The following is a 144,179-nucleotide window of genomic DNA, read 5'->3' on the forward strand; positions in this document are numbered from 1 at the left end:
TGGTCCCCTCACACCCGCTTAAACAGGAAGAGCTAATAGCCAGAGCTCATTATAACAAACAGAAGCACCCTGCGATCTATTTCTTACGAATAAAAGGCAAGTTACAGGGGCAGGAAACGCCAGCACAGAGAAATCAGAATCTCCATGAAAAGAAATGTAAGTGTCAGAGGGCTAACTTCATGAGCCAGGCTTCTTAGACTGGTCTGTAATAGACTCTGCTCAGAGCATCAGAGTAGGGGGAAGGCAGCTTTGGGTCCAGCCTTCTTTGAACGTGACCAGCCCTCACTTATTTCTTGCTGCGAGGGGCCTTTTACAACAGCAATCCATTATTGCGCTGTTTAATTCTTCATGCACAGTCTTTTCTCATTGATTACCTAACATCATTAGTGTGGGCTCAGCCCATACAAAAAGTCAATGGAGTGATCAATTTTAACCATATGATGTACAAAAATTTGTGCTTAAAGCATCCAGACACCGAAATCGTTTATCTACCAAACTGTAAATCTTTTCCTGCTATTGGTTTCTTGTTGGGGAGCAGACAGGAAGAAGGAGCCAGCCAGAGACCTTTGTGTCGGTGGCCTTCTAGAGTTCCCCGAGGAGCTGTCATCTGTGAGGCCTCCGACATCTGATGGCAGTTACAAAGTGTAATATCTGTGTGTGGCCGCAGGTGCCAGACAGGCTGTCAGGCTCAATGCTCCGTTCGCTGGAGCTCTCTGCCTGCTCTCTTTGACCGTTTCTGGAGGCGGAACCTGATCAAGCCCAGAAAAGCGGCCTGTGCCCCCCACGTCTGGAGATCTGGGTGGGTGGCGTGGTGCCCACATAAAAAGCAATGTTTAGTCACATTGCTTGTCCTAATGTGACTTGTCTTCCATGGTAGCAAAATGACTGCATTCTCTCTGAGCAGCAGCATGAGCACTTATTTCTACGAGGCCCAGACAAAAGGTGTTCTCCATGTTACCTTTGGACTTGAATAGAATTCTTTGATCTGCCTCTATCCCGGAAACTCGGGGCTCATAATCCTGCTGGAAGCCTTTTAATAATACAAACTCGGAAGCAGGATGATCATCTGAGTATAGGAGAGCAATTGCTGAGGGAGATTTCTTAGTGTTTAAGGTATCTAGAATAATTTCTTTTAATTTTTTTTAACATCTATTCGTTTTTGAGAGACAGAGAAGAACAGAGCACGAACAGGGGAGGAGCAGAGAGAGAGGGAGACAGAATCCAAAGCAGACTCCAGGCTCTGAGCTGTCAGCACAGAGCCCAGCACAGGGCTGGAACTCCCAAACTGCGAGATCACGACCTGAGCCAAAGTCAGACGCTTAACCAACTGAGCCACCTGGGTGCCCCTAGAATAATTTAAAAAGAATATTAATCCCTTCCAAATTCTGCTGGGTAGCAGGTCATCAAGCTAAATATGGTAGGTTTGTGGAACACTAAATGCATCTCCAGGAAGGGGCTAAGCATGTGCTGGGCTACCAACGCCGTCTGGCTTGATTAGGAGGCAAAACAGTGAGATGGAGGGTGGGGTGTAGTAGAATAGAACCTATCTGGGCTTCAGGGTCACGGTGAGGTGCAAAATGACCCTAAGCAAATTACCCTTGAATCACTCAGCACAGTGCCCACTGGAGATCCCACACTGCTTCTCAGGAAAGTTAACCCAGCTGGATTTTCTCTGGCATTGAAATAGATGGCTGTGTCTTCACTTGAGCATGTGTTTGGGACGAGTTGGCATGACAAATGTGTTTCCATAAACACTAGAACGCCATAAAGTATAAAAAGCGGCTGATGCCAAGAGAAGATAGGAAGACTGAAGTCATGTGCAAGGACTGCAGAGTCACACCTCCCACTCTGCCTGCACTGTAGCATGGCGGTTCTCAAACTTTAGCTGTCATCAGAATGGCCAGACGCTGGTTCAAGGACAGACTGATGGGCCCACCTCCAGAGGTTCTGAGTCAGGAGGTATGCGGTGGGTTGGGGAAATCGGCATTCCTAGTGCTGCTGCTGGTCCAGCAAACACACTTGGAGGACCATGGCTTCAGGGCAGACGTCGTTTTATGCGCTGGTGGGGAGAACCTTCCATACCAACCCTTTCCCTGTAGAGCCACGATGCATTCTCAGTACAATCACAGCTACACGTTTTCTCCGATTCCAAAGCAGTCAACCGTCTCTGGCCAGAGTCTCTGCAAGCTCCACTTCATTCTGTTATTGATATATTTTCATGGGGTGAGGGCAAATGTATGATGCCCTTCACAATGTCAAAAGACCTCAATCTTTAATTCCTTGCTGACATTAGCCTGTAGTTTTCTTTAGCATTTCACCAACAGTGCCTAGATTTTCCAAAACACTCAATATTTTCATATGTAGGACAATAGTCTTCCTTTGTTTCTCTGAGCTGAGTCAGGTATTCTCATATGCACACATTGTGTGTTAAAAGCTACCCCCAGAGGGGCGCCTGGCTGGCTCAGTCAGTTAAGCGGCAGACTTCGGCTCAGGTCATGATCTCCCTGTTCAAGCCCTGCATTGGGCTCTGTGCTGACAGCTCAGAGTCTGGAGCCTGCTTTGGATTCTGTGTCTCCCTCTCTCTCTGCCCCTCCCCCACTCACTCTCTGTCTCTCAAAAAATAAATAAACGTTAAAAAAAATTAAAAAGCTACCCCCAGAAAAAGAAGCCACACCAGAGTAAATAACACATGTCCAGAATGCACTCAAGACAGAGAAAGCTTTTTTAATACGGCACTGTAGCTATTCACTGGCTTATGGCAGGATTCAGAACTTGCAAGAGATGTGCATATTAATCCTATGTATATGTGTATATATACACACACATAGACACATTTCAGAGACAAATAGTGTTAAAGCTCATCAGTCCTTCACAGGTTAGCCTTCAATTCACACTAAGAGTACACAGTTGAAATCACATAAATTGTGTTCCATTTCATCTGTTTTTATGGTCAGTAAGGTAAATAGAGATACATGGTTTATAGAAAGAAGAAGAAAGGTAGCTGTCCACTTTGCATCTATTCCCTGACTTCAGAAGGTTACATAGATAAAGATCTCTTCCAGGTGATGCAGGCCAATTTACACAGTGGAAAGAATAGACTGGACACAATTCCCCAGCCTATGGCCTCATTGACACCAGAAGATGCTCTTTCCCAGAGTCCAGAACTCCCAACTAGGAAAAATTCAGTCTATTTTCATCTTTTGCCCAGAATCATTTAAGAAATTTTGGCTGAGGGGTGCCTCGGTGGCTCAGTCGGTTAAGCTTCCGACTTTGGCTCAGGTCATGATCTCACGGATTGTGAGTTTGAGCCCCGTGTCGGGCTCTGTGCTGACAGCTCAGAGCCTGGAGGCTGCTTTGGATTCTATGTCTCCCCCTCTCTCTGCCCCTTCTATGCTCATGCTCTGTCTCTCTCTGTCTCTCAATAGTAAATAAAAACGTTAAAAAAATTTTTTAAAGAAATTTTGGCTGAGAATAGTTTTGTGCTCAGCTGCTCAAAGTTTTTTAAGAACATATATATACATATGTATGCACACATACACTTCTAATATATATCTCTAAACTAATTAAATTTAGACAATATTTATAATGCTTTTAATAAAGGACTGTTTTCTTGCTATTTCGATGTGCAAATCTTGTGTGTGTGTGTGTGTGTGTGTGTGTGTGTGTGTGTGTTCATCTTTGAGTTTTCCAGATCTACGGATCTACAGCTGGGAAGAGTGAGGGGTTCATGCCCTTCCAAACAGATGCCACCACTTACATAGTGACTCCTTCACAGAAACTGTCTCCCAGAAGCAGAGTAGCTTCTGGAAAAGCATTCTTGCAAATTCAATCCCATCTTCGAGTTGCAAAGTAACACACCTACTAGGCTATCCAATTATTCAGGAAGGACTTGAGGAATGTTCTACACCAATAGTGTCAGAGTAACTCAAGTTGTCACTTCTTCCATACTCATAATCGCCTCCCTTTGAATTCAGGAAATGGGGGAAGGTATTTGTGAAAGCAGAACTTCCTTCCTATTTTCTAAGAATATCGTAGCCGATGTACTGTGGCATCCCTTTTCTCTGTATATTTGTCTTCCTCATACTCTGTAATTAAAATGTCCAGCACATATATACTTCCTGTTGTTTCCAGCTTTGCATGGTTGAAGGTTGTAATGCTAGGATAGACCTAATTACTTAGTCCATGAAGCCCTGTGCCAGTTATATGCTTTTCCAAGAATTTCAGCCTCTTACGTTCTGACATTTCCCTAGAGCCTGTCCACAAGCATGGTTGGCCCCTGACCACCTGGAGAGATGTCAGTATCTCCAAGCGGCAAGTATTTCATATTTGGGAAATATGAGATAGGCTCCAATTGACCCATACTAGATATTATTTTGCTCCTCTTGCGTTGATCTACACTAAGGGTAAGCACCATTCTCCACTTCCTATAGGCTATTCCTAGGTCTTATTTCCTTATCAGCTTCTTCAGAAAGCCCCAACAAATGCCTATTTTTTCCCCAAAGTAACGCTAACTGCTTTGTTAGAAGAACCCATCTGAGTGGCTTAACAAATTTATTTCTCACCCATGTCACAGCCCAATGAGATTGTTCTTCATCAGAAGTGTCCTGTCCATTAGAGGATTCAGGGACTCAGACTTCTTCCATCCTGAGGCTCAGTATCTTTGTTGGTGAACTGCCAACATTGTCCTAGAAGCAATTTCCACCCCCAAACAGCCAAAGGGGCAATGAGCATGGGTGACCTCCCATGAGAAGTTTCATCGGCTCAGCCTGGAGGTGGGGCAAATCACTGCCGCTCACATTGCTCTGGCCTGAGCCCAGGTACACAGCTACCCAGTTGCAAAGGAGGCTAGAAATGCAGTAGTCTGTGTAAGTCCAGGAGGAAGAGGAAGCAGGTGTGGCGGATTCCCCAGCCACCCCTGCCACCATGGCTTTTACAGCCTGTGAGCATTTTCTCATGGATGGAAGATGGAGATAGGAAGGAATCATGGCTGACCTCCTGTCTGCAGCCTCTCTTGATTCCTGGTTTTCAGATTTCTTCATAAGGAGAATCCTGGGCCTGCCCTTAGGGAAAGTCTTCTAAGAGAGGAAAGGAGAGAGAAAAGATCACACAGCTCCTTTGTTGCTACTGACATGTGTGCATAAATTTGAACCAATTAAGCAGACACGACAGGAAGTTAGATGTTGGCGGTGAGAAGCTTGGAGAAGTAACGGAGCCCACAACGTTTTAGCGCCTCCTTAGTACACAGCTGGGGCTGGCCTTTTGCTACAAACCTACCTTCGAAGTCACTTGCTCATTATTCTTTCCTTCCCTGGTCTCCAGTGTCAAAGGGAGGCCCATCTGAGGAGCCTGATTTTGCTGTGCTAGACAAAGCAATTTTTGGTGTCATCTCATTTGTTAGCAACTGTGAGATGTCAGCAGCATTTATACTGTGGGACCAGGTGGCATCTTCCCAATGCACAGGGAGCGCAGACAACAAAACTTCTGAACTGTAAGAAAGACTCTTCAGTAGTAATGGCTCTGTGTGATGCAAGGAGCCCGGGAGTTAATAGTCACCGAGGTCCTGGGAGTCATTTGATTTTTATGATAAACGCTGGAAGAGCTTTTTCCCTACTGTTCCTATTTTTAGTGTAACTTTATCTTGTTTGCTTTTATGGACACTAAAGGCTGGAGACCTTTAACGCTGAGAAAGATTTTTCAGATTTGATTTGGTCATCATTCAGCCCGATGTGCCAATACAAACTGGATTTGGGAACCCCATGAAGCGAAGGAAGCTGGAAGCTGGAAGAAAGCACAAATGCAATCACCTCTTCCTCCCAAATTACATAGCAAAGGCCAAGGGAACGGAGATGGGCCAAGGAAAGGGCTGTGTTTTCCCCCCTTAGACCTAGTTTCCACTCCTAACCCCTGAGAAGGACCACCTTATGTGGGTTTACTCCTTAACTTTCTTGATTTGCCCCTTTCTTTTGCTTCCTGGCCTCCAATCTCATGTTCCTTTCAGGGATTATTATCTTCAAGGTCAATGGGCAGATGCAGGAAATAAAAGAAGCTGTCCCCTTCTTTCGGACTAGAGAGGCCTTCTCCAGACCTTCCTTAATTTTCTCTCCTGACAGACATCTTATTCCAAGTTGATCATGAAGGTCTTAGTTTATAGTAAATACCCAAATGCCTGTAATGCAGCATTAAGGAGAGTTTTGTCACCAGCGATGACTAAGAGGGCAATTAGGGAATTTAAAGAAGCTCTACCATATGGTAGAGGTCACACACTCGAAAGTCGGGGGTGAGGGGGTGGAGGGGATGAGGGTTTCAACAAAATAATAAAGAGTGAAACTGACTGTGTGGACCTGAGGCAAAACAAAGAGCACCTGCCCTATCTGAAGGGGCCACCACTCCCTGGTTCCTGTTGATGGCTGCCAGGCCCAGCGTGGGCCCATGCTGCCAGACCTACTGAGTCGTAAGAAAAACTGGGAATAAATATTTCTATATGAATTATCCTAATTCTGCCATGATGAAAACCAATTTAGACTTTTAAAAACACTTAGCTGGCTTAACCAAGCACATCTGATGGTGGATGGCCATGGAGCCTCTGGTTTGCACCCTATACAGATTTACCCTTCCACAAATGATGGAGAGCCAGCTATTCTTAATACCCTCTTTTGTCCACTGGTACAATTTCAGGTCGTAGGATGCCTATGTGCAAAAGAAAACAATCGACGTTCAGAACTTGCCATTCGATTGGGTAGAGTATTGGACTGTGGAACCTATCACAAGAAATACAGATAAGCAAAATAAATTCGTTCTACAGTAAGAGGTGGAAGTACAGGACTTTGTGTGTTTCACTTCCTCTAAAAACAAAATATGATCTTTGCTCAGCCTTTTAAATCACTCAACATTACTAGATATCATTTTCGCTGAAAAGAGATCATAACAACTCATGAATGCAGTTAATGCCACTAAGCTATACACTTAAAAATGATTTAAATGGTAATTTTACATTATGTGCATTTTACCACAGTTTAAAATAAAAAGTAGGGGAGGTGGGGAGTGGATTACATCCAAGATTTTGGGCTTGGGAAGCCAGGCCACAAACAGTACTAATTAGCAGCCTTGGGCAGGGGTGGAATATTCCACTCAATTAGACCTCAAGAAAGGTCTGCTGATTGATTGGAAAAGGGAGAATTGCTTAAATACTACCTCAGCAGGGAAGGGAGAGAGGATTTGAATAAAGGTGCTGAAAACTCGAAACAAAGCCAAAGTCCTGTAAACAGTCCCGAGAACTGAGCAGACAGGGCTGTCTGGTTTATGAAGGAACAGAACCTATCCGTCACCAGTTCCCATGAAAGAGGTAAAAGACTTTGAACAGTGAAAATCAGTAGACAAGCGAGTAGCTGTATGCCCATTTGGCTGAAGCTCTGGGCCAGACCAGCATATAAAGGTTGGACTTTGGGAATTGATGAGTTCAAACAGAGAAGCCTAAGCTACTACACACGTCTTCTTCATTGGAAATGGACTTTATCCCCCTCTTACCGACACTCTCCTAGGTCAGGAGCCTTTAATAGAAGTAGTTGGCCTGAATTCATAGTTGCTGCACAAAGTCATTGGACATCAGCCGATTTCATTAACACGTGCTTTTTATCTATGAAATTAAAGGTTTTTAAAAAATATAATTTATTGTCAATTTAGCTAACATACAGGGTACACAGTGTGCTCTTGGCTTCGGGAGTAGATTCCCGTGATCCATCACTTACATACAACACCCAGTGCTCATCCCAACAAGTGCCCTCCTCCATGCCCATCACCCATTTTCCCCTCCCCTTCCCCCCATCCACCCCCAGTTTGTCCTCTGTTTTTAAGAGTCTCTTATGGTTTGCCTCAATGAAGCCAGTTTTTAATAGGCCACATTGCTTCCTAAAGAAATGGAACTAGAGAAAAATTTTAAATACTACCAGAGAAATTTATGATTTTTAATCATCATAAACTCAGGATACTCAGTTGATTGTTTTATATCTCTTAGGGAAATGTGAAATCAGGCACACGCAAATAATCCAATTCTCCCTGCCCTTGTGAAACCTGCCTCTGAGTGTTCATTTTTATTTAATTCTCAATGGAAAACATGTTCTCCCTTAAGGCTTGTTTGCAGTTCCTTCTAATCACGGTGGAGCTTGAGAGTCTGGGAAGGTCGGCATTCCTGGTTCTGTGCATTTGAGATCCTGGACCCTCTCAAGGTCAAGGGAGAAATCTGCTCTTACTATTGTTTTTCTTGCTTGAGGTCATTATGAAGGTGCTTCTTCCTAGTTTAACGCACCCCCCCGCAATGTAGGCTTTCCAAATTTGTAATTAACAATAACAATAACAGCAGACTTTTTAAAAAAGTTTACAACAGGGTAGAAAATACAGAATAATTACACTCGTGTACAAAACCAACCTCCCTTTAAAAACATAAGTGCATAGAAAAAAATACAAGAAATACACTAAAATATTTATAGCAATTTTCCCTAGTCGTGGAAGATTTTACAATCTTCTTTTTACAGCAAATCAAAATGAAATGTCATTTAACTTCATAGAGAGCTTTCCCCCCCTATTATTATGAAACTACAGAATGGAAATTAACTAAGAGCACTTAGTTTTATGGGGTTCCACTTTTCCATGCCAAGCATCAATTTTTTTATAATAAACTGTATTTTATAATTTACATAAATTAAATTCATGAAGTAGGGCACATTTGTCACGTGGCCTCAATCATCTATAGGGGCAAGGGAGGTAGGATTTTATGAACTGACTGTCCCCATGGTCGCTGGTGCTGAGTCCAGTGGGACGCGGGTGCTAGATGCCAGAGTGTGGCATCAGCACTGCGCTGCATGGTCTCGGAGTGATAAGAGTATTTCCCTCCACTATTTTTAAAAGCCAAGTTCCTGATTTACCAATGCTCGGGGGGTGGTGAGCTTACCATATCACATTTTCGCATTTTCATCTATCATAATTTTAGATCTTTACATTTCTGGAGTTGCTGATTGATAGCCCCCAAACACATAAACACTCCCCACCTGTACAAAACACACCAGGGACTTTGCTGTCATAAAGGCAGGATCAAGGTGGGAGTGAATCAAATTCTAAAACCCCCCTCCTTGGCAGAAATAAGTCCCAGGATAGGCTGTGGCCACGGAAGGTGACAGTTTCTGGATGCTGTTAGTTTGCAGCAAATTGAAGTTTTGTAGTCTTATCTATTACCAGAAAGGCTCTTTAAAAAAAAAAAAAGAAAGAAAGAAAAACCAACAACAACCAAAAAAACGTAGCCAGTGGGGGAGAAAGCAGGAGCCCCATCGTCTCATTTTTAACTAGGACCAGCTGAAAAATGAAGGCAAGCACCACACAAACCATCTTATGTCTGCCAATTCATTTCCTGGCCCCAAAAGGAAAAAAAAAAAAAAAAACCCAAACCCTCGTGTTTCCTCTCAAGCAGGCCAAACATGGCAAAGCACCAGGGGAATTCTGAATGGAATCAATTGCACTTGTTACTAACTGAGTTTTCTTTTATTCTTATATTACCGAGGGCTGGATACTCAGCTGCAAGCAATTATAATGAAGAGTTACTGAGTAATGGTTTCCAGATTGCTCCATGATGGGGCATTAATTGAAAGGGACAATTTAAGAGCTTAGGCCATGTAAATGCATTTCTTATTCTGTCAGATTGAGAAATTTCTGGATGCAAAAGGCTGAAATGCTCAGAACTGATAAAGACTTAATAACGCCCATTTAAACCAGCATTTTCAAAATGAGTTTCATGTTTTTAAGAGAACAAATATAAAACGGTGAACCTGTGGGCTTGTTCATTCAATCAGCAAAATATTCTAAGTAGCATATTTGCATGCTACACTCAGAGGCATATACATTATATAAAATGATACTTGATTAGTCTATTGCTGCTTTGCAAAGTCAGGTCAGCTTTCAAGGAAACTTATTTTTCAGGTTGCATGCTATTATAATGTACGTTAAGCTCTGTGTGTGTGTGTGTGTGTGTGATTTAAAATTTTAAACAGCATTTAGAAACACATAAATGAGTTTTATGTATGTGCTCATGATTTAAAATTTAAAACAGCATTTAAACAGATTTGCATGCATATGAAAATGGACCTCCACAGATATTAATTACCATGCCCATATCAGAGAGCTTCATTTTATCTTTTTTAAAGTCAACTTTTATTTCCCTGAACCTTATTAAATGGAAACATTTTCAAAGAGGTTCTCTGATACGTAGCAATAAGGACAAGTTTCAGAAGAGAATAGGAGAATTAAAGCCAGACAAGTAAAAAAAACAAAAACAAAAACTCCACCCCTCTAGAATAAGACTAGTACTAGCTTTTAAGGTCTAATTGCAGACTTCTGCATTAGTACTGGTTTTATTTTTGAAAAGGAAAAAAGAAGGGAGGGAGAGAATTGAAGGAATAGACAGGAAAATAGGAAATAGATGATAGATTGATAGATGATTGATAAACGACAGGTGGTAGATTAGATAGATAGACAGATAGACAGATAGGTGGATGGATGATAGGTGATCCAGAGACAAATGGATAGAAACAGAAGCAGATACATTTCAGGACTCAAATTCGAAGTTGAAAGTGAAGGAAGTGACATGGCCACCACTTTTTCATTCTGTTTCCTAAAACTGAACTGCCATCTGAGAGTTGAACTTTCTTTTTTTTTAAATGTTTTTATTTGTTTCTGAGAGAGAGAGAGAGAGAGAAGAGACAGCGTGAGCATGGGAGGGTCAGAGAGAGAAGGAGATACAGAATTTGAAACAGTCTCCAGGTTCTGAGCTGGCAGTCAGCACAGAGCCTGACGCAGTGCTCGAACCCACGAACCGCGAGATCATGACCTGAGCCGAAGTTGGACGCTTAACCGACTGAGCCACCCAGGTGCCCCAAACTTTCACCTTTCCTTCTACCTTAAGCCTCTCTCTTTCCCCTGTCTGGCTTTGTGCAGGGGAGCTGTGGTGCTGATGGTGAGCCTCCCCTGGAGCCCTGATGCAAACCATGACATGGAAGGCAAGATAGGCAGAAGAGAGAAGTTGTCACCACGGGTAAATTAATAGCATCCTATCAAAAAATGAGAGAGAAGGGCCTCATTATTATTGTTACTATTGTTACATTACCCATTTTTACTCATTCATTCAACAAGCAATGATGTGACTTGCCCCTCCCCTCCCCCTATCTACCACATCAAATGCTAGCTAAGCCAAAAACCAAGGTGAAAACGTCTAAGCCATTCACAGGCACACTTTGGTTTACTGGTCCATTGATAGATTATGGCTTGGCTCAAAATCTTCTTTCTTACTCGATGAGTCATTCATAGAATGAAAGCCCTAGATTAATACCTGACTCTTCTCTTCCCTTTGCTATTTGGTGACAGCAGTGAAAAATCCGGTGGTCTCTTTTGCTCCTCTAAAGTCAAGGCCAAACCCCAACAGAATGCCCCAGACAGCAGTCCCCGCGCTAAGCTGCCTGAAGTCAAGAACAAAATTACTTGAACAGTGGATGGTCCGTTTGGTTCAGGGGTTGAGAACCTTCATAAGTAATAATCTAAATTAATTATTCACCTGGAACTGTCAAGGATCCAAGATGAGATAGAGGAAAGGATATATTTTTTGGCCACAACATAAAACACGGCGACATGCATTTACATGGCTATTGTTACCAAATAGCATTGTCTAAAATGGTTTCCTTCTATCAAAAAAAAAAAAAAAAAATCCACCTACACTATGTATCTGCCCTTTATTTTGCTAACCTTTCTTCTTCTTAAGTTCTTTCAGTCATTGAAAAATCTGAAATTTTAATTGTGAGGTTCAAAACCCCCTTTTTTCCCTAAGATTTGAAAAGATCTCTTTCTAAACATGCTGAATTTAGGAATAAATAAACTCAACAGGAAGATGTAGACAGTTCATTTCAACTGCTCTTGTGATTTGTCATGTTGTGGTTTGTACCGATAAATTATCCTAAATCACATCGTAATTTCTCCTAAGAAATGTAAGCATCGCGGAATATGTTTAAAATATAAAAGGGACAATTCATGCGGCCATTTACCGGGCTGTGGCAATTCCTAGTAGCAGCCAAACACCTGAACAAACCCAGTGAATTCCAGTCAGATGGTTCCGATAACAGCAGATGTGGGCGAGACTGATTTGGGGAAATAATTCACTCACATGCAGTTTCATAAGTGTCTTTATTCTCCGTACTCTACACGCCCAGGGGGGAAGAGAGTGAGGACACATTCTCTTTTGATAACATAGTTTATTCTGGAGAAACGTGTCTGAATCAGTACATGTAAGTATCACCCACTTTTCGAAAGTTTACATCACACTCCGTCACTTTAACAAAAGGCCTCCGTTAGTACCTGTTTTCACTAACCGAAAAAATCCAAAGATTTTTTGCTCTTATTTAAAAAAGAGAGAGAGAGAGAAGCAAAAATAGCCTTCGATGTTGGTTTGCAGGGAGCTAGTAACAGGCAGTGTGCACAGAGAGCAGCGAGTGGGCCCCCGCCAAGCTCCTTCCCAGGACTGTGCTCAGCATCTCAGCAGCAAGCCGCCATAGCTTTGAACCGCGTCTGTGAGGATCTGTGCAGTATCGCGATTTGTTTCGTATATAGTTAGCAAGATGTGTCCCAAGGTATCAGAAAGCCTAAGAGAGGTTATATTTTGGGTCTGAGAATGCTAAAAAAATTTTTCATATAAATTAATGGTAATTGCTTATTCGCTTTACGCCATTTCAGCTTATAAAGGGTTTCCTAGGAACGTGCTACTTTCAGGTGGGTCGGGGGGAGCCTGTAAATGCAGAATCGAACCACATATGCGCATGACTATTACCCAAAAGGGCTATCACCATAACCCTGGATCCAGAGTATATACTTAGTTTCGATAGCATACAGGAAAAAAATTAATGTTGAATTTGTAGGTGTGTGGTGGAAGGTTTGGACGTTGATTTTAGACGGGTTGATTTTTTTTTTAAACTGCTTTAAAGGTGCTAAAATATAGGTAGTATCTGGAAGAGACCTGATTTGCTGCTTGACCAAAACTCCAGAGTTGACAAGTTCATCCTTAAGCTAAGCAGCTTTGCTTGAATCAGTACCTGGAAAAACTAGGATAATTCCTGTGTTTACATACTCCTTTCAAGCAGGGCAGCAGCAACATTTGAGAGGGATTAGCAATCAAAAATTGAAAATCTACCATCACTACACGAGCTTGCCGTTTCCTTTTGGACAGATCATAAAACACATAACATGCACCAGACCCTAGTCCAGCGAACATTCGAATCCTAATTTTCAAAAATAGCTTTTATATGCAATTGCTCTCTTTTCAATAAAACAAAGATTTGTTTATAGCTACAATTTAATTAAGAACCTTTTGGAAGAGGAAGAATCTGGAAACCAGGGATCTCATTTTTTTCCTCTTTTTTTTTTCCACCAGAGTTGTTTGTTTATTGGTTTAATTTTCCCTGAAGTAAAAATACACTTTGAAATGTAACATGTCATTATGTAATTTGTAGTAACAAAGTGCAGGCCCTTGCACACGACAGCAAACAGGACCAGCTCTCAGACAGTCCCCAGTCCCCACATCCACCCCCACCACCCCCCTGCCCAATCTGATTAACAGCCTGTGTAAACATTCAGCCAACCAGAACACTTGGCCAGTGCAAAATTTGGTCAGCCATAAAACTGCCAGCCAAACACCGACATGAGGGGTTTATACAGAAATCTTAATTTGGGGGAAATGATCAAAACTAAGAAGACACGGCCCCAAAGGAGACAGGGAAGGGCTGACCTTTGTTTTCATGAATCCCTCCCTCCTCCTGAAACAGAGAGGAATGATATCATCACCAAGGTGAAATGCTGAAGAAAATGGCCCCAAAATGCAGGGCTGTAGAGGGAATATAGTCTGAAGCTCAACCCCCTTGAGGAAAATCTAGGAGGGGGGAAAAAAAAGCTTCTGTCTTAAGGAGACATTTTAACTTGTCTGAGTTGCTTGAAAAAGGTCCTATTTTGACATATCCGGAACAGACTCCCCCCTCCCCCCCCAGCATGCAGGGGAAACTAATACGTGTTCTAATTGTATAGAAATTAATGGAATTGATAGACAAAGGGGTGTTTTGTGAGCTTTTTTTTCCCTACCCACAAATCTCATCGCTCTTGGCAAAAGACTTTAGACCCTTCACATAATGGAAAATTCAAAATGTTCAATGTAAAAAAAAAGAAAATAAGAAGAAACTGACCTATTTAAATTTTTTTTAAAGAATACCCTTGCAAGATAGCTAACATTTTTTCTGGCTTAGGGCAGTATTTCATAGCTCATTTTGGAGGCCACATGACACCTAATTTTTAACAAAATTGAGCCTTTTTTTAAATTCATCCTTTTAAAAAAAATACATGGGTGGTAATGGCACTGATGGAATTACCTACAATAAAAGCAGTAGTCTGGCTCCTTCTTCTTAATGGCTCTTGGGCTACTGGTTATTATGAGAACTGGCCTTCACTGTAATTCCTTATAATTTTCACCTTTGTTCTAGTCTTGGTCCTTCATTTTGAATTTCTATTTTGCTTGAAAAACGAGTATGGCCAGCCATTTTATGATGCTCTCGAGGACTTTCTGCTTCTTCTTTGGTATATCCATTCACGCTCACAAGTGTTAACTTTTGCCTTTCATACACATCTCCATGTTTCACTGTGGGTGGTTTCACGATAAAGAAATTAAGAACTATACATAGTATAAGCTCCAAATAGAATAAGAAAATATATGGTGAGCATTTTTTTTTCCAGACAGTGGGTGAAGCATTTTCCATTTCATTTAATGACTCACAAAATCCTATGAGTTGGGTAGGCGTATTATCCCCTTTTTTACAGATTGAGTAACTTGCGATATAAAGAGTTTCAGTAATTTGCCCCAAGCCACACAGCCAGAGAGCAACTTAATACAAGACCTTGCCTACTTCCTACTTCCTCTCTTCGGTGTGACAGTATCGCCTTGGTCATGAGGCAGCTCTGTCGCAGACCCTGGGAGTCACTGCAAAGACGCAGATGGGGTGCCCTCCAAGATGCGTTCTCGTAGGCAGTAAGCGAGGTGGCCTGGTGCGTCGAAGGAGCACCGGTTTGAAAAGCTGTGATTCCTTTACAAGCTCAGGCACAGATTAATTGTACCATGGAGAGGTTTACTCACATCTCTTAAGTGTCTGTTTCCTCATTTGGGAAAAGGAGACCCTTTCGTGAGATTTAAACAAAGTAACATTTTTTTGTGATGCTGAACAGAAGGTTATCAGCTCTTCCTCCTCCCACTCTCATCCACTTAAATCACCTTGCTAGACACTTTCGTCCTTATAACTCTATTAAACAACTTACAAAATCCCCTTCCTGGATTTGTCACTTGATGGAAAGAGTTTCCCATCTTAAGGAAGAGAGTTTCAACAGAAATGTTTTGCTACATGTTTGTTAAACTCATTGCCTCACGCTGAATTGCATGCGTTCTACGTCTGAAAATCAAGTTCGGTCTTCTATTCCAAGCGAGTAAGAGGGAAGCAGTTCTGCCTTCACTCCAAAAACCAGCAAGATAGGGGCACCTGGGTGGCTCAGTTGATTGAGCATCAATCATGATCTCATGGCTCAGGTCATGATCTCATGGTTCGTGGGTTCAAGCCCCATGTGGGGCTCTGTGCTAACAGCTCAGAGCCTGGAGCCTGCTTCTGATTCTGTGTCTCCCTCTCTCTCTGTCTTTCCCCTGCTCACTCTCTGTCTCTCTTTCAAAATAAATAAACACTAAAAAAAAAAAAAACAAACAAAAAAAAACCCCAGCAAGATGATTTCTAACATTCAACATTCAGGAATGTTCATTTCAAAAGCATATGGTCACTGCCTGCGGGCCACTGTTTTGTCAACAGGTGAAAGAAAACGTTAGACGTTTAAGAGGCTTCCTCTCTGATGGAACATTCACCAGCTTGTGGTTGTTGGACCTTCTCTGTCACAATCTGCCTTCAACCAATTCTTTGACTGTCGGAATAAGGGCAAGTGAGGATAAATTACAATGCGAAGGACTTCAGATAGCTGGCGCCGCACACTTCCACTTCTGTGAGTTATTTAACCTTACTCTACCTGGAAAACCATAATAGATTTCCATCTTCTTGGGATGACAGAAAGCAAGAGCATAGTCTAAATGACCTTTTGAGGCTTACTCGTCTCTTTCAAAACATTTCCGTTTTCCCCCACTTCATTCTGCCCTCCACCACCAGTCACCCCAGGAGCACTTGCGTAGCGTAAAACCTTACGTGCTTCCAGCGATAAATCAGTTGTCAATACACAGAGAAGTCACTTTTTTCCAAAGTCGCCCAGAGTAAAGGCACATCCTACTTCCTCACAGAGGCCCCAGAGCTACCTGTGCGTTGGCATGCGCAGAACATTTTCAGTCCCACATTCAAGCTGCATTGACCTGCCGAAAGGAGGATACATTCTCGAATGGAGTTTTAAATGACCCTCCCCTTTGAGATCGTCTACGCTCCCAGCCTGGTCTTTGTACGAGATGAAATGATTTACAGAATCGGGCCTGGAAAAACTGGAGGGCAACTCGGAAAGGCAAGAGCTCGTTGTGGTGGATCGCTCTTCCTGCCCGGGAAGCTTCTGTGGTGTCCAAGCTGCTGCGAGACACCGCTCTCCGTCCAGGGCAGGGGGCTCCTCAGAACGGCGGGAAGTACGCCGGCTGTGCAGCCAGCCCGGGGAGCCCGCGGCTTTGGCAGGGTGCTCCCACCCCGAAAGCAGACAGAGTCCTGGAAGGCTGCTCACATAAACAAAGCAGAGAGACAGCTTCGGCTCCGCAGTGAGGCTCACCCTTTCCCAGATCAAAGCCTGCGCCAGAGAGACGGCCCCACGGAACACAGTGTCCTTTCTGGAACATCCACCTCCGGGGGAGAGACTTGAACCAGAGCCACCACCTTGCCAACTGCAGTCAATGGATTAGCGTGCAAACCCTCTCCCAGGGTGGGGGGCCTGCAGCTGCTCAAACGGCAGAAAATCAAGGGAAAGATAAGATGACACAGGGAGAGAAGTTTCTACCTCAAGCTAGCAAAAGCTCAGATCAGCTAGTTGGAGGAAAAAATTGCATCCAGCCAATCCTAACAGTCCGTGGAGTATGAAAAGGGGATGAAAATCAGGACAAGGTCATGGTGAAGAACACAAAGTCCGAAACCAAACTGTCTGCGTTGGCACTGTATTCTGCCACTCGCTAGGTGTGTGAGCTTGACGACTGGATTTCTCATGCCTTAGTTTCCTCACCTGCAAAATAGACCTACTAGCATCTCTCCATAGGATTTAATGATGGACGGACCCCTATGAATGGTTGCAATTATTATTTGAAGTAACACAGTCCTGGGTTTGAACAGGTTCTGCTGCTTAGTAGTTTTGCGAACTGGGGGAAACAACACAAATCGGAGGCAACTTACCCATCTGTAAAATGGATTTTAATACAATCCTGGCCGTGTTGCCTACATGGCACTCAGTAGGCATTCCGAAAATGCCACCTCAGATTATTATAATCTTTCCTGTTTTCCAGCAGAGGTAGCCCACAGGATCCCTTAGACTGCAAGTATCAACAGCCAGTAAAACTCGGAATCCTCTTAAACTCCCAAAGCTTTATCCATATGCAAAAGAGAGACATCCCTGGGGATGGCTGGGTCCTGAATGTTTTAGATACACAACTAATTTTATTTTAAGAGAGAAAAGGGAACCTGGAAGTGTTCCCAAATTTAACATCTGCAAGTGGAGGGGATGACGAAATGCATTAGTACTGAAGAATAACGTTCTCCCATCTTCTCGGAAAACATCTGGGGTATCACCCTCCCCTCCACGCATACCCCCCCCCCCACCTCCCACCACAAAGCTGGCTCTTGGCTGACAGTTTATCAGAGATAAATGGAAACACCTGGGAGCCAGATAAGGCCAACTGAGTGTGATCAGCTGAGGAGCCCCTGGGGATGCATGCCACTCAGAATTTCTTTTTCCATCCCAGGCAGGGTGGGAGCCGTGACTGAAGGCCAGGCTCTCTTTCACATTTATTCTTTCCTTCGCTCATTCCAAACAACCTCCAGAGGTCAGAGGTCAGCCGGCCCAGCTTCCTGCCTGAGGTAGGTCAACCCTGGAACCACCAGGTAAGTTAGATGCTTCTTGATCCTGCTTTGACCCATTTCCGCAAAAAGACATTGAGGAGCTAACTCTCTCTTTTGTTCCAATCTCTGATCACCTTTTTCCTTTGTCAAACCAAGCCCTCTCTGGCTACAGAGATGTACAACCTAATATAATCTTTTGTGCCCTCTGGTCCTTCAAACAAATGGCTATGTTGCCATCTCTACCTTCTTGGCCTTAAAATGCTTTAAATTTGCCTCCCCCACCCCCGCCATGTCTCTACATCGTGCTAGACTAAACAGTCCTGTCTCCTTTAACCTTTCTCCAGAGGTCCTCCTTGCCTTCCCTTTCATTAGCTAATCCCTTTTCTCTCAACTCATTCCAGCTTCTACACATCAGTTAGAGGCTGCAACTTGACACAGAACTCTTAATACTTGACAATAGGTCCGGCCGCTATTAAAGTGAGAGGAGTCCAGAGTGTGTTTTAGCCCCCCCACCACCTGGATGTACGATCCCTAAGCAAGTTGCATAATGCTTCTGGGCCTCAATTACTTTCATTGGGAAGTTGTTTCAATCATAAGGAACGTGGATCATGAACATGGCATTAGGGAGACAAACCAGCAGCCAATAGAGACTTTCTAAAAGAGTTGAATTCAGAAAGACACATAGGGGTTAACGGGGCAAAAGAGGAAAAGAGAAGAAAGCAATCTTACCAGAGGCAACGACCTGTGCAAAAGTCCGGAGGCCCGGACTCCTATGAACTAGTATGACGGGATCCCAGAGAATAGGGCATTGTGAAATGAGGGAATTAGGTGAAGTAGATAGAGGCACCAGGGCCTTGTTAGCCATGATAAGGATCTCAGTCTATCCTAAAGGCACCAGGAAGAGGATACACTTATAAACACCACATTTTGTCCAATTTTTGAAGAACCGTGGCTACAGAATGGATTGAACACAGAGAAGACATGGTGTGAATAGAAGACTTCGGAGGTAACCTAGGAGTGGAAGTGTGAGGCGTCCGGCCACGGTGGCAACGTGAAGGTGAAGAGGCATGGACAGATTTGGAAATGAGAATCAGCAACCCTTACTGATGCAGTGGATATGGCAACGAGGGAGAAAGAAGTATCAATGATGACTGCCAAGTGTCTGCTTGCTCATTTTTGGATGGCGGTGCTATTTCTCGAGAGCGGGGATGCTGGGGGAGCTACAGCTTTGAGGGGAAAGCTATGAGTTCAGTTTTTGGCCATGTGGAGTTTGAAGTGCTGTGAGATGGCCAAGCCAAGATGTTGAATAGGCAAATGGATTTACGGCTGGGAGCTCTGGGGAGAGCCTAGGCTGGAGATATAGATTTAAGAGTCATCAGCATATAGATAATAATTAAAACCATAAGCGTGGACAAGCTCACAGACAGAGGGTGTAGGATGGGAAGAGCAGGGCAGTGGATCAAGTCTTGAACTTTTCCAATTTTTAACCATCAGTAAAATGGAAGATGAGCCAGAAAAAAAGACGGAGGAGAATCCCCAGAGGTAGGAGAAAATTAGGAGAGTGTTAGCTCATGGAACCCGAAAGAAGAGGGTGTTTTGAGAAGAGTGTCAACAGCAAGGCTGTTACATTTCTTTGTCTTTAATGACCTAATCCAGGCGACGTTCTCATCAAACTTTCATGTATGTGTGCAGTGCTGGGATTTTCCAGCTTGGAATTTTGCACACTTTTCCTGTGCACACCGTGGCTTGTTGTTGGATGCTGTGACCAAACTTTCTATCCAATGGGATTTGTATAAAACCCTGGTTACATTTCGGGGCGCCTGGGTGGCTTAGTCGGTTAAGCGTCCGACTTTCGCTTAGGTCATGATCTCGCGGTTCGTGGGTTCGAGCCCCGCGTCGGACTCTGTGCTGACTGCCAGCTCAGAGCCTGGAGCCTGTTTCAGAGTCTGTATCTCCCTCTCTCTCTGACCCTCCCCTGCTCACGCTGTCTCTCTCTCTCTCCTAGAAATAAATAAAAATACTTAAAAAAAAAAAAAAAGAATATAAAAAAAAAAAAACCCTGGTTACATCTCATTTATCCAAAAGCTTCTGCTATCCAGAATCAGGAAGGAAAAAAATCCCTGAAACACTTAATGATTATTACTAAAATCTATTCGCTAATACTTGTGCATTTACAAATAGGAGCCCTTATTTAGTTTTCACTTAGAACTTTTACTTTATAAATTCTGAAGAAGTTGATACTTGGTTTCTCAGCCCACAGTGAAATGGAAAGAACCTTGCAGAGAGGAGTTAGGGTGGAGGAAGACAGGAAGATCACAGAGGCGTGCAAAAATCGTTACGCTACAGTCAGCCCTCCTGTAGAAGTAGATTATAGTGCACAAAAGGCAAGCAAAGGAACAAAACATTATAGCGATCTGAGTTTCCGTAGCGAGGCATAAATACACCCTACTCTTCAGTAATCCTTGGAGAAACATCACCTTATAATGCCTGATAATAACAGAGTAATCAAATACATTTTAAATAAATGTTTGCTACATCAAAATAGAAATTTAAAAAAATTTTAAATGTTTGTTACATCAAAATAGAAATTTTAAAAAAGTCTCTCTATCATGTGGTGTTCCATACTCTTCTGTCCCTTGTATTTGCTATAAACTGATAGTTAGACCTGGACGATCAATGGGATTCCAGTTGAATTTTTTGGTAAGCATCCATCACAGGAGGTGATGTGAACCTCCGGTTAGTCAACCTTAATGTCCATTTTGACGTTCCCATTGGCCGCTCACCTAATGGTTTTGCGGCCATTGATTATCATTGCCTAGGTTTATTATTTCATCAGGAGTCGAAAAATCCAGAATGTGGCAAGCTCTAGAGCACCAATCACCTAGTTTCTTCAACAAACAAATTGCAAAGAGAAAAGGGGCAAGGGGGAGCCACAGATTAAGAGACACAACAACCAAATCTGGTGTCAAGGCTTTGTCCTGCTTATTAGTAAATGAATATTTACGAGTCAACTGGGAACATTTTAACACTGACCAGAAATGTGATCCTATTAAGGGATTGTTATTTTCAGGCATGATCACAACATTGTAATGATGTATTTAATCAAGATAGGACTGGAGTATCTATGGATGCAATGATACGATGTCTGGTATTTGCTTCAGAATAATCCAGAGGATGGGGCGAGGGGCCATCGATGTGCGCACAGCGAGCCTGCGGAGGCATGAAGTGATCAGCCCTGACAGAGATGGAAGCTGGATGATGGGAGCCTCTGGGTTCATGTGCCCTGCTCTCTACTTTCTATAAATGCTTGACACGTTCCTCTTAAAAAGCTTAAACGTAGAGGGGAAAAAGTCACTTCTTTTACACCTTGTGATTTGGGAAGAAACTATTTCTAAAAAGCCTTCTCCAGCAGAGCAGATGAAACAGATAATTTGGAGCCTCTGAAGAGGCGTGCCTGGGGTCATGGAGATGGGACTATGGTCACCCCCTTACTGAAACACCAAAGTGAAGCCAACGGCAGGGAAGAAATCACTCCACACCCCATACCATGACAGCTTAGAAAGCTGCACCGTTACGGTCGGAAACTATTTCCTTTTTTTTTTTTTTTTTAATGTACATTTTCTTACTTTGAGAGAGAGAACGGCTGAGCGAGAGGGAGAGAGAGAATCCCAAGAAACGCAGGTGCTGTCAGTGCAGCCCAACATGGGGCTTAATCCCATGAACCATGAGATAATTACCTGAGCTGAAATCAAGAGTCAGTCGCTCAACCCGCTAAGCCCCCCAGGCACCCCAGAAACGAGTTCTAGTTGAAGACACTCCCAGACTTCAATGTGGGCTGTAAAACCCTGTGACCCTCAGCAGTCTGACTTGGTACAGTAGCTGAAGGGGGCGCTCTGAGCCTCAGTGTCGCATGCTTGAAGTCCGATTCTCTTACCTTTCTCCCTCCTCTGCTCCCTGTTCATCTGCCCCAGAGAATTCACCATTTGTGGGCTAATTCAGTGGTAGCAACGAGTATCAGGGAAGCTGATGGCTTGCAGTGACCAGTTCAGGGACTACCCAGGACCCACATGAGGCTTTTACGTCCCCTTACATGTATTTTCACCTCTCCCTTTCCCTGAGTTCAAGAAGCCCACCACCCACTGATTTCCTACTCATCTTTTAAGAACCATTTTCAACGTCATCAGACACACAGATCTTTTTCCAGCGAGCTCATCAAAGCTAAGGGACCGTTCCTCTAATCCCCCCGGCTTTTGGCTTGTAGACTTTATACAATATATTTGTATATCTAGAGCTCGGACTAGGTGGTTAACCTCTTTCAGCTTCAGACAGCTGAAATGTGTCTCCCCCACCTATGTGTCCATCCCTAAGTCATGCCCTGTCCCCAGCAGGTGTCTCCCACGCAGAGTGGCCCCGGCACAGATGAGCTCACCCGTGGTCTTGCAGGTCTCTTCTGCTATGCATCCCCAGCTTCCCACCCCCTCTGCCTCCTTCCCGCTACCTCTCCTCTTCCTTCCTGCCCCTTCCCACACTGCCTCTCTCTTCCCCTAGGATGAGAAGCGAGAGCATTAGAGAAGAGGAGGATCAATTTCACACCAGGGCCTCAGGCTGCATGGGTGGGTTTGCCTATGCCAGACCATTTGTCTGGTGACTGCAGAACGGGAGAAGAAATCCCGGCCCTTCCCAGGAGCCCTGGAGCTCCCACCGCCTCGTGTGCCCATCACAGCTTTCTGGAACAACACACCCCTCTTTCAGTCAACAGGGCCTTTGTGAGCTAAACAACAGATGCCACAGCGCCTAGAAGGCAAATAAATATGGTTATTCAACGTTCTATCGCACTGTGTATAATTCAGGAAATTCAATTATGGTTTCCCAGGCAACAGTAACACAACTTGAGGCCGGGTGCACAGGCCTTGTTTTCTGGTACAAAAGGGGTTGACCCAGACCCCTTCACACGTCGGAGACAATGCAATCTGGCAGACGTACAATTGCTATTGGAAACCTAACTGGGTCCTCCTAATGCCAGCGCTTTCCAAATTTAAAGCTGTTTTTCAGCAATTGGTTATAAAGACTTAAAAAAAAAAAAGCACTAACATAGTCTTAGACACATTTAAGTGTGGAGGGATTAAACAACAGGGGCACAACTCCAGATTCTGGATACATTTGAGGCATGGAAAGGTAGAGCAAGGCTTTCTTAGAATGAGAAGTGACTGGACCTGCCTACTGCCCTGAGCACAAGCTATAGCCTGAGGCCTACAATGTCCCTAAAGAGAGACCAGTGCCATTGTGGTCGGGAGCAGGATTCTGGTGCCGACTCAGTTGACTCGTCTTCTGAGTAGCTATATGACCTTAAGCAAGGTACTTACCTTTTCTGTGCCTCAGTTTCCTCATCCATGCAGTGGGGAGGATGGTGTTGGTGACTATAGGGTTATTCAGTTAGTTTGGCTTTGGAGCAGAGAGTATTATTGGACCTCTTGGCAGGATTTACTAATGACAGCACTTAGCTATTTTTCATGACCCCACTTGTAATTCTGTGCCTGAGCCAAGATCAGAATTGGGACATGTTACATATGTACTACCTTGAGTTGGTTCTTTTTTATTTTCCTAGCAAACCGTATTTCTTTTTCCACTCCTCACTCCTCCGTGAACTTTAATTAAGCCCTCTCCCATCTAGAGAGCAAGACAAGGGTTCAGTTTTGTTTTTGAAAAGACTCACAAGCTTGCATGGCAGCAGGTTTTTCCACAGTTTGACAGTTTCAGTTCAGCTCAGTGCCGCTGATTTATAAGACACTGAGCTCACTGGCTTTATCCTCTGTTCTCCCCCAGCCATTTCTCAATCGAGTTGCACTGGCTGGAAACATCTGAGAAAGAAATTTACTGAGAGATTCACAAACAGCCTATTCACATTTCATAATTTTCAGGAGCCCTCCCCAGAGGGCTCTGTGGTAGTCTGTTAATGCATGCGCAACCCCTGGCCGGTGTCCCGGCACCCCGTCACCCTGCTCACTGGTGCAGACAGTACCCGGGGTCCCCTCCAAACTTGGCTTCTTTGACTCTAATGCTAAGTGATGGAGCTAACACAGCACATGCTGTTCTCAAATCTTGCTCGGCCTTGCCTGTGACAGCAGGATTAGACAGGGAAATATGGACGGAAGGCACCCAATGGATTTAGTGATTTAATTGTCTGAGCACTTAAAAATTCAGGATTAATGCCACTTTAACTGTGGCTGCTTCTTTCTCATTAACAGGAGTACGTTTAAAATAACTCACTTGAATAAAGACCTAACGGAGGCTCAGAAGAATGGCTTTGCATGACTCATCTACCTCCTTTCTTCTCTCTAGCCAGCCCCTCTCCCCTGACCAATTCGGTCTTAACATAGAGAACCCCTAATCTGAAATCGGTCTTTCCCACTAAGCTCTCCATTTGTGCTTGAAGTAATTTGCAATGGCCACTTTCTGCATCTTGTTCTCAGACGTGTCTTGGTCAATTAGTGCAATGTCACAGCCATGTGTAGTTATTCTAACTCCAGCTGTGAGCTGTTAATAATAAACTTACCCACAGGACAATCATGCCATATGGTTGATGGTCAATCAAGACTAAAATATGCATTAGGAAAGAAAAATGCTCGTGTCAACAGTGAGGGGGTGTAGGTCATTGGTTAGGGATGCCGGCTTGTAAGAACTGAGTCTGGGTTAAAGTGTATCACCGGCATCCTTACCTTGCTCCTACTCGATGATATTTGTCCTGAGACACAGAGGCATGATAACTAAAATGACGCAGCTGGAATCAGAAGACAAGTAGACAAAACATGGTGAGATGTATAATATAGATTGGGGAATAGGGATTTGTTGAAAAGAAACATAGCTCAGATTCTTTACTAGGAAAAGGAGACAGATCTGCATTTCGGTCATGGGAAATGATTTGTATGCTACAAGACAAATTATATTTAATGGGGGTTTTGAGGCAAATAAAAACAAACTGATTTGTGGCAAACGAGTGAAGGAGGAGCAATAACCCACTTGGGTGATTCCAATTAACTTCCTGCACAGGACTGAAGGGCTTTAGGTTATTTGGGTTTGGTTTTGAATTTGGGGTTTGGGGCAGAGTGTGGGGAGGGGAGATGTGGAGGCTCTTGGCAAATAGCTTAACCTTGACCTGTGTTCCCAGTCACAGCTACCCCGGTAGAAAAGCGAATGGCAATGCCAATGAAGTGTCTACTTGTTTCAATGGCAAAACTAATCCTTATGCACCTCTATGTCAGTTTTCACCAGAAACGACAAAGAGCCAGGGTAGAACAGTGTGCCAGATCCTGAACAGGGTCCAATCTCTACACCATAGCAGTTTTGAGTTAACGTTTTTAAACTGGAAACCCAAGTAAAATCAGGTCAGAGTTTCCTTGAATTTAAACACCCACCCCCCACCTTCTAAGAAAGAGCCTCATTCCCCCCACCCTTCTTTCTTTTATCTTTTTTCCCCCCTCCTGGTCAAGAAGTGAAATGATTCTATTCCTGCTGAGACTCCTTTTCTATAAAACGGAGGAAGTATTTTTCCCCACTAAAAACAGAAGACCTTTCAATTGTCATTCAAAGGGTAGCCCTGACATCAAGGGTTTCTTAAAAGCAGGTTGTCCTATTTACTTGCTGTGGAGCCTGACTCGATTGCTGCATAATCAGAAGCACCCTGCTCATGACTGGACTAGAGGATCGTCTTCCCTGGGGGAGTGCCCCCTCATTATTTGTGACTACACCTTTGTCTTTGAGAAGGCAAACTACCCACTTCTCCTTCCCCCATGGGAATCTACAGACTACTGCCCTGTCAGGGGACGCACTCAGAGGATGCACACGCACGCACGTGCTTCCCTATCCCAATTACTTGGCTGCTAAGGGGTCACTGAATCTCCTGTCATTCTGAGACTGTTTGACTAAGGCAACATTTCTGGACTGGGATCGATTTTGCCCTCAACAGCCGTTTAGCAATACCCGAAGATGTTCTGGGTTGTTAGGACTTGGGGAAAGGAGGGATGCGTCTAGCGTCGGTCAGCGGTGCTGCTGAACGTCCCACAAAGCACAGGACATGCCGCCCCCAATCATCTAGCCCAAAATGTTAATAGTGCCAACGTTGGGAAATACTGCACTAACTTGACCAACTTAATTGGAGGTGAGAGGTAGATCTATGGATTTAGGTTCAGCATGAAAGCAATGAGACAAAGGGCTTCCCAATTCCTCTTTCATTATCTCCACTTCACCCTCCAAAGAGCTGCGCCTGATTCACTCCAACTGCTCCTAAACCAGTTTTCTCTGTGAGGTTGGATCCAGGGGTCCACCAGCTACAGCCTAATGGGCTGCCACCTGTTTTTGTACACCCAATGCGCTACGACTAGTTATTACATTTTCAAATGGTTGAATTAAAAAAAAATAAAAACAGGGGCGCCTGGGTGGCTTAGTCGGTTAAGCGTCCGACTTTCGCTTAGGTCATGATCTCGCGGTTCGTGGGTTCGAGCCCCGCGTCGGGCTCTATGCTGACTGCCAGCTCAGAGCCTGGAGCCTATTTCAGAGTCTGTATCTCCCCCTCTCTCTCTGACCCTCCCCTGCTCACGCTGTCTCTCTCTCTCTCTCTCTCTCCTAGAAATAAATAAAAATATTTTTTAAAAAAAATTAAAAAAAATAAAAACAACAGGGGTGCCTGGGTGGCTCAGTCAGTTAAGTGTCCAGCTCTTGATCTTGGCTCAGGTCATGATCGCATGGTCATGAGTTTGAGCCCTGTGTCCAGCTGCCCACTGAGTGTGGAGCCTGCCTAGGATTCTTTCTCCCTCTCTCTCTCTGCCCCTTCTCTGCTCATTCTCTCTCTCTCTCTCTTTGTCTCTGTCTTCCTCTCTCTCAAAATAAATAAACATGTAAAAAATTAAAATAAAAACAGTATTTTGTCACATGTGAAAAGTATACGAGATTTATATTTCAAGGCAGCACAACTAACTCCCATTTATTTACATATTATCCATGGCTGCGTTTACAATAGGGCAGAAGACTAATTGAGACAAACTGTATGATCCACAAAGCCTAGAATATTTACTAGCTGGCCCTTCACAGAAAAGGTTTGCTGGCCTATCCTATAAAACCGAAGACCTATCATGTGGCCTCCACAGCAGAGTTGATGATTCCTTGGAGGTGACAGGACCCATGAATGACTGGATTATGTGCCTAATAACACTGCATTATTTCCACAGCTAGTACTCTCAGATATCACCAGATTGGTAGGAGGCCACTTCAATACAAGCTATTTGTTTTCAAATCTTTCTACTCATTATAACTTTCTCGCTCCCAATAAAACATTCACCATTGTGCCTTTCATCTCAGTCCCCTTCTCCAGCTTTAGCCTGGATCTGGAGCAGGAAAGCAGCAGTGGAAGGGAGGAGGGTCTGGATTATCCTCCAAAGGGACACTTAGCCTTGAGTAATGGAGGGAAGAGCATAGAAGAACACTAGCTGCAAACTCTCAGATATCCCCCAACCTGAGATGGTTGTCCTCTTAGAGTCTTTCGGAAATAGTTTCGACACCCAAGAAGAGTGTCTTCCTAACAGCAAAAATGGTGTTAAGGGATGTTGGCCCCTACCACACAGACACCAAGAGATTAGCTGGAACAAGATTCTGCAGACACAGGGATTGTTGTTGTTGAACCTCGCCAATTTAATGTCAAAAGGAATGCAATTCGAAAGCCCTGCCCCTGGCCCTGTGTGTGTCAAAGGGGTTAAGCACCACACCACCCCCCACCACATCTCTCTCTCTCTCTCACACACACACACACACACACACACACACATTCTAGTTTAGAGACATGACATGGACATGCACAACAGACAATCCAGAGGAAAAGAAATCAGTTCTGCATTTGGAGGTGATGAGGACAATAATAAGGAAGTGGAGGAAAAGGAGAGCATCATCATTTACTGAGGTGTCCAGAAGTACTCTGGGCACTTTGCATAGATCCGTGCAACAATCTGCAATGTTGATAGACCCATTTTACAGATGGGAAAACTGAGCCCCAAGAAGTAACTTGCCTATGGCAGAGAGCTAGTAAGGCAGTGGACCTAGGTTTCAAACCACATCCGTATGACTATTCTTTCCCCTGTGTTGAGGGGATGCTTATTTAAAGAGGCAAGATGTGAAGGAGACTGTAAGGGTAAGTAAGGTTCAGGCTGGCAGACCTGAGGGAAGACGGCATTCCCTCAGAAGAAGGGGGGTCAGGATGAAAAGGTAGCACAAAACATACCTTTAGGTAGTGAAACTCTTGTCTATGATATCATAATGGTAGGTACAGGGGACTATACTTCTGTCAAAACCCATAGAACGTACAACATAAAGAGTGAAAACATGAACTAAGGACTTGAGTTAACAATAACATGTGAATACTGACTCATCAGTCGTAACAAATGTTCCACACTAAGGCAAGATGGTATTATTAAAAATTGGGGAAATTGGGGTCGGTGGAAGCGAGAGCTTATGGGAACCCTCTGTACTTTTTCCTCAGTCTTTTTCCTAACCTAAAACTATCCCCCCCAAAACAAACAAAACCAAAAACGAAACACAAGATTACTGGACTAGACCCAGACTCTACACCTGGCCCTGTTACTAACCAGCTCTTAGAGCAAATCGTAGTCCCTCTGCATCTTCCAGGTCAACAGCTTACTACATGGCCCACCTTCACAGGACATTCCACGACTCTGAGAAAATGCACATTGGCCCAAATTTCTCCCGTTGTTGAGGAGTGAAAGAGAGACCCAATGTGCTGGGGCCTCGGGGCCATGAATGTCATCCCCACAAGGGTTTGGATGGTTGCAGCCAGGGCTCAAGATCTGTGACGTCACTTCCCTCTTGTGCATGAGGTCATCTGCATGTGAGGACGCCAAGTTCCCATATGCTTGTGGTTGTGGCTGCTGCTTGTTAAGAATAGTTACTAATCCTCAACTTCTTCGGGCATTAAAAAAGTGTGTTTTTCAGCATGAAGTATTCTGCAACATGATAGAAACTGGAACCCACAAAATGTGTTGACTTTAAAGGAATAGATGTGAGAATTAAAATGTCCTCCTTCTGCACCCAGTTTCTGAGTTTCTGTGCTGAGCTTCCTGACAGAAAGTTGGCCTCTACCTGCCCCCCAGCTGCCATGTAGATGACAGGGTGCCTGGCCCAACAGATGTGCTAATATTTACAGGCAGAGCCAGCCTCCATGTCATCGAATCCCTGCTCACCTCATTTTACGGTTGCTTCCCTGCCCACTTCACAGAGCTGCCTCGGGGAAGGTCTGAGCTTACATCCCAGGTCGGCTCTCACCTGAATCCCTCAAGTTCCAGCAGGTACAGTGTAAACACAATCAGAATATTGCTCATAACAAAGGGGAATGTAAGACATGTAAATGCCAGGTAAGATGGGGTAATTTCATTTTATAAAAAAACACATGCTGGAAATACACATTGTTTTTAGATTGCACCCCATTTTTTATACACACACACATGCACTTTTAGTTTAACAGCCTGAGGAAGAAAAAATAGTATCACCAACTTTCACTTGAGTGCAAACTTCGTACCTACAGGATTTAAACAGATGTGTGTGTTTATAACTTTAAAGATGCACATATGTAACACATTCCACAGTGTATTTATTTGCACAGTTGATTTGACTAAAAGACCCTGTATTTACATCTTTTAATTGTGTTATGTGAGACAGTGCTACATGCGTTGTTTATGTATCTGACATTTATGATTGAAAACCAAATGGCTCGTGGAAGTTAGTTCTTCATAGGTTTTGAAAGTATTCCAGACCCAAAAATTAATTGCTGCCAAGAAAGGCATGGGTGGGGGTGGGGTACTGCACGTCAGTTAATTCCAAAACACTTAATGACAATCAAAAGTAAAAAATAAAAAATAAAGCCCCCTGCTCTACACAAATCACAAAACTTAAGACTAGCTTTTCCCCTTCGGGGAAAGAAAGAAGCCCTCTGTTTCTACTACTGTTCACATGTGATATTTGAAAGAGGTTGAGCACAGGGTAAGGATGGGGAGGTGGGCAGACCTCTCCGGAGCCCGCATCCAACACTTCTCAATGAGGATTCCAGAAGGCCCAGCCTGTAAATGCCTATATTGTCTTCCTTCTCCGCAGCCACGGCCAGCCGAACATTTTGCTTGGTCTGTCCACAAAAGTTTTCTTCTTGCATCCAAGAGTTCAGGTCTTAAAACCCACTCTGTTTGGAAAATTCTAAAGTCAGAAAGGATGTGGTCTGACGTGTTGACGTGTTTAGCCACATAGGGAACACACAACTCAGAGAAATGAAGTGGCACATTTATCAAGTCTCGGTGTGAGCTTCTCAAGTTGGGGATCTGGTATAGATTGGTTAGAGCTGCACTGGCCAGCGCTCACTGAGCATCTCCGTCCACTGGACATGTGTGCGTTTTTTATTGCCCTCCTGAAGTACGCAAGTGCCACTCCCCTTTGGCACAGCTTATTAATGCCACTGACAATTCTGCTACTTCCCCCTTCTCTTTATCAATAACTCAGGCTTATGAATCCAATAAATATCTGTCTAGACTTAAATTATACATCGGTGGATTCTCTCATTTTTCCCTCTTAGTTTTCCACAGCACTGGGGCAAGTTATCATACACCACGTGAGATGGGCTCGTACACAGAATAGTGCCTCTAGGGGAGTGCTGGGAGCATCTCTTAGGTCATACCAAGTCCTTCTAGAAATACACACTGTGCTTACTAATCTTCAAATATGGAAAGTAGAGGCTCTCTCAGAAATTACAATCACTCTCTGTTTTAAATTCCAATGGACATGGAAACAAACAAGGCTAAGGAATTTTCAGTTCCCCTCTGCTGAGCTGCACAAAGTGGCTGGTTAGCTTGATGGACGGAGAGAAGGGAGAGTTGGCTGTACTTTGTCTCCACCCCTAACTCGATCTTGAGCATATTTATTCCAGTAAAATCAGGTTAAAATAATCATGAAAGGCAGCCTGAAGGAGGCTTAAGATGACCAGGAGAGGGTGCACGCACATGAACTTCAGGCCTCCCCTAGCACCTGCTGGCAGACCCGCCACTTGCTCCTCAAACACAGCCCAGAATGTGCACCCCAGCCCCAGCCTGGACCATGGGCGATGCTCCACGGGGCATCCACTATCACACAGCCGTGGCTGTGTGCTCTCAACATCTAGGGAAGCCAGTAGCCAAACTCTGATTTCTCTTGTAAAGTCAAAATACAGAATGGGCACCCCCAAAATGGAGAGGGAGAAGAGGCATTCAGAAGGTTGTATCAAATGGGCCAATTTCAGGAATCATGGAAAGACAGAGACAGAAGTCGGTGAAGGGGCAGGGGTGAATGCTGTGAGGGAAAAATGGTATTTTCTCACCCTCCTTTCCTTGTCCCTCCTTCTCTGTCTCTCTCCCCCCGTTAAAGATGGGGTTTGCAAAGACATAGACTTGTCTCCATGTAGCAGATAATATGGAGATGCCCATGTAGAGGAAAGGGGACATAGGGAAGCCCGCCCCACGTCCCCATTACATATGAACACCACCACCACCACCACCATAGATTCCTACTATGGAAGTTTATTTTCCCTACACCTTTAAGGAAAAGGGGGGACGTTTTCTCTAAAATAAAATTTTAAATCTGGGGGAAAGATAATTTTCCATATTTTTGGAGGGCTACATCTCAGCTTGTAAGCAGTGTTTATGATGAGCCCTTTATCCTGAAGGGCTCATCAAGCTAAAAGGCTTGTGGAAGGACGTGTCTAATGTTACTCTGTCTTTCTCAAGCTATCCGTGTCTCATGGTCGGCCCACGGGTTACACATGAAGCGCTCCCTCTCCTACCGCTTTGAATGCGCTGCTGATCTGTTTGAGTCAAAACAATCAGGTCCTCTCTCTCTCTCTCTCTGCCACCTGGAAGGAGGAGGATCAGTCAGAGTTCTCTTCACACCTGTCCTATTTGAGAGTTTCCACTTTAATTCTCATGCCTTCACTGTCTCATCCAGATTGCAAATAACTTCCTTCTTTTTCAACTTGGACGTCAGCATCTTTCGCTCTCTTTGCTGCCCCTCCCCCCCATCGCATGTAGCACGAGTCTGCTGTTACTCACAACGCCAGAGACAGCGCCAGAAGATTCGCCTGCAGAGCCCCCTGTCCTGTGGGTCCCTGATTCCATGGGCGGGCACCCCCAGGTCCTGGAGATGCACTGTGGGGGCTGCGGGGGAAGATACCACATACCCGATCCTACCCTTGGAGTTCTACACCATGCTCTTGTCCAGGCCAAAGGTCCTGAGACTTCTCCCTGCTTCGTGTCTATAGAGCGACACTGCACAAACTTATTTTAGAACCCCAACTTCAGAGTCATGCTTTCTACCATTTTGCAGAAGTGCTGTTCTGAGGGGCTTGTGTCAGGAGATGTCACTGGTCCACGTGGTGAGTCTGTCCCAGGGTGGGATCCAAGTGCTTGTATGTATGGACCTGGGCTTCAGGAAATGGGCTCCCTCTCCAGCCCACCCCCACCTTGTCTTCACCCCGCAAGCGTACAGCAGTTCCTGGTAATGCCCAAGTCGCAGAGCTGGAGTGACCAGCCCTGGAAGCCCAACCCTAACTACCGAAAGAAGTTCCTCTTGTCTGCCTTCAAGTGGCAAGGACGGATGGCTATACTATAAAATTCTTTCTCCCCTTGTTCTTTGATAAGAAGAACATCTAATTTTTGGCTGGACATGTTGGGATTCTGAGTAAAACTGCCATTCTCAGCCTCCACTGTGGTGTGCAACCTCAAGAAGGGCTATGTTTAAACATCAAGAACTGTGTCTAAAGGGAGGGGGCATGCCCATCTTTCTCTCTTTCCCTTCTCTGCTTCTGGAAAGATGTGATGGCAGGAGCTGGAGCAACCATCTTGTGTCACATGGTAGAAGCCACATTCTCCACAAGGTGGAAAGAGTCTGACATTGTAGAAGAGCCACCGACATTACAGAACGAGATACCAGCTCCAGACTGGCACATCTGTTCATCCCTTATATGAATAATAATAGAGCTTTTTATGAGGCCACTGTTACATTGAGGTTTCTGCCACCTCAGCAGAATCTATTCCTAACGCATTTGGCCCCTCTCTTCAGCTAAGCCCTCAGATCTCTCCAAGGAAAACTAAAGGCCCAAATTATTTCCTCAAACAACCCCTCAGGATGTCATTTCGACTGGGAACAAGTTAGCATCAGGGTGACCCACTGGAGTGTGTCTCCTGGTGACTTTCTGCCTCCTCTATCGGGACCTTCTCTCACCCAAGACCTTTCACCAGGAGAGCAGGAAGTGGTAGTTGACTGGATAATCATGCACCGTGATGAGCACATCAGCCGCCCCAGCCTGGGTGGTCTAGTCCAAGTGCCCACCTGTTTTCTTACTCTTGGCCCCAGGTAATTGTTCCTGGAGTTGCCAAACTCTTTGGTGTTATATGTTCATTTGGCTGTGTTCCCATTTACTGTTAGTGTCTTCCCCACGTGAACCATCCAACTTGTTCATTAGTATATAGGCACCATCCATCCTGATGGCTTCCATGTGATGGGGTTCAACCTCAACATCACACCACATCTAAGTTAACAGACACTCCAACCCACTGCTCTGACCCTGCCAGTCCATTCCAGGTTTGAATCCATAGTGCCAAGGCTAGTAATTCAAAAGAAGGCAAGGCCCGCCTGGGTGGCTCATTCAGTTAAGGGTCCGACTTCGGCTCAGGTCATGATCTTGCAGTTTGTGAGTTCAAGCCCCGCATTGGGCTCTGTGCTAACATCTCAGAGCCTGGAGCCTGCTTCGGATTCTGTGTCTTCCTCTCTCCCTGTTCCTCCCCTGCTCACACTCTGCCTGCTTTTCTCTCTCTCAAAAATAAGTAAACATTTAAAAAATAAACTAAATGGATAAAAACCCTAATGACAGAATACTGAGTGAGCACTCTGACACACAAGATATTTGAATAAGAAAGTGGTGTTGGAACCAGTATTTCTGGATGGTGGAATCAACTAGTCTCTTCGAGTTTGTTGCCAATGAACAGGTTTTCAGGAAAAAAACAATGCACCTGTACAAAGGCTTAGAAAAATCATAAGTACAACTACATATGCTTTGACTCTATGCCAGTGACTGGTACGTGGCGGCCGCATCTACCTGAGGAAAGAGAAGGAGGTGAGGAAGCAGGAAGGGGAGAAGAGGGCAATAAAATCTGACCCATAATCTTTTTTTTACATGCATCTAGCATGCAGCCTGGTGGCTAAAAACAGGTATTTTATCTGTCCATGCCTACGGGGGGAGGGGCAGAACAAGGAGCATAGATATCGATTTCATTGCCACTAGCACCATTATCCTAAATTTTGAAATAGTTGAGTGTACAAAAAGCATCATGTTGTGTGCTCTTTATTGGATGCATAGACCTATGTTTGTAGAAAGTTTTAATGGTTGCAAAGACAAATTGCAAAAATAATTCACTTTTTTAGAGATCGTGATACATCATCCTGCATTCTAATAAAATTTTCAATACTGGCTGTAATACAGGTGGTAATACTGTTTCCCATGGGATCCAGTGATTAAAACTCCTTTCTAACGTCCTAAAGTTAAGGTTAATGCACCAAAAAGCTGTAATTCACTGACATTTAATACTGGTTCGTGCAGATGAAAATTTTGGTAGCAGATGGAGGCTGTTGAGAAAGTTTTCTTTAAGCTTTGGAGTCCAGGCAGTTCATAGTATGTTTTCTCCCCATGCCCTTGGATCAGTGTGGTTCTGACACCTTCCTCACAGATACACAACGATTCTGGAAAGACAACAACAAAGTCGTGGAAATAATGGTATTATTGTTGAAGGGAGCCTTCAAGAGGTAATACTCTAACCAGAAATGAAACTTGAACTCTTTGAACTGAATTTTTCAGGAAAGCACTTCCAAACTCTTGAAAGGAAAACATCAAAGTTTGAAGGGCAGATATGAAAAAGACTCCCCCTCTTACACCAAAGTGACACAAATTCAACCTGACACACGTTTATGGTGAGTTTTGTGCGTCAGCGAAGATGAAACGGGAAAAGGCACGTGCTCGTCCTCAAGGAACGTATTACAATGATCTTCCAGCTGGCTGAGACCTTTGTTCCTGAATTATTGTTCCATTCTGTCCTCCGCCTACTCAGAAAGGACTGGGTGGTACTTGATTTTTAAAGGTGCTCTCTTAAGGTGCACAACCTCTCTCAAGATAATAGGAAACAAATTGTAACTATTACGAGAAGGCATATTTTTTCGCGGATCAGTTTGGCAAGACCAAGACGTTTAAAAATAGAACATGTTGGTAAGGGCGTGAGGTAATGGAAACTCTCATACATTTCTGGTGCAGGTGGAGAGAGGGATGGCCTCTACAGAAAACAACTCAGTGATATTTACCCAAAATTTCAATGAATATACAGTCGATCCAGCAACTCCACTTCTAGAAAGGTATCGCCCTTTACAAGTACTTTGCTCATTTGTGAAATGATGTATGTGAGATATACTTAGAGCACCACGGTTAAAACAAGAAGAGATTAAAAGCAACCTAAATGTCTATCAATAGGGGATACTTCAATAGGTACACCCGTTAAGTGCATAATAAAAAGCTGTAATGGCTGAGGAAGCGTGGTATGAGCTCAGATGGAATCAGAGGCAGATATGTCAAGGAGGACAAAACAGGGCATCAGAAGGGTGCACGGTATATGTGTGGTGTTGTACGTCTGGCACAGGTGCATCAAATCTGCCCAGGGAACCAGGGGGCTTGGTCGCCAACAGTCTCGTTCACAAAACTCATCCCTCTGAGAACCCCAACTCTGTCTTGATTCCATGAAAACCCCGCCTATCTCTGGGGGGTTGTGAAAACCAAATGTTCCTGGCTGATACTTCAGATCTACATGCGGTTCTTGGTCACCCTTTTGCGCCCCCCCCAAAGAGCCCCCGACACCCTGTGAGCGGCTGCCGTTGGTGCCCCTGGCGGCTGCTCCACTGTCCAGCCAGCTTTCAGCTTACAGAGACAAGACGGAGCACAAGCAGGCTTTGGAAGGGCCTGGGATTCAGGGTCTGGCCGCATCTGAAAATCTGCTGGACCAGCGGGTTTGGGTGTTTGTCGTTAGGAAGTAAACAGCTTGCAAGGAGGAAGGTCTGTGCTCTCGGCTCCAGCCAGAGAACCGAAGAAGACCCCGATGGGAAGCTGTGGACCTCATCTCCCCATTTCTCCCTGACCGCAAAGTGGTTCCAGCACCGTTAGAGCTGAAGCAGGCCTGGCAGCTTCTCAAATCTTCAGAAACTCCAATAATAAGTGTCTAAAGTGGTCTGAGTGGTAGAGGGTGGGCTCCCCAGGAATCAGCCTGCCCCAGTGCCTTTGCGGGAAACAGACACCAAAAAGGGCCCTGAGAGGGAACCCATGGGAAACAACCACACGTAAGATCACGAAGCTGGGACAGGCGGGCACAGGTGCTCCTGCCATGCAGCCCGAAGCAGTAAGGTTCAAGAGCAAGAGAAGCCTAAGGAAATTTGGATTACAAAAGCAAACAGACTGCCTGCTCCAACCTGTAGGAGTCAAGGATACTGAAAACTGGACCAAAAGTCTTCTATCCTTCAAGAGGACGCCTCCTGGGGCACCTGGGCAGCTCAGTCGGTTAAGCATCTGACTTTGGCTCAGGTCATGATCTCACAGTTGGTGAGTTTGAGCCCCACATCAGGCTCTCTACAGAGCCCGCTTTGGAGCCTCTATCTCCCTGTCTCTCTGCCCCTCCTGTGCTCACACAGCTTTCTATCTCTGTCTCTCAAAAATAAACATTAAAAAAAAGAAGAAGAAGAAGGACGGCTCCTAAGATGTCAGGCATGTAGATCACACTCTTCTTCATGCATTCCTTCCCCACCAAGTCCAGTCCTGCCGAAGAGGTGGTTTGCAGGGACCGGTGAAATGCCAGCCCTCCCCTGTGTCAGCTGCTCCTAAAAACATTTTCTTTTCTTGGCTACAGACACCTATCAGGATGTACCCGAGAGCCTCTGTCTACTATGCCAACAGAGTATAACGCTTACAAGAGGAAATAAATCTGATTACCTAAAGCAGAAGCCAAAACCAGAAGTAGGCTGCAGCTTCCAGCGGTGAAGCAAGGCTGGTTTTATGCAACAGACATTCTAGACGCTTAACAGAAAGTGAGAAGTCACTGCAGACGACTTCTCTAGGCTCCAGACTGGTCTCTCTGTTCATCTCTTCTCTGCCCCAGGCAGTCCCCATCTCTGCAGTAGGGTTTCCTTTCCCCAAAGCCCACTTTGACTGTTAATACAATAAAGAGGTTCTCCAGACATCACCTATGTTCCAAACTCTCAGCTTGGCTTTCAGAATTGTCTGAGTTGAAGCAGTATTTCCAGGACTATCTCCAGCTAAAGTCAAGGCAAGCAGGTTGACCCGTCTGTTCTCCAACCCCCTTCCATCTCTGTACTTATTGCCTGGCACCCACCCTACACTCACCATCATTTATCAACATCTTGCCGTCTTTCAAAATCCAACTCAATGCCACTTCCTCCAGGAAAACTTCCTAATTCTCCCAGCCTTAAGTGCTCTCAAGTTCTTCTGAACTTCTGCAGGCCCTAGATCCTTGTTCTCAGATGGCTTTGTACTATAGTCGCTTTCCAAATGGGCTATGTTCTCCCTAGGAGTTAGCGCTTTTGTGGATTTTCTGGTATCTCTCAGTACTCAGCATTACATTTCACATGTAATGTTGACTCGCAACATTTAGATTAGAAGAAGTCTGCCTTGAATTGCATCCCCCCCACCAAATCATTATGTTGAAACCCCTAACCCCCAGTATGATGGTATCTGGAGGTGGGGCTTTGGGGAGATAATTACATTCAGATGAAATGGTGAAGACAGGGCTCTCATGATTGTATGAGTGCCCTTACCAGAAAAGAGACATGTTTTGTTTTTGTCTGTTATCCATTTGGCCAATTTTTGTCTTTTGTTTGGAGAGTGTAGTCCTTTTGCTTTTAAAGTAATTAATATAAGGAAGAACTTTTGCTATATTGTTTCCTGTTTTCTGCCTTTTTTGTCTCTCATTTTCGCCATTGCTGCTTCTCTGTGTATGAAGTCGATTTTTTTGTAGTGAGCCCGATTCCCTTCTCATTTCTCGTTGTGTGTATCTGCTAAATGCTTTCTTTAGAGTTACCATGGGGATTACAGTTAGCATCCTAAATTTGTAACAATCTAGTTTGAGCTGATACCAGCTTCACTTCGGCAGGGTACAAAGTCCTTACCACCCCCTCCCCCGTAAAGCTTTGTTCTCCCCTTGTGTTACTGATGGCCCAAAATAGCTGTCTATATATTGTGTGCCCCGTAACATGCATAGTTACCATTATTTTGTATGCATTTGCGCATTTGCCTCTTAACTTATGCAAGACATAAAAAGTGGAGTTACAAAACAAAACAAAAACAAAACTCTCTCTTCAAACTGCTCTCTCTCTCCCTCTCTCTCTCTCTCTCTCTCTCTCTCTGCTGTGTATGGACACAGAGAAGCCAACCGTCTGGAGCCTGGAGAACTCTGACCTGAACCCAGCCACACTGGCACCCTGGTGTCAGACATCTAACTTCCAGAACTGTAAGAAAATAAATTCCTGTTGCCTAAGCCACACAGTCTATGGTATTTTGTTAGGGCAGCCTGGGCTAGCTGAGACAGGGCCTTAAGACGTCCTCTGAGCCAGCCTTTTTATTTTACACGGTGATCCAAAGGGACACAGAGCAGAGCAGGGGTCAAAACCCAGCCGCACCCCCCCCAACCTCTAGCCCATGCTTCTAGCAAGTATAACAAGCTTGCCAGATATCACAGAATGAATGAAAAGGCCCAAAGCAATAAGTATATTTTTCTTAAACATGTCTATACCTTTAAACTCTTTTTATCAAAACTTTGAAATAACAAACTGAAGGTCCAAAGGGGCCTCCAGCAAGGTCTGAAATTGAGAATTGGGCTTACGAAACTGCCAGGGAGGAGGAGAGGAAAGGGAGGGCTGCCTCTTTGGTTATAACAATATTATAATCACAGAGCTGTGAATTATGCAAAGGAGAGCACAGGGCAGGACTCACCACCTCACGAGATGTCTTGTACCAGTGCACAAACTAAAGAATTTCAGGGCTTGGCTTTCTGCTTCTGGCACTACAGTACACGCATCCACATTACAGCTCACAGAGGACTTCCACGTAGATGGTCTCGTGTAATCTAGGCCATGGCCAGTGCAGGAACGAGCATCTCTGTGGAGCTGATCACCTCCTAGAGCCTTAGTTTACATAAGTGACCAGAGTATAGTCACACAGCTGCTGAGTGTTGGACCTGAGACTGGAATACTCTCTCTCTCTCTCTCTCTCTCTCTTCCCCCCTCTGTGTGTGTGTGTGTGTGTGAGAGAGAGAGAGAGAGAGAGAGGGAGAAGAGAGTTGGGATGGGCTTGACCCCACTTCACTATACACTCCAGGACTACGTTCCAAGAAGTCCATGAACATTCTCCATTAGCTAGTAGCTGAAAGAAAACCAAACTTCTATTGAGGGACCTGAGTTACAGCCCCCGTTCTGTCACCAATTCACAGTTGACCAAGGCAAATTACTTAGTCTCTCTAGTTCCCAGTTTCTTCACCATGAAAGAAGTGTGTTGAATAGCTTTGTCTTTGATTCCCTTTCAATTCAGACAGTCGGTGATTTTCAGAATTAAACAGGTTTAGATAAAAGAGCAGGCCAACTCACTTCCAAAAAATTCTGATCCCTGGACCGGGTGCCCAGGAGGAAGACATTATTCATCATGCATCCTCCCCACACTCTCCAAGTGGGGAGGGGGATACAAGAGCTGCATCTGGTCTGAATGCAACGGGAACTGAAGCCTGTCCTAACGCTCTCATTACGAGACTCCGCTGTAGCCCAACGTGGTCAACTTGGCTTTGGAGGTAAATCAAAATCAAGTATGCAGAAGATCAAAAGCTTTACTACACAGAGACCAACAAAAGGCACACTTCCCAGACACTCTTCCCTACAGAATTTAAGATCTTCTGATATCTTGCCCAATTTAGACCCCAAACCCTAATAATTTCAGGCTGGAAATAGTCTTAGATCAATAAATACCCAAATCATGGTAAATCAGAAAACAATGTTCACAGTACTGAAAATCTCTTTAATATGGCAGCTTCTATAGGTATCAACTGTGATTATTACTAATAACCCAGGAAGAGTGTGAGGGTTTAATGTGTCATTCCATGAGTTTTTAATCTTTAACACAGTCTCTTTTTAATCAAGTTCAAATAATTTCCTCAGTGGTTCCATGTCTTTAGAGAAACAGAGCATCCATCAAAAGAAAGACTTTAAAGCACGTTTTCAACAAGTAAGAAATAAAGTCATTGTCAAGAAAAAAATGAGGTTTTAAAAAACATGTATTAAGCTGTATTAGTACTGGCTTTCAAATCTGATAGTATAAGATTCTTATATTCTGTATTAATTCATACTTGCACATATTATAAAAATTTCAAGGAATCTCAATCAATAGATTTCTTCTAATCAGCAGATGTACAAACGGAGGATAGCAAGAGAATGTATTCATCAGAAGCAATACAATTTGAGACTAAGACAAAGCTTTTCAAATTTCTGCACTGGAGTGCCACCTTCGCAATGTTGAGCCTTTCCAAAGTAATCACTATAATATTAGTTACTTAGCATTTAACGTTAAGCTCATACTAAAAGGAAAGCTGTGAAATGACAAGTTCAACATGTAAGTTATTTCTTCTCAAGCCCATTAAACTATATAATAATCATTGAAAACATTCAATTCAGAGCCCCTTAAAATTCTGCATCAGGCACTTGGACATAGAGCTGATCTGTAACTTTCAAAGTCTGTTGGATACCACCTGGCTTTCATCATCCATCCACTTATTAAATATTCAGTTAATATAGATGCAAAATAAATAGAGACGCAAAATGGATGTCATGGAGTTCCTGCCATGATAGCCAGAATAAGGTGGGAAGACAACAATGGAATTGAAATTACAGTAGTGCAGCTACTGGCACAATCAAGATGGGCAGAAGACACCTGGAGAGCAGAAGAGAGAGCGTGTTAACATAAATAACTTTTTTTTATCTCCCAAAACAAACAAAAATGTGTACTAAGTGAAATAAGCCAGTCATAAAAGAATAAATACTGTGATTCCATTTAGATAAGGTACCTAGAGTAGTCAAACTCATAAAGACAGAAAGTAGAAGGGCAGTTGTGAGGGGCTGGGGAGGCGGGGGCAAATGGGGATTGTTGTTTAATGGTATAGTTTTACTTACACAGGATGAAAAGTTGTACAGATTGACCGCACAAGAATGTGAATGCACCAAACATTATTGAACTGTACACTTCAACATGGTGATGTTGGTAAATTTTATGTTATATGTATTTACCACAATTAAATTTTTAAAAATTTTGTTATGTTTATTTACTTTTGAGAGAAAGAGAGAGAAAGACAGACAGTGTGAGCAGGGGAGGGGCAGAGAGAGAGAGGGAGACACAGAATCCAAAGCAGGCTCCAGGCTCTGAGCTGTCAGCACAGAGCCAGATGTGGGCTAAACCCACAAACCGTGAGATCATGACCTGAGCTGAAGTCAGACATTTAACCAACTGAGCCACCCAGGCACCCCACAATTAAATTTTTTTAATTAAGTTGAGTAATAAGAATGGCATGGTTTTACAGTTTTTCAGATCTAATGTTTCTTTTTGTCTCATTTACCAAAGCTGGATTCTCACATCTGCTGCTATTTTCATTCTGTTGCAATATGTTGTTTTGATTGTCCACCATTATGATTAAATGGTTAAAAGGTAAAACATTTTGATAATTTTACCAGATAACTGTGGATCTTCTTCTTTGATACTACACCAAAATTCAACAAGTGGTAGTTTCTTAAAGGTTACTTATGCATAGAGTCTGAAACTATAAAAATTAACGTTTGATACTTTGTTACATTAAAATTCATTTTATACTTTGCACCTTAAGTAACTCTTTTACCCATGCATGCTCTCTTCACATTGACTATTGGGTGTTGGGGAAATGTTGGTTCACTCTTCCAAACATTATCCCGTTTAATTTTTAATAGCTAAAATATTGCATGTGTTACCATCACCTCTGATGCCATCAGGAAAGTCTTTAACTATTCAGAATTTATCAAGCTCATGGTGCTAAATACAAGTTTTCCAATTCCAAATTCCAATTTTCTCTTGAAAGCTTAAATTAGTTATTTATTAGCCAAACATGCAATGGGTGACTTCTTTGACATAATAAGCATATTTCATTCATTCTCATAAAAAGACCTACTACGTCTGCCAAGTCTAAATATCCACAGTGGGTGTGTTATTCTTGCAGGGGAAAATGGGCTCCATGGAGGAAGTGACTGTTCGGCTCCCAGCTCAGAGTATCTCACAAGACATTTCCTCAAGACAATTGTACGTCAAGGTGCAAGAGAAGGCTTTATGCTCGCGTCCCATTTTGTCACACAGAATATTAAAAGGATGTATACTTGAGACTCAAGTTTTAATATAATGAATAATTTTTACACCTACATCAAGGGTGTTCCTAAATAAAATTGGCTTTCTCTCCCCTCTGTAAGTCAAAGGAGGTGAAGAACACATGAGCACTAGTACTATTTGGTGCCTGGCCTTGACTTATGCTAAGGAGCCAGCAGGCCTACTCGCCATTGTTTTTGTACCTTCAGTGTAAATGACAGCACAGTGAAAAAGGCAAATAGCATCTTACTGTTAGTATGAAAACACTTCAATCTTGTGGATTCCCAGGAAGTGGTCCATGGGCCATGCCTTGAAAACCTCCGATCTAGCAGTCTTTTTATTTAAATCTTCATTTTTAAGTATTATACTAGAAATGCTCCAGCTCCTAAGTATACATGAAGATTGCAAAAATAGAAAAACACCCCATGAGGTATTTTAATGCTTGAACATAAATATACTGAAAGGGATTCTAGACTGAAGACACCTAGCATGGGACCTTCAACACTAAGGAGAAAATTCAAGCAGGTGCCGTATCAGGCATAGAGCAATAAAACAAAAACTATCCAAGCCGGTTACTCTGAGAAACATCTCTAAGAGATGTTTATAGTTTCTAAATGTTTCTTTTCTTTTTTTTTTTAAAAGAAATGCTATTTCTCTTCCCAAAAAAGTTCAACTAAAGAAAGGAACCCCCCATTGTTATTCATATTATTCATATTCTTTCTTTTTTTTTTAATATATATTTTTTTTTTATTTCTAGGAGAGAGAGAGAGAGACAGCGTGAGCAGGGGAGAGTCAGAGAGAGAGGGAGTCACAGACTGAAACAGGCTCCAGGCTCTGAGCTGGCAGTCAGCACAGAGCCCGAAACGGGGCTCGAACCCACGAACCGCGAGATCATGACCTAAGCGAAAGTCGGACGTTTAACCGACTAAGCCACCCAGGAGCCCCTATTCATATTATTTCTTAATTTAGGCAGCAGTCATGGTTTTCACAAGCAATGACAACAGAAACTTTTTTTTAAAATAGCGCAGGCTTTTCAATCTCAAAACCTATAAGGATTGCTGGATTTCAAGAAATAAAATCATTGGAAGGTTACTACATTTGTCATATTTCAAACTGAGTGTGTAAATAATAAAGGTCTAACTCAAAAAACAAGGCTGATAATTCCGTGGTGACCAGCCAGACTCCTATTCCCATCATTTATTCGGATGTTGATAGACTTCCCCAGGAAGCCTGCGAAAATAACAGAAGTAACTCAACTTTCCCCAAGAGAGAAGGCTTCATTTTTCCTTGGCAGATTCATTCCTAATCACATAGCAGGGAACCATTATTAACATCTGGATATTCAAAAAGAGCCACTGAATTATTATAAAAATGTTTCAAATCATCAGCCTAAAACTCAAATGATCTACAATGTGTATGATGCTTTTTTTCTCCCTTTAGTCAAGAAGATAAATGGAGAAATTCTTTATATTTCAACTTCCATTACACATTTGTTTTTAATCTGGGAAAATTCATGTCTGCCTACTGTACCTCCATATCAAAGACTGATATGTCAACGTTAGCTTCTGCTCCTCTCACCATGAATTTCTTTTAAGAATACAATTTTTTTTTATGAGTGAGATTACTGCAAAAATCAATTGGTCTCAAACAGTTATAAGTCAGATGCTAATACTGAGTTCAGTTCTCTTTTAGTGGAGTTGTGTGCTGTTAGGTTCAACAGCAATTAGGCAGATCAAATGTCTTCATGTTTCACTAACCCCTTCCCCTTTTAAACAGTTTCTAAAAATTAATTGTCATGACTTGTCATAAACACACACACACACACACACACACACACACACACACATTATAATGTTCTTTGCAAAACCTTCAAGTCTCAACATTGGGAGCTACTTATTCTGTTGGGTCAAGATGACAGTTTTGTTGCTGGCACTTGGTAAGCATAAGACAATGCTTCGATTTAAAACCCTCTGGTGGCTTCCCATTGTTCTCGGATCACTATACAAAATCTTACCAGGGCCCACAAAGTTCTGCTTGCAGCCCCATCAAGAAGAGATTCAGCCCAGGTGACACACACCAAAAAATGTTTTTGGAACCCCCCAGGAAGAACAGGCTAAAATCTTTGCAAGCAACTCTGATTTAGGCAAGGCCCCTTCCAAACCTTTTGCAATATGTACTGACTTCTCACCACTCTTCTCTCCCTGCCTGCATGACTAACCTGCCCCAGCCTCCTCTCCCACTAGCTGCCCATTCCTAGCCTCCCTGAACTGAGCTCTGCCCCGAATGGTCTTCATATATGTTTTTCCCAATCAAATCCTACGCAAGTGTCAAGTCTTGGCAGAAAGAGTCAATAAAGAAACCTTGCCAAGTTCTACCTCAGACACACTCACAGACTCTGTAACCTTCCTCTGCAGGCCTCTTCACACTGACCACATGGTAGATAAGTGGCAGTTGAGGTAGTCTGTTTTTGAATGTCTGTTTCTCCACTAAGCCTCATAAATGCAGAGACTGGGTCTGTCTGGCTAGTATAACCTCCCCAAAGCCTAGAAGAGAAACTATACAGAGGCTCTCAGAAAGCATTCCTCCCTTGTGGGACAAAGTTCTTAATAAGGAAAAACCTCTCCTAAACTGAACTTTACATTGGGGTGGAAGCCAGTGAAGCAAATTCAAGGAGGGCTTTGGAGGTCAAAATCTTTACTATCTGCTGGATGTAAGGGAGAGAAAGGGAAGAGGCTGAGGATTTTTAGGTTAGTTCTTCCCTAACAGTTGGGGGGCCTGGCTCAACAGGACAGATGGAGGCCCCAAAACCACCTATCCAAATACTTATAAGCTTGGGGCACCTGGGTGGCTCAGTTAGTTAAGTATCCGACTCTTGGTTTCAGCTCAGGTCATAAACTCAGGGTTCATGAGTTCGAGCCCTACATCAGGCTTTATGTTGACAGCCTGTTTGGGATTCTCTCTCTCCCTCTTTCTGTCTGCCCCTCCCCTGCTCGTTCTCTCTCTATCTCTCTCTCTCAAAATAAATAAACTTAATATATATATATATATATATATATATTAGCTTAAAATCAAGCTAATGAACAATCAAATGAAATACCTTCTATCCTCCTATCCTGAAAAATATACCTTCAAAGTAAACTGGAAGTCTGAGTAATCAAACATAATGAAATATGGAGACTTCAATCCAGTTGGGTGTTTTTGCACCCAAATTATCCACATTAAAAATTTTTTTTAATGTTTATTTATATTTGAAAGAGAGACAGAGCGTGAGCATGAGCAGGGGAGGGGTGGAGGTGAGAGACAGAATCCAAAGCAGGCTCCAGGCTCTGAGCTGTCAGACAGAGCCCAATGTGGGGCTCGAATTCACACACCGCAATATCATGACCTGAGCCAAAGTCAGACACTCAACCAACTAAACCACCCAGGTGCCCCAAATTATCCACATTTTAAAATGCTTTAGTAGGAAATAACTATTTTCTTCATTGTCTAATACACACAACACACACAGAGTTTATAGATACCCATTAGGAAAGAATGGTGCCCACTGTTTTGAAAAACAAAACTGAGTTCCAGGATGCTCAGAATCCAATTCTATTGAACTGTGAAACCAACATGTATATAAACTGAAGTTCCTGCCTATTAAAAAATTGCTGTTCTCACTTAATTGTTTTTCCCCTTTCCCCCCCAAAAGTCCTGTTATGTTTCCCCTTTGGACATTTTTCAACTCTGTATCCCATCCTTGGTGGCTCCCAAGAGTGAAGGGTCTTCAAATCTCAGACATCTATTCACCATGTCCTTCCTTATGATCACAATGAATGCTTTGCAGGTTATCATGGGATGAGAGTTCTAAGAAGTGGGGAAGGACATTTACAACATGTAACACGGGTGTACTTCACTCTACAAAGTGAGTGTCATCTGGAATCCCTGGGTTCCCAGTAGCTCTCAATTCCCTTTGTCTTCCCTTGTCCATGAAGATTGTTCACCTTCATTTAGGGCAGTGACTTTATCGAAGGCCTTTAATATTACCCTTTCTCCTTCTTCCTGTCAAGTATTCACCACAATACCAATTCAAAAACTCCATAAAGAACTCTAATAGATGATTTATAACTAACTATCAAAGGATCCATGAATCCCTTTGAAAAGTGAAACAATCTGTCACAATGCAAATACCAATCGTGCACAGCACTTGTCTCATCCAATTCTGACTGTCCCACCTGGAATATAAGCACCCCCCAGAGAAAGGCTTGCCTGTGTTTCTTTGTGCTGACCTGGCACTGCACTTACTGCTTGTGTGTGTGTGAAGACAAAAACACACACCAAAAGTGAACCTGAAAGAATCAGAAATTCCAATTGTTGGACTGAGAGTAACGATCAGGAATTGCTTTGAATGCCATTTACCTCTGCGAGGTCTACCAGTCACAATGGGACACCTGTTGCTTCTTTTCCTTTATAATTTCCCTCTTCCTTAAATTTGTCTGAAGTGGCTTCCCAGGCCGGAACCTGCTACATAACCTGTAAGAGAGAGAAGAAGGATAAAAATTCCAAGATGAGATGTATTAAACACAGACTTAGTTTTCACCTTCTCCTTTTGGCCCCGCCTCCAGCGGGACTCATGCCTAATGATTCCAGGAAGTGAAAGCAATTAAATTTCACTTGGTGTAAAGTTGAAGAAATTGTCCCATGTGAAAAGAATGTTTCTTTGCCACATTCCATCAGTGGCAATAAACAGGCAGATTTCACTGGTTTTGATATAGTAGTGTGAGCTTTCACAAGGCTCAGGTTGATTTCATTTTAAAAAGTTGAATTTATGGGACAGAGGGCTGAAAGGTTTGTACTGACATGTTTAAAACCCTCTTTTAAAAAGCGGCATATTGCACCGTTCCATTTAAGTGTTCACACCGCAGACTGAAACATAATCTGTTTACTGAAGAAACAACTTTTTATTGCCCTGTGAATAATTTCCCATTGAAAAAGAAAACAATGTACAGTATTTTAGTGCTTTGTGAAACATCTGGAAATTTTTCTTCAGTTGCTAAAGCTATTAGGAATTTGCATCCACATGCAGACTACTGATTTTTTAATTTAATGCAGAACAACTTCAAATATACTATTGAACAAATCTAAAAGCAACCGCTTCTTGAGGCCCACCAAGGGCACTCAGAGACAAAGCAACAAACCCAGCACAAGGCAAGTCTGGCCTCAAAGTTTGCCCATTAGGGATGCTTCGCTTCTTTGTCCTCACTTTCCTGAACACAGTATAGAGCGGATTGTATTAGTTAGGGTGACACCAGCTGGTCTAACAAGTAAACCCCAGTCTCAGTGGCTTGACATGGTGGAAATTTTCCTCTTGCTCACCAAACAGCCCAACATGGCATACCTAACAAGCTGGCAGCTTTCACATGGGAATCCAGAGACCCTGTTTCCATCTCTGCCTCCGCATCTTCCACAGGGATGTTGCAGCAAAGAGACAGAGCGTAGAGGCAGAAGTGGGGCCCACTAGGCCTGTTCACATTCCACAGGCTGGAACTCAGTCGCCTGATCAAATGAACCACAAGTGAGGCGAGAACCACACATCCAATCCCGGGAAGGAAAAGAAAAGGGTTTGGTCAACAGCTTGCCAGCCTGTAGACCCCAGCCAACATGTTGTAAAATTTAGAAGGTTTCCCCCAAATTCTAACATATTCGGTGCCCAGCATCCGCTGATCCAACCACTATTGTGGGCGCTACATAACTCCTTCTACTAAAGGTACTGGCCGTTTCCGTTTCCGGAGGGGATTAATGGTGCCACAAAGCCATTGGACTTCACATGCCTTTTCCTGATCTCATCTCCAAAGCCTGTACTTTTATTTGTGAAAAGTTGTAAAATGGGACGAATGATGAAGACAGCTCTCCACGTGGCGAAGGCACATTGGCCAATTCAAGCTCTGGAAACAAGTATAAGCTTTACTGTCAGAAGTCCTCTTTGCATTTTATTCTAGTTTACTTTTCTCCCAAGACTTAGCTCTCCACCAGGGAACTTCCTGAACACTTAAGACTTAATGTGCTATTTGCAAAAACAGTTGTTTCATTGTCTGTGTGTAGGCACCATACTCCGACCTGAAGGGAATGCAGTGGTATGAGCCAGGCTCCCTCAAGAACATGTCCATCCAGAAAAGATAAATTAAAAAACAAATAACTGAAGGTTGTGTGTGCATTCTTCTTCCCCCCACCCTGGGCCTGATTCTCCTACAGTCTATGTGAGCAACCTATCTCTGTGCTACCCTCAGATACGATCTTACTTAATGATCTTATTATAATTGACTATTGACCTGTCAGCTTTCTCCATTGCACTATATATGCCATGAAGAAAAGAATCTTCTTTTTTTAAGTTTATTTATTTATTTTGAGAGAGAGAGAAGAGAGAGAGAGAGAGAGAGAGAGAGAGAGAATCCCAAGCAGGCTACATGCTGCCAGTGTGGAACCTGACACAGGGCTCGAACTCTCGAACCATGAGATCATGACCTGAGCCAAAATCAAGAGTCTGATGCTTAACCGACTAAGCCACCCAGGTGCCCCAGAAAAGGACTTTCAATATCTATCTTGCTTAACCTTAGCACATACCACCGTCTCTGGCTCCTAATAGGTACCTGCTAAGTGTGTGTGTACTGGGATTGAGCTAAATTCCAGTTAGTAAAAGACAGATTCCATAAGACAGTAAAAGACTCAAAGAGCTACTAGTGTTCAAAAGATAGAGCCTTCCATCTGGCTCAAGGGGGGCATGGAGAGGGGGGATGGCTTCCTGAAGCATTTGAAGTGGACTTTAAAGGAAGGGTACAGTTTCACCCAGCAGAATTTCGGCGATGGCGCACAAGCAGAGGAACGAACATGAATGCTCAGAGGTGGAAAAGCAAAGACGAGTTTGAGGAACAGCCAGTATTCTTGCTTATCGTGCACCTGAAGTGTGTGAAGGGAGGGATATGAGACAGGAATGGAAAGTGGCTCTTCTAGAAGGGCTGATCCTCAGGCTGGCAAGTTTCGGTTTAATTCTATGGGCAAGAGGGAGCTGGGGGAGGTCTGGGTACTAAGAAGATCAGTCTGCCAGGTGGGCAAAGAGTGGAGTGGTGTGGATGAGAGGTTGGAGGAGGAGACGCCTCTGGCAAAGTCTGATGAAGTGCAGGTGAATGGCCCCAGGGCCCTGGCTGAGGCCGGGGCAGTGAGGAGGAACACGGCCGCAGGGTTGGAGGCACTCGCAGAGGAAGAGCCAACAGCTCTGGAAAACAGGTCAGAGTGTCAGGAACGATGCCAAGGCAGCAGTGCTAGGGGAATGACAATATGGCGCTACCTCAAGAGGAAGTGGAGACAGACATACTGATATGGTGACTGGGGGGAAGGTGAAAACGTGGGTTTGAGACACTTTGAGCTTGCAGTGTTTGGGAGAGGCAGGGCAGGGATGTGGGGAGGTGGGCCGTCCCAGTGGAGCTAAGGGGGAGGGGCTGACAGGGCAGGACTGCGAGGGCCAGACGGGCGGGGGGGGGGGGGGGGGAGGGGCCACTTGACCCAGACTTTGGATCCATGGAATTTCTCAAAGTGAGACTTCACATTGCCTTTAAATGAGTTTATATACACGGTCCCTGAGTTTGCGGGGGTGTTGAAAATTTGATAAGTATAAACTTGCATGATATATCGCAATTTTGCAACCCTCCTGGGATATTTATTCACTGTCCTAATATGCATGGAGACTTATTAAAAAAAATATGTCTTTTAAGAGCTCTGGCTCGGTAACTCACATTTACTTCCAACTGTAGCAATCTCTCTGCTGAACAATAATTGTCCCACCCATCCCCCTTCCCCATCTCCCCACAGCCTGGGGGATGACATGGGGTTAAAAGTGCAATAGCCAGCCTGGCCTTTGGCAGAGAGAAGGCAACTCAATAAATAAATATTCAGGGAGGGCTGGTGAGGAAGACAGAAGTCATTTACTTTGAATTAATAACACTAGTTCTCAAAGTGGAGGAAAACTATATAGAAGAAGGAAAGGGATCTTCCTTTCAAAAAGGGCAACAAAACCATCCTGTAGCATTAATCATCTAATCCAACATATGGCAGATCTTAAATGCAAGCCAGGCGCCATCTTCTGTGGGAAGCTTCCTGACAACATCATGGAAGTTCTGTCCAATTCGGTGTAAGGGTGTGGGGTGGAGGGAGAGAAAGATCAGGGGTATTCCACTCCAGTTCTCTGTAACACTTAAATTCCACTTCTGAGCACATACAGATATCTTCCTGTGAAACTCTGTCCAATTTTTCCTCGCTCCCTTTGGCTCCTGAGAAAGCATGGATGGAGAAAGAGAGAGGAGGTCAAGATGTGGAAGATTTAAGCAGATTTGAAGATGAAGGATGAAAGATTCTGGCTTTTTTCCTTCCTTATTAAACCCTGGGCAGACTGTGTCAAGAAGAAAGAACAACACATTGCCCAATTATTACAAGAATATACTTCTGATACACCTGTTTTACTTCCCAAAGCCGACTTTGATGACCTTAATTTACTTGCGCTATGGTATAAATTTTCTCTGAGATCTTTATCTCATCCTGATGCCAATTAGCACATGCGTTTCGGCAGAAGAATCCATGGCAATTTATACACACCTTCGAAGGAAAGGCAAGACTGATCGAAATGAAGACTGCCTCAGAACCAATTGAACAGGTGTGCATTTCCATAATGACTGCACAATTCAGCCACGTATTGGTGTTTGTTCCTTTTGCTTGTGAACTGAATTAGTAATCTTCACATGCCCTGTCCCAGTGATTGAAATAAATTACTTTGTTAAATTGCGAAGCAGGTTGACCCATCTGTTGGCCCATGAATGTTCAGATTCTCAGAGGGTTTATTATTCCAAATAATGACTGCCATATGCAGAGGTAAACAGTTCCTTTAAAACTGACTAAAGGATTTGGTGCAACTTTTGAAGGCAATTTATAAAGCTATTCATGTTCCCCTAAAGGATCTGCCCTTCAACTAACTTCCAGAAAAGTTGTCTTGATAGGTTAATCCTGACTGAGACACGTAGTTCTCTTTGGAGAGGAGGACAGAGGCAGGGAAGAGCAGAAACATATGTTCTGTGAACACCTACTATGCGTCAGGCACCAGCACCTATATTAATGCAGCTCCACAGAGCCTCACACGGGCCCCGGGCTGTGGTTACAGGCCCCAGAGACAACAGGCAGTCAGAGAGGTTAAGCAGCTCATCCAAAGACAAATGCTCAGTTGTGAACTGGGACCCCAACCCATCACTTGGTTCCAAGGCACACTGTGCTATCAATTCAGACACAATGGAGATGAGAAATCGGAGAATATTTATGCCTCCGTTCTGACCCTGCCGACAGCCCCATTCTGACAATGCCTGCCCCCTTGTCTCCCGAACAGGAGCCTTCCTCTTGTCTTCCTGATCTCCTTTAAGGGGAAAAGAGCAGGGCTTTGAACTCATTGGCAAGAATACAACAGGAATATTTTGGGGCGCCTGGGTGGCTGAGTCAGTTAAGCGTCTGACCTTGGCTCAGGTCATGATCTCCTGAGTTCAAGCTCCACATCAGGCTCCGTGCTGACAATGTGGAGCCTGCTTGGGCTTCTCTCTCTCTCCCTCTCTCTCTATTCTTCCCCCGCTCATTCTCTCTCTCTCTCTCTCTCTCTCTGTCTCTCTCTGTCTCAAAATAAATAAGTAAACTTTTAAAAAAGGAATGTTTTAAAGACAAAACGCTGTGGGTCTTCTCATATGTGGCTTTCCTTGTAGGCCATCCTCGTTTTCAGATCCTGAGAGAGAAAGCATGTTCTGCTCACACAAGGTCCATAAACTGCTCTGACCACGGACCAGCCATGATTTGTTCATGAATGTTAGCGGTGACTCACGGTGGCTAGATTACAGATGTTAAATTGCTGATGGATGGCCCAAAGCCAGCACATGGTCGGCTCTTCTGGTATTCAACTGCAGTATTAATCATGTGTGGAAAGGTACGTTTTTCCCTCTGTGAAAAATGAAATGGCTAATATACAGAATGGAATGAGTGTCCTGGAACAATTCCTTTCTTAACGGGAAAGGAATAGAGGTATTAAAAGAATAAACTCTTGTGTGTGACATGATGACAGTGGGATTTTTCTGACGAGCTAAATGAATAAGCTCACTCTCTTTTGATTTATGCCCATGCAAGAAGTCTCTCAAAGCTTCAAAAGGCAGAGAGTGCATTTGGAGATGTCACTGGGTCTCCACTCCCTTTGTTTAAAGAGTAAGAGGCTAAGACCAAACCCAAAGCAAGCGTTTGACAGGCAGAGACCTGCAGAGGTGGGTACCTACATGCTCAGCAACTCAGGAGAGGAGTTCCCATGTTGGAAAGGGAGGGAGGGGAGACAGAACCTTGGACTGAAGAGCCTTCCCCTCATTTCAAAAACCCAGAGGCACCTCTACATGGGCCAAAGCGTGGCCCTGCCTCTGTGGTTGGTCTCCCAGACCTGAGGGAAGCACACCTATTCCTTTACTGTCAGCTCGAATCCTGAGGAGGGGGCTCAAAATTAGGATTGTACTTCACCTCCTCCAAAGATGGAACCAGAAAAAAACAAAGCCCACATTAAGAGCCTCAGAAAAGGCTTCATAAATAAAAACTAATTCCCAATAGAGGTGTATAGTTGACATCAGAAAAGATTGCCCAGATACTGTCTTTCAGAGAAAAAAGATTTTTGAATTACATATTTGTATTTAAGTCAAGAGCAATGTGATCCAAAAAGCAGCATATAACAGTAGACAAACCCAAACCCGGAAAAACACAACTTCAGAAACAGTCTACAAAATAACTAGCCAGTACTCTTCAAAGGTTATGAAAGACTGAGGAAGTATCACAAATTAGAGGAGATTAAGAAGAGATGGTAGGTAGCAAATGCAATGTGAGATTGTACATCGGATACAGGGCCAGTTGAAGAACGCTGATGGAATGGCAAAGAAATTTAAAGATTAATTTAAATTGGGTTTTTTTAATGTTTATTTATTTTTGAGAGAGACACAGCATGAGCGGGGAAGGGGCAGAGAGAGAGGGAGACACAGAATCCAAAGCAGGTTCCAGGCTCTGAGCTGTCAGCACAGAGCCCAACGTGGAGCTCGAACTCATGAACAATGAGATCATGACCTGAGCTAAGGTCAGACGCTTAACCAACTGAGCCGCCCAGGTGCCCCCGAGATTAATTTGTAGTAGCTAACAGTTAATCTAGAGATTAACATTTGGAGAAACTAACATTCTGAGATGTATTCATTGCTGAGGGGTGTTCCTACTTTTAGTGGACAGAGCTAGGACACATATTTATGTATACTGTATATATCTGTATATATTTACTTCGGCGTCTACTTGATGGTAGACACGTGAAAACAAATGTGACTTTATGTTGATTTCTCTGACTCCAATCCAGCACCACTGGGTTCATTCTGACATCACCCCTTTACTTCTCTATAACTCCATCCACAGTGAACACCAACCTCTCATTACCTACAATTGCTCATTGCTGGAATATAATTGACTCTATATGTTGATCTTGTGTCCAACAAACTTGCTAAAGTCACTTTATAGTTCAAGAAGCATTTTAATAGATTCTTTAGGCTTTTCTACATAGACAATCAAGTTGTCTAAAAATAGAGGTAGATTTAAATCTTCTTTTCTAGGATGTACACCTTCTTTCTTTTGCTTCTCGATTACATAAAATGAGATCCAAGAGGGCAGAACATTGCCTATTCCCAATGTTTGGGGGAAAATTTCAAGTCTCTTACCACCAAGTATGATAACTATAGATTATTATTATGAGTTGTAGATTTTTCACAGATGGCCTTTATCAGGTTGAAGAATTTTCCTCTTATTCTTAATTTGTTGAGAGTTTTTATCTCAGATGATTGTTGAATTTGTCAAATGTTTGTTCTCTGTCTATCGAAATGATCAAATAACTTTTCCTTGTTAGTCTGTTACTAGGGTAAACTATATAGGTTGATTTTGAATGTTCAACCAGCCTTGCATTCTTGGAATTAACCTCACTTGGTCCTAATGTATTGCCCTTTTTATATTTTATTGCATGCAATTTGCTAATATTTTGCTGAGGATTTTTGTATCTATATCCATGAGAGATAGAAGTCTATGGTCCTTTTCTTGTAATGTCTCAGGTCTGGGTAGGATATAAAGATAGAAAAGCAGAGGTGGAGAATTTGAATGTATGTCTTTATCTATACAAAACTGTTGTGCAAACCAAATTCTGTCCTTTCCTGGAGAAGAACAGGCTTGGGGAATGTTGACTTTGACAAGTCTATAGATTTCTTCCCCCTGTTCTACAATTAGAACAAATTTGGCCAAGATCCTGTTGGATCAGCGACTGCATAATGTCGACAGTAATGTCTACTGTACTCTCCAGGGACTTACTAGTTAAATTGCAAAGTTTAGTCAAAAGAAAACTCACACGTTCCCTATTAATATGCTAACTTGTTTGGAAGTTGGGTGAATTTTAGCTATACTTTCAGAATAAGTTTGGGATGAGTACAATAGATACACCATGAAGTTGAGGACTAGGATCCTAGAATGGAAAAGTCAGAAAATATGGCCTGAATATACCATGTGTTAATAAATATTTGTTGGATGAATACGTATCTATAAAGCTTGTTATATGCTTGGAATGTTTCTCAAGTCTCATGCTACTCAAATTTTCCACATTGTTCTGCTTAGAAAAACAAAATGTGAATTTTTCTTAAATAGTCTCATTTTTTTTTACTTTCTACCCATTGGTGTCCTAGAGGAAAACTCAACCCAAGAGTTTCTGTTTCATCATACTTGTCCAACATATCTGTCCTATGTCCAAAGTGGTACTTTAATCACACTTGTCTCAAGAGACAGCACACTGGCATCGGCCAAGAGGAAATGAAGTTACAGCCTGTACTGCCTATTCTCAGCTTCAAATTTAGAACAAGGGCGTTTTCAGTCCATGAGTGTGGTTCTTGCCCGAGACTATCTAGCAATGACAGTTTGGTCCGGGAATATTATGCCGTAAGTCTAAAATATCTGCATATGAATAACAGCCATGGTTCTTATTTCCTTTGTGCCAGGCACCACGCTATATCCTCTGTCTATACTACTGCTCTTCATCCACACAACCAGCTGAGTGATTGCTACCAGCAGCCATCACTCCCCCTTCTTTTAATGAGAAGACCACAACTCAGGTCAGTAGGTGGTAGGCACCTGAAGTAACATTTCCCTAAATGATGCCTCAAATCTAGCCTCAGCAGAGTTTTTATCATCATGATGAATCATGAGCCCAATCATAACTGCAATTTTGCTGGTGGTCAAAAAGGGAGATACTGTGTGTGTGTGTGTGTGTGTGTGCGCGCGCGCGCGTGCGTGCACATGGGTGTGTGTGTTTGGTTGTATCCAGAGAAAGCTTATAAGAGCATCTCGTACCTTTTTAGAATTGTTGGAACCTCCAATCAAATTAGACATGAAAAAGTCTCTTCTGAGTTTTCAACTATAAAATTTGTGAGCTCAAATGCTTTAATTTATTCACGATTTGTCTCAAGTACCTAAAATGTTGCTCAACAGAGCAGGCACACAATAAGTATTTATTGGGGAAATAAGTGTTCTGAGGTACAATAATCCAGTTAACTCACAAGTACCACAAGTGATGTTGCGATAAATAGCTTCTCTCTTACATATATGTCCTCCGTCAATCCTAAGGTCATAGCCCTAAAGAGGGAAATGTTTCCCCAATTTTAGGACTGCACAACAGCAGCAGGAGACACCGGGCAACGAGTTTGCAGGATAATGCCTGGAATATAGTAGATGCTTAAGAAAAACGTGTTGAAGTAATTATTGAAAAAGAAGAGCAACGCTGACTCAAGCACACTCTTTGTCAGACTGTCTCTCTGCTTTCTCTCATAAAAAATGTCCATGGCAGCTACTCTAACATTTCCCCATTTTACAGAGAAAAAAAGCAAAATTTGGAAAGGTTAAGTAACTTGCCTGAAGTCATACAGTTTTATGCGGCAGAGCTGAGACGGGGGACCAGAACAGGCTGGTCTCAGAACCGTCAGCCCAAACCGTCCCTTAATGCTGTGACCTTGCCAACCCATTCCTTCTTCAAGGGCTTTGCTCTTCCCTCGCCCTGGATCTTTGTGTAGCTGCCTCCCTATCGTCCGAGCCTCCGCCCAATGTCACTTCCTTGGGGAGACCTTCCCTCATCATATTCCACCAGCCATTCTCTCTCCCAGGATCCCCTTAGAGTGCCCTCGGTATGAACAACCCCCTAGTAATCTCCCATTTGCGATTTTGTGATTGTCAAGTCCCTCAACCAAAGCTGGAGCTTCATGAGAGCAGGGGCCTGTTTCTGTCCTGCTGGCCACTGTGACCCACAGGCTGGTGCTGCGCCTGGCACATGAAGGCACTCCCTAAACATCTACTGAATTCCCAAAGGACTGCTGCAGGCCAGGGTTATAGAAGACAGCACCTGCGAGGCCAGTCTTTAGAAAAGCGCCTGGTGCCTGGCTGGTGCGTGTCTCCCAACCTATTAAGTCCAATCCCCATATCAGTGCCTCTTTGCCATTTCAGGCAAGAAAACTGATTTATGCACGGGCCAACTGAGCACATTTTTCCATGCAAAGAGGAAGGCTCAGTGACTTACTGTTTGTACTGGGCTTTATAATCTCTCCAACAAAGATGCTCTGCCGAATAAAAGTAATTTCCATCCCTTTTATATTGGAGCCATACATACTCACTTCGACAAGACCAGAATATCAGTTGTTTCTGGTTTAAAGAGTGTGTCTCAACAGACAGTGCTAAGCTTTATAGATCGCGCAAGATAAAATCTAAAGAAAAAAATTTATTACGGTCAACTCTCTCTGGCCTCAATCCAGCATTTGATGGAGAATATTAACAATATTGCTTGGACTTAAGTCTCTCAGTTTCCCCCAACACATGTCTGAATGAGCTTGATGTATAAGACATGCATCTTGTTTTCGACCCTTGTAAGTGAGCTTATTGTCAGCATAATTGTTTTACAGATCTCCAGCCAGACTCAGACCTCACATGATGCTGCCATGTTTGCTTCTGCAAAAAGTTTGGCGGTTCAGATGACATTACCTTCCTCTCCACCCTTCCCAGCCTTGCGTTTTCTGGACCAGTCCCTTCCCTTGTAACTGCTTGGATTTCGTTCGCTTTCAGGCACTATTCTCCCTGTCTAGAACCCTTCTCCTTCTGCCTGTGTCTTTCTCTTAATTCTTTTTAAAGACTTGGACCTATTATCCCACCACTCCTCACTTGACATCATCTGTTAGAGTTACTCATTCACTCACGCTTTCCAGGTTAAGCCAGGTGCCCCTCCTCTACATTCTAAAAGAAATTTATGGAGACCTTTGGTCTGATTAGTTATCATTATACACTGGCCGATGAGCTCCTGGCATGTCTACTTTATTCATTTTGTATCCTTGGCACACCGCTGTGTCCCATACATGATGGCACCTAATAATGACTACAACTATATTTACACTGAATTTATACTGGCTCACACATTCCCCCTCCATTTTGTGTTAAGTTGCCTCAGAGGGGGAAAAACCATTTTCCTCCACTCATTCTTTAGAAAATTGATTTTACTCATAAAATGAGAAGGCCAGATTTTCCATTCCTGGTGTCACTCTCGAGATCTACAGTCTTGAGATCTACCTTCACCCAAACTGATGGCGAGTGGAGATAATGGTCCTAGAATACATTGGCATCAAGAACATGAAGGCATTCCTCAGACAGAAGCAACATGGCACATGAGCCAAAATAGGACCAAGAGAGGCAAGGATCAAGGAAGGCCCAGCTTTCTCACCCCTGCCCAGCCTTCTTCTGATCAAAACCTTATGCCTCCACGTACAAGTGATCCCTTTAAAACATCATAACCATTTCTACGATATAAAGGAAATAACAATCATGATCTTGGCATGGTGTAACTACATAGTAATAAAACATGTTTTCATTTGGAGCTTGTAGAAAGAAGTGCCCACAGGACCACATGCCAAATGTAGTCTTTACCTTGTGATATCATAGCCACAGGGAATTGATGTGCTTTCTCCTAGAAGTCCTGCTCCTATTGTAGGCAATAGTTCAAGAACTTGTCCATCTCTGGGCCCATCTAGGAGATTCTACAGTAGAGTTAACTTGGCCAGAGTTTCCATCTGGACAGTGGCTAAGCTCTGCACTGTCAAGAACTACTGTGACTCTGCACATTTGTCACATACATCATCACATCCTAAACTCTCTAGGCTACAGGGCTAGTCTGAAGGGCCAGGCATCTCCTACAGCCTCCAAGAAATCCCCAGAGTAGGTTTTCTGTCCCAGGACTTCATTCTTCACCATAATATCTATATATATGTTATCAGCTAGAGGCAGTGTGCAACTTAGAACCCACAAATCGCTCACCTAATCTAGGTGCTTTACCTGTTGATCCTCAAGATCCTTCAACAAGGCTCAGTTGGAGAGGCATCTAGAACCATCTGCTCCCAATGCAGATTTTTGCTTCCTAATAGACACCGCCCTGGGCAACAGGACTTTCTTCCTGGGAATCTTAAAGTGGACAGTGATGTGGAATTAAAGAATTAAAGAATTCTTCCTTTGCCCCATGTTTTGATACTTAACTAGGCCAATATATTTTATTATAGTTAGTCTCAATGATGCGACCTCCAATTCGACGACATCAAATCCCAAAATACAACTAATGTTCCAACGCTATTGGCAGAGTTTCCTTAACCTGAAAACAATATGGCACGGATGGCTCAAGAAAAAAATTTAGTGGGAAACCATTTCTGTCATTCAAAAAAGTAGAATATCAATGAAAAGGAGAATGCAAAAAATAAAACTTGTGGGAAGTCAACTTAGCAGATAAGGGTAGAGACTGAGAAGCTAAGGACTCAAAAGTTAGTTCCACTTTGGAGCAGACAGATCAGAGCAGGAAGGTGAGATAGGAAACCACCTCCTTTTCTAAGTCTTACCAGGGGTTCTCTATATGGGACCTACTGAACACTATTTTTAAAATTCTTAGTGTTAAAATAATTAACATCTTAGAAGCAATCAAAACATTATGGCAATCAGCAAAACTTAACTGTACAAGCTACTACAGGTCTTTGGTCTCGAAGATCAACCAATGGATAGCAGACAATAGATGTGATTGTCTCCACACTCTGGGCCACACATATGCTGATATATCTATCCCTGGGTTATTTAAGGAATAAATAAAATAATGAAAGAAACTATAAAGCCGTAAAACACTCTTCCAATATAAAAGATCTGAGTAGTAGTAGTCCTCAAGTTGTTATAACTGGTTAAATGAAACATACTGCTATATCAAATGTGAGGTTGTAAAGGATTTACGTTGATTACTCACTCAACAAACCTTGTCTTCTTTCACCCTGAGCTAAGTACTATTCTAAGTGCTGGAGATGCAGTGGTAGGCAAGATATAGACAATCCCAGCTCTCATGGGCCTTCCGTTCCAGGGTCAGGGATGGAAAAGACAAACGTAAACAAGTCCATAAATAGACACAATGGTATCAGCTAGTGGCAGGTGTTAGAGTGAAGACAAGACAGAATGATACAATAAAGAGTGAGGAGATGGAGAGTGAAAAGCAGGGGCAACTAGGAGCTAGAGCCCCCGGCCAGAGAAAACTTCACTGAGGACATGACATTGTAAAGGAGGCTTACATGATGAAGGGTCAGTCATGAAAAGGTTTAGTCATGAAAGAGCTTTGTAGGCAGAGGGAATGGTGACTGCAAAGGCGGAATCATGTTGTAGAAACAAAAAGAAAGTCAGTATGGCTGGAGGATAGTGGCCAAAGGAGAGACTGTAGAGTCAGGTAGGGGCCAGATCACGTAGGATCATGCAGCCTGTTTGGTGGGTCCTCCCTCCCTCCCTCCTTCTTCCTTCCCTTCTTTCCTTTCTTTCTTGGTTATCCACCCAGCGGCTGAACCCTTTTCTTAAGGTTTTAAGAATTTTTGGAATTCCTCAGCTTCTGAGTCTTTACGGGAGGCATACCACTCTTGTTATAAAACTTGAAAACATGGAAGACTTGCTCTTCCAGCTTCCCTTGCAGGTGGGTGCTGGTGCAAGGTCTACATTCAGTCAGTCAGATGCACAAACCCCAGTCTTTAAACCAGAAGCTAGTGAAGCAAAGAAGCTTGAATCCTGGAAAATCCACCGGGAGTTCCAGTGACATAGCATCACCTTAGAAGAGTTTCCAGGGGCAACCAGGGCCACAGTTGCAGAGCCAAGCTCAGCATCGCACAGAGTAGGAGTGGTCGTCACACAGTGGCCTGGAATGTTCTATTCCAGGCAAGAGCAATGAGCAATGGCAAGGGCAATGTGTTCACTAAATGCCTGGTAGTGAGATGTTGGCCCCGGTCCCAGCTCTACCTGCTGGGCCTTGCTCCTGACTGTGTTCTGAGCCTCTCCTACAGCCTTCCTCGGGGTTCTATGCTTCCCACTCCAATCACTTTCCAATAACTTTCTTCGCAGCTGGAATCATCCACAGCTCACTTCCCTTTCTTGCAACCTATGAACTCTGACTGATACAACATAGTCAGAACATTGAATTTTATTCTAAGGTCAGTAGGAAGCTGCTGGAGGGTCTTAAGAAGAAAAACAGCACAGATGAAATAAGACAGTCTGGGAAGACTTCCTGTTTAATCTTAGAACCACATTGTAATTCTCCTAAATGATTGGTTCGTTCGAGGCTGTTGGACATCCTTGTTTGGGTAACTGACTCTTTTTCTTTTTTACGTCTTCTCTGTTAGAAAATGTAGAGTTCAGGTCAGGGCCAGTCCATAATGGGAGTAGATTACTCTGGTACATATTTTGAACCTTTTTTGTTGGTTGCACATTGCCTCACTCTTGCTTTTCTTTTAAAGGTTGCACTATATGTCCTACCTGGCTTCAAATTCTTTCCGGAAAAAGCTTGTGTGTGTGTATGTGTGTGTGCATGTGTGTGTGTGTGTGTGCGGCTACCTGATACAGTAGCCACCAGCCACATCTTGCTATTTTAATTTTAATTCATTAAAACTAAATTAGGTAATCCTACGGTACAGCAATACTGCTCCTTAGTATTTGAAAACATATGTCCACACAAAAATCTGCACACAGATGTTTATAGCAGCTTTATTTATAATGGCTAAAGTGTGGAAGCAACAAAGATGTCCTTTAATAGGTACATGTAGGGGCGCCTGGGTGGCTTAGTCGGTTAAGCGTCCGACTTTCGCTTAGGTCATGATCTCGTGGTTCGTGGGTTCGAGCCCCGCGTCGGGCTCTGTGCTGACTGCCGGCTCAGAGCCTGGAGCCTATTTCAGTCTGTGACTCCCTCTCTCTCTGACCCTCCCCTGCTCACGCTGTCTCTCTCTCTCTCTCTCCTAGAAATAAATAAAAAAAAAAAACCTTAAAAAAAATTAAAAAAAAAATAATAGGTACATGTAGTAGGTACTGTAGTACATCCAGACACTGGAATAGTATTTGGTGCTAAAAAGTAATGAGCTATCAGGCCACAGAAGAAACCAAAATTGATATTATGAAATGAGAGAAGTCAGTCTGAAAATGCTACATATTGTATGGTTCCAAATATGTGATATTCTAGAAAAGGCAAGACTATGGAGACAGTATAGAGATCCGTGGCTACCAGAAGTTGGAGGTGGGAGGTAGGAGACAAGATGAACAGTAGAGCACAGAGGATTTTTAAAGCAGTGAAAATACTCTGGATGATACTATACTGATGGATACATTTGTCATTATATATTTCTCCAAATCCATAGAATATGCAACACCCAGAGTGAACCCTGGGGCACCTGCCTGTCTTAGCAAGTAGAGCACATGACTCTTGATCTCAGGGTTGTAAGTTTAAGCCCCACATTGGGCATGGAGATTACTTTAAAAATAAAGAGAGTGAATCCTAATATAAACTATGGACTTTTTATGATAATGATGTGTCAATCATTATTAGGTTCATCAATCATGAGAAATATTCTCTGATGGAGGATGTTGATAAAGGAAGGAGGCTATGCATGAGTCAGGGCAGGAGGAGTATGAGAAATCTCTGTAACTCCCTCTCAATTTTTCTGTGAAATAAAACTGCTCTAAAAAGAAGTAACATCTTAAAATTTTAATTTGATTAAAAAAATCCAGTTCCTCAGTCATACTAGCCACATTCCATGGGCTCAGTAACCATGTGTAGCTACATATCAGATAGAACAGATATGAAACATTCCCATCATCATAGAAATTTCTATTGGATAGTGCTGTCATGTGCTATAGTACATGCAGGATACTATATTATTTAATATAACAATTATCTTTTTTGTTCTGTTGCCTCTGAGAATTTGTCATTTGAACATTGATCTCTACTTAGGAACCAGTCATGGCAAGGGTTCTAGAATACGTTTGCATGATGATGTGCACAGAAGAGAAATATTCAAGATGCCATCTCAGAGAAGCCAATCTGAAGACAGTGAGAGCCGTGTCCCAATCATGTCTGGGTACTGCATGGGCACTCAGAAAAATAGAGAGGAAGTCAGAAACTGCCCCTTTGGTCTAGCATGAAACAGTGCCTTTTCTGAAGATAAAACAAAGCAAAACTTCTAGTGACCTCTAACATAAGCCAGAGGCTCCAGTTGGATAACCGAGTAGAATAGGGGGTTATTGTTTTACAGTCCTGTCTCTTGGGGGGAAAAAGCTGAGGTTTCTAGACCAAAATGGAAAAAAAAACCCAAATACATTCTCTCCTCTCCCAGTAGTTAATAATGTTTTCTTTATTAAGCAAAATGCACACAAGGTGTTGTTTTCTCCATTGCTTCAAGGTCAGCAAGGCTGGGAAGTGACTAGCAAGAGCAAATGGTATGTCTCAGCGCAGGAGGGCTGGCCAGAGGGGACGGGACCGCTTCAGAACAGCAGACTCTCCTCCACCAGCGAGCTTTGGGCAAGAGAAAGGAGCTCTCGGGACAATTGTCAACACAGTAGCAGCCTGGTGGTTTTCTTCTCCTCCTCTGGGGAGCTATTTTCTTTGCAAAACTACTGTAATTTTAATGGGCTGCCATTTGCTCATTAAAGTCCTCTGGGAATTTAGTCAGCATACGGACCACAAAATAGAACTCTGTATAATGTTTAGGATTGTGTCATTTAATAAAACATTTTATAAGCTCAGTGTGTACCTATTAACTAATAACTGGCCTTCCCAGGGCCCGGCCGCTTGCCCTGTGGTCTATAGTGCACTGGCTGCCACGGGTGAGTTATGGAGAGATCTTTCCCAAGTTCCCATTCATCTTTATTATGATACTCAACTAGCAGATGATGAGTAATCAGTCACTGTTAAATTCCATCCCTGGGAATTTGATCAGGCTCGGCTTCTTATCATTCAAAATCTTTTTGAGGGCTGTCTTCTTTGGAAAATGGAGCCCCTGAGCTCCTAATCCTATGAAGGGATTTATTATCTGCGGGGAAGCCAGAGCGTGTTTGGGGGATGGTAATTATCACTGATAGAGCAATTCCTAAATGCTGGTCCTTGACCTGATTCCATCAGAATCTCGCAGGACAGATGATAAACATGGGCATCTCTAGGCGCCAGTCCAGACCCACTGAATTATCCTCAAGGCCAAGGCCCAGAACTGTTTGAAAACCACTGCCCCCCGGTTTTGGGTTTTTTTCTGATGGGCAGCCAGATTTTCGAGGCACTCGAAAAACAGAATACTAAGCAGATTGAAAGGCATACACTGCATCCCCATGGCGGAATAGTTTGCCTTATACAGGAGAGACAATAGTCAAAGCACAAACTCTGTTGCCTCTCCAAGCCTAATGACGCATTTAGCAAGTGTTTATCGCAGAGGTGAAAATGTGGAAGATGCAACACAAACTATCACCAGACTTAGAAAACTCAAAAAAAGGTACCACTTACTGGTAGGCTGTTTTCTTGAAATGTATTACAATTTTTTAGCACCTTTGCATAAATGTACCTTCATTTCCAACAGCTATGGGAGAGGAGGCTTATATTATATAGCCCTAGGTCCCAAATAAAGCATGACTCAACCCTAAGAAAGCACATGGAGGAAAAGAGGGGGCTGAGAGCCCAATACTGGGAGGCAGAGGGGCATAACAGTGGGATGAGTTGGGGCTGCGGGGTGGGGGGCAAGGACCTACAGCAGGGGTGGGTGAAGGAATGCACATGAGAGAGCTTCCACTCTAACTTGACTCTGTTCTAATGACCTATTTCTCATAGATTTGTCTAGTAGCTTTTCATGGCAAATAAACAAATCTCAAGTCAACACATCATCTTAAAATGTGTTGAAAACATGCCACTCTTTTAAGATTGTGCTTAGGAGAAGTAATGATTCCTTTTACCACCACCCCCAGTTTTGCTTCTGATTGGCATTGGGGGCTGGAGGAGACACCCCCCCCCCACAAGTTCCTGAGGGAAAGAACTCAGTGAAACAAATTGGGACCCGTAGAGCCCAATTCTACCTGTCCCACAACAATTACACTGTCCACTGACACTTACTTGGGACTGACTCTGCTCAGGCACTGTGCTCAAGTTTTTGCAAGCTTTATCACGTTTGTTCTTCCCAAAGGCCATATAAGCCAGGCATTATTATCATTCCCATTTGAGAGATGGGCAAAGGGAAGCTTATGGGAGGTAAATAATTTGCCTAAGTTATAGCCCCAATATTTTAGCCAAGCTACGCTTCTAGATTCAAACAAGACCATCTGGAGCATTGCAAACTGTCAAGCGTTCTTTCTTGGAATACCCAAGAAAAAAGGAAAAAAATGTTATCTGCGGCAGAAAAGCATCTTCTCCCATTAACCAAAAACCTTCCAAGGAAAACCAAGCCAGGTATTGGTGGAGAGAAATAGTAAAATACTTGTTTAGAACATGAGTTGCTTTCACCCAATAAATTTGCAGAGGAGTTTTGCAGCCCATCAATGACCCACTCCATCTCCCCCATCCCACCCCTGCCCCTCGACAAGCACAAAATTAGAATAAAGGCAAGGAAATAAAAATATATTTACTTTTCCTCAAATGACAGGCTTTTCCCCAGAACTTGTCTTCTCTGAAAGCTAAGCCCTCCCAAGGAGCATCCAAGATCTTGGGCCCCTTCACAAAGGGTTGATGATTTGGGCCCCAGCCCCCTGCATACCTCGGATAGCTTTTCGGCAGGGAGTTCCACCCACACTTGAGATTTCTCTCAACTTCTCCCTCCTGGATTCTTCACTTCAGAGAATATTGACGGTCAGGGGGAGGCAAGTTTCTAAGAAGCAGGCTATGATCCAGCAGCACATCAAAGAAGCTGACATTTGCCCTGCACAGACCCTTCATGCCCTTTCCAAAAAGCATGCACCCACTTTCTATGATGATTAGGATTGATACTTAGTGAGCAGTGACAATGCACCCTGAACAATGAGAAACACAAAAGCTCCTCTACCTTCCTCCCAGCGCCCAGTGTCCTGCAGATAAAAAAAGCAATAGCTACCATCCACAACAGTGCCCTGCCCATGGTCGAGATCCTACGCTGACAAACTGCCAGCTGATCTTTATGACAACTTTAATAGGTGGGAAGACATAGGTGTCCCCGTCTTACAGATGGGAAAACTAACACCCAGAACATTACCAAGCTGGTAAACAGATGTGCTAAGAACAGCAGGTTCCAAAGCCCAAGTTCTTAACCAGTATATTGTAGGTCCTCCTAATGGTTAGTTACTGTTCTTGGCTGGAACAGAGAATACTGTGGCACATGTTTCTTACTCAACTTATCGCCCATCTTGTTTTGGTTGAACTAATAAATATTTCTTAAGGAGAGTCAACAAGATGGAAAAAACATATGTGATTCAAGAGTCTCTGAAGATTGCACCGATAGTATGATTTGAAATCGTTTCTCCTGGAGGCTTCTCCTTTAGACAGGCTTTGCAAACATGCTAGAAAGGAAGAGAGCCGAGTCAAAGAGGGGCAGGAAATACCAACGAAAATGCAGATCTCTTTCACAGACAGTCATAACTATTCCAATACAGTGTGATGAAATCACTGAACAGCAGGCAAGGTGGGATTCAAGTGGCCTGTTATCTTCTTCTATACAAATGCCTTTCTTCCATCATGACATTCCCGGGTCTGGGTCAAACTGAGGCAAGGGAGACATTGCAATGAGCCTTATAAGGCTGCATTTGTTTACTTTAGATGGTTAGTCTTTATTCTGAAATTGTTTTCTTCTTTTTCTAGTGCTGTAATACCCTTTCTTCTAAGAAAGTGATGATGACAGAAAATGTTCATTTTCTTTGTCTCTCTCTCTCTTTTTAAAAATTGTCCTTATTTGACCAAATAAAGAGTTCTCTGCCTTGTGTCCTTTGAAAACACAAAACAAAACTACTTTTTAAAAATTTTTACTTACTCGAGAAAGTCTTGGGATAACTTTCCCAAGTTCGGAAAACTTGCTGCTGAGTTTTCTGTTTCTGATCGGTATGGATTATTTTGTAAAAACTAATAAAGTAATTTTGAAAGAAATAAACCACAACATTTAGGTGAATCACATATACATACCCATCCTCCTTCCTATAATTTTAATTTTTAAAACATTTTCTTAATCCATCCATGTCTGATTCTTTATATTACTTATCATCACTGATGGAAGAGTGTAGAAAAGCAAGGTTTTGTTGGCAATGTTGAGAGATTTTGGTGACAAGGGAATAATTAGATGCACCAATGGATAAAGTGAAATTTAACAAAATAATAATTTACAATTATTTTTTATGAAGCCATAAGAAATTTGTTTATTGAGCAATAAACAATATTCCTTCTCAGTAGCAGAAGTGAAAGTTTTAAGTGTATATATAATTCTACCAAAGTTTGGGCTGCAGCAAATAGTGTTATATATCTGAAAAAAAAAATGCTAAAGCAAATGATCTGACCTCATGGAAGATAGCCTGACACTCAACAAACAAAACCTCTATTGTGAACAGACTCTATTTCAAGAGCAGACTGACGGGGGATTTGGCAAAATGGAGTTTAGGCTTAGACTAATTTCACATGCTAATGAGAATCTCTGGATAAAAGCTGCTTTATAATGGGTACTAACCATTTGGCAGATTAACAAGAGTCAGACCAAACAGAGCAGGAATTAGTCATGTTTGTCATAAGACCATATGGCTAGAAAGAAACTGGGAGAGTTTGGTTTCTAGCATGGCCTGGAGGGTTTTTTCGGGATAATATAGTTTAAGAATCCCAGGCAAATCCAGAGTATCACACAGTCTAGCAGCCTTCACACAAGGTTCATGTGTCACCTCTTGCAATTCTTTTCAGTGTTAGAAAAACTTTTTATCCATCAAATCAGATGCTGGAGTTTATGTTCCTTCCTTTTCCTTCAGTCTTCAGAATCCTTGCCCCAAATGGAGAAAACATGGTGAGGAAAAGAATGCAGGCTTTAGAGGTGCACTAATATGGCACATGTGGCCATTCCAACTTAAACTTCAATTATAAGAGCCACATTTCAATAGCCACATGTGGCTAGTGGATACCATATTGAACAGCACAGAGACAGAACATTTTCATCCTTGCAGAAGTTTCTACTGGACAGCTCTGCTCTACAGTCAAAGATCCCACTACCATGAACTTGAGCATCACTCAATTTCCTTATCTGAAAAATTCAGGAACTAATAATATCTATCTCACAGGAATGTTAGGAGAATCCAAGGCATATAAAAGTCCTTTTAAGCTATAAAACAAATGTTAACTATTTTGATGATGATGATGATGAATGACTTCTACATAGGAAGACGTCATATAGTTAAAATAATAAGCAAAATCATGCTTCACTCAGTATGTACACAAATCCAAGTCATGAGGGTTTTTTCCCCTCCAAATTTATGCTCTCTCTTTCTTCTAAGTTTCTCCTTTACTTCATGACTAAAGATAAAGTACTAGACAATGTTTAAGTGGAAAAGGTCCCAGAATCCTATTTGAATACTAGCTAGGTGTGAGTGCTAAGCTTAAAAAAAAAAAAAACACCAATCAAACATGATTTGTATTATGTATCTTATTTAGTGTTTCCCAAGCTAATGTTCCCAGTCCCAAGGAGCCTTCGGAAGTCTAGGGTTGAGTAGAGCAGGGCAGACTGGGGGAAGGGCGCACAATGGGGAAAGTGGTGTTAGAGTTACTGCCATTACCACAAAAGTCTTCCCAGAAGTTCGATGCTTTTCGAGGTAGGTCTACCTAGGTCAGTTGACATATAAAGCATTGTTTTTTTCTGAAATGATATTAATTAAATCTAACAAGTTTTGGTGGAGCCATTGCCAGCTTTGTAGATCAAAAATAGTCAATTGCAGGGGCACCTGGGTGGCTTAGTCGGTTAAGTGTCCGACTTTCACTTAGGTCGTGATCTCGCGGTTCGTGGGTTCGAGCCCTGCGTCGGGCTCTGTGCTGACAGCTAACTCAGAGCCTGGAGCCTGTTTCAGAGTCTGTGTCTCCCTCTCTCTCTGACCCTTCCCTGCTCGTGCTGTCTCTCTCCTAGAAATAAATAAAACATTAAAAAAATTTTTTTAAAAATAGTCAATTGCATACGGTTCAACCTAGTACTATCTCAATTTGGCCCGTAACATAGAGGCCAAGAGTTCAGGTTTCAATCAACAGACACACCAGGGTTTAAATCTTGTTCTGCCACTGAATAGTTGTGGTTTTCTGGGAAATTAATAGAATAATGGGGAAACACAAATGCGACTTGCAGATCAAATCATTCGAAACACTGGATTGATGAGAAAAGAAAATAATACAGTGCTTACAGTTAGCCGAAAGTTTGAGAACCATGGATATACAACCTTCTCAAGGTAGGGCTTTTAACTGGCAATATATCACCCCCTTCAGGCAACGTTAATCATGTAGAACAGAGAGTAACAGAGGTAAGTAAGCAAAAGAGATCTACTTAAAACAAGAGAGATTTACTACAGTGCCTGGATGGCTCAGTTGATTGAGCGCTGATTCTTGATTTTGGTTCAGGTCGTGATCCCAGAGTCGTGAGATCAAGCCCAGCATAAGGCTCTGTGCTGAATGTGGAGCCTGCCTAAGTTCCTCTCTCTTTCCGTCTATCCCACCCCCCTGCTTGTGCTCACACTCTCTTTCTATCTTTAAAAAAGAAAGAGAGAGAGAGAGAGAGAGACTTATCAAAAGTCCCTACCCTCCTACCTCAAGCATGATAAAAAGCACCTTCAAGTTTGTCTAAGGCAGTTGCACATGAAAAGCTACACTGACGGCAGAAAGACAAGGTGTTAACCGCAGAAGCCAGAAGCAGAGGTAAACAAAGCAACGGAACTGTCAAAAGGCTCTTGGTCTTGACCTTCTGAAGATACGACCATATTAAGACATTGCTTCACCATATTATAATAATTTTAATATTATTGAGGCAGCAGAAATGTGTATTGTACTATCAGCCTATTTCTATGTAAAAAACAAATCACTGCGCTAACACTATGGTGCAGATAAAGGGCGGCCCAACACCTCCTGTGGACCAGGAAGGCCAGGGGGTAGAGGCTGCCCACCTGCCCACCACAGGCCCTCATGATGCCTGGGAGCCAGGTCTGTGTCGGCACCAAAAGAGGAAGGCCAAACCAGGTTGCTGAGACCAAGGTAGAGAACAGTGGCTGAGACACAGAATCCAAACCACCAGAAGAAGTTCGAGAACAAGAAATCTGAGCGCGAAAAAGAACAGAGCAGACAACCAATGAAAGGGCTAGATGAGAAGAAGACGACATGTACACACCTGGGGTGGGTTTAACACAAACAGGCAAACAAACAGGTTCCCTTTGAAGGGACAAAAAGGGACGAACTTCTTTGTGCAGAAAAACTCCCAGATAGTAATAGCTCATCTCAAGTCACGATAACTAAATTCTAGCTTGTTACTGGAAATTAAGAAAATGATCTTAATTTTAAACAACAGCCTAATAGTCCCTCGGAACAGCTGTTAACAATGCTAGTCTGCGGGAAAGAACATAGGATGCAGATTCAGACAAATCGGAGCCACTTGGCTCACCCATTTATTAGCTTTGTGCCCAAGGGCACATGTCCGCATCTCTATGAACTTCAGTTTCTCATCTTTGAAACAGGAGCCATCATACCACCTTCCCAGTGTTGTGGTGAAGATTATATGAAGACACACGTCCGTGGAAGTGCTGGTCATACTTGGTACTTAGTAGGTAAGTAAGTAAGGTTTACTCAGTAAACATTGGACCTCTTCTCTTCTCTGTAGCGATGGTGATTTATTAGCAACTGGAACAACGATTTATAGATTTTCTCTGTTACGTCGTGTGTGCTTAGTCAGTCATTCCCCTTTTATACCTGCTGGCCATACATCCCTTCCTAAGAAGGCTGCTCTGTTTACTCTTCCAAAGCGATGTGAATTGCAAACTTCACTCTCAGATTTACTTAGAATGAATATCTGAGCCTTATTTTGGGTCTTGGTGTTGATAGTATCCTTCAGAAGAACGTCAACACCAGAAAGATTTTATTGTCAGCTGACAGAGCAGGAGAAAGAAATCCACCAAAAGCAAGCGCAACCTCCCCCACACCTGCCAAAGAAACGAAGAGCCCAGGGCTGCAGCCCTCAGTCTCCCAGCGTGAGCAGCTGCTCTGGGGCCCGGCACTTGGCCCGGCTGCTTCTTCACCCTCCAGCGCAGCCCACGATGGGTCGCCTCCTGCCTTTGGTCTCCAGACTTATCAGGAGCAGACATCTGCCACCGTGTCTTGGGGGACCACCCAGAGGGCAGCCGGAGGACCCCGGGGCTCCCCGTGAATTTGCAGAAAGGTCAAGAGTCACTTGCTCCAACCAGTTCCCTGAAAGCATCTCAGGGAGACCCGGTGGAAAGGTCATCTTAAGATAGCGACAGGGCACAGCTTGAGGGGAAAAAGAAGAATGTATTTTTTAAGTAGCAAAAAGTACATCTGTTTCTGGCTCAGCTTAGACTTTGGAGTCTGATTTTTGTTTCCATGGCATTTCCTTGGCTTTTCCAATTCATGTCTAAATCGCAGAATGTGTCCATTGTGCACTTCTGGGCTTGCGTATATGGGCCACGAAGCACGATGCTGCAGATGCGTTTTCTCACTTCATTAAACGTTGCTTTAAAATGGCATCCAAATGTCCGCTCTTCCCAACACATCTAGAGGGGGTTGTGTTACCTCCCCCCCACACCCCCACCAGTGCGAACACAGGGAATGCCTAAGTCACAAGCTGTGGTGCTTAATATTTTTCAAGTTTGCATGTCCGACTATGCAGGCTGATTATAGGGACGGCTGTGCCACTGCAAGGGACGGCCCTTGCGGGCCTGGGCCAGGGCCACTGGCCTTGCAAATCTCCAGCCTCCACTGCAGCTGCTGAAATTGGCCTGAGCCCCGGGGAGCCCTTTCCACTTCACTGGGTGAGGTGCTGACTCCACCTCCCACAGGCAGGCCAGGAGGCATTCTGCTGACTTAAGAAGATGCCACGTAAATTAGAACTCATGTAACCATATGGTTCAAACCTGCAGGTCATATTTTATACACAAATGACTATGACAGGTGGTATTTTTGTGCTGACAAGTTGTATTTCATCCATGTTTACTTAGAATTCATGCTATCATTAAAAGCTGAGCAATAGAACTTTATCATATATTGATGTGAAAATTTGATTGAGTTTCCTTATTTAAAAAAAGAAAAGAAAATTTCACCTCGGGAAGCTTTTGCTTCTTCCTTAAGTCTCGTCCAAGTATTTGAAGGTATGGTGGATGAGATGTTCCACAGGAGTTTGAAAGGAGTTCTGGAGCCCTGGCTTCCAGAGTGACCAATGTTGAGTGTGCTAAACAGCTATTTTACTTGGATCCCCAAGTCCAAAGTGTGTTAGTTTTACCAACCACCCAGTGCTGTGTGACCTCTGGATGTTTGAACACAGAGCCAAGTGACTCAAACTTTCTTGACTCTACCTCCTCTAACATGGTAAGTAAGAGAATCTCCAATACAGTGATCAATAACCTCTAAGGGCCTAAAAGTTGATAAAGAAAACAGTAAACACAATATTCGCTAGATCATTCTACAGCCTCTGGTCCTTTGAAGACAAACCTTAAGAAAATACCTCTACAGCTTACTAGAAGTCTGATTAAACTCACAACTCAGTAAATCCTAGAGATTCTGTGGCTATATTAGGATTGCAAGAACTAAGAGACTTTTAGCACAATCTTGAAACCAGACTGAAATATCTAAATCTGTATCTATAGATAATTATATCATTATTTTCTTTCATTCTATTAATATGAGGTATCACATTGATTGGTTTGTATATATTGAACCATTCTTGCATCCCAGGAATAAATCCCACTTGGTCAAGGTGAATGAATCTTTTAATGTGCTGCTAAATTTGGTTTGCTAGGATTTTACTGAGACTTTTTCATTTATATTCATCAGAGATATTGGCCTGTAGTAGTGTCCTTTGCTGGTTTTGGTATCAAGATAATACCTGATACCAATCAATGAGTTTAGGAGGGTTCAATTCTCTTTAATTTTTTGGTAGAATTAGAGAAGGATTGTCTTTTCAAATGCTTGGTTAAATTCATCGGTGAGCCCATCTGGTCCTGGGATTTTCTTCTTTGGGAGACTCTGATCGCTGACTCAATCCCCTTACTAGCGATTGGTTTGCTCAGATTTTCTCTTTCTTCCTGACTCATTCTTGGTAAGTTTATGTTTCTAAGAACTTTTTGGTTTCTTCTAGATTGTCCAGTTTGTTGTTGTGTAGCATCTTAATGATGCTTTGAATGCCTGTGGTATCAGTTGTAATGTCTCCTGTTTCATTTATAATTTTGTTGATTTGGGTCCTTTCTCTTTTTTCCTTGATTGGTCTGGCTAAGGGTTTGTTAATTTTGTTTGTTTTCAAAGAATCAACTCTTAGTTTGTTTAATCTTTTCTATCATTTTTTCTATTCTCTATTTTATTCATTTCTGCTCTAACCTTTATTAATTTTTCCTTTGCTAACTTTGGACTCAGTTTATTTCGTAAGGTTTCTTATAGAGTTAGGTTGTATATTGGGGATCTTTCTTGCTTCTTAAAGTAGGTATTTATTCCTGTGAACTTCCCTCTTAGAACTGCTTTGGCTGCAGCCCACAAATTCCAGTACATTCTGTTTCCTTTTTTTTTTTTTTGTCTCAAGAAACATTTTTATTTCCCCTTTAATTTTTTATTTGACCCCCTGGTTGTTGAGGAGAATGTTGTTTAATTTCCACGTGTACATAAATTTTTCACTTTTCCTCTTATTGATTTTTAGTTCCATGCTGCTATGGCCAAGAAAAGATATTTGGTGTGACTTCCACTTGTTTTATGGCCTAACATATGGTCTATCCTAGAAAATGTTCCATGAGAGCTTGAGAAGAATGTGTATTCTCCTGTGTTGGATAGAATGCTCTGGATGTGCCTGTTAGGTGCATTGATCTATAACATTGTTCAAATCCATGATCTATGCATGCATTGTTGAAAGAGGAGTATTAAAGTCCCAAACTATTCTTGTATTACTGTTTATTTTTCCTTTTAGTTCTGCTACTTTTTGTTTTATATCTTTAGGTCCTCCTATGTCCAATGCACAAATATTTAAAGTTGTCATATCTTCTTGATATATTGATCTCTTTTATCATTATAAAGTGACCTTCTTTGTCTCTTTCTACCATTTTAAGTTTAAAGTCTATTTTACCTGATATAAATTTAGCTATGCTGCTTTTCTTTTTCTTTTGTCACCATTTGCTTGAAATGACTTTTTCCACCCCTTCACTCTCAGTCTATGTGTGTCTTTAAGGCTAAAGTGAGTCTCTTATAGACAATGTATTATTGGATAGTGGGTTTGTTTACTTTTTTGCTTTTTTTTATCCATTCAGCCATTCTATGTCTTTTGAATGGAGAATTTAAGCATTTGCATTTAAGGTAATTATTGACAGGTAAGGACTTACTATTTCCATTTTGCTAATTGTTTTCTGGTTGCTGTAGATCTGTTGTTCCTCATTTCTTACCTTGCTGTCTCTTTTGTGGTTTATGTCTTTTGGTATCAGTATGCTTCAATACTTTTACCATGTTCTTTTGTGTAATTACTACAAGATTTTCCCTTGTGGTTGTCATGAGGCAAACATAAGCTATCTTAAAGTTATAACGCTCTATATTAAACTAATGACTTAACTTCAGTAGCATCCAGATACTTCATGTGTTTACTTCTCCCCTTCACATTTTAGGCTATTGCTGTTACAATGTACATGTTTTTTATATTGTATAACTAATAAGAGATTGTTATATTCATGTTTATTTTTACTACAGTCTTTTGTTTTTAACTGTTAAACTACATTTGTGAGTTATGCACCCCATTACCCTATGGCAGAATCTAGCTATGACTATATATTTACCATTACCAATTATCTATATGCTACCAATTATATATGTACATATGCTACCTTTTGGATTTTTGTGTTGTTAATCAGTGTTCTTTTACTTCCACTCAAAGAACTCCCTTTAACATTTTTTTAATGTTTGTTTTATTTTTGGGAGAAAGAGTGTGAATGGGAGAGGGGCAGAGAGGGAGACACAGAATCCGAAGCAGGCTCCAGGCTCTGAGCTGTCAGCACAAAGCCTGACGTGGGGCTTGAATTCATGAGCAGTGAGATCATGACTTGAGCTGAAGTCTGATGCTTAACTGACTGAGCCACCAAGCACCCCTAGCATTTCTTATAAGGCAGGTCTGGTGGTAACAAACTCACTCAGCTTTTGTTTGTTCATAAAAGTCTTTATCCCTTCTTTGTTTCTGAAGGACAGCTTCACTGGGTATAGAATGCCTTGGTTGATAGTTCTTTTCTCTCAATATTTTGAATATGGCAACCCAGTTTCTTCTAAATTGAAAAGTTTCTGTTAAAAAAATCTGCTGGGGTGCCTGGGTGGCTCAGTCGGTTGAGTGTCTGACTTTGGCTCAGGTCATGATCTCACTCATGGGTTCGAGTCCTGCACCAGGCTCTTTGCTGACAGGTCAGAGCCTGCTTCCTGCTTCCTGCTTCAGATTCTATGTCTCCCTCTCTCTCTCTGTCCCACCCCTGCTCACACACACTCTGTCTCGCTCTCAAATTAAATAAACGTTAGAAATTTTTTTAAAAATCTGCTGTCTTGCAGGCGTTCCCTTATATGTAGCTTCTCTCTTTTCTCTTGCTGCTCTTAAAATTCTTTCTATGTCTTTGACTTTTGACAATTTAATTATAATGTGTCTCAGTGTAGCCCAATTCAGATTCAATTTACTTGGGATCCTTTGGGCCTCATGGATCTGCATGTCCATTTCTCTCCCCGGGTTTAGGATGTTTCAGCCACTATTGCTTCAAGTATGCTTTCTGTTCCTTTCTCTTTTTCTTTTTCTTCTCCTTATGGAATTCCCATCATACAAATGCTGTTTCTTTTCATTGTGTCCAATAATTTTCATAGACTTTCTTCAATTTTTTTTCTCCTCTGGCTAGGTAATTTTCAATGTCCTAATTTCCAGGTTGCTGATACTTTTGCATGGTTGAGCCTACTTTTGAAATTTTTCAGTTCAGTTACTGTATTTTTTAACTCTAGGATTTCTGTGAGTTTCTTTGATGGTTGCTATTTCCTCATCAAAGCTCATTTTATTCATGCATTGTTTTTCAAATGTTATTTAGTTGTCTGTGTTCTCCTACAGTTCACTAAACTTTCTTAAGAGAATTATTCTGAATTCCTTGTCTGACTGTTTATAGATATCCTTTTCTTTAGGGCCAGTTATTGGAGCTTTATTTGTTTCCTTTGATGGTGTCATATTTACCTGGTTTTTTGTGTGTGATCCTTGATTCTTTATGTTGATATCTGTTCATTTGAGTAATAGAGCCACTCTTAGAGACTTTACAGGTTTGCTTTGGGAGAGATAGCTCTTCACCAGTCAGCCCAGTTTGGGTTTCTTGGTGTGTTTTCTGGTAATGTCACTGGACAAGTGAGGCCTTCTGTTATGGTCTATCTGGGGGGCAAGGCAACTGTTTAAGCTCTAAGGATGGGGATGGGGGTTTGCCCACTGGCTGAGGGTAGTTGGATGAGTTTTCCTACCCAAGTGAGGCTATAAGATGTATTCTAAAGCTGCCTGGATTCTCTGGTCAGGCATTCTAAATGGTTGGGACTGGATATTATATTCAGTAGTAGATGTGGCTATAAATTAGCTTCCTTTCCCCAGCAGGGCAGCAGACTGGAGCCCAAGACCTATACAGCTCATTGTTGGAGGTCTTGAATCAATCTTGAGTGTACACTGAATTCCCTAGTCAAGTGAGGCGACCAGTTTTGCTCTGCAGACAGGGGGAGCTACGGGTTATGCTCTCTGTTGAAGTGCCACTGTACACAGGGCATTGAATGGACTATGCAGGTTCCCGTGTGCTCTACCTCGGTTCCCTGTTTAGACAAGATAAAGACTGCATTCGGGGTGCTTGGGTGGCTCAGTTGGTTAAGCGTCTGCCTTCGGCTTAGGTCAGGATCTTGCAGTTTGTGGGTTCAAGCCCCGCACTGGCTTCTGTGCTGACAGCTCAGAGCCTGGAGCCTGTTTCAGATTCTGTGTCTCCCTCTCCCTCTTCCCCTCCCCTGCTCACACTCTGTCTCTCCCTGTCTCAAAAATAAATAAATATTAAAAAAAAAAAAAAAGATAAAGACTGAGTTCAACAATGAGTGGAACTATGAATAGATTCCTTGCCTGGGTGCAGAGGGAGAAGCAGCTCTAAAATCATTAACGCTCTTCATCGTCTTAACTCAAGCCAACCCACACCCCAAGTTCCTGGGTTGAATAGGGCGACTGGCTTCGTTCTGCAAACTATCAGCCACTTCTGCCCTTCTCTCAACTTGAGCACCACTGGGTCATGCAGTTTGCAGGCATTTTCACTGCCCTTCTTGTCAGAGGGGGCCAGAAAGCACTCATCACAACAGGCACGGCTATGTCTCAGCCCCCAGCCTGGGCACTCCAGGCTGCTCTCAATTTCCCAAATAGGCTTTCCAGTTGGGGAGAGAAGGCAAGAGCTACCCTCTGACTTGGCTATGAATTAATCCCCCTATCTGCTTAGCATGGGAAGGCTCCACCGTCAGCACTGGCTTTACTCTGGAGGTGATCAGCTTTGCTTGCCCACCTCGTAGCTGGGCCACACAACTTCAGGAGTTGTCACCAGCCCTTCTGGTCAGATGCAGCTGGAAGGCACTCATGATAGTGGGTGGGGCTGTGACTCAGCACCTTGCCGGGGTATGAGCAAATGGGGCTTTAGGCCCAGCAAAATTCCTCGTTTGAGGATCCCAATCAGGCAGATCTACACCCTACCTAGTTCTCTGGTCAGCGTGAGTTGCCAATGTGGTTCTGCAGGTGAGCAAAACCACTGGCTGTGATTACTACTTGGGCACCGCAGGTATGAACCCGGTCCAGAGATCCGTGTGCTCGTTGTTGGGAGTGCCTCCCCACTTCTCTGCCATAGCTGGATTCCCAGTGGCTGGGCCCTGCAGACTGCCAGAGAGTCCCCACAGTATGAGATCAAGTTAGGCATTTCCTCAAAGCAACCCACAATGCTGAGGGAGGTTGGTTATCCCCACTGCTGGGTTCTCTTTTCCTGGAGGAGGAACCAAATATTCCAGAGAGACCTCTCTGTGTGGAGCTGTGGTGTCCTGGGGGAGGGGCAATGTGGTCCATGAGAAGCTACTCCCCTCAACCTTCTAATGCAATCTATCTTGATCTCTGTAAGGTGCTTCAGCCTTAACCCCATGTTCTAGGATTCTCGCAGCCATGTCTTCTTCATGAATAGATATTAGTTGTTCTTGGGAGGGGGAGCAAAATCAGGAATCATTCATGCACCATCTTGGTGATGTTGCTCCAGCATTTTTCTGATTTGTGGATAAATTGATAGAAACTCTTCTGACCAACCTACTAAAATTGGAGTCACATTTAGTTACATATTTTTTAAATGACCTTTCTTAAAAATAATGCAATTTCTTTTAAATCAGGACTGCTCTGAACATTCCAGGCACATACTTGTCAAACCTAAAGCCCACCCCGAACATTGGGAAGCTCTGTCTCTATGGTCTAAGGGGCATTTCTAGAAGTTCAGGGAAGGCAGATCACCTCTGTCCAGCCAGGTAGGGGTGGATTTGAATCCGGACCTAGCCTCTTACTTTCTTTAAGCAACTCCAAAATGCCTCCAAGCTCAGTTTCCTTACTGATAAAATGGGATGGAATATACAATGCCTGATGCGCTTATTAAATGTTCATTTTTTCCTTCTATGCCCAGCGGAAAAAACACCTGTGTCCCCCAAACCACTGAGACTGTCCAGAGTGTAGCTGTCAGGGAGAGGGGAAAGTGTGCTGCAGCTGAAATTTGATTTTGTTTCCCTCCCATTTCCTCTCCCCGCCCCCCAGCATCACCTTTTTACCACAGGTACTTGTCTTTCAAGTCTTCACTGCCAGTGGCTTAGGAACTGACTCATCCCATGTTCATTTTAATGAGAGACTCTGCAAAATCTTAAAGCTGTTAGAGATTGAAGGGAATAATTTTTTTAATGAACATGTGTCCTTCTCTTTTATATTTTTAAAATTTTTTAACATTTATTTATTATTGAGAGACAGAGAGAGAGAGAGAACATGAGCAGGAGAGGGGCAGAGAGGGAGGGAGACACAGAATCCAAGGCAGGCTCCAGGCTCCCAGCTGTCAGCACAGAGCCCGATGCGGGGCTCAGACTCACAAACCACGAGATCATGACCTGAGCTAAAGTCAGACACTTAACTGACTAAGCCACCCAGGCACCCATGTGTCATTCTATTTTAAAAGCAATACATGATTATTACCAAAAAAAAAAAAAAAAGGCAAATGCAGAAAAGTACAAAGTAGTAGAATTACCTGTCATCCTGCTACCCAAAGACAAGCACCATTAACATTTTGTTTTATTTTCCTTTCATCTTTTCTGTATGCCTATTTATTATGACCTTTATTCATGTGTTTGTGTCTATGTGTCTGTGTGTGTGTTTAAAGAGATCATCCCATTGCTGTTTTTAGTTTTAACTTAGAACAGAATGCATATACAACTTTGTATCTTTCTTTTCTTAAACATTATAACCCAGGAGGCATTCTCCATATTATTATAAACTTTTTATAAATAATTTTTAATGGCTACAAAATAAGGGACGCTTTTTTTTTTAGAAATAGAGGGCACAAGTGAGCATGAGAGAAAGAAAGAGAAGCAGGGCTCGTCTGAAGTGGGGCTCACATTCACCCCAAGCTGGACAAGAGCTCACCCAATGTGGGACTCGAACTCAAACCGTGAGATTATCTGAAGTCAGCTGCTTAACATCTGAGCCACCCAGGAAAGCATCCAATAAGGCATACATTTTTAAAGATAAAATCCCCAACTCTAATAGGTACTATGGGAGATAAATGTATAAAACCAAACTAAACGTATGTCCTCTAATTATATGCCGACAAACCAGCACTGTGTATATGTATCATGGCGGGGGTGGGGGACAGCTACCAAGGGCTACATGCCGAGAAGGGGCACAGCTGGATCTCTATGTGAAAGTTATTGAGGTATTAGAGGTACCAGAGGATCCGGCTACCTTGGGGCTCCTTATCCTAGGCTGCTGAAGGAGCTAGGCGAGGAGCTAATGTGGTTCTTGGGCCAGTGGGCACCTCAGGCCTTATGGATGTGGAGGCTGGCCCCACGTCTGTCAAGCCCACTTCTTTCTCCCCATCACCTCAAGCCCTAGTGTCTTCTTCCATTTCTGTCTCCTTCCAAGCAGCAAAACAGCCATTTCTGTCTCCTTCCAAGACTAGGGTACATCACTGTTCTCCCAGACACTTGGCCACCCATGGAGGCTGCATGACCAGGGTGGGATCGCTGAGGGTCCCCGGTCTGGCCCAGTGCCTGGTGCCTCTGATTGTACCGTTCTATCCTTTCTTCATTAATATGGTGTATCATATTGATTAACTTGCAAATATTGAACCACTTTTGCAACCCAGGAATAAATCCCACTTGATTGTGGTGAATGATTTATAAATAAATAAATAAATAAATAAATGTATGTATGTTCTCTGAGGATGGTGATTTTGTCTCTTTTTATTCTCTGCAGATGAATATGTGGAATCCCAGAGACCACATGTGGAGTGGCCAAACCAGACTGTCTCCTGATTTGCTAGGAACTCATTCTTCATAATGACAGACAAGCAACTTTCTCTGGCTTCTTCTATGATCTGTTGCTAAGGCTCAAGTAAGAGTAAACACATGAGTCATAAAAATAGCAATAGGTTTTTTTAAAGCACCTCATTCCTATTTAACACCCTCATAAGCATGTTTTGGAAACTATAGGGAAATCTGAGAATGCTTCAGGTTTTCTTAGCATTTTTTTAGAAATTAGAAATGCAAGTTATGATAAAGTCATCTCCGTGACTCTCTGATCCTCCAATATGTAAAAGTGTTGGAAACTGTACAAACAGATAAGAAGACCTCGTTTAAAGTAAAGATAAATCTTAAAAGGTACATCAGTTTGCTTAGTCAACAGCTCTGCTGCCTAAGAAAACAAGGCAAGACTTTGCCCTGCCCTGGTAGCATTTGAGTAAAGTTCTGGCAATGGCGGTATCTGGTTAGGTTTCAGGGCTTTATCACCAAGGGCAAGGGCAGGATCAGTGGTTCCACCCAAGGAACAGAAACTGACTCATGGAAAGTTTCTAAGAAAAATTCAGCAAAGCTGAAAGGATACTTTGCGAAATGCGTATACCTAATAGAAGGAAAGAGAAAGTCTATTTTTGCTTACCTAAGGGCCACCATTGAGCGTACCTTTGTGTTCTACTGAGCAAGTCTTCGTATATTGTATTTGTGTTCAATCCTACTTCTTTGCCCCTCCAAAACCTAAAGAGATGTACCCCTATACATGTCCACAGACCTGATGTATGAGAAAAACTTGACTTTGAAAACGAATATCCTGTGGACCAGAAAAATGTTAAAATTGTACATGATGAGTACCTTTTAGCCTCTTACGTCATCTCTGGCAGAGGCAGCCCAAGGAAATGAGGGAAGGAGTGCATTGCCATATTCTTTCTTCTCTCCCCGCCCAGCGCCAAGGCTGCAGAAACCAGAGGGAGGTTCTGAGGCTACAGCAAAGGTGGAGAAGAGACCAGGAGCTGGATCCCCTGAGGGAAGGCTGAAGGAAGCGGGGAGCTTTGATGGGATCAAGAGAGGAGATACAGACCTTTTTAGATTTAAAGAATTAATTTTTAATTATGTGAAAGGATGTTTATGCAAAAGGATGACCTCTTTTTTCCATTTCTTCTGGGGCAAGTCAATAGAAAATGGACTTAAGCTGGAGCAGAATGGGTTTAGGGAAGACAGGAGAAGGAATTTCCTGAATGTGGAGGTCGTTAAAAACTGGAATGAGTTACTAAGGGAGTCAGTGGACACTGTTCCTCTGGGGAACATTTAAAAATAAGATAAATTTTCATCTGTCAGGGAGGGTTTAGAAGTAATCCACCCAGAAGGCCTCTCAAAGCATTGTCCAGCCCTATAACCTGGAGGCCAAATTCCCTCCGATTTTATTTCTACAGTTAACTTGATGTGAGATGGACGCCTGGGGCACAGCTCAGGATTTCGGACGCGGTAACTGGAGGCGATTGCTTTTTCTTCTATAATAAGACACCACTTTGCATAAAAGACTAAATGTCATAATCCTTCCCGGAAGCCACATCAAGAAAAACATTCCCAACTCAAAACCTGGCAAATGATGGCCTAGACACCTTCACTCTCATCCTCACAAATGCAAAACACCATGCCCTCCTCTCTGCCTTTGTGTTCCCTGAGGTCTGCCGGGCTCACCTTTCCAGTTTCTAAGTTTATCTTTCCCAGACGGTCATTCCAAATATTCCGTTTTACAACTAGTCAGTTTCTCCAAACAGTCTTTCCAAACCTAACCAAATATTTTCCCTGCAATTATTTGGCTACGTTTCAATCGTAGATATGGCAAGCGAAAAAAACAAGCTCGTGTTTGGAAAAAGTGTAGTCAGACACATTCCTTTCTTTCCCTTTTCTCTTGAGTTTGAATCAAGCCATGGGGGGGGGGGCGGCATTTCCACCCACCCTCCGTCCCTGAGGACCTACTACCCCGAAGAGCTCTCTCTTGTAATTTACCAGCTTTGTCTGAGCTCCAGGGCTTCCCTTTCTTTTAAATGTTCCAAGTCGTCTTTGTTGCCTGGCGAAGCAGGAGTGTTCAAAGGAATTGATAACGGAACCCTCCTCCAGACACCCTGCACCTCCTCTTCATTCTTTCCCTAACCTTTTTCCCCTTTAGCTTCTCCCGCCTCCTGCTCACCCCTCACACCAAGACATTTATCAGAAGGTCCCTCTGTGTTCTCCAACCCCTTTGTCCAGCATGAGCTCTCTGAATTCAAGTGGAAAGAGAAGGAATTTGGTCTAGGCACGAAAAGAGGAGGCTGGCCAGGGATAAAGCGAAGCACGAGGGGGCTTCAGCCGCCCTGAACCCTGGGCTAGATGCTGCCTAACAGTTCTCTCTTTAGTGGGGAGAGAAAATTCCTCCAAGAACTCAGTTTGATACATCTGCTGGCAGGGCTACCCAGGGTGGCCAAAGTAAGCGCAAGGTCCTATACACCCACGTGTAATATATTCTTCACAAGGATGCAATTTACTTGTAGAGCTAAATGAGTAGTAAAGTTAAAAAAAAAACTGTATGCACAAAAAGATATTAAGATATTAAACTAAATTGAGCTTATGAGTAACATAAATGAGAAAATACATCACTACATACATAACACAGTAGGAGAAGCTTCTCAGCAGTCCATCTTCTGGGCAATAGTTGGCTCATCAGCCTGTCCAGGTCTGCAGCCCCAGGGCTGTATCTAGGTTTATTTAGAGAGCCAACCACAACCGCAGTCCCCTTCAGGCCACTCAGAGTTCAACTCTCCTTCATCAAAAGAGGAAGGAGGATGGAAATGGTGATAGAGAGAAGGACAGTGACACAGGAAAGTCGGAAGAGATCGTCTGCATTGGTTCTACCTCCAGGGACCTACACAGTCGTTACCGTCCTTGGGTATCGCACGTTGGATGGTTAACCCAGCCCTTAACTGATAGTCCCATCTTCCATGGAACAACCCCTGAGCTAACCGTATCCTTGTTCTCTGAAGTGGTGAGAGAGGAATATAAGCATAATTCGTCTCTTTCAGCCCACCATATCCTCACTCCAATTCAACCAGCCACCATGTTCGTGAGCAGATGAAAATCTTAATTTTCGCACATGCCCTGAGCCTTCCACTTTAACACCTAAAGACACCCAGCTCATTCTGCCTTGGTTCCTCTCCTCCCCTAAACAGGACGAACCGCGAGCCCGGCTCACAGAAGCACGGAGCATGGTTACCGAGGTTCTGCAAAAGCTTGGGATGCCACAGGGTGTCAGATTCTCCACTCAACGTGGCTGGCTCCACTACAGAGAAACAAATCATCCCTGTGAACAAAAAGCTCCAAATCTTGGAGGGAAGAGAACACGAAAGCTGCGGATCTCGGTAAATTACACAGTATCTGTGCCCAGCATGCCCAGAGGTGTCAAGAATTTGGAGATCTCAACAAGAACAACAAGCCAATATCTGACACCTTCTGTTTCTAAAACTCATTACAGCTCGGGGAATGAAAGTAGAGGGAGACAAAAACAAACAAACAAACAGTGGACAGATTATTTACAAGAGGAAATGCCTTCATTATTTTCTTGAGTTTTTCCCAATAGCTTCAAAACTGATAGAGAAAGAGAAGTCTTGCCTCCTAAATTGTCTCCTGAATTCAAATTAGCTCTGGTCTGGGATTGAAAGGACTCTTTGAGCCTTCATGAACTGGCCTGAAAAATTACAGTTCCCCAATCTTAACCCTTTCTTCTCTTTCTTATTTTCTAAATTATTTTTTAATGTTTATTTTTGAAAGAGAGAAACAGTTGGGGCGCCTGGGTGGCTTAGTTGGTTAAGCGTCCGACTTTCGCTTAGGTCATGATCTCACGGTTCATGGGTTCGAGCCCCACGTCGGGCTCTGTGCTGACTGCCAGCTCAGAGCCTGGAGCCTGTTTCAGTCTGTGACTCCCTCTCTCTCTGACCCTCCCCTGCTCATGCTGTCTCTCTCTCTGTCTCCTAGAAATATATAAAACATTAAAAAAAAAAAAAGAAAGAGAGAAACAGAGCATGGGGAGGAGGAGGGCGGGCAGAGAGAGAGGGAGACACAGAATCCCAGGCAGGCTCCAGACTGAGCTGTCAGCACAGAGCCTGATGTGGGGCTCGGACTCAGAACCGTGAGATCATGACGTGAGCCAAAGTCTGATGCTTAACCAACTGAGCCGCCCAGGCGCCCCCTTTCTTCTCTTTCTAAAATGTCATAAGAAAAAGCAATAAGAAGATTTAAATCACATATTCTCTAAGAAAGAGATGTCTGGGGGCACCTGGCTGACTCCGTCGGTTAAATGTCTGACTTCAGCTCAGGTCATGATCTCATGGCTCATGAGTTCAAACCCTGTGTCAGGCTCTGTGCTGACAGCTCAGAGCCTGGAGCCTGCTTCAGGTTCTGTCTCCCTTTCTCTCTGCCCCTCCCCAACTCATGCTCACATGCTCTCTCTCTCTTAATGTTATTAAGAGAGAGAGTGAGATGTTTGTATTAATATTAACAGAGAGAGAGAGATGTCTGTTTTCTTTTTAAATCAGCCTTTCAAATTATTGAAAAATCTATTCTTTATGTTGAATTGGGAAAATGGCTGAGCCTTCTGTGATACCTAAAACTCTGACTACCACTCCCACACTTTATTCAGAGGAGATTCCACAGAACTTTGCTCCTCTGGACAGCAGAGCATCTGCATCATGCTGGACTAAACTGAGCTGGGGGCAAGGCTGGCAAATTTTAGGTGTACATTGAACTTGTGGATCTAACTCCTTTGCTCAGGAGTGAATCACTCCTCAAGATGTGAGGCCAATGTGTCACTCGTAGTAAGAACTCAATAGAGCCTGGCTAACTCAGTTAACAAATGAATGAACAATCGTGCCTAAATCACTAAAATTTTCTCTCTCCTTCCCCCTCCCCACCTTCCATATTGATCTTTCCTGAGAATCACTCCTTGCCCATGTTCTTCACTGAAGGCATTTTAGTCAAAGGAATGTACCATATTCTGAGAGTCTTACACATTCTGTTTCTTATTTCATCTGAAAAAGAATTTACTGAAGAGTCCTCCCCACCACATGTGGATTGAATTTCCATTCCCTTCTCCCCATTTCCACCTTTCTTTTATTTCTGTCTCCATCAGAACATGGCACTCAATATGCTGCAGAAATAATTTTCTGCTGAATGAAGTTCGGCCATAAGTCAAGGGCAGATTTATTAAGGCCCCCGCATCGCCTGTTCCCCAGCTTACTGTCGACATGACAGTTTAAATCTTTGATCACTCTTGAGCGTAACCCCTTTCAAGCTGGTCAGTCCAGACCTGAGATGAGCACCCCCTTCCAGCACGTGAGCTGTACTGAATATGGTTCTGAGCCCGTGCAAACAGGACATCTTCACCAAGACCTGGGAGTGTCCAGTGTTTTCAGGGATGGTCAAGGTATTCCCACAGACACACTGCTTTTTCAACCTGCCTCTGTCCCCAGAAGGCAGTTTCTTGTCACCATTTCCCTACCTTGTCTTCCACTTCTTCCTTAAAGGAGCAAGGGAACACCACTGCAGTTTGGGTCACCAGAGAGCTGTTTCATTCAGCAGGTTGGCTGGGTGTTCTGTGAGAGACTGCTGTTATTTCTCTTTGGTTTTGGTTTCTGTTTCTAATGATTTTTACCTTTCTGTGAGAGTTTCCCAAACCTCTGGCCCCACATAAGACAGTCTTTAAAAACCCTTGAATCAGTCAGATAGTGGGGTTATATGTGTGCTATGGTGACTACTTTTCTTATTTTTTTTTAAGTGTTTCTTTATTTTGAGAGAGAGAGATCACGACTAGGGGAGAAGCAGAGAGAGGGAGAGAGAGAGAGAATCCCAAGCAAGCTTTGCACGGTCAGCATGGAGCCCAATTATGCAGGACTCGATCTCATGAACCGCGAGACGATGACCTGAACTGAAATCAAGACTTGGATGCATTACGGAAGACAATTGTTAAGATGACCACTGGGTGTTAGACATAGCAGATGATTCGCTGGAATCTCCTCCTGAAGTCATTATTGCACTATATGCTACCTCACTTGGATGTAAATTAAAAAATAAAATAAAACTAGAAAAATAAATAAATAATAAAAACAATAATTTAAAAAGAGTTGGATGCTTAATCGACTGAACCACGCAGGCATCCCGGTGATTACTTTTTTTTTTAAATGTTGGGTTTTTTTTTTTTTTTTTTTTTCCTGAGAGAGAGAGAGAGAGAGAGAGACAGCATGAGCAGGGGAGGGGCAGAGAGACACACAGAATCTGAAACAGGGTCCAGGCTCTGAGCTGGCTGTCAGCACAGAGCCCGACATGGGGCTCGAACCTACGAGCCAGGAGATCAGGACCTGAGCTGAAGTCCGACGCCTAACCAACTGAGCCACCCAGGTGCCCTGACTTTTAAATGTAGTTTGATGTCACTGCATATTACACGTGGGCACTTTGTGTGCGCTCGCACACACACACACACACACACACACACACACACGCTTTCCTTTCACAAAACAGTGCTGGAAGCCAGCACTAAGAATTTTAAACCGCTTGCACAAGTTGGAAGGCTCTTAGAAAGGGTTTCTCCATTCACGCTAACTGAAGTAAAATACTGTGTTTCAGGTCACCAGGATGCACGTTCCTTTGGTGCAGATTCCTTGGTCTACGTTTGCCCCATTGATTCCTTGCGAACAAATGATTGCTTTTGTTACTCCTCCCCATTGGGTAGCACTTTACGTATATCAGAGACTTCTCCATACGTCATGCCATTTGATTCTCACCATAATTTCTACAAGCGGGTGTCATGGTCTTATCTTACATGAGGAAACCTAACTTATACAAAGTGACGCACTAATGCAGGTAGCAGATGAAGCCCTTGTAGTCAGATCCCCTTTGAAGGCACAATCTTTTTACAAGTAACCCCATAAAAAATCACCATCATGCAGAAAAGCTTGTGGAAGAGGTTGTTAGCAAAATATCCCCCTGCCACCTTTTTTGGTGTAAGTACTAATTCACAATATACGGGAAGGTATATATTTAAAAAAAGATAGAGAAAAATGACCCCCGACCCCCTAAAGATAACCATCTACCATTTGGGTATATATCCTTCCAGATGTGCTCCTCTAAGTAGGAAACAGAATATGTTCCTTTCCAATTGCAATCACTTCTAGAAAAATATTAGAAACCAGGCATAGAGTGGCATCGTTAGAAAGAGCTGGCCAGAAGCGCTAAGAGAGGTCATACATTTTCTGTCCTTGTTTAGATGAACACAAGTTTCTGCCCACGCCCAGTCGTTGCCAGAGACACTTGAAGAGAAAGAAGAATACATTTTCCTTTCGGCAGAAGATTAACTGGGCATTCGCCGACTGCAGCGTCGGTGTGGTCCTCGGGGCCTCACAAACTCTGCTCTGAAGAAGAAAAAGGAAAACAATACAGAAAGTACACAAAGCGCTGAAGAGGGCAAAATCTGCGGGGACCAGCTCAGCGCTGTCAGGACAAATAACAAAGCATTAGTCAAATTGCCAGGAAGGTGGGAGTTTGCAGAAGACCCTACGTGCATCTTCCTGGGGATGACCCACACAGGACAATCTGTGGGATGTTGGGACGTCACATTAGCCCTACAGAAACAGCTAAGATCCTGCCCTGTCTCGTCACAGGAGCTCCTAACGTTTGTCCAAGCGGCTGCCTTTTTCTCCTGGCAAAGCTCTCAGCTGTCACCTAACACCTGTCAACTGTACAAGGTCATCCACCGAGATATTTTCATTATCTGCTAGATAAGCTGGGGGAGCTCTTACTTACAGAGAATTATATGTGTCCCCTCCTCCCCCACCCCAATCACATCCATCCATCTCCTGCTTGGATCCTTTTCCTCAGGCAAAGCCATGACTTCAGGCAGGCATTTATCTTGGGGCCTATGAGAAAATTGGTCCTATCTGCAAACATTTTTTTTTTAATCTACATGCCTTAATGTGCAGTTGTAATAATACAGGTGGGCCATTCTTCAACTGTTTTTATTTCTAAGCATTGCGAAATAAATGTGATTTCTGATAAATTCTTATTTATGAAAAAACATGGCTATACATGATATGTTTAGAAAGCCACTTTCTCAGCATTTCCCCTAAAACATTTTAAACACCACAGGCAGATTATGACAGCCACAGTGGAACAATGGGGATGACTGACAGGTGTTGAGCATGTGTGTGTTTGTTTCCCTGTGCCCCAAAGTTTCAGAGCCTTTGGAAGCTTCCAGAGACAATGACTCTGCTTTAATAACTGTGAAATGCTATTGAACCAGCAATAAAATATATTCTCTACCACCGAACAATATGATACTTACAACAGCCAGCATTCCTGCCAATCACAGGGCATTCACGGAAAAGTGACTTGAGCTCCTTTAGCAACGGGAAGGGCCCCTTGGAAAATGTGCGAACACAAGCATGAGGCTCTGGCAAAGCCAGGAGAGCTCTGAGGCCACACACCACAGTTTAGATTACACTAAACTGTTGTGTATATGTACACGTAGAAGATGAACATCTCTCTTATTTACATAAGATAAATTCAAATGTCCGGGTTGCATGCTAGCGGCTACGGCCATTACCACGTGCATTTTAACTCTTTCAGCCCATCATACATATATTAGAGCACTTCTTCTATAGGTCCGCTGAAACATTCCTGGGCTCCTTATACTGACAGGCAGATTTGGCAAAATGGCAAGTTAGTTCACATGAAGGTGATTTTTTAAGTAAAAGGAGGAAATAGGACCCAAAACAAAGAAGAAAAGAAGAGAATGCTGTTTATTCAAAGCTGAGGAAGCACTCGCTTTCTAGGAAGAAGTCCTCAGACTCCAGTGGGTCAGCAAAAGGAAGCTGACCAAATGGCCACTCAGAGAAGGGTAAGAACTGTGCTCTCCGTGGGTGATTCTTTTTCTATTTGAGATCAGCAGTCAGCCTGACTTAGGCAAATTGCAAGGCTCTGGCTCTGTTTTCAGTATACATTACGTGTAGGAGGACTGATGGACAAACACCCCAAAACTGAGATATTTAGAATCAGCCATCACACTGGACTACTGAAATGTCCAGAAATCTAAACCGAGAAATATAGATATAAAAACACACCTCAAATGCCACGTCTTGAGAGAACCCGGTTCCGTGGGGGTTAAAGTCGTAGCAAAATTTGCAAATTTGCATTATTCGTTGGCCATGTCCCCATTACCATTCTTCGGCCTCCTCTTGATGTAAATTGGGGATTTGAGCCAGCACAGATAAGATTTTAAGTTGGTCCTCTCCCAGACAAAAGGGACAAAGGGAGAAAATTCTCATGCAGACAGGGTGAATCAGCACAGAGATCACTGAAAAGACATCTTGTGTTGAGCATTTTCCTTGATCCTTGACTCTTTGGGCTGACAAGTGACAGTTCCAAAGGAATTCAAAGAGAGAAGCTGCAAAAGGAGGGGTTCTAGGAAGTGTGATGTCAGAGCTCTTCTTTGAATCGGCCACTATCTAGATCCGTCTTAGATTGTACGAGGCACAGTTCATTGATAAAGATGAAATCTTAAAAAAAGAAAAAAAAAAGAGCCAACACTAGTCTTTTTCATTAGTTGATAGAGTGAGGCCAACACTATAGCAATGGTCTCTCAGTTAGTTCTGTGTCCTCACTGACTGTGGTCTCCCTGAGAACAGGGACCTTGTATTCTCTCCATCTTTAATTCCTTCACAGCCTCTAGCACAACGCCTGTGCATAGTAGGGCCTCAATAAATGTTAACTGACAACGTGGCTCTACTTGCTCAGTAAATGAAATCTGCTATTAATTTAACCACACAAAACTGCTTCTTTCATAGGACAAAAATGACCATTTGTTGGCAATTTCATAGGATTAAACCCAATACCATCCCTATGTGATTAGCTACATACATTATTCTACTATTCCACACACATTTCCTAAGCGGCACTGTGTGCCCTCCACTGGAGCCACACTTAACTCCACTTACAAGTGAGGAAGGTGAGGGGCACCTGGGTGGCTGAGCCAGTTAAGCATTCGACTTTGGCTCAGGTCATGATCTCACAGTTTGGGGCTTCAAGCCTGTCTGTGCTGGCAGCTCAGAGCCTGGAGCCCGCTTCGGATTCTGTGTCTCCCTCTCTCTCTGTCCCTCCCCCTCACTCTCTGTCTCTGTCTTTGTCTCAAAAATAAACATTAAAAAAAAAACAAGTGAGGAAGGAGATATATAGGTCAGTTAAGAGATTGCCAAAGCCAAGTAGTTAGTTGAGGAATAGCTCAACCTTGTATGTAGTGTTGGTCCTTAAACCCTACGTGTTAGTCAGGCACCTTTCCATCGAAAGTGAAAGAAACCCAGTGTAAACAACCTTATGTGGAAAAGTAGATTTCGTGGCTCATAAACTGGGAAGTTAAAGGGTGGGGTTTTTTTCAGGCACGGGAACTCAAAAAATAGCATGAATCTTTTTTTCTTTTTTTCTTTCTTTCTCTCTTTCCATCTCTTTGTTCTCCTTATCTCTCTTCTTTTGTATACTGGCCTCATTCTCTCTTATCACAGGCTTTCTCTACATACAAAAGCAAGACACCCTCAATCTGTCCCAGCGCCCATGTACTGGCTCCCATGGAAGGATATGATTGACCCTGCTTAGGCTGTATGCCCAAGGCTTGGTCTAATCCCAGTGAGAGGGAGATTGGATTTGGCCAAAGCCTAGGTCATGGGTCTACTCCCATGGTCAGCGTCCTGGACTACATATCTGTGTACCCCCAAATCTCATATCTTGAAACCAGACTCCCCAGTGTGGCGGTATTAGAAGGGGAAGGGGCCTTTGGGAGAGAATTAGGATGACATGAGTTTGCGAGGACGGAGCCCTCCTGAATGAGATTAGTGCCCTTATAAAGATCACAAAAGAGCTTGCTCGTCCCTGTTCTCTGCCGTGGGAGGGTTCAAGTCAGCAGTCTATGGCCTGGAGAGGCTTCTCGCCAGGGCCCAACCACACGGGCCCCTGATTTCAGACTTCCTGCCTCAAGAACTGTGAGAAATAAATTTCTGTTGCCTATAAGCCATTCAGCCCATGGTACTTTGTCACAGCAGCCCGAACTGCTTAAGACAGCCAGGGATGAGGCCCTATTATTAACAAACAACCCAGCGGAAACATCTAGGATAGAGAAGAAGAAATTTCCTAGCAGAGGGAGAAGAGAGGCAGACAGAACTACAGGTGTCCAGTGTCGCCTCACTCATCCACCCTCGCGTGCCCACCGCGCTGCCTGTGAGCTCCAAAACTATTTATCAGCTGATTAACAAACTGTGTCCTTATAACAAAGTTGGTATTCATGAGGCTGAAAGACCAACTCACTACCTACTCCAATTTGGACTATGCCATCCTCCCCCGCTCCCCCAGCACCCCTAAGAACAGGATGGATCTGTAGCTTGCTTCCTGTCAGGGGCAACGGGCTACAGACTATCCTGGGGCCAGGTCAGACCCAGTCAAGTTCAAAATCAAGTGCCCTTTACTTTACCAAGAACCAAACCAAGCTGTGCAGGGGGACTGGTCCAAACCTACTACACCTAGGTGAACCTTCAAGAGGTGGGAGCCAGAGAGCAAGCCATACCACATTTCTAGAATGAGCCAAAAATCACAGGCATTTCAGAATTAATTTGGGGAGGACCAAGCTTATCAGAAAATGACGTTAAAAATCGTTGGGTTCTGCAGATGTTCCTGTTTTATGGAGCTATGTACCCAGGGATTTATTGATAGGAAAGAAAATAAATGATTAAAGGCTTATGTAGGTGTTCAATGAATATTTATTGAATTGAACTGGATTAAATTAAGGGTTGTCTGGTCTTTCAATTAAATACGCAAGCGTGCCACGCCTGGCAGATTTAGCTGTCTTCCTGAAAGGCGAGTGGCAGATCTGGTCGCAGTCAGGAGGCAGCGGGCATGGTGTCCTGGCAGAAGTTGCCTGTGCTTTGCAGCCCAAATGGTGTGATTTCATCCACTAGGCGGGATGGCCTGAGAACACCCCAGGGCGGGCCGAGGAAAGGGGTTTCGGTTTTCAAGAATACCCTTACTAAGCAACCACGCTCTACTGTGTGCCCTGTGACAGGTCTTCTCTAGTTTCAAGGCTATTTTCTTAACAGAGGGTGCCACTTTAATATCCTGCCATGGCACTAAACAGCACAGATCAAGAGCGGCTGGGGGAGGGGGAAGAACCAAGGCAGGTTTAATGAGACCGGGATCAAACATCTTGAAAGAACATGGCCTCAAGGGCGGGGCCCAGGACTTCTGAGACTGCACAGTGAGAAGGGCACACAGGGATCCGGAGACGAAGGTGCCATCCTGTGGCTCCACAGACGTCTTCAGTCAATCTAGGGAACGTGGCCACACTGCATGGGGGATTCGCTGAGCACGGGTTTGGGGGAATGGTTGACCCTACAGGGTTGTCTGCTCACACGTGAGTTTTCCCCAGAAAGCTTTTTCAAAACCACTTCCTGGGGCGCCTGGGTGGCTCAGCAGGTTAAGCATCCCACTTTGGCTCAGGTCACAATCTCACGTTTGTGAGCTGGAGCCCCGCGCCGGGCTCTGCGGTAACAGCTCAGAGCCTGGAGCCTGCTTCTGATTCTGTGCCTCCCTCTCTCTCTCTGTGTGTCTTCCCTGCTTGTGTTCTGTCTCTCACTCTCTCTCAAAAATAATTAAACACATTAAAAAAAAATATTTGTTTTAAAACCACTTCCTCACCAGAAATTCACTGCCGCCATTTTTGAGGTGTTTCATATACCAACATAGCAGTGAGGTGGAGGATGGATAGTGGTAAGCAGTCAGGCCAGTGCTTATTGTTGTTAATAAAGAACGAGGTCCTCAGAGAGCAGGACACACAGGCTTCCAGTTCGGGAGTGAATAGGTCATGGGGAAGGGAAAAAAATAATGCTGCTCCTCATTGGTGGAAACCATGCCTGGAATGATTAATGCAGGCTGCACACTGTGAAACCAAATAATGACAAGGAACAGCACTTACTGGGCACTTAAGATGTGACAGGCACTCTTCTAAAGGCTCTCCACATGTGAGCTCACTCAGTTACACAACGGCCCTGTGAAGTGCATGCTATTATCACCCCTGTTTTATAGATGAGGATCACACGCAGTAACTGGCAGCACTAGCGTTCAAAAACACGAGGTTTGTCACCAGAGGTCATATCCTTAACTGCTGTGAACACCACCCCAAACAGGGGTCTTTGTGGTGTAAGTAAGGTAAGTATAGAGAATGTATGTGGAGTATGTCCAGCATATACTATTACCATCACACCATAATATAATGCCTAATCAACATAGCATAATAATCATCATTACTAAAATTATTATTTTCAAATAATTGATGGTAAAGATGATCTGATTTGACTAGAAGTCACATAAGAACTAAGGCACCTGAGTGGCTCCATCAGTTAAACATCTGACTCCTGATTTCGGCTCATGTCATGATCTCATGGTTCATGAGTTCGAGCCCCACAATGGGATCCTGCACTGACAGTGTGAATGAAAACTGCTTGGGATTCTCCCTCTCTCTGCCCCTTTCCTGCTCATGGTCTCTCTCTCAACATGAATAAAACTTAAAGAAAAGAAAAGAAAAGAAAAGAAAAGAAAAGAAAAGAAAAGAAAAGAAAGAAAGAAAGAAAGAAAGAAAGAAAGAAAGAAAGAAAAGAAATCATGTAAGAACTGATAACAAAGGAACCAGACCAGCAACGGCCAAGGTTCTGAGTCTGTTTCCAACCCCGAGTCACCGAAGTACTGATTTCCAAACTTGTGTCTCATTTGCCCAGGCTCTGCCCATAGAGACAGCTCCTCGGGCTTTTTGGTAATCTGGTTTTGACATCAGAAGCAACTCCAAGAGCACGTTAATGCAACTGACGCTACAGTTGCTGAATATTAAAATAGTAGAACTTCAAAAAAAAGAATTTTGAAACTAACTCAGTCCAAAAAAAAAAGTGAATTTCACATTATCAACCACCTTCAAATGCAGCCTTCGACTGCTTCCATGTACACGTCTAGGAAGGACACTGTGTCATCATAGCATCCACCCATGACAAAAGATTTAGCAGCCAACTGGATGAAAAGCTAAGCGGACACATGTTTATGAAGAATCATCTAAATGTGAAGGCTGAGAAATGTTACGACCAATATGTGAATGTTCTGTCCAGCCACCAACGAACCGCAGGACTAGCTACGTTTGCAAGTGAGGGGACAGCAGGCTTTGGTCACACGTGGGCACCACCAAACCAAGGCTGAGAGCATCAGCACGCTGCAACAGAAGGCGACTCACCAGCAGGCTCTGCCTCTCTCCGTCCACAGCCACAGACCTGGCCCCAAAGGATGAAAAACTGCCCCTAACTGGGCTTTCACTGAATTTGGGGACTGCCAGAGAAATGAGTCGGATTTGGGTTTATTTTTGTTTATTTGTTCATCTGTGTGTTTATTTGCGTTTTAGCCGGAGCACCTTTCTGACTGCCAAGAATTTCACAAGTGAATTTCACATTATCAACCACCTTCAAATACAGCCTCCAATTTGCCGGGACAAAGGCTTTATCGAAAGCTTTTTCTTTCCCACCAGAGTGCACACTGCCATTTTAAGAAGCATTTCTATCGGCTGTAGAGGTTTGCTTGCAAGTTTTTGGGCAGCCATTAATGGTAAAAACAGAAGCCGCGGCATCCATTGGCATTTCGGGCATAAAGGAAAACTGTTTCCCTTGTGAAGAAGGCTCCCGTGTTCCCAGCGGTGCCCTAGATGCAATGTTTGTTTTAGGTGGAGGGAAAGGAAGGCAGGCAGAAAGCGAGCCGAGAAATGGCTTTTTCTTTTTCTAAGTGTGGCAGATCATTAATAATTGGTGAAGGATGGACTCAAGAAGCCTGGGCGCACGTATTTCTAGGGCTGAAGTTGAAGACTTCATTAATATTCTAGAGGAATATTGCTTCCGTGAAGTTGCCTCTGGGCCTCCCATCTAACTCAGCACCAACCAAACAGCAGAGGAGCAATAGATTCTAAGACTGGCTCCCAGAACTTTATCAGTAGCTGTAGGAGAAGTGTGGTTCTCCACCCCGGTGCCTGAATAAGCTGGTTTGCTTTGCTGTTCATCAGCTCCGGTTTCACCTGCTGCAACTCTCCAGCCTCATACTGGAGTTGCTGCAGACTGCTGAACATCTGTTTCTTTGGAAAATGTTTAGCTCTAGTACCATAAAGTGTGCCGCATTTGTTTTAACCGTGTTTAGAACTATTTCTGCGTAACACAGTTGATCAGCCTGTGCTAGAGGCCTTTCACATCTTAGTTTAGTTCATCTACAGAGGACTTACCCCTACCGGCAGGAATGCAGGGATGGAAGAAAGCACAGCATCTCCGTGTTGGCTAGAGAGGGATGGAGGGAGAGAAGAGGCTGGGGGGACTTGTCATCACTTGCTGCGGCAATGTACATACACAAGTATCGAAAGTGGTCCCAGGGACAGCTAGGAGGTGGACACCCCACTACCTGGATCTGGACATGGGGGGAAAAGGGGGAAAAGAGGGGAGACGGCATTTTCTGCTCATTCTGGGAGGTGTGTCCTGGGAGGCGGAAGATGGCATCGAAGAAAAGAAAACGGGGACAGGGAGAAATTCCTTTGTTTTATGCAAAATCTCCCAAAGAGAGGGGAAAAAAATCAAAATCAAGCAAGTAATAAATAACATGCCCACGCATACCCCTGAGCCGAAACACCCCTCAGAGTTGAGACACTGCAGATCTCCTGTCCCACAGGCTACTCAGCCATGAGCCAGCCACTCGTCAGGGACAGTGGGTGGCTCTCTGGCCCTAACGCTCCGGCCTTCAGCCCGGTAGAAATATCTGCACTGGTACTTTGTAGCATTCTGATAAGAACAAGTCCTGTTTGTTTAAATATTAACTTCTCCACTGCCTCTGCCCCATTTCTATTCTACCCTCATCCTTCTCCAACTTTTTTCTTTAAGCTCTTAAAGGAAATGTCACTGAAACATAAGGAATAGATCATTAGCATGTCTAACGGTAGACATTTTTTATTATGGAAAGCTCTGAATCCGTACTGAACAAAAGCAACTGTTCAGAGCCCTCAAAAAAAAAAAAATTGCCCAGCAATTTTAAGTTAATGGGCAAGATTAATGGATTGTCATATAATGTGAAGGGAAGGTATTAGAAAAAAACGAAAGTGGCTCTGCAAAATTGGTTTGGAATTGGAGTCTACGTGAAGGCCCTTCAGTCGGAGGATTACTGTCTGCAGGGCTCGCGGCTGAGCGGGATATTAATTTGAAAGCCATGCCTTGTCCGGTACCCAGCACTTAGTGGTTGGTTTTATGTTAAAAATGCTTAGTCTGAAGCCTGTGCTGAAAGTTTGCCCAAACATCTCATAGTTGATTGCAAACCCGAGTGCCTGGGGGCTCTGAGCCCACACCTCAAGAATGTGGGTGATTGGGTGACATTTTGGCTCCACACCTGGATTTGTCAAGGCCTCTTAACGGCTGCTGGGAATGTGCCCTGCCTGGGGCCCACTGCCCTCCCCCATCACCCCTCTGACAGATTAAAACACAACAGGGTCTGTTGCCTGACTGACACATTCCTCTCCTGTCTGCCTCTGAAAGGACTTTATTTAACAGTCTTGGAGTCGGGCTTTTGACTGACAGATTGTGAAGGGTAAAAGTCATTCGGTTCCATTAAGCTCTGTAACTTTGCGGGAACAAAACACCTTTAAAAAAAAGTGGGTGGGGGGGAGGTGTGGGGAAAATAGAGCTGGGGAGAGCGGGGGCATGAGCTTTAGGGAGAAAAAAAAGGGGATTCTTTTCAGGTTCAAAAACAATCCTTCTCTTTGCCTTCTGTCTATCAATTAGGGCAGCATTCCCAGAGGGAATACAGGCCTGGCCTCATTGGTGTCATTCAGCCGCCAATCTCCTGACAGGGACACCAAAGGGCCTCATGTAGCGCTGCGGAAACTGTCTGTCAGGCCATCAGCAGCTGCGATGACGACATCACCCCTGTTTTTCTAGGACTATTATAGAGAAAGGGGGGGCAGGGAGCTCACCCATCAGAGTCTAAGTCTCAGCCCCAAATCTCTGTTCATATTTTCCTTTTACAACCCCCCGCATCTCTTCAACCCCGGGGTGAATTTCTTCACAAAAACAACATCGTTTCCTTGCCTGGCTGGGCTACGGGGTAAATAACTTGTCAGCCAAGAACATGGTGTTGGGTGTCAGAAAGGGGTTCTGCTTCTGGGAAAACTGAAGTCCTGACTGAATACATTCAATGACTGGTTCACACGAGCCCAGAGAAATGCTAGTTGTGGTGGAAGGTGGATCCACCGCCGAAAGGCCTGCCCAGGCAGAGCTGTGTGAAAAGCAGCGTGGCCCCACAGAGGGCTTCCTGCCAAGCCTTAACCTTGTGTGGGTTCCTGTGGCTTTCATTCCCCCTTGAGTTTTGCTTGGAGCCCAAAGGCTCAAATGGAGTTCAAAACTCTAAGCCAAACTCAGCACCGAGCAACCACTTCCCACTTTTCCATTTCTCTGCCTTGTTCCCTCCTTTCCTCAAGGCCAGACACACTCAAGCTAACTTGGGTTTGCCCCCAAAGACTCCTCAGCCTCAACTGGTCACCCTTAAGACCCAAAACGATCAAGGAGGGGTACGTTTACCTGAGCTTCCTGGCTCTGCTGGGAAAAATTGTCTTATTGCCTCCTCCCTCCTTCGCTCCTCTCTCTACCCTCTCTGGGTTCTGCCTGAGACAAGGGAGGTAAATCAGAGCCATGATGGCCTCCTGCAAAGATACGTGGTTATCTCTCCATGTCCTGTGATGGCGCGTTTGTGATTGCTAGCATTTCCCTGGTCGCCTTTTCACATTCCAGGGAGCTACATCCAAATGATAATGATAGTACTTTGTCCCCAGCCGAGTGCTGGAGAGTGCCACTGCCAAGCCCCAAGGCCGGCTGGCCTTTCTGTTGCAATACTTCTACTTCGCTTCGGGGAAGGGGATTACAGGGCTTCCTACTTTCACATGAGCCGCACAGAATGTTTAGCCAAATCCTGTAAGAGCAGGGACATAAAGCCCTCTCTGTGCTGCCGGGGCCATAATGTCTATCTCTTTTCCATCACTTACTTCTTCCTTCATTCTGAAAGCTCTGCGGGGGTCCTATACTTCCTGAACATAAACCCCATCTGGAGTGGCTGAAGTCTGTCCACACACAGCAATACCCTGGTCTCAGGCATCCAGATGCTGGGTCTCAGATATGTACCACCTACGTAAAGACCGTGCCTGGGGATATTAGGAATGAGCCAGATTTTTGGCACCGGGGCTATATGCAGAGGAGCAAGTGGGCAGCATAATCAGAGAGAACGAGGTTAACTTGATTGTCATCTTCCTGCTCTACAGCCTCAGGAAGACACACACAGGAGCCAGCCCTTTGCCATCTGTAGCAACAGAAGTTACAGCAGTCATGGGAGGCACTAAGGGTTCACTAATGAATGAACATTTCCAAATTGCTTTGCGCGCCTCTGGTTGTGATCTCTGCATATTTTCATTATGGAAGCAGAGAGGAAATCAACCTAAGGGATTGGGCAGGTAGGCAAGGATATGGGCAGAGAGCTCTAACTTCCTGGGGGGGACCCCAAAAAAGGAGTTCAATTACTATGTAAAAAGATACTGAGAGCATTTCACTCAGGATGGTTTACTTCAGAACTGTCACTTTGAGTAGCCCCAAGTGAGCAGACGCTTGGAGCTCCTGGGTGCTGAATGGAGACATGGCTCCATGTCACCCTCCAAAGCCCTATAACCCCATCCCCCCTCTTCACGATTTTTCACAAGCATTTCCGATCCCATCCAGTATTGTGAGATGTCTGGCCTTACCATAGACAATGGTTTCCAAACATTTCTCAATGGAAGGCCCAATACTATGGGATCTGAATATCAAATTGTCTGTGTTGGGAAGACAGCCACCTTTGTTTACTACTTTCTCAAGGAATTCCCGACTGTTTGCACCCACCTCAGGTTGGCATAGCCCTTTCTAGCCCCACATTCCAACATCTACTATATCAGGCACTGTGTCTCTCCTGTTTCTTCTTTGCAGTGTGCTAGCAGGACTTAAATGGTCCCTTGGGTTCTCGATGATGGTAAGGCTTCCTTCCTGATATATAATATCCATTGGGTACTATCTTTTTGGATTGCATATTCTAATAGCAGCTCCCACTGACTGGTTACATTGGGAATAACCTTAAACCAGCCCTGCTACAGTTCAAATTCAATGCAATAAGTGATTGCTACTATTTACTCCATATATAAGTGTAGACAATTCACTCTTACCTATGTGAGAGGGGACCCCCACCGTGAACCAGCCTACGCTTGTCATGTTCCTATAAAAGAGCAATAAAATCTCTCATAAACACCACTCTTCCGTCTTTCATTTTCACTCCCATGCAAACCAAGAGGCCAGTAAGAGGCACTCAACATAAAAATACCTAACTTCTTCCCTACTCGCCAACTCAGCAAAATGCTGAGCCAGTAAGTTAAATGCTTGCTTAGCAGGTTGCCTTGTGCTGAGAGCTCCATCTTTCTGTCCCTCTCCACAGTGGGACAGGAAGTAGGGATTTGAATGACCACCTGTAATTCTGACTGGGACAAAAACTGTGTGAGGATGACTCTAACATGTTCCTTGGAATGTTATGAATTTCCAGAATATCACATATACCCACGTTCAAAGGTACATAAAATCTCATTACTTTTAAAATTATCCACAATTTTCTAGTACTCATATTCACAGCCCTCATGATAAAACAGCAATAAGTTTGAAGGAATGAGATACAGAATGAGTCAGAAAAAAACCCAAAAATAATTGACTATGAAAAAAATCTAATATATCAGCTTTAAATTTAAATATGAGTATATTCTTGGCACTGCACGGAAGCATTTTGGAAAAGCTCATTTGAAAAGATGAATGAACTGATCTATTAAAAGTACAGAGACAGCTGGCTGTCAGAGCCTTAAAAAGTAATAAGGCTAAATTTTTCTAAGTTAAGCCCTTGAACCTCAACAATGATCTTACACCAGGGATTAAAGATACCCAAGCACATTAATCTTTACTTCACTTTCCTAGACCCCATGGATTATAATAAATTTACTAGAGTAATCATTATATAGGCTTTTTAAAATGGACCTTAACTAAGAAAGGTCTTTCTAAAGGTGAAATTAAGTCTGGTTGGGGGTATTGAGCATTGAGTGCCTTCTTCATTGCAGTGGACTATAAATTTAATCCTAATTATTTAAGATTTCTCTTGTTTCTTTTACATAGTTGACTGGCTTTGAAAAATATTGTGCCCTTTGACTTTCAAACACTTGTTTGGTTCTTAAATATACAAGGAGAAGGAATGGAAGGAGATAAAAGAGCAAAGGAAGAGGCTAGAAAGTAACATGGCTCAGCTCCTTACTAAAGTTCATAATGATTCATCCCTGAAACGAGCATTCATCATCAGCTCGGTTGAGGGTGGAGCAAGCCACGGAACCCAAAAGCTGAATTGGAGCAGCACAAAAATGAACCAGCCACAGATGATTTTTCTCAAGATGTCAACGTTCAATCAATGCTTAAACTAAGGAAGGAGAAAGAGTTTATCTTGTACCAAAATGAAGTTGAGTATCAGGGTACTCCCACAGCCTAAAGGAGCTAATTTAGTACAAACTGTCCCACAATCTTTTTGCTACCTTTTAACATGTATTAGTTTTATGCATTTAGAAACCGAAGCAGTTCATACAAAAGTGCTGCTTAACCTTTTGTGAGAAAACAAATTCTCACAAAGCGTAACGCCCTGGAAAAACATGTCTTTAATTGGGACCAAAAGCTTGGCATTGTTTGTATACTGAAAGTGAATGTGTCTCATTGAATTTCATGGTATTTTTATTACAATTTCAGAGGCAGTGATAGATATTAAAGAGTGTTTGGCAGAAGATATTTGTTTAAAAACGTTCCAAGGTTCAAAGCTCAGTTTTCTTGTTCTGCACCATTTCCTTCTCTGTCAAGTAGCGTTGATGAGTTCGCAACACTAAATAGACAATTGTTGTTCCTTTCTGGAACCTCCTTATCTTTCTTGGGAAATGGACAGCTTTTTGAAATCTCCAAGTTTCTTCTACGACTCTAGAGATGAGAGAATCAAGAGAGAAAAACCTGGCTCCTCTTGTTTCCATTTGTTTCATACACTTGATCAGAACCTGATAAATTCCCAGATTTCCAGAAGAACTGATCATCACCTGACCCATCATTTCAGCAAAGGGTGACAGGGGAGATGCAAAAAGATATCACACCTTTGGGACACCTACGGTGTCAGTCAGTGAAGAGGTCCAACTCTTGATTTCGGCTCTGGTCATGATCTCCTGGTTCCTGGGGTTGAGCCCACATCAGGCTCTGCATTAGCAGTGCATAGCCTGCTTGAGATTCTCTCTCTTCCTCTCTTTGTCCCTTCAGTGTTCTCTCTCTCTCTCTGTCTCTCAAAAAAAAAAAAAAAAAAAAGGTCTAAAAGATGTAATGCCTTTTTTTCTAGCAGTCTCCACCATGGCTTAGGCACTGTCCTTCTGTAATTCCCAATTATGTCATGTGAATAGTATTTCATATTGGTCTTGGTAGCCTAGAATACACCTGTGGCCTTTCTCTGACTGCCTAATTTTCTACGAAGTCTGAATCTTTTTCCTTCTTTGTTCCGTGACCCAAGCTCCAAGAAAAAGCAAAACCCAGGCTGGGAGCCAATCACAAACCTAAACCCATCTTTTTCCAAACTGATATGTTTGGAAACATCGAGCAAATTAAGACGTTTCTTCGGTTCTTTTAGATGCACATTCATTTAAGCCCAGAGTTTTTTCTACTTTAAGTACCTGAAATATTTATATAATTGGCTGTCGTTCTAGAACAGTCACCACTCATGCACTTCTAAGCAGGTGTCAGAAGGCACTATTGTGCTCTTAATGTTGGCGTGACATTTACAGTTTGGGCTGCTAGTGTGTAGGAGTGGCTTGCACGCTGGACTAGCACTGTCCCTTGCAGGTCAACGTGCACTGTGGCATCTGATGAAGCAACTGCATTCTGAGCATCAGCTCCCCAACCATGCTTTCAAAATACTTGAGGGGAAGGGCACCCGGTTGGCTCAGTCAGTCAAGCATCCAACTTCACCTCAGGTCATGATCTCACGGTTCGCAGGTTGGAGCCCCGCATCGGGCTCTGTGCTGACAGCTAGCTCAGAGCCTGAAGCCTGCTTCAGATTCTGTATCTCCCTCTCTCTCTGACCCTCCCCTGATCATGCTGTCTCTCTCTCTCTCTCGGAAATAAATTAAAAATATATATATTTTTAAAAAATTGTTTTTAAATACTTGAGGGGCAACTGGGTGGCTCAGTCAGTCAAGACTCTGACTTGATTTCAACTCAGGTCATGAACTCACTATTTGTGAGGTCGAGCCCCCCATCAGGCTCTGTGCTGACACCACAAAGCCCCTTTGGAATTCTGTCTCCTTCTCTCTCTTCCCCTCCCCCACTTGCTCTCTGTATCTTTCTCAAAATAAAATAAACTTTAAAAAATTTTTAATGAAAATACTTGAGAGTAGGATCTCCAATATACCACAACTATGAATTTAAAAATTTCTATATAAATCAGGGCAATTCAAGCACCCGCTCCCCATGCGAAATATCAGCCATCACACAGAGTTCAGAAACTCTAACGTTTTCCCTTGAGGCTAGGATTGGAGCTTATCCTATCACCAGAATTTTTTTTTTTTGGCATAGATTTCTCTCTATTACTGGTTTTCTATAAGTATTTGAGTATAATTTCAGATCTTTTTTAAAAAGCGCATTTTAGCAAACACATAACAATGGGAAGGAGTCACTTTGAAATCAGTAAAACCCCAGAGCACAAAATCTACACTTACTAATTAACTTTACCTTCATGTTTATTGTAAGCCTCCAGGAAAGTTTGAAATGTTTTATGTGTAATTACGACATTTCTCCTCCTGTGAAGAGTCTACTATCTTTGCTGAAACTTAATTTTCATCTCCATTAGTTAAAAAGCAAAGGAATTTGGCAAAATATTTTAAGAAATGGAATCAACTGGGGTGGGCCTGGGTGGCTCATTTGGTTAAGCTTCCAACTTTGGTTCAGGTCATGGTCTCATAGTTTGTGGGTTTGAGCCCCACGTTGGGGTCTGTGCTGACAGCTCGCTCAGAGCCTGGAGCCTGCTTCAGATTCTGCATCTCCTTCTCTCTCTGTCCCTCCTCCACTCACACTCTGTCTCTCTTTCTCTCAAAAGTAAATAAACATTTTTAAAAAATTTTTTAAAAGAAACGAAATCAATTGTTTAAAAATATATATACCCACCACCATCAGTAGCACTTATAACAACACAATGGCAAGATTTGAGTAGCATGTCTTTGGCTATTCCCAGAGTCCCAGTGTGAAGTGGAGACATTGAGCTCAATTATGTAGCTATTTTAGGTTTGGTTGAATGATTGGGATATTTGCTCCAATTATTCTGTACACTTTGTACTTGCAGATCGAGGCTTGACTTGTGATTGGGTGCAGAACATTCAATGAGGAGATGGGAAACTCGGATTTTGTGTGTAAGTGGCCCAGGGATTAAGCCTATAATGTTGACCAAGTTACATCCACTGTGTGCCTCAGTTTACTCATCTTACAAATAGGCAAAGAAATAGAAACCCCATTTTATTAAAGCTAATCAAGATGACTGGACTTAAAAACCTCTTCTGCAGCTTTGAGGATAAATGGGATAAATAGAAACAGAATAATGTGTTAGACCAGGTATCCTAGAAAACAGAGCCAGAAGGAGGAATTAGGTTCTGTTGCTTTTTTGGCAGGTGTAGTCTCAGGGCAACCAAAGTGAAAGGAAAGAGAAGCGAGGCTGGGAAGGATAAAAAGCAAGGCCAAGTGATGCTTCATGGTGGGCCTCAAAGAGTCCGGAGAGGGAGGAGGGAGAGGAAATGTTTTTACCAAATTCCTACCCATCTCCTGTTTGCCATTGGTCAAAGGGTGCACCATGGGGAGTTACTACCCCACACTTCCAGGTTGCGTCATCTACTCTCTAGGACACAGCCCATGGCCTGCAGGGCATAAAATTCCATCCAAGTCGGAATGTCACAGAGAACCCAGAGAGGTGGGTGTGGGACAGTATGGCGTCAGGCCGCGGAACGATGTCAGCCCTCAGAGAGTGAAAGCCACAGCAGGAACCGAGCAGACAGAACAGCTGAGAGCCTGGAGGCAAAGCTGAGAGAATCTGAAGACACGCGTGAGATGTGTCGAGTACGAATACATTTAGCCAGCTTGAATCCCTACTTATAACTACAGGTTTGGCATACCTGTAAGCTATGAAGAACTACCAAAGTGCCATCACTTTGCCAAAGAACATGGCGTTGGCCAAAACCAAGGCTGTTGATGTTTCTGACTTTGAACAGCAAAGTTAAAATACGTTCTTAAATAAATCATTTACATGGAAGGGAGAAAATGCTAAAAGCATAGATGATTTTAAACCTTTCCAGAAGCTGACATCCATGTCACCTATAGGCAATCGCATGGGAGTGAAAGCCTCACACGAGGAATTAGCCCAGCTCTTCCCACAGCTAGAAATTCACTATAGTCACCATGTAGGAGTCTCTGCTTTCCCAGTCATGGGTAGGAGTGCCCTAGGAAACAGTAGAAGCAAAATTCATGGGTACTGTCCTTCTATTGAAGAGTTCACGTTCTAGTTGAAAGAGTAGTGGCTATTTATTTTTCTTTGTATGCTCAGCTTCCGTTCTTCCTCCTTTCTAACAATGGGGCCCCATATATTGTTTGAGCACCCATCCTCCCCCTCACTGCTTGCTGTTTAGGTAGGACTGACCCCATCCCCAACTTCAGGGCATGTGCCTCAGGCCCAGCCAATTGGAGCCACGTGACTTCTTCAGGAATGATTCACAGCCAACGTGAGCCAATTCAGCAGACAAATGTGTCTTCTTTTTTCTTCTGGATTTGGAGCTGGGACATCTATCTATGGGGCTGCAGGCAGTCATTTGTCCTTACCAGGCAAAGCATGCCTGAGTGACAGAGCCAGCTCAATGGAAGGCAAAACTGAGAAATGGAGAGAGACTGGATCTCAAGAGCATTGTTAGAACCTCTGGATCTAGCTGAACTCTTTGGTTACTGAGCCAATGAAGTTCCCTTTTTGCTTATAGTAGTTACAGTTGAGTTCTGTACAGATGAAAGAAACTGAACTGAGATAGGGAGACGGACATGTAAATAATCACGATGCAATGCGATCAGTCCTAAAGTGAAGAGAGAAACTAAATAAACGCTTGGGGAGCTCTGGACAGAAAGTACTGCTTCTTTGGAGCTCTATTTGTAAAATGACCGGGTCAGCATAGATAACCTTTAAAGCTCTCCAGCCCTGACTCCATCCCAACACTCTATGACTCCTGAGGGCATCCCTTCGATGTCCAGGTCTGCTACACAGGGCATAAGCATACTCATGAGCATCCATTTACTTTTCTCTACATTCTAGAATATTCCGTCAGATTATTAACACGGCGAGTCACCGTTTGTAAATGCAAACCCATAGCCAATTAATGGAAGAGGAGTGAGTCTGCCAATCGATAATCACCACACCACCTCAGACACTTCCAAAGCTTACCTCATGACATTCCTGGGTCCTTAGGTAAATCTTTCGATTTGAGGCTTAAGAAAATGAATCACACATGTGTCTTCCTCTCTGACGTGATGTGCAATGGTCTGGGTGAAGCATCGTAGCTGTTCTGTATAAATACAAAAAGCATTTGAATACATAAGATGATGGGCAAGGTAGGAAGGGGTAATAAGAATCAGAGAAAGTTCCAGGAGTCATCATCATTCTGGCAGTGGACCACTTTCTAGGGTTCCTTTCCTGTAGAGCCTACAATTAGGTTATTACAAATAGGCAACAGAGTTAATCCAGAAAATGGCTTAGTCTCCTTCCCTGAACATGCAGCTCCTTCAGCCAGAGATGGGGGCTGGTCCACACACCAGGTGTCATCTGGACAAAGGGGATTTCTGCACTCCTCTTTCTCCATGGTTAACTGCACATTTTGGATGCAGTGGAAATAAAAACCCGTCATCTAGTCATCCACTGGTGCTGCCGTCACCAGCACTGCAGCTCTCAAAAGAGGTGGCTGGCTCCTGGCCATCCACATATTCCCACCTCTCACCGTCGTCATCATTCTGATCATTAGAGAGCAACAGTAGTAGCCAGATAACCAGTCAGAACAGAGAGAGACCATTCTTTAATGCAATTATTTGTACCACCACGTGTGTGTGTGTGTGTGTGTGTGTGTGTGTGTGTGTGTGTGTGAGAGGCAGGGGCAGCACCTACTAGAAGCCAGGTATTATGTTAGGTACTCTGCATGCGATATCTTGTTTTGTTTTCACGGATCATCTTGCCACAGAAAAGCTCTATTGTCTCTATTTTACAAAGAAACCAAGGCTCAGAGATATTAGTTAACTTGCCCAAGGTCACATAGCTAATGAGCAGTGGGAACTAGCCTCAAACCTGGAGGGCGCATTCTTACCCATTAAGCTCAGCTACCTCTCCTAGCTTTTGTTCCTGTCTCGAGATGATGTGATTCAGTCCTATAATCCACCCAGTTTGCGGGGGTTTACTGGCTTGACAGATTTTCTTCCATGACCTGGCTCCCAGCTTGTTCTGCTCCTTAATCCCAAGATGGAAAAGTCACCATATAAGACAGGATACTTGTAATTACAATAACAAGGTCATTCCCAAAGTGCTGCTGGAAATATACAAAAGTGCTATGTGTTTATCCGGAAGCAGATAGTACATACGTGGCCTCAAGCTCTGACAAGTATGTGCATGTGTCTTTGGGCAGATCCGATATTCGAGATCCTCTCAAAAAAGATCTTGAGAGAACAATTATCCATCCAACACATTTCTACTGCATATCTCCCACGTAACACGGGTAGAATACTAATTGGTTAGTTTGATCTTTGCATTTCTGGGGCAGACGCGTAAGAAGGTGCAAATAGAGGGAAGAACAGGTAAGTTCTATAAATGGGCTGCCAGCCGAATCCTTTGACTGCCATGTGGAAGGACTGGAAATACAGGGAAAAGTCTGGAAGGAAGTAACTTTTTAATTAAGGCTTAAAGACTGTGTAGAATTTTGACAAGTGTAAAACGGGAAGAAAAAATTCCAGGGGACACTGGGGGCAAAGAAAATAAGGTGCTGAGCTGAAGTCAGATCTTCATCAAAGAAAAAAGTCCAGTCTGATTGGCAGGTAAGAGGCTACTCGGGAATCTTAAGAGGAGCCTGACAGATAGAAGGGGCCAAACCATACAGGACCTTTATAGAAGACAGGTGGTGTTTTTATATACCCACCACCCATATTGCCTTTGGACAGCTGCCCCTCCTTCACTGTGTGTGGTCCCAATGGGGCTGTCATCACTGCATCCAGGCATCCACAGTCGTGGGGTGGGCACATGGCTCGGGGGACAGCTAATCAGACCCGACATGAATAACTGGTCCAGGGCTGGACACATACTTCCTTGTCTTCATACAACAATAACAGAAAAAAGAAAGGCTTCTTTCTTCCTAGCTCGAAAGGATATCAGTTTGGATGTGGGTCGCCATCTTCCCCACTTTCTGAACACAGGGTGCCTGTAGAGTGAAGCCATGACAGTGAGGGACCTGAAGACAGGAGGTGACAAGAGAGAGAGACAGGGCCCAGAAGACATTGACTGAACCCCCGCATATACCTCTGTCTGAAGCTTTAGATCCACCCTGGACTCTCAGTTATGTGAGTCATGAACTGATTTCCCTGGGCTAGTTTGAGCCAAGAGTCCTGACTGATTCAGCTACAAGTGTTCTTTCTACTAAGGAGTTTGGGCTTACTGAGGTCGGGCTGGGAAGCCACGGAAAAGCCTCTCCTCCTAAATGCTTAGAGAACAGACTTATACTGCAGACAGAAAGGTTATGGAGAGATTAAACAACCTTTCAGGGGTCAGAGGCAATATCCACAGAACCTTCTAACTCATTGTGCAAATGAAAGTAGTTAAACCCTTTCCGCAGCCACTATAGCATGACATACTTGGCTACCAAAAGCTGCCCAAAGAGCCACAGTAAATGATAAACAAGAGTTAGAGCGGCACATCACTCCCAAAATTGTCAGCAAAGTCTGGATAGTAGAGGTCTGACCCCACAGGGTGACAATATCTCAGGAGGAGCAGGTGACTTGTAAGGTCAAGGAACAGGGCCTGAAACAGCATTACTGTAACAAATGTGAAGGGTCCAGTTACCTCCCTCTCTGAAACCCAAGACGTTTGAAGGAAAAGAGGTGCTGAAATATCTGCCGTTGGCAGTGACACCTGAGAACGCGGGTGACCACCCCTGCCCCCACCCCGTGCATGCAAGAGCAGGGATCGGGCCTTATGCTACAAATAGCTTCGGACCTTCTGCTTTCCTCCAGCCGTTGCATCTATCATCGAGAAAAAAAAGGCTTTTAGGCCCAGGCCTCGTGCATCAGGTTACTGTCACTTTGGCAGGCCCCTCTCACCTGATGAACCCTCACCAAACAGGAGCCACTCAGGGTTGGGAAAACCTTCACGTGGGCACTTGATCTTCCAGTGCCTCTGGCTAAGAGAACGTGTAAGCCCAGGGGTGTGCCTCCTCTGACGGGGAAGGGTCTGCCTCTGGGGCATTTTCTTACCAGGCTGAACTAACATAGCAACAAGGGGACAAAGGGGGTGGCATCACCTGTCCTCGCCCTGTGCCCATACCAGCTCCTCCTCCTGATGCCCTTACAAGACACAGAACGAAAAGCCTGGGAGAAGCAGGACGTCAGCCAGTCGCAGCTCAGCCTGGGAGTGCTTAGCAGAATATGTGTGCAAAGCAGGCTGGGGCGGAGGGGTGGGGAGAGCACAGAGATCCCGAGACCCACCATGGCTGGGGCTGGGGAGACTCCAAGCAGACTCCTATAGCAATCGCCCCACTGTATGTGATTCCCAGACACTCATTTTCCACATTTCTACAACTCTGAAATAGGAACGCGTCTATAAGCAATGGTATATCATACTTGAAAACTGTTAGCTCTTCCTTTCTTAGGGATTTTTGAAATAATGGTGTGTTTTATAGTGTTTTTAGGTTTGGAAAAATAACTATATGCAAGACCACCTGCTCACAAGGTTAAACTAAAACTCCCAGTCCGTTCCCCAGAGACATTTTATAATCCAAAGGACCCACTGCAGCAGTGAGAGCAGGAGTCACAAAACCCAGAAGGGATCCTGGTGCTGCAAGAGAGGTAAATGGTCTACGCCACTCAGTGACCTCAGAAGTTGTAATGTACAAAAGAAGGTATGTATGACCAATGAACCATTCACATTTGGGAAATGGCAGATTGATGCCTCCTATAAAAAGTCACCAGCTCCAATAAGCATTTCTCATCTTGATGCTTGAGTTGAGGGCACATGGTGGCAGGGGTGATAAAGTGATCAGATGTTGGTAATATGATGATGACAATGATAAGACCTAACATTTAGACAGACCTTTAGAGTTCTCAGAACATTTTCCTGAGCATTACATGACCTCAGGCTCAGCTGGTATCATAGCCTTTTCTTCTTCTTTTTTTTAAGTTTATTTCTTTATTTTGAGAAAGAGAGAGAGAGAGAACAAGGGAGGGGCAGAGAGAGAGGGAGAGAAAGAATCCCAAGCAGACTCCACCCTGTCAGCCCAGAGCCCAACCCAGGGATCAATCCCATGAACCATGAGATCATGACCTGAGCCATAATTAAGAGTCAGATGCTTAACCAACTGAGCCACCCAGGCACCCTTTTCCCCCCTTTCTATAGATGAGGCCACTGAAGCACAAGCCATGAGGGTCTCACCCAAAGTAGCACAGTTAGTCAATAGTTAGTCAATGGTGGAGATTTTACTGGACTCCTCAGCAGTACAGTCTTTCCTGATGACCCTTCAGCTATGCCCAAGAGACAAGGGAAAGATTTAGCCTTAGTCAGGCCTTTCTCCAATCCTTTCGAGCTCACAAAGTAGAATAATAAGTGTGATAAGTTTATTTTTTTACCCACATTCCAGAAAAGAAAATGTTGGTGAGGAGAGTTCAAAGGACAAACTCCTGTGTTAAATGTCCATGTTTAAAACGATGTGTATAAATAAATAAATAAATCCATGTGCATATTAATACCGATATTTGAAATCTTGGTATAATAAATAATGTGTGCCTCAGAGGCACATTTGTTAAAGTGGTACATATTTAGAAAATAATAAGAGGTTCAAAATGTTGAAAAGTAGTTACACAATCAATTAGCCCACTGTTAAGGAGTGCCTTTAGCAAGCAACACACACACACACACACACACACACACACACACACACGTTGTGATTGAATATTTCCCTCATGGGAGCAGACAATGCAATTACAATGCAATTAGGGGGACAGGATAAACATTAAAAGATATATCAACACACAATAGTAAGTGACCAGCCCAAATACAGGAAAGAGGACTATGGGCTGGGATTGTCAAGGTAGGCTACCTAGAGAAAGGAGGACGTGAGATAGGCCTTAAAGGATGGTTAGGATTTGGTTCAGCTGGGAGGAGGGAGAGCTGGCATTCCTGTGTCCAGGGAACAGGTGAAGAAACAAACAAAATGTTATCTAGGGCTTGGCATATAGTAGCGCGTTCACTGCGGGTCACTGAGGGGAAATGGAAATGAACAGTTGTTTCTCTAGAAAAATTAGTACAGGCCTGGCTGGAAAAGCGGGCTTACAAATAGAGTCGTAAGAGAGTTCCAAGGGAAGGTTATAAAGTTCCTTAAAAACAAGACTAAGGCATTTGAACTTTAATCTATAAATAATGAGGAGCCACTGAAAGTTTTTGAGCAAGAGAAATGGCGCTAAGAGTAGGCTTTACACAGATCATCTGCAACACGTCGGTGAAGGATCCCCCTAGAAAATTCCCACGTAAAACAGTGGGAGAGGATCGTTGAGATAGAGACCTTATCTAAAGCAGATCCTGAGATGGATACAGCTGACTCCCATGATGGCCCAACCACTTGGTCCTCAAGGATGCATGACAGAGTTTAGGTTGTCAGTGGGCACAGAGGCAGAAATGTCCCACAGCAGTGAAACTCAAGTCTTGCACTCAGGAGAAAGGCATAAACTACATTTATATATAAATAGATGAGGACAGAAATAAACATAGACGTTAGTTTTCCACATTGATTAATAAATTTCAACAGCTAGTTTTATATACGTGTGTAAATCCACATCAATAAATGACAAGTAAATGAATGGTAGACCGACAGATATGTCTGGCCATTTGTGCATCTGATTCTCTCTCCTCTCATTCTTCTGATTCTCTCTCCTCTCATTCTTCTGATTCTCTCTCCTATCATTCTCTCATCTTTCTCTCCTCTCTCTTCTACAACCCAGCACCACATGTCACTGAGATAAGTTGGGACGCTGATTTTTTCAGATAACGACAATGTGCCCTTCTAGGAACGGGGAAACTCCAGTATTGCCTTGCTTCTGATCTGCAAGAGAACTGAAGATAGAAACACCTGCTGAAACCATGATTGGCACAATTCATTCACTTGACAAATATTTATCGAGCACCTCCCGGGTGCTGGCATGGTGCGTGGTGCTGGAGATACAGCTGTGAACAGGACATTCTTCATTCATTCACTTAACAAATGTTTCTCGAACACATTCTATGTATAAAGCTCTGTGCAAATTGCTGTATTGGTCGTGGTTCCTGACTTCAAAGGATCACAGCCTCGCAAGAAAGAAAATAACCCCCCACTGGCAATATCAATATACATGAAGTCATCACCTTGCAGGGAGTACATTCACGACTCTGGTCTCAAATAAAGTGTTCCACTCCATACACCCGCGGGGGAACTAAGGTCCAGGGAGGAAATGAAACCTTTATAACTGTCCTGACCATGTGGGATTAACAAGTGCTCTTGTAAAAGCAAATGCCAACTGCGACTCTGCCTATTGGCCCATTGCCTCCTCAAAGGCATTTATGTTTATTTATTTATTTGTTTATTTATTTGCTAGATTTATCACATTTGCAGGCTGTGCCATTTGGCCTCGGGGTCAAATAAATCTCTTTTAAAACTTTAACATCATTCTTAAGCATTGTGTACCCCTGCGTGCCCCTGGCAGACCTTTCCAAAGGCTTTACAAGAACAGAATTAAATCCATTTTACAAATAAATACACTAGGAATGATAGAGTTTAAGTGCATCACAGAAGGCATAAAAATAAACTCCGGGAAGAATGTGGAGGTAAGATGAAAGGGTTCTACCATCCCTTTTCGAATCCTCAAAAAAAATTTTTTTAAACGGTATGGGGTAGAATTTTACCTCTCTTCTTCTTGGCACATGGCCCTGTGTAGAAGGTATTTGCTCCGTGAGGAGTTGTGGTAGGTGCCAGAAGACAGCCAAGGATCATAACAAAGTGTGGAATGGAACGGAATGGAAATACATTTTTAAGAAAGCTGACCATGTCATTTGAAAATTCAGCCGAAGCAGATTCACCTCCCAAGCCTAAAGCTGTCTCTGGGAGACAGTTAAACAGGAAAGGAGAGCCCACTCTTTGAGCCTCTGATTCACGGTATTATTCTACTCACATCGCTAATATTGTGTTAAATTAGCCTTTCATTTATTCGTCAAACATCTATCCAGTACTAGGTACTCGGCACAGAAGTAGCTGCCATGGAACACAGCAAGAAAACAAGGCAGGTCTCTGGTTTAAAAGAGTATTCGTGCAAATTAAAAATCACGGAATAATAAATCCTATGAAAGTTGCCCTCACAGCCTGAGGAAGGTGCTCAATAGTAGCAGACGATTGTTTCATTGTCACATAACCTCAGTCTACCATTTTCTCATGTTTTCCCCATGTCCTAGAAATAGCAAGATATATTCATTCTACTATAAAACAAATTTGCTCTTCCTACTACCTTTTTCAAAGGTCTTGACTTATTTTGGGTAAACTGGTTTGTTTAGAAAGACATAGTGATATTTGTTGTCGAAAACATGTCTTTTGTTGTTGTTCCCATCATTACCTTAAACCATGAATTCAAATTAACCAATAGACCCCGCCAGCCCCACCTGCATTGGGTAAGAGACCTTCTACTCCATGATTTCTACCGCGATAACTAATAAAGACCAGAACCCAAGCCTTAAATACCTATGGTTCACTCCCCTCCCCCGCACCCCCCCAAAAAAACCCAGGACTGATTAGTAGGAGTTTAATAAACATTTAACAGATTAGATAAAGAGTTGCAGGATCTTGCCATCTTATGGCCAACATCTCCTCTAAAATTTCTAATCAAAATGCAGCAAGATCTCTATGCAGTTGGCATTGTGAAGCTAACCTTACTTCATCGTCCATTTGTAGTGTACCTTTATTTTCTAAAACAAAACAAAACAAACAAGCACAAAAAACGAGTGTTGACGAAAGTTGTATGTTCTTGGACAAGCCAGTCTGCCTCTCTGACTTGCAGTTTCCTTACCTGCAGGCCCCACACAGGCTGGTTTTGAGACTCTAACTGGATAATGTATCCAAAGGTGTCTTATAAACTATCAAGGATATGAAAGAAGAGCAATCTAGGAAAGTTGATCTATATTTTATTTATTTTTTTAATATAGTTTACGGTCAAGTTGGTTTCCATATAACACCCAGTGCTCATCCCAACAAGTGCCCTCCTCCATGCCCATCACCCATTTTCCTCTCTCCCCCACCCCCATCAGCCCTCAGTTTGTTCTCAGTATTCAAGAGTCTCTTATGGTTTGCCTCCCTCCCTCTCCTTAACTATTTTTACCCCTTCCCCTCCCCTATGGTCCTCTGTTAAGTTTCTCCTGTTCCACTTATGTTTTAAATATAACAGAAATTAAAATCTTCTATTCAATATTACTGTCTTATTTTTTCATAACAAAATTTTTTATTCATGTAATTATATTGTTGGCTTAATAAATGTGAGCTATGGTTCAGCTATATTTTGTGTTAACTAAATCTGGTAAACTTGCCTAAAGACCTAACAAATGACATGGCCATTTCTATGAAACTATGTGCAATCTGTGGTCCAAACAACAGACTTAAAAATGAATTTTTAAAACATCACTCATTTATAAATAGGGAGAATACACTAAATAGGGTTCTGAAACTGACAAATAAAAAAAATACTTATGAGAATAATTTCAAGAGCAAAGGGCACATTCTGCCAAAGTCAAAAACCACATATTCCATGGACATACCAAATTGTAATAGTGATTTTAGCAATGTAACAGGTTTAGGACAAACAAATTGCAGACATCTTCTTTCTGATTCTTACAGAATCCTTTTAACCGAGAATGGCAAATTCCCCATCAGTGGTGGGGGCAGGGTGGGGAAGTGAGGGGTGGAGGGGGTGTTCACCAGAGCAGCTACCAATGAAAGATCCAATTGCAACCCCAAGACATGACTACTTAGCTACGGAATGAGCTTTCTCCAAAAGTATTTGAAATCTTCTATCCAAGAAAAAAACCTAGACAAGAATTACTGAATTTTGTAAGGCTCACAGAACTCCTCATTTCATGGAACAATCTTGTCTTGCCAAAATGAACAGTCCTGCCCACTGCCTGCCCTCAGTGACCTTACAGCTTCATTCCTCACTAGCCCACCCCATAAATCCTTGGCCTCACTCCCTAGTAAATGCCCACTAATTCCCGGGGATCCTATAGGCGTGCAAGACCTGTTTTCAGACATGCTATTCCTGAGTCCTGCCTATGCAGCCTCCTGTGAATCGTTCAAGATCCAAGTTCACCTACTCCCTTCCCCACATATTCCAGAGACAATTGCTCCTTCCTTGAGCCTTTTACCATGTCAGAGCACTAGCCGCTTGTGTGATGATTCCCTTCTGTTTGCTTGTCTACTGATTCTAAGACCAGAACAGCAGCAATCTCTTCAGGCACTCTTCTAAATGATTTAGCATATATTAACTAAGTTAATACTCATATTATGTCCTATGACAATGATACCTCCTTTTACTATCCCCACTTTACAGGTGAAGGAACTGAGGCTTGGAGAAAGTTAAGTAGCTTGCTCACGGTTACACACCCATAAATGGTTGAGCTGAGATTTGAATGCAAGATAGGCGACTCCAAGGTCCATGTCCTTCTTCACTACGCTATCCTGCCTCCCAACAATTGCGCAGAGCTGAAATGTAAAGGTTCAGAAGCCAGCCTAAAATGGGACAAGGGTGGCCTTTCCTCACAAGCCTCTATCCACAGGCAGCCCAAACACTTCCTCGGCTGCAATCTGACTTCGGAGCTGCTCCAAACAGAAGGGGTAGGAAAATTCTCATTTTGTGGCTAATTGAATTAGTGCCTCCCTCTCAAACGTAATGAAATTCAAAGCCATTTTATTAGTCCTCCTGGGACTCTTTTTAAAAATTCTTCCTCTGCTGTATTAGATTAGACGCCCTGTATAAAATAAGGTCAGAATTTTCAGGGTATTTCTTTGTGGCTCCTGCCTACACCAGGGCACACACAGGTCGCTCGGTTCAGTCTCCCAGGGCCCCTTTGAAACACCCCAGGAGGAGATCAGAGTATCTTCTAAACGCAAGAATCAAGCTGACCGTCATCTACCAGCGTCTACCTTATCATGCTCCCACGGCTGGTACTATGTGTTTCTGGACATATCGTTGAAACCATTAGCTAACACAGCTCAGGGTGACAGAGGTGTCCCGTTTTAAAAGAAATTACCTTTGTCCCTGACCACCCCACAGATACAAACAGCCTTTGAAAACCTTGGTTGTGTCCCACAAGGTGTTTTGAGGACAACATGGTATCCTCTTTATTAAGCACGAGACTTGGAAAGAAGGTCAAAGCTTCCTACCCTCCCATGGATTTGTCTATATACACTTCCTCAGGCTGGAGAGAAACCAAAGAAGGGCATTTCATGACTGCAAATTGGTCTTTTCATAACAACATTCCTGCTGATAACTATGTTTACAGAATGCTTATTCTCCGTGTCGGCCCTATACTGAACACTGATAATCTAGGGAGTGAACATTGAATGCTGATTCTCAGTATAATGTAGTAAAAATTGGGCTCTAGAACCAGGCTGAATGGGTTTGAACCTAGGGCCCACATTTTTACTGCACTACTCTGAGAATCAGTATTCAATGTTCATCTGGAAAATGGGCTTAGTAAAGGAGTCTAACTTATACAGTTGGAACAAATGTTGCATGTGCTCATACATGCAAAGTTCTTAAATCAATGGCTGGCACTTGGTAAAGCCTAGAGAAGGCTTAGCGGTTTATCTTTCTCCCCAACATCAGTTTCTCCTCTCTCCCAATGCCTTGCTTAAAAGGAATAGCCCCAGCTTTAGTCATTCACTTTGGCCAGTCCAAGCTGATGTTCCTCAACTTTTTTTTTCTATGTACCAAGTTCATGAATAAGTTTTCTGTCTTAACCAAGTACATGCACAAATACATATAAAACCTAAGCAAAAGTGTCACGATATACTGCTTACCTTTATCATATGCTGTATGCTCTGAGAGTCTCTATACACTACTGTACTATTGTGTTTCTTTTCTTTGTGGCTGCAAGATAGCCACAACCCACTAAATTTATTTTGTGACTTCCCAATAGGTTGCTGCAGATGGGCTGGGAAAACAAAACAAAATGCTGATCTAAGGTAACCATCACTCATTAAATTCTAAAACCACCCCTAGGAGGTAACTACTATCATCCAGTTCATTTGACAGAGGAGGGAACCCAGGCACAGGAAGATTAAGCAACTTGCATAAGGTCGCACAGCTGTCCAGCAATTCACACAGGCACCTACGATGATTGCCCTTGGTTCAGAAGCAGGCACTGGCTTAAGTCAGCTCAACTGAGTTAAGTCAGTTCAACTCAAGTGAATATGGATCAAGTCACGTGGATATTAATATGCATGCTACAGTGTAAGCAGAGCAGGTCTGGGGAGAGTTGTCACTGTGGATGGCAGGCTGCCCCTTGACGAGATGGCTCCCCACGGAAGCTACTCTACTCTAAAGTGCCTCTGTTACAAGCTAAGGAGCGAGCTCCCCATTTGGCCAGTTTGGGCTGGGTTTTCTGCTCCTTGCAGACAAAAGTATCTACATACCCTAACTGATTCGTTGCCTTCTTGTACTCCAACATCTTCACCACTTTGTAGAAAAAGAAGCTCAAAAAATTGACCAGAGGAGTCCTGCTAGTAAAAGGTGGAGCCAAGATTCAAACCAAGGTCTAACTTCAAGACACTATACCAAACAGCTCAGTAAATAATAAAGGGCAAAATTAGGGGAGTGAGTTACAATACACATCTTTCTCCAAAGAAAAGTCATCATTCGCCACACCCCCTCCACCACCCAAGCACACTGCCTGAACGCTCTCAAATGCTCTTACCTCGTTGTCACCTGATCCTACAGCTATTTATGCTCTCATCCTAGGTTCTCCAAGAGACTCTCAGCTCTTAAAGGACAGGGTTCCTGGAACACAGCTTTACAGCTCTGTGCCTGCGTGTTGAGATCATACCAGAAATACACAAGGAATTGATTGTCCTTAAATCACTCTGTGTCCCACTTAGAAGTAATAGGGAGTTGGCGGGGGAGGGGGGAATGCTGCAATATTTAGTGGCAAGATTTACACAAATTTCACCCAACACGGCTCGGTCTCAGGTGTGTGCTGTGTGCTGGTGCTCCGTGCTGTTCCTTCTAACTGTCTCCATCAGAAGGGCAAAAGGCAAAAGCAGGATGGGCAGGCTCGTTTTAAAAACAGATAAACTACTGGCACTGCCACTGACACCAGGACCAGACCAACTAAATCTGACCCCTGTGAGTCTTCAGGTCTGATCTAATCCTACCCTTAAAGCCAAACTCCCATCCACGTTGGACTGTGGCCTGGCTCTGAGTGCAATTTTAAATCCCAGGACTGAAGGCTTTGCCAATATTTAATGTGTTTCCTGGGAAACTCCTGGAGCGCCGCTGTGTTCAAGATGCAAACAGCTTTGACCGTGGCGTTCACCACTTAAAATCCCTCAGTGGCTTTCCCTGCCTACCAGGCTCAGGGTAAAGGGTAAACGGGAATGTTAGGAGGTGTTCCACAACCCACATTTTCAGTCTTAACTTATAGATTTCCTCTGCCCTGGGCTAACTGGCTTAGTCACAGTCGCCCCCGACCTGCCCCATACTGGTTTACCTCCTGGTCACGGTGTGGGTCAGGCCCATGCCGGTGCCTCTGCCTACATGCCTTTGCAGCCACATTGTCATGATCACATCTTTTCTGGAAGGCCCACTGCCCAGACCACCTCTCTCATGGATTCTCCACCCATCCTAGATGTACTGTCTCCCCATTCAGAACCCTCATAGCGTTTTTCTTATGCCTCTCTTAGAGCAAATATTACAGTTATTAGGGCACTGGCGTCTGGCAACCAATTATAATGTAATATTCATTATTATTATTGCTAACATTTACTGAGGTTTGCAAATGTCAGGCATTGTCTTAAGGGCTCTATATACATTAGCTCATTTAATCCTCGTTATAGCCTATGAAGGAAGCAAAAACAGAGATAATAGTAGCCTACTTTTTTAAATGTGTATTTATTTTTAAGGCAGAGAGAGACAGAGTACGAGTGGGGGGAGGGGCACAGAGAGGGGGAAGGCACAGAATCCGGAGCAGGCTCCAGGCTCCGAGCTGTCAGTACAGAGCCTGATGTGGGGCTCAAACTCTTCAACTGCAAGATGATGACCTGAGTCAAAGTCGGACAATCAACCAACTGAGCCACCCAGGCGCCCCAAAAGTAGTCAACTTTTTCAGGTTATTATGAGGATTGAATAAGGAATACATGCTTTTACAACTGAGCTCATTGTGAATGTGGCACACAATAAATGATCCATATGTGTTTACTTCATCATCATCATCATCATCATCACCATTGTCAAACCCATTTGACAGATGAGGAAACTAAGTCTTAAAGTCATTTGCATATAATTACTAGCTAGTAAAACCTGGAACTTGCATACTGTATTTATTAGTCACTGGGTTTTAATAGAAGTCCCTTTAGGGTTGACATTAGAAGAACATCTTTTTTCCTGTTCATAGTTTAGCACAGAACCTTACCCAGTCAACCTATCAGTATATGCTGAAATGGATAGATTACATCTGATACCATCAAGAATTTTATGATCTTGCTAGGGGGTTCCATTAGTAGCCATTGAATACTGTATTTTCCTGGATAAGGCAAAAACCTGCATAACCGCTCTATGCTTTTCTGAATATAGGCTGATTTCTTATTCTCCAATCCTTGCCAATGAAGCGCTTTCCTTTAGCTCTTCAAGATGCCCTCTTCCAATGCAGGAAGTAAACACATCCAGCTATTTCTACCGTTTTAATGTGAGCAGAGCATGTTGCAAACAGCCCGCCTGCGGAAGCCATCCCTCTCGGAGCCCCGTCACAGGAGGTAAAGGGATGTTAACAGCATTATCCACGCCCACGCTTCTCTTCCGGCGTCACCTTCATCTCTGACTTTCAGGCCAGGCTGCTCAGGTTTGTTTATGTCGCCGTAAATTAAAGGACACGCTTTCTACACGCCCTGAATCCGTGTCACTCAAGATGACAGAGTAAGGGAAAAATGGTTTCCCATAACCCTCTCGAATGTCCTGGTATGAAATTGCAGCCCGGAGCGTGCTTCTCGGCCGGGCCGCCTGATACCCGAACGGGAGCATTGCCGCCTGAAAGGAACACGCCGCCCGCCGCAGGCTGCCCCCTGGGCCGGAGCCAGATCGCTTTCACCCACGCAGGAGCCCAAGCTTCTCACTCCCGGCCACGCTGCGCCTCTCAGCCAACCATGCAAATCGCTCAGATGTGTCTCCTTGATTGGACCACAATGTTTCAATTTGTTTCACCAACATTTGTAAAGTGACCTATGACTTCACCCAAAGCCCCAGATAGTCTCGCTGTGCAGAGCCGACCCCCCCTCCCCCGCAGAAATTGCAAATCAATTACAAGGGCTGAATGGTCACTAGCCAGCGTCCCACCCATCCTGACTTGGCCCCCTGCAGCCACGAAATCAGGGCAGATCCCAGGCTTTCGGCCACAGGAGGCTGAGGACAGATACTGAGCTGCCCGTCTGAGAGGAGAGACCAAGAGTGTGTGCCTGAGGGTGAAGAAACCCCTCCTCCACCACTCACAGAGCCCTGCGTTTTTCACACATGAAGATTACAAAAGTAACAGGTGTATGACACGCGCATATTCACACTCACCCACCTTTCCACACTCATTGCATGGGACACCTCGTCATCATCACGACAATCTAATGTCCCTCAGAGATAAGAAGGCTGAGCCTCAAAGTTTTAGAATTATGTGCCTAAGATTATTCAGCCGGTTAGCGGCAGTCAAGACTCAAATGACAGTGATATGACTGGACTAGGACCTATTTAAAACTTTTTTTTAATGTTTATTTACTTTTTTTTTAATATTTTTATTTATTTCTAAGAGAGAGAGAGAGAGACAGCGTGAGCAGGGGAGGGTCAGAGAGAGAGGGAGACACAGACTCTGAAACAGGCTCCAGTCTCTGTGCTGGCAGTCAGCACAGAGCCCGACGCGGGGCTCAAACCCACGAACCGCGAGATCATGACCTAAGCGAAAGTCGGACGCTTAACCGACTAAGCCACCCAGGCGCCCCAATGTTTATTTACTTTTAAGAGAGAGAGAGAAACAGAGCACAAGCAGGGGAGGGGCAGAGAGAGAGAGACAGAATCCAAAGTAGGCTCCAGGCTCTGAACTCTCAGCACAGAGCCCGAGGTGGGGCTTGAACCCACAAGCCATGAGATCATGAGCTAAGCAGAAGTGAGCACCTAACCCACTAAGCCACTCAGGTGCCCCACAGACCAGGACTGATTTTGTGTGTAAGAAGACAGTGGCCCTGGTAGTAGTCCTCAACACTGGTCACATGCGTATCACCAGAGATCTTTTAAAAATAACAATCCTCTGGCCCACCACAGGAGAGCCGCATCCTAACGACAAGGGAGAGGGCCCAAATACAGATGCCATTTCTAGTCAGCATTCTCCACAGAAATCAGTAGGATGCGTATATATAAACAGAAATTTATTTTAAGGAACTGTTTCATGTAATTATGGAGGCTGGCAAACCCAATATCTGCAGGGTGAGTCGTCAGGATGGAAAGCTAGAAAGTCAAGGCTACACTTGAAGTCCAAAGGGTGCCTGCTGACAGAATTCCTTCTTGCTTGGGAGGAGAGTTCCATCATCTGTTTGATTCAGGGCATCACCTGATTGGACAAGGCCCACCCACACTATGGGAACAGTCTGCTTTCGTCAAATTCATCCAGAAACACCTTCACAGAAACACCCAGAATGATGTTCAAACAAATACCTGGGCACTGTGGCACAGCTAAGTTGACACATAAAGTTAACCATCATGGGTCATTTTACAGCTTCATAGATACTTCTTCTGTATGGCCGGTGTGACGAACTACTTATCTGCCATTCCACATACTCACCACTGCCTACAGTCTCTTCAAAACCAAAGACTGCCTAGCCTTTAACAAACGGCCCAGGACAGAGAAAGATAAGGTATTTTACATCTAAACCAGTTACTGCTTCTTTCAGGGAAAGTAGCAAGGTGATTTCTATAGGTACAGATGTAGGGGTAACCAAGAAGTACATTTTCTAGAACATAGGTACAACAATCTCATCTTGCACAGACCACTTTGACCACGGGTGCCAAATAGTTGCTGGTGAATGGCCAACATTCATTCTATTTATTCTCTTCCCAAGCCCTTTCGAAGCAGAATTCCCCACCTGACAGGGAGGGCTGAATTTTGAGAACGTAGGAAAAGCCAGAATGAAATGGTTCATTTGCATCTGACCTATGGCTTGACAAGAGATACTGGAGGCTTGCGTTAAAAGGCCATAAATCTCACCAAGATGGCAGGGAAATTTGTGGCCAGAGCTGAGCAAAGCATGTTCTATAGCCGTGAATTCAGAAAAGCTGATAGTCGTGGCTGCTGATGTATTTGCAGAATTTAAAAGCCTCCCCTCTGCTTGTTGGCTGACAAACTTGAGAAGATGAAACATAAACGCAGTGAAGGCATCAAGAGGAGGTATAGGCCTGCCTCGTGTGGCTTAGTTTTAAATACCAGAACTTTGGTGGTTTTTACGGCATGTTGTTTTGAAAATATTTAGGTACATTTTATATGTGTTTAATGAACAAACTCAGAATTAGGTGAGTACTTACCTGTGTATCAGACCAGCAAATTCATTTGCTGGAGGCTGGGACTATAGGGCCAGCAGCCCTAGGGAACAGAGGGGCGTCTCCTGGAAACCTGAGCCTGCTCAAGAGGTGCCACCCCCCTCTCAGCTGGTCCTCAGGAACCTGGGGGGCTGCCTGCCACTAAGTCCAGGCCCAGTGATAACCACTGACCCCTCCCCTCTCTGCAGCTTTCCTTTCCTCTCAATCCCTTATTCTGGCTCGGTCTTCTTTCTGCCCACTTCAGATTTTAACAAAGCTGATCTTGGTTGAAATCTCACGAGCCTCTCATTAGCTACAGGTTGACCAGTTGCCTCTGCGTAGAATAGTGTTATTTTTTGACTTATGTGTCTGCGTGTTGGCTTTCTGCTGGCGAATATAGGTGGGCTTTGACCGGGATAACCTGGCTTTCTTCACTTACCTCATTTCCCAGCAGGCAGATCCACCATGTTCTTTTCAAGGCAATAACAGAGTGCAAGAGCACGAGTGGAAATAAGCAAGTATCCTTTTCAAGCCCTTGTTTGCATCATGCGTGCTAATATCCAATTGTCCCAAATAAGTCAAATGGCTAGGCCCCTTGTAGGGCACTATAAGGTTACAGGAAAAAGGACACCTAATGCAGTCAATCTATCACAGTGCTGGTTCCAGTTTGGAGCCAGGGCAGTAAAGGTCACCAAGGAAAGCCCTTATCATTTGTTCCGGTCCACCCAGAAGTCTACCTTGTTTAAGCGTAGCCTATCCTCCATCCATTCAAACTTCTGTGGGGATTGACTCTAAGCTAAGAGCTTTATAAGATTCAGAAATAAGAAAGACTGGGGGTCCTTCCAAAAGATTAGGATCCAATAGGCATGAACCCAAAGTATGCCAGCATAGTGAGGACCTGGAGAAAGACCAAAAAAGAACCGATAAATGGTTACAGAGTTGAGATTATTAAATATCATGGTCTGCAGGGAGATATAAGCCCATAGTGAATTTTTCAGAAACCTAAGGTGAAACGAGGCAAAGGAAAAACAAAAAAGGACAGCACAACAGACTTCTTTGTAAGGTTAAATCTGTTGTGTTTCAAAAGCCATTGTTGATTCCGGAAACATGTTCTTCCTATCTTTGAAATTAAAATACTAACGTTTATGAAGTTCAAAAAACAATAGTTTTGTTTGTGCCTTTTTAAATATCCTTACTTAAAAGTTGTCCAACTAAAACCCACCCTCTCCAAAACCTCACATAGTTTCCCTTTCTGTGTTTATTTTGCCTTCACCCCAACAGCCTGGGCACCGAGAATACTGTCAGCAGTGTCCCTCCAGGAAGCCACCTGAGAAGTCACCTGAGATGGGCCTCAAGGTGGGCTGGAACCCAGCAGACGGAAATGACTGCAGTGTGAGTGGCATCTGAAGAGAAAGCAAGGAAGGATGAAGAAAGACTGGGGCATTCTGCCCACAGCCCACAGTAAGGTTTACCTGAGCGCCCTCGAACAGCCTGGAGCTGCTGAAGGACACAGCTTCTGTCCTTCACCTGGAAACCCACCTTCCCATCCCTCAACAGGCCCAGGCTGGGCTCTCCCCTTTGCCTGACAGTTAGGTGACAGTTTTCCTCTATTCCTCTTCCATCTGCCCGTAGACCTTACTGGAAACCAGCCTTCCACACTTCTACTTCCCAGGTGTCTCTTCTGGGAAGAGACACTCAAGCTGATAGGACGAGGCCAAAGCTAATTCGTCCTGTCCTGAATCATCCTCCCTCAAGCACCTCCCGGGTTTGTCTTATCATGAGCCCCCCAGGTAGTTATCCTTGGCACGGGGACCACGTTCTCATCTCAACGTAGCCAGCATAATTATATTAATGATTAATATTAGTATTATCAATTCAATAATCGTGAATTCACAGTCACAGGTAAAGAGTTCTTTAAACCCAGGGTCGTCTAACTCTAAAGCTGATGTGCTCCTTCATCCTCCCTATACACTCACTCTCTCTATCTCTCTCTCTCCCTCTCTCTCTCTAAGAACCTCCATGATGTTCTCAATGCCAAAAATACTACTTAAAAAGTGAAATAGGCCCAATGTCCTACCCGACACTCAGCCCTCATAGCCCAGGCTGAAACATCACATAGGAATCAAATTTCTTTTGAGCTTGAACTTGGAGGTGTGTTTAGGTGCTATCACCTCTGCCCATCTGGAATAAGGCTTTTAATACTTTGTGGTAGTTTATTCTGTGGAGCAATACAGCTCAGAATTACCATCAAGTGGGCCCTGTGTGAAGTCGAGGGCATTTCATGGAATCCAAGGATAGAGAATTCCATTGTCTCCATTCCACATGTGCTGTCTCAGGGCCCAAGCTTCAGGACGGCAAGGTGACTGGAATAATGACATTAGCCAAAAATAACAGCTATCCCACACACGTGAAATCGAGTGCTAATGCATCAGAGGATTTTGAACACAAATCCAGGATCAGGTTAACATAACATTCTTTTCTGAAAGTCACCAAAAGAAACCATTTTCAGCACAAACACTTCCATCTGCATAACATTTAACATTTCTCAGCATGCTTTCACCTCCTTTGATATAAATGAAGCAACATTATCCCCATTTTACAGATGAGAGAGCCAGGGGTTGGGGAGAGTTAACTGTCTGTGCAGTTGTAAGGCCTGTCAGCAATGTTTATGAGACTGGAATTCAGGACAAGTACTTCTGTGACCAACTCTACGCAGATTAGCACCATTAAACTACTTTTGCTGGCTCATTTTGTTTCGGTGGGAGAGTCCCAGCTAACTAACAAAATTATCTGGAACTCGAGGTGGTTTCTAAACGGAACCGTCGCCTACAGCAAACACAGGCGGTGTGGATGGAGCCATCCAGGTGGCTTCATCAGTAAAGAGGCCTGAACTGCAGAAATGAAAAAGAAAACCTAACCTACTCATTCAAATATTTGGATGTTCCTTCATGACGGTGCAACCTCATGACCACACAAGCTCTGACCCCCATAAGACAGCAAGGTATCCCCGCCAGTGACATAAGGACAGCCCTATGGGCAGTGGGGAACTCCTCATTAGGACTGACCTCTCAGTGAAAGATGTTTGCGTGAGAGCCACAGCTTTGTTTCTCTTGGATTATTTGTTACAGATCAAAAAGAAAAAAAAATTTTTAAGTTGCTTTCAGGTACCACTGCATAAAGTTGAGACAACTTAGATTGTACATGACAGAGAACACTAGAAACTGCAGATGATGGTGATATTTGCAGTGGTCATAGTGGGAAGTAGGGTGACGAATTCATTCCAATATGCTCGGACTCTCTCTATTTTATTTTATTTTTTAAATTAAATTAAATTTTATTATTTTAGAGAGAGAGAGTACAAATGGGGGGGGTGTCTAGGGGAAACAGAGAGAGAATCTCAAAGAGGTTCTACGTTCAGCTCGGAGACCAACATGGGGCTCAATCCCATGACCTGAGCCAAAACCAAGAGTCAGATGCTCAACCAGCTGAGCCATCCAAGTGCTCCTCCCTCAGTTTTAAAACTGAAAGCCCCAGGCTCTCCTTGCAACCCATCTCAGGCAAATTGGGAGAGTTGGTCACTCTTAAGTAATAAAATCATCATCATCATCATCATCATAGGAAATGACTAGATAGAGAAGAATCTGATGGGACTGTGGGGCACTTCAACTTTAAAGCTACTATTTGAGGGGCGTCTGGGTGGCTCAGTCGGTTAAGTGTCTGACTTCAGCTCAGGTCATGATCTCACGGTTTGTGGGTTCATGCCCCACATCGGGCTCTGTGCTGACAGCCAGCTCAGAGCCTGGAGCCTGCTTCAGATTCTGTGTCTCCCTCTCTCTCTGACCCTCCCCTGCTCATGCTGCCTCTCTCTCTCAGAAATAAATAAATAAACATTAAAAAAAATAAAGCTACTATTTGATGCCACCATTGACTGTCTGACACAGGTTATGCAATGCCAAGATGTCAGCACACAAGAACACCCCCAGGAGCCCACCCCCAGGAGCCGTGTTTCTTGTCCCCATCTGGATTTCTGGAAATCAGTCTACTAAGTGATCACCAGGCATCGCTGTTAACCTATTGGAAAGCTTCATTGAGTCTGGTCCTCTCTCAGCAGCATCTGGTCCCCGCTGATAACAGGGACTCTTTGGCTATTCCAGGCAGTCATTTCCACTCTGGTTCTTGACTCTCCAGGGCTGTCCCCGGAACCTCAGGATCTCCCTGCTCTCAACTGCCCCTAACCATAGCTGGAGCTTCCATTGGCCCAAAAACTGCAAGGGGAACAATAAACACTACCTGCAACTGGAAGGGGAAAAAATACAGGCTGGGAACTCTAAAGGAGACGGAACTAGAGACATATCTGAAGAAGGGGAAGGCTTTATACAGGAACAAGCAAAAAGAAAGGCATCAAGGGAGGAAGACATGTGACCAAAGAGCAATAAATGAACAAAGTCTTTCTCACGGGGACTCGGAGACAAACGTGCCTCAAGGAGAGAGTGAGGGAGATGGGGACCACACTTTTGGTGATGGAGAAAGAAATACCTATACCCTTCAATTGAGAGACTAGTTCTCAACCGGAGGCAGTTTTGCACCTCCCATGGAAAAACATTTGGCAATGTCTGGAGACAGTTTTGATTGTTACAGGTGAGAGTGGGGATGCCGCTGGAGGCTGGTGGGTGGAGGCCAGAAGCACTGTTAAACACCCTACAATGCCCAGGATGGCTGCCCACAAGAAAGGATTATGCAACCCCAATATCAACAATGCCAAACTTGAAAAAGTTTGCAATAAGTACACAATGGGGAGACACTGGAGGTTTGGGGCAAGGAAGTTGGAGTTGATACCATATACATCGGGGACAAAGTTAGCCAGCACAAGAATACAAAAATATCTCACTTTATGCAATAAAGAGAGTCCCCCCCCCCAAGAAAAACACCAACTTTGTTGCAATCAAAGTTCTAGAAATTAAATTCTATTTTATATGTACTGAAGCCATCTATTAGATAAATCGAGGTGAACACTCTTATGAAGCAAAGTATCCTTTCCCAAAGGAATCACATTCCCATCAGCATCCTTTCTGATACATGCAAATGCTTGTGCTTTAGAGCCTCTTAACATGGGATCCACCTAGTTACCTCTTTCAGACACAGGAGGGCAATGCAGGCTTCCCTCCCCGGGAATGGAAGATGAGAAGCCGGATTCTCTGACTCCTGCCCACTGTCTGACCCCAGAGCGGTTCCATATTAGATCACTGATTAGTTCCAGGAGCAGTCTCTTTTTCTTCATGATTCATCGACTCTTAAAAGCAACTATTTCTTCACCCTGTCATTGGCACACTTAATCCAAAAATATTGAAATCAAGAGTTATTTTCCTTGCTGTTAACGTTGGAAGCAGAATATGATTCCTTTGAAAACTTCAAAAGTTCATTTTTGTTTCTTGGTGATGGCTTTCAAGTCTTCAAACAAAAAAGGATTTCATTTTCCTCTAGATAGAGCTTGTAGTTACCCAGTCTCAGTTTTCTTTCCTTCCCTTTAACACCCCTCAACACAACTAAGTACACCAAATATTTATGAATATAATTTATGAGCTTTGGCTGTTTACTTCTTGCCAAAACTAAAAAGTATGTCTGCGTGTGGCCTGAGGAATCTCAGTTATGACAAACCTAAAACAGAGAAATTTGCATCTACTTCATATTTGAAAGAGGGAGGACCTTTTATTTCCTTTCCTACACAAAGGAAAATAAATAAACTATCTTCTGCAAGCACCTCGCCCTATCTGTCCTACCTCAGATGGCCACTGGTAAAAGTTTCCAGAGAGCATCAGGAAGGAAGACAGGCCAGGCATCTGAAGTTGGAGGACCGTTGCTTGCTCAGCAGACAGGGCTGAAGGTGCTGGCCACCTTGACCTGTCCCTTGAAGCCTTTTACAGCTGCCTGCCTTCAGCTCTTAACCATATGTGTCTTGGGGGGTTGGGGAGACCAGCAATCCTCTAACGAGTTCCTGACCCACCTGCAATCCTTCCCTTCCTTGCACACATCGCTTTGGAGAATCAAACCCCAACATCTGGAATTTGGCTTTTCACTGTCACAGGATGTCTCAAATGCTGGCTGGTGTTTCTAGAGTTACATAATTTCTCCTAAGGAGCTTTTTGTCTCACTTCAAAAAAAAAAAAAAAAAAAAAGAGCGAGAGAAATTGTGGAGGAAATGCCTATGATATTAAAAAGTCATAAGTACTCATCTGTGATAAAGAAAAAGTGGCGGCATTGGATGTACATAGATTCTGATAGTTACCCATGAACTCGAGGGAATGGAGCTGACCATACACGGGCAGAAATGAAGAGTGTGGGGAAAAGAGGTACTTGTCTCATGATGTGCAAACATTGTGGTGATGATTTAAGCTTCTCAGGGAAGAATGGAAGAATCATTGGTTTGAGGCACATCTGGTTACCTCAGACCATCTCACCCAGCTAATTTACCCACCTTCAGTCTTTGGTTGACTTAACATGTTCAAGCCTCGCCCCTGGACACCTCTTCCTACTGCCAGCAGGCCACCCTGGAAGCACGTGCTGTGCGGTTCAAGGAAGAATCTGAGGGAACTGTGGGGGCCTGTCTGCAGCAGCCAGACCCCAGGCTGGCCCATGGTGACTCATGGGGCAGAGTCTGGCTCTTCCCCCAGCATTCCATGGGTCCTGCCAAGTGGAAATGAGCTTTGAAAACTACTCCTTGACTTCTTCTTTTTTTTTTTTTTTACAAATAGTTTATTGTCAAATTAGTTTCCACATAACACTCAGTGCTCATCCCCACAAGTGTCCTCCTCCATGCCCATCCCCCCTCCCCCCCATCTATCAGTCCTCAGTTTTTGTCAGCATTCAAGAGTCTCTCATGGTTTGCCTCTCTCCCTTTCCCCCACCATTTCCGCCCTTCTTCTCCCCATTGTTACTCCATCAAGTTCCTCCTAATCCTCCTATATGTGCAAACATATGGTATTTGTCCTTCTCTGCCTGACTTATTTCGCTCAGCATAACACCCTCAAGGTCCATCCATGTTGCTACACATGGCCAGATTTCATTGTTTCTCATTGCCATGTAGTATTCCATGGTATAGATAAACCACATCTTCTTGATCCATTCATCTGTTGATGGACACTTAGGCTCTTTCCATGTTTTAGCTATTGTGGAGAGTGCTGCTATGAACATTGGGGTCCATGTGCTCCTATGCCTCAGCATTTCTGTATCCCTTGGGTAAATTCCTAGCAGTGCTATTGCTGGGTCATAGGGGAGTTCTATTGTTAGTTTCCTGAGGAACCTCCACACTGTTTTCCAGAGGGGCTGTACCAGTTTACATTCCCACCAACAGTGTAGGAGGGTGCCCGTTTCTCCACATCCTCGCCAGCATCTAGAGTTCTCTGATTTGCTCATTTTAGCCACTCTGACTGGCGTGAGGTGGTATCTCAGTGTGGTTTTGATTTGTATTTCCCTGATGAGGAGGGATGCTGAGCATCGTTTCATGTGTCTGTTGGCCATCTGGATGTCCTCTTTGGAGAAGTGTCTGTTCATGTCTTCTGCCCATTTCTTCACTGGGTTGTTTGTTTTTCGGGCGTGTAGTTTGGTGAGTTCCTTATAGATTCTGGATATTAACCCTTTATCTGATATGTCATTTGCAACTATCTTTTCCCATTCCGTTGGTTGCCTATTAATTTTCTGGGTTGTTTCCTTGGCTGTGCAGAAGCTTTTAATCTTGATGAGGTCCCAACAGTTTATTTTTGCTCTTGATTCCCTTGCTTTTGGGGATGTGTCAAGTAAGAAGTTGCTGCGGTGGAGGTCAAGGAGGTTGTTTCCTGCTTTCTCCTCTAGGGTGTTGATAGTTTCCTGTCTCACGTTCAGGTCCTTTATCCATTTTGAGTTGATTTTTGTGCATGGTGTGAGAAAATGATCTAGTTTCATTCTTCTGCATGTTGCTGTCCAATTCTCCCAACACCATCTGTTAAAAAGGCTGTCTTTTTTCCACTGGATATTCTTTCCTGCTTTGTCAAAGATCAGTTGGTGAAAACCACTCCTTGACTTCTTAAAAGGCAATTGACCCAATGGTTGATTATTTTCTTGAAATGGCCCATTGAGCTGGATTTCCATTCTCCCTATTAAAGGAGAACAGGGATAAATATAACCCAACAATCATTATCAACAAGAGTTTCACTACCTCCTTCTGCACCCCCCCCCACAAAACTTTTACTGAAGCTCTTAAGCATCCTAATGCAGAAGATTCCAGAAAAAATAGATCCATTCTTCCATTGCCAAATATTTTTAATCTCAAAAGGTATGTGGGTCCTCTGGCCAATGCAAGGAATCTGAATAGACAACCACTGTGTATGTGTGTGGGGGTGTGTGTGTGGGGGGGGGTGTTGGGTGTGTGTGGTGGTATTATTCTCACTAGAGTGGATGACCATTAAGTAATTCATCCTCTTCAGGGAGACCAGTAATGGGAAGCAGACTAAGTTCCCCTGGAATGTCAAGGCCTCTCTCCATTCAAATTACCAAATTTAAAACTGAGAACTATGTCCCTGGTGCTTGGAATTCAAGAATTAACAGATATTGTCCTTACCCTTAAGAAGTCTGTGATCTAGGGATGCCTGGGTGGCTCAGTCAGTTGAGTGTTCAACTCTTGGTTTCGGCTCAGGTCACATCTCACAGGTTCATGGGATGGAGCCCTGCATCAGGCTATATGCTGACGGTGCAAAGCCAACTTGGGATTCTCTCTCTTCTTCTGTCTCTGCCCCTTCCCACTTGCACTCTCTCTCAAAATAAATAAATAAACTTTTCTTTTTTTAAAAAAGTCTGTGATCTAATGGGAGATACAGATGAGGAAATAGGCAATTATAGTCTAGGGTAATTGGTGTTTCAGCAGGTATAAGGGTCACCTAGCTCGGTTTGGGGAGATCAAACAAGGCATCATGGGAAAAAATGACGTCTAAGCTGAGATCAGAATGACATGGTAAGAAGTAACAAAGAAAAGAGATAGAACCTCAAAAGAGTAGCACCATCATTCACAAATCTCTAGAAATTGAAGTACATGGCATTAGGCTAAAATATGAGTGATGAGGAAAAAGAATCGATTTTGTAAACCAGAATCAGCAAACTTTTCTGTAAAGGACAGATAGTAAATATTTTAGGCTTTGTGGTCAGTACAGTCTTTCAGAGCCAGTCAATTCTGCTGCTGTATCAAGAACACACCTACAGACAATATATAAATGAATGTGTTCCAATAAAACTTTATTGATAAGAACAGGCAGCAGCCTGGGTATGGCTCGTGGCCTTCGGCCTTATATAGCCGGCATCTGAATCTTCCCTCTTCTCAGTGTCGTTCCCGAACCAATAGCCTCAAGAGCATCACCCAACAGCTTGTCAGAAATGTAGAATCTCAGGACCAGCTCATGACCTACTAACCCAGAATCTGCATTTTATGTCTGACAGCTCCCCAGGTGGTTTGTAAGCACATTAAAATGGGAGAAGCACTTCTGTAAACCTTAAGGCCTTTGGACTCCATCTTTGGGGCACTCATATTTGCATGGTGGGCAGATGTGTCTGGCTGTGGTATTGCAAGTACCAGAGAGTGAATGTCTCCTTAAATTTCATGCCCTAAGCACCTGTCTTGCCTTTGTGGGGTCCTGGCCCCAGTGAGGAAAATGGACAATAGAAGACAAGACTACAAGATGGTTTCTCTCTTCTCCCGGCCTGGCCAAATCCAACTCCCACCACTACAGGCTAGTCTTCAAGAGCTTTAGGGGCTTATCTTCATTAACCTCTTAAAGGTTTGCCCTTTGGGTGTATTTTTAAACCTCAGTTGAAACCAGTTTTCTAGGGACTTTTTTCTCCAAACTAGAGCTGTAGATCATGCTTCTTTACTATCCATTATGTCAACATTTTTTCCTGTATAGAGTCCAGAACACTTTAGGGGTCCAGTCTTCTGTACTCGTTCCACCTCTAGAGAGGAGGCTTTTCTGGCCACATGGGTTTGATGTCAGCTTCCAGACCAGCACACAGGCAGCACCTCTGAGCGTGAGTAGAATAAGGTCCCTTAATTAGGCAAGAGAGGGACTCTGGACCAGCTGTGCATGCTCTGAGGGAAGACATCGATCAAAGAATGCATCTCCCTCTCCCACCTTTTATTTATGCTTTAGAAAATCCAATTAAAGCAGAGCCTGGCACTCTCCTAATTTTTCAGCCACTTAACACATGCAACAGAGTTGCTGGCCATGAATTTAAACACTCTCACACACTAGCATGCATGCACACAAAATAAACACACACACACGTCCTTTTTCTTCCTTGTCAGCTTCAAGGACTTAGGGACTTGGGTTGTGCCTGGGGACCCTATAGCGGAAAAAGATGATGGAAAGTTGGTTAGAAAATGTCATACAGCTGGCTTTGTCAATTTCTCGTGTCTTTTCCTCTGCCTCTGATGATTGTACGTCATTTACATGCCTTTCCTTGCTCATTTTGGTTTGTCCTTGGGGTTGGTTCACTCAGATTATGCTGATGTGAGCAAACTCTGAATAACGTTGCCTTGCTGTTTCACTGGCTTAAGATTAGACTGATGCTTTATAGTCCAACCTTCACGTTCTTTGCAGAGCCATGATAATCTATGGCCCCGGAAAAGACACCCATGGAAATTACTACAACAGTCCAGTTTGGACAATATGGAGCCTGGGCACTTCTTGGCGTCAATATCACTGAGCCACTCATGTCTGTAAATGTCCCTTGCCAGGTCAACCACTCTGCCACATGAGTGAAGGTGGTAGAACCTAGCACACTCTTGTGCACCCGACACCCAAGGGTATTTCCCCACATCTAGGACCAAGTGAATGCTTTATCAGTCTGACCAGTGTGCTTGATACATGATAGAGTTCAACATTTCTTTTTTTTTTTTTTATTTTTTATTTTTTTATTTCTAGGAGAGAGAGAGAGAGAGAGACAGCGTGAGCAGGGGAGGGTCAGAGAGAGAGGGAGTCACAGACTGAAACAGGCTCCAGGCTCTGAGCTGGCAGTCAGCACAGAGCCCGATGCGGGGCTCGAACCCACGAACCGCGAGATCATGACCTAAGCGAAAGTCAGACGCTTAACCGACTAAGCCACCCAGGCACCCCTCAACATTTCTTAAATGAGAATGTTTTTAACAGGATATATCTAAGGGCATAGTGGTTGGGAACTGGGGTTTAGAGCAGCTAACTTCGGCATGAACGCCAGTTCTACTCACTAGCTTTGTGACCTTGAATACTTTTCCTAACCTTCCCTATGCCTCAGTTTCCTCATATTTTACAATGAGGGTAACGATAATACTTGCCTTGTAGGGCTATCGTGTGTGAGGATTACCCAAGACTACACACGAAGGGGTTAGTACATTGTCTGATTCACAGCAGCACAAATAAGTATGTTTGTGTTAGCCTATGTTAGCCAAGGCTTCACTTGAGTTTTTGCTAACCCACATATGTTCCTCCCTTATAGCCCAACTTAAAACTCAGCTTCTCAGGTTGATAAAAATGGCAATATATTGATTGTGTGAGCATGTCCAGTAACCACTTGACAAATAAGTTATGTATGTGGTACAATTATTTTTCCTTAAACAGTATCCTGATAGGATATCAACTCTGCTTCTCCTCTGGAGATTCACCTCTTTCCCTCCACATGGTCCTGCTGAGACAGCAACCCCAGCAACCAGCCCCGTCCCTCCATGCTGTGCTCCCACCATCTGTGTGAGCACATGACCAAAGTGAGCCAAAAGGAGTCTTCCCGGAGAGGTGATGGGTGGAGCCCGAGAAAGCGAAGCTCCTCTTCCCCTGGGATGAAGGGACAACACAAGCTAGAGATGGTAGGTGGCTACCCTGATGCCCTTTGAGAACTGGAAGGGACTACAGACTGCTGCCAATGCATAGAGCTGAGAGGTGACAAGAGAAAGAGAAAGATCAAAGTGCTAGGTGAGCTCCTGGATCATGGCATAGCTGGAGACAACTCTAGACTTCCCACATCGGTGAGCCAGGACAAGGCCTCGTTGTTTAAGCAAGTTGCTGCTATCTTTCTATCTCTTGCAACCGGAGGAGCCTTGACTGAAACACTTTTAATTGTATGAGTCACATGTTCTTTAAAGTAGGCCCAAACACACGTGCCTGGTGGCTCAGTCGGTTGAGCTTCCAAGTCTTGATTGCAGCTCAGGTCATGAGCCCAGGGTCATGGGATCCAGCACCACCTCGGACTCCATGCTGCCTGCTTAAGATTCTCTCTCTCTTTCTCCCCTGATTATGTGCATGTGCCCTCTCTCCCTCTCTCTAAAATTAAAAACAAAATTAAAATACTCCCAACCAAGAGAAGAGAATTTACATTTGACTAGTAGCATTATGTGAAACTGATCAGTTATTTTGTTTTTTTTAATTCTATAATTTGATTCTTATCTTGCGTTAAGGATGTTTTACTAAAAGGAATTGTTTTCTATTTCTTATTTTAGGCAGTCATAAGTAGACGTTTAAATAGAAAAGCTAGATGGTTCTTTAATGAATACAATGGTAAATATGCAAAATAAAATTGAGTAGGATTTGCTGTCCATCTGTTTACAAAAAGTAAAATATTATGTTTGGAAATATATATATATATATATTTATACACACACACGTACACATATCATATATGTAGCATATATACATATATACCAAGAGACAAAGAGCAGGTGAATTTATTGAGTCCCTGCTAAATGCCAGGTACTATTCCAGTGTGATATGTGTGTTATTTCATTGAGTCCTCACAGTAGCTTCCCTTAGAAGTAAACATTGGTGTATATCTGTATCACACATACGAAGACTGAGACCCAGAGAGGTTATGTCATTTTTTCCAAGGTCGCATAGCTGCTGCTAGGTGACAAAGCCCAGCTCTCTAGTTCCAAAACCCATGATGTCGTTCCACACTGGCTACCTCAGAAACAATTGGCATTGTCGCTGCTGCTTTCCCAGTGTCCAGAACGAATAACTATGACTACATAAGTACGCTTTACAACACTTGTCTCCAGCACTGCGCTCTCATTCATTAAGTAAAAACACAAAGCCCCATGTTAGTGAATCCCAGCACACAGCTGCTCCAAATCCCAGTGTCTGCAGGGAAGGCCACAGGAGAGGGGACCCCAGCTGGGAAACCCACCTACAACCACCTTTGTGCCCCTCAGTGAACTGTAGCCCTGCTCTGCAGAATAGATGGGGATCCCCGGAGGATAGCCACCATGCTATTGGATTTGAAAATAAGTGGCTCAAATATAACCCTATCGTTTAAAAATAGTGAGTCGAAATTTTTTTTTAATGATAAGATCATCAAGTACGTTAGAACACCAAATATTTGATGATACTAAGGAGGGGATGGTATGTGTTTATGTTAAAAGCAAGACTCCTTATTTATAGAATCATAGTGAATTATTTAGAGATGAAATGACTCAGTGACTCGAACTTGCTTTGATATAATCTTTTTGAAAGAGATAAAGTGGAGAGAGAAACAAGACTGGCCATGTGATGATAATGGTTGAAGCCAAGTGATGGAAAAAGGGGTTTCTTATACCATTCTCTCAACTCTTGTGTCTGTTCAAGTTCTTCCTTAATAAAAGAAAAAAGAGAAATATGGACATAAGAATAGCTTGTTAAAAGTGGAAGAGGTTTGCTTCTAGAGCAAACTGGAGCCGGTGGAGGTGGGGGGTGGGGAGGCGGGGAAGGCAGGACTCTGGTACGGCTAAAGGTGAGATCAGGGACTGCTATTCTCATCAAAGCCCTGTAGTATCGTCGCCTTTTCCCGTTTTGTAAATATATCCCTTTGAGAGAAATTAAAATTAAATTCTAAAAGAAATCAAGAAAGAAAGAGCCCATGGGTCAACCAGCCCTTCTCTGCTCCACAGGAAGATAGCACTAATCAGCTGCTGCCTAATCTTCCCCCAACCCAGGAAGACCCTCCGGAATCTTCAGTTTATCCTGCGAAAGATGAAGCCTCTGCTGGGACAGGCCTTAAATAACGTGTACCTGCCTCATGCTTTGCCTGTAACTTATTCTCACAGTTTAAACAGGCTCGTATCGACTGAGAATGCTTGTCCTCCATTACTCCATGTCAAGCTGATGACCCAACTGAAGATGCTGGGGCTCCCAGAAACTCCCCTCGCCCCCTCAAAGTGACTCTTCATTCCTGACTCGCTCTCCACCCGCCTGAACCGAGGTTTCCATTTCTGCCGGAGTTCCTGCTGAGTCCCAACCACCAGCCCTCCTTCAGTCACTGGCAATAACATTTTCCTCTGATGTGCCTTACTGCAAATCTCAGAAAGCGATGAGTGCTAACAGATCCCAGTCCTGTGCAAAAGTAAAACATTAGAATTATATTTGGGGAGACCTCGGATGTGTGAGGGCCTTTTCCACGTTTGTACACAAGCTGGAGTGCCCGTCAGGACTTTCCTGGCTGCCTTACAATTCTCCTGCGTGGAGTAACTGCATCAGTATCAACGAGGGTAGCAGGCAGGGTCTAATATTGCTGCGACCCAGTCCTCATCCCCTTTGTGAAAAAACTTTGCTGTTGAACAACAGCAGATTGGACCCCAATCTTCTCTATTCCTAGCCTTAGTCCAGCCTTGTTCTTATATGTTCTGCCAACCCCACACTCCGTGTCTAACACTAAACCGAAAAACAGGGTCATTCTTCAGTTCTTTCACTTGAGACACGGGAGAGGAAGAGAAGGAAGAACATGTGCTCATTTTCTCTATAGCCCGGCACAGTGTTGTAAGCTTCCTACTCATTTCATCCTGAATGTAAATATTATGAATCAAGTTTTACAGATAAAAACATGGAGGCTTAGATAGCTTGTGATTTTGTCCTTGCCACATAGCATGAAAGCGTAAAAATAAGATACAAGCCAAGGTCTTTCTGAATTCAAAAACCTTTGTTCTTTCCCAGCCTGATGCTCCAAAGTCTACGCTCATTTGTTAACCCGTCACCAGTACCGAGCCCAGAACCATAGACAATTTGGAGTCAGCACATATGCCCATCTGGAAATGTTCACCCGGTAGAAATAGGTTTGGGAGAGATGTTTGAACCCAGGTTTTAGCCAGTGTCGGTCCTACTTCCCAAGTCAGAAATTGCTAAGGAAGTAAATCTCCATACAAAAGGTAGTTACCATATGCCCACCCCCCAGCATCTGTGCTATTCCTAGTCACCATTCACATTCCTCAGGGTCTTCACATAGAACTTGGCCAGGGCCTTAGTGTATGCCCTGTAGCCTGGGGAAAGTGGTGTTTTTATGGCCTGACTTAAAGAAATAGCACAGCGAAGAAATAAAAAGTCCAACCAGAAGCCAATTATATAAATGACAGAGTTTGACTTGTCATTCTAATATGGCACTAAATATTTCACACAGGCCTCGGGCTCATCTTGAAATTGTCTAGCCTTTCAACCCAAGTCTTAGGTTGACATTCATTTTCAGCATAAGTTCCAATCTACACCTTCAGGAAGTTCCATTTACATATTCTGTAAGAGAAGGGCCATATTTACATATTCCATACAGGGAGGGCCACATTTACATGTCCCTAAATGGGAGGGCCAGCTTCTGTAGCTATACAAGGCAGCCCTGCCCACCTTCTCCAAAGCCAAATGAGCACCAGCTTTGAATCACCTAAGTAACTGATAGAACATGCAGATAAAAGATCAGTAAAAAACATACAGTTTGAAACATGATTAGCCAATTTGACCTAATTGGTGTACTTAGAACATTCAACCCAACATCTGGAGAATGCACGTTCTTTCGTATGAAACATTTACCAAAATAAACCATAAACTGGATCAAAAGAAGTCTCAACAAATTTCAAAAGATTGATTGGGGCGCCTGGGTGGCTTAGTCGGTTAAGCGTCCGACTTTCGCTTAGGTCATGATCTCGCGGTTCGTGGGTTCGAGCCCTGCATTGGGCTCTGTGCTGACTGCCAGCTCAGAGCCTGGAGCCTGTTTCAGTCTGTGACTCCCTCTCTCTCTGACCCTCCCCTGCTCACGCTGTCTCTCTCTCTCTCTCCTAGAAATAAAAAAAAAAAAATTTTTTTCAAAAGATTGAAATAAAAATATTTTCTTTGATTGTAGTGGCATCAAATGGGAAATCGATATCAGAAAAAGAAATAATAAATCACCAAGTATTTGGAAATTAAGAAACACACTTTTAAATAACTCATAGATCATCAAAAAAATCAAAATGGAAATAAAAAAAATGTTTTAGTCAAGTGAAAATACAACCTATCAAAACCTTTAGAATGCAGCTAAAGCAGTGCTTAAAGTGATATTTATAGAACTAAATGCATACATTAAAAATATAAATGAATATATTAAGTATTTGCATATATTTTAAGAGAAGAAAGGTTGACAGTTAATGAGATGAACTTCCATCTGAAGAAACTTGGGAAAAAAACAGCAAATTAAACCCAAGAAAAATAGGAGAACTATGATAAAAATAAGTGCATATATCACTGATAAAATAAATATGCAATGGGGAAAAATCAACAAACCAAAAAGTTGGTAGCTTGAAAAGATTAACAAAATTCATATAGTAAGACTGGTTCTTAAAAAGAGAGAAATCACAAATAACCAATTCAGGGGATTAAAAAGAGGATATAAGGGGCATGTGGGTGGCTCAATCTATTAAGCGTCTGACTCTTGATTTCAGCTCATGTCGTGATCTCACGGTTCATGAGACTGAGCCCTGCCTACATCAGGCTCAAATGCAGAGCCTGCTTGGGATTGTCTCTCCCTCTCCTTCCACCCTTTCTCCACTTGCAAGCTCTCGCTCCCTCTCACTCTCTCTCTCTCTCAAAATAAATAAACTTCAAAAATAAATTAATAATGTTTATTTATGAATAATTTATTTCATAATAAAAAAATTTATTTATGAATAAAATAATTTATTTTTGAATAAAAATTTAAAAAGGATATCCTACAAATCCTATAGATATTAAAAAGATAATAAGATGATATTAGGAAGAACTTTATGACAAGAAGTTTGAAACTGTGGTGAAATAAACAGATTCCAGAAAAACACAATTTACCAAAACTGACATAAGAATAATAAAAATCAGAATATTCTTACCTAAATTAAAGAAATTAATCTATAATTTAAAGATGTCCCACAAAATAAATCACATACTCAAATGGCTTCAATTGTAAATTCTTACACAAATCTTTCCAGAGGAAATTTTTTAAAAGGCTTTTCCCAACTTTTCGATGAAGACCGTAACCTTGATATTAGAACCTGATCTAAGAAAATTACTGATACAAAAATCCTAAGCAAGATATTAATGAATCATATCTAGCAATAAATAAAAAAGGTAATGAATCATGACCAAATGCAATTTGCTCTGGGAATGCAAAGTTGATTTTACATTCTAAAATAAAATAATTAATCACATTAACAGAATAAAGGAGAAAGAAATATGCTCATCTCAAATATAGTCATATCTCAAATATACTCACAGACACAGCATTTGATAAAATTCAATAACTGTTCATGCATTTTTAAAAAACTCTCAGCAAACTAGAAATAGCAGAGAAAATCCTTAATGTGATAAAAGAATTTACAAAACTCTACATGCAACACTCTTGTACTCCTTCTATTCAATATTATACTAGAGGTCCTACCCCGTACAATAAGGCAAGAAAAAGAAATAAATGGTAAAATGATTGAAAAGGAAAAAGTAAAATACCAGTATTCATTGAGGACATGATTAAGTGTACAGAGAGAATCCAAACGGAACTACAAACTATTACATTTATTTGGTTAACTTGGCAAGGCTGTTGGACACAAAAAAATAATTGTATGTTTATGCAATACTAAAAACAATTAGAAAATAATGTTTTAAATGCCAAATACAGTAGCACCAAAAATCATAAAATACCTAGGAATAAATCTAACAAAAAAATATGCAAGTTCTATACCCCAAAAAACTACAAAGCATTGATGGAAATAATGAAAGATTTCAATAGATTAAGGGACAGACTATTTTCACAGATTAAAAGACTCAATATTGTTAGAATATTGATTCTCCCTGAATAATATATAAATTCAATGTGATCCCAATAAAAATCCCAGAGGGGCGCCTGGGTGGCTTAGTCGGTTAAGCGTCTGACTTTCGCTTAGGTCATGATCTCGCGGTTTGTGGGTTCGAGCCCCGCGTCGGGCTCTGTGCTGACTGCCGGCTCAGAGCCTGGAGCCTGTTTCAGTCTGTGTCTCCCTCTCTCTCTGACCCTCCCCTGCTCATGCTGTCTCTCTCTCCTAGAAATAAATAAAACATAAAAAAAAAAAAATTAAAAAAAAAAATCCCAGGATTTTTGTGGAAACTAGCAGGCTGATTCTAAAATGTATGTAAAAATACAAAGGACTAGCCATGGAAATCTTAAGGAGCAATGCTGGAAGACTTATGTAATTGGATAACAAAACTTATAAAGCTACAGCAGTAAAAACAGTAATGGAAGCACAGCCATAGAGAAATGGACCAACGGGAAAAAAATAGAGAACCCCAAAAAAGACCCATACATACACAGTCATCTGATTTACAATTAAAATACCTTATAATTCAGTGAGGAATCTTTTTAATAAATGATTAAAAAGGTCAAAGGGATCTGCATATAAAAAATGAATTTTGATCTCCTACCTCACACTATATACAAGAATTAATTCAATGCAGATCATAGCCTTAAATGCGAAAGTCAAAACAATTAAGCTTCTAGAAGAAAGTGTAAGAGAACATTATCATAACTTTGAAGTGGGCAAAGACTTCTTAAACAGAGCACAAAAAGTACTGACTTTAAAAGTTTGAAAAACTGGACTTTCTTTATACTAAGAAATTCTGTTCATCATAACTCAACATTAAAAGACTATAGACTCAGAGAAGATCATTTATAATTCATATATCTGACAAATGACTAGTATCCAAAATATATAAAGAGCTTCTCCAAATCAATAAGGAAAATGACAACCCAATGTATTTAAAACTGAGCAAAAATCTTTGAGCATCACAAAAGGATAGCCAAATGGCCAGTAAGCATATAAAAATTGCTCAACATTACAAGTCTTCAGAGAAATGCAAATTAAAACCACAGTGAGATATCAGGACAAGACCACCAACAGAACTAAAATTAAAAGGACTCACAATACCAAGTGTTGAAGATGTGGAACATTTTTGGGTACATATTAGTACAGTTGCTTTGGAAAACTATTTAGCAGTATCTATTAGATCTAAACATATGCCTGCTCTATGCCCCAACAATTCCACTCTTGGGGATATATTAATAGAAAAGGTATATGTGTCCACTCAAAGATATATACAAGAGGGGAACCTGGCTGGGTCAGTCAGTGGAGCATGTGACTCTTGATCTTAGGGTTTGTGGGTTCAAGCCCCACGCTGAGTAAAGAGATTACTTAAAAATAAAATTTAAAAAGAGATATATACAAGAATATGTTTAGCACTTTAATGTGTAATAGCCACAAACTTAAAAAAATAGTAAAATAAATTACAGGTACTCACACAACGGAATATTCCACAGCAAACACACACACACTAAACAAACAAACAAAAACAATAAAGTTTGCTGTTACATTCAGTCACCTGGATGATACTCAGATACATTGAGGGGAAAAAGCCAAACTTAAAAAGGTATATGGCATTTGATCTCATTTATATGAAGCTTAAGAACAGGTAAAACTAATATACGGTGAAGGATTCAGCATAGTGGTTACCTTTGGTGGGAATACTTATGGGGCCGGGGGCGGGGGGAGATGAGGGAACATTATGGGTGCTAGAAATATTGTAAATCTTGATTTGAGTGGTGATTCCATATCAAAATTCATTGACTAAGCTGTCCACTTAAGATGTGTGCACTTTGTGTACAGCAAAGTGCTGTACCGAAGCTCTAAAAAGTCAAAAGAATGTCTTGACCATTGGAAATCAAAATGATTGACACTTTCTTTCATGAATTTGTCTCTATTGATGGCTTGGTTGCAAAGCCATTGCACAGAATCAAGAGGATATTTTAAAATATACTATTTATCACGATTTTTATGGACTGCCTCATATGAAAATTGGCATATCAAACAGAACCTTTTCTTTGAAATTTATACTTTGCTTATGAACACTGCCTATATTCATTTCCAGTGTTCTACTTGGCTTTCTGTCATGAGCTTGTTTCACTTTAGCAGAGGAGAGAAGCTATATGGTTATGAATCCAAATCTCAAAGAATCCCCTTATGCAATGAAAGCCCTCTTTAAACCACTGCTCAGTTCCTCTGTCCTGGCCTACACCTCTGTGGAAGCTTTATTCTTTGTTCTTTTTATTATTTGTTCTCTTTACGAAATGTAGCTGCATCTCAAAATAGCAACCTTTCTTGCAGGCTACGAGAGGGGGTAGGTAGGATTGTATGTGTGCGTCCTACGAGCATGTGCACATAAACTCATTAAGTTCTGGATATAATTATACATTTCTCCCTAAAAGGACATTGAAAGGGAACTTTTGTCTCTCTAGGAGCATAATGAATGTCAGAGGAGTATAGCGGCATCAGTTTTGCTAAAAAGAAACAGATTTTACATGAAAATATAGATTTTATATACAACTTGACATTTGAAGACAGATGCTTTTACCAATGATATGGTTAAAAAAAAAAACAGGACTGTTTGGTTTGGGGTGTCAAATATTCAACTAAAAATAGCTCAAGCAAAGTTGGAGGGTAAGGGGTGACAGTAGTCAGGAGGTACCGCCGTGGTTCACGGAGCCAGAGAAGGACTTCAAGGATCAGAGCTGATCTGGGCATCGCAAAGGAAAGCTGGGCACCAGAGTTCTTTCTGCGCATCTCATCTCCCTGGGTCTATATGCTGTTGAAGTCATTCTCTACTTGCAAGGGGCCTCTTTTGCTCTACGGAGCATGGTCACAGACAGCTCTGGCTTGAGGAAAGACACCCTCACTGCCAGAGCCACGTTCTAACACCGTGGGGAAGGCTTCCGATACACCTAGT

The 144,179-nt window shown here is 43.3% G+C and overlaps 1 long non-coding RNA gene across 1 annotated transcript; it reads right to left on the bottom strand.

The window, feature by feature from the left end:
* Positions 1-34,611: 34,611 nt before the first annotated feature.
* LOC120230291 lies at positions 34,612-106,643 on the bottom strand. The gene is made up of 3 exons (XR_005527965.1): positions 106,526-106,643; positions 47,056-47,169; positions 34,612-34,931 (listed from the first exon to the last, which is right to left on the bottom strand). It is a non-coding gene; the product is annotated as an uncharacterized LOC120230291 (long non-coding RNA).
* Between the last annotated feature and the right edge of the window lie 37,536 nt (positions 106,644-144,179).

This window comes from Hyaena hyaena, unplaced genomic scaffold (assembly GCF_003009895.1).
Source record: "Hyaena hyaena isolate Hyena2069 unplaced genomic scaffold, ASM300989v1 scaffold_40, whole genome shotgun sequence".
Taxonomy (NCBI): Eukaryota; Metazoa; Chordata; class Mammalia; order Carnivora; family Hyaenidae; genus Hyaena; species Hyaena hyaena.